This window comes from Numenius arquata, chromosome 16, assembly GCF_964106895.1.
Source record: "Numenius arquata chromosome 16, bNumArq3.hap1.1, whole genome shotgun sequence".
Lineage (NCBI taxonomy): Eukaryota > Metazoa > Chordata > Aves > Charadriiformes > Scolopacidae > Numenius > Numenius arquata.
In genome coordinates, this window is record NC_133591.1 from 8,512,294 (window position 1) to 8,638,148 (window position 125,855).

Sequence of the window (125,855 nt, forward strand, 5' to 3'; positions counted from 1 at the left end):
AAGCTTGTGGCCTCAGTATAAATGCACGTTTGTTTATTATGCATTCTTTGTTGTACACCAAAATTATTGAATTTTTAATTTAAATATCCTTAAAATGATTACAAAAAGGCGTGTATGAATTTTTCCCCAAGACTGCTTTAACTCTGAGGTTTTGTAATAGTTGGTGTATTCAAAAGGTGCCCTTATTGGCTGCTTCCTGATTCCATAAAGAGGGCTTTTAATGACCCCAGAAGACTGTGATCTATAATCAGAAAGATCATGGTTATAGTGACTCATGTCGTAATTTTCTCAAATTTTATGGTTAGTAGGTGGAGGTTGGAGATGGATTAGAGAAATTAATATGGTAAAGCTTACACTTACTCACAGACTAGTTGGTAAATGACGTGCATAGAACTACACAGAGTAATAACTCTAATCTTTTTGCTCAAAGCAAGGGGAGGAGAAACAACACGTTGATAAAATTCAAGCGTTGAGTAACGTGATGGACAACATGGTAGTTGGTTTGCCACTTGCTGGTCCTCACTTGGAATGACAGAACAGTATTTAAACCATTGGAAACAATAATCAATCAGGTTTCTTTTCCATTTTTTGTCCTGTAATAATTAGCAGTTTACACTCCTACAAACAGTATAAAATGCTGTGTCTGATGCAGAGAAATTTCATTGTGCACATAAACTGTGATGAAACAGCCATTTAAATGGTAATGTAGAATCATGTTATCCACCATTTACCTAATTATTTCAAAGTTATTTGTAGTGTTTTGAGTAGGACAAAAATAACTTGTAACCAGTGTGAAAGAGATAACATGTTCTCTGTACGTGTAGATGAAAGTACTAGTAGAGACAGATTAAAAAAAGACGTAAAGTAAATTTTGTAGGCAGCTATTTTAGATTGTGCAGTGTCAAATTCACAGCAGGTTTATTTTTCCTTCCTAAATGGAGTTAAAAGTCTCACCATGGTTAAATAATTGGCAGCTTGGATGCCAGTTGTTTGTCGTGTAATAGGAAAAAAGCCCAATTCTTGATAAAATAGACTGGGCAGCTTGTTTTGCTGCTGCTTTGCAGATTTATTCTCTTTGGGAAGGTTGTTGCTTTAATGACTTCTTAGAATATTTTCTCTCCCTGTGAGCAAGTATTTTTGTTTTTTTTTTTTCCTTATTCCCTTTTGTGGTATGAAGTGAGATGGAGCATTAAGCTCCAGGAAAATTTAGATTAAACTGCATTTTTATACACTCTTTATTGTTTACTGAGGTTTGTTTGCATTTAGCACTCTCTCATGGGTAGTTGTATTCTCCAGAATTTAAATAGTAGTAGTGTTTTTATTGTGTTATTTTTTCTCTTTCTAACGAAAATGGACATTTTCACCATATTAAAGGGGCTTGAACTCCTTTACCAAAATAATGGTAAATTGATGCTGCTTTTTTGGTCTGTCTTCATAGGCACTAGCTGCATTGCAGCTGCATGTTATAAGGGGCTTGTGATACACCAGACACCAGAAATTGCACTGATTGTATCATGAGAACGTGTAACCAGTATCAGGAAAGTGTCTTAAGAACTTCAAACAGGAAAATTTTCAAATTTCTATTTTCCAGGCACAGATTTTCAGTGCCACCCCTGGAAGAGACCTCTCTGTGGACCCAGTTACAGGACCTTGGCTAAGCCCTGGGACCACAGGCAGCAGGTCTGGGATTTGCAGAAGAGGAGAATTGGCTGCATCTCACACCCCACCTCCATCCACAGAAACTGTATGTACTCCACTCCTTGCCTTGTGGCCACGCACCAAGGGGCCTAAAGAAGGCCCTGTGTCACCTGGCTGTATCGCCAGAGTCTTGTGTCTGAGGGAAGGTACGTGAGGTTGCTACAATGGGGAGTTAAGAAACTGGGAGAGCTTCAGTTGGAAGAAAGAGGGCTTTGAGTAGTCAGGAAGAAGGCACCGCGGTAGCTCTGAGTTGTCAGCAACTAATTTTAATTTTTCAAATTTCTCAGTTTTGTGGAAAAGATTTAACATGAGATTGCTTTGCTTTACATTTGGTAAAATACAGTAATTTAAGGAACTCTTTAGCTGTTGGTACTTTGAATTATTTTCTTTGCATTCATGTAACAAACCAGAAGGACTTGGGATATCAACACTGGTTTTCCAATGTGCTAGCCAATCTTTCCTCATTGTTTTAGGAGTTCCAGATCATCATTTTGAAGATAAAAAAGAATTTTAAATAATTGTCAGTTTATACAATAAAACTTTATTCTCCCTGTATTCATGCAGAGTAGCCTTCTTTCAAAAAAAAAAAAAAAAAATTCCCAGTACTGCTCCAGTACTGCTCCTGGCAGTTGGAGCTGCTCAAGAGGTACCAGTATTTTCTCTGGGGAGATTCAGGTTCAACTGAGATAACAAAAAAGTACTCACATCTGCGTTAAGATTTGAACTACCAAATCATTTGCAGACTTGGGTATTTGTAGGTGTTATAGATGTATTTTCTCAGTGACAGATAGCTTTATGAAACAAAACTAGTAGGCCAAAGGCATTGCTACCGCTAAGGTAGTGTGTAGCCTGAAGTTCTCCACCTTTCTTTGTCAAATAGAAGTAAAATGGGTAATTGTTAGGTGCTTGTATATATGTGTTCTCCAATCTCTGTTACCATTTTCCTTCAGAGCATATTTGTGAGCGCAGGCAGTCTGAAGAACGGCTTCTCCTCCACCAGCTTTGCTCCATCTGCCCATCTATGTGTAATCTTCATAGTTCAAGAGGTGGACCTGTAATAATTGGTATTAAAGATGCTCTAATTTGAATTAATTACTTGTGTTCAACAGCTTCCTGCATGGCTCTTCAGTCAGCTGGTGGGTAACCTCTTAATAATAAAAAAGTTAAAATCATTTGGCCATCTCAGTATATACTTCTTGGATTTCTACAGGTGAAGGGACCTTGCTGCCACTGTGGGGCAGCTTCTGTCCAACGGGGTTAATGGTTTGGCATTGAACAATTTGGCTCTGTCAGGAAGCTGACAGCCATTGAGATGTGGCTGCAGTCTCTTGGTATTGATCATGATTTCACATCTATTGACACTTGTAACTCTTTGTATGGTAGTATTTTGTGTGACGCCAATTATTTTGGAACATTCACTTTCTCACTTCATGCAATAGAGACAATCGAAACCATACTCTCTTTTTCAATGGGGCAGCAAATTACAACATTTAGAATTCATGTTTTCTTGGATTTAAGGCAATGTCTATTATCTTTTGTGAAGAAATTTTATTGGGAAATCCTATTTAATTAAATTTCTACTTAATTACATTGCATTTATCATCTATTCTTCTTCTCCCATTCCTACCCAGCAACTAATTACATGAAGTAAAGAAGTAAAAGACCTGTGGATTGAGGTTAGTAAATGCTAAAGCATCTTCTTTACTAATTTTTCTTTTGCCTCATGATCTGAAAGTGTGAAATAAAGCATTGCACTGATCTAACACCCTTATTTTCATCCCGTAAATTAACTTGGCTATAACTTCATCAAAAAATTGTTTGAAATTCTCCTAAATGCAGCTCTTAAATGTTGAAAGCTCAGTGTTTGAATTTTTTTCTGTTGTGATTTAAATATGAACGTGTTCTGAATATTTTGTTTTGCTTTTAGACATATGCTTTCAGCACCGAAAGTGTAGTTTGGTTAAGTATTACATATAAAAGGCAAGGCTTTATTGGAGCCGTTGGTTGCCTGCACCCTGATTAGGTTTCATTCTTTCTGGTGGCCAGCTGGTGTGGTATTGCTTTTGTTATTCCGCTTGAACCATGGAAGGATTCTTGATAATTCTTGATGCAAAGCATGTCTTTGATTTTTGCCTTAATTTTCCCTGCTCTGGATTACACAGGAGGTGAATATAAATACAGAAATACCCTACTGGATTTTGTATAATCTTATAGCAAGTCCTGACTGTTTATAACAAATCCACTTTTACCTTCCAGTGAACGTGAAACTTCCATGCTATTAATTTAATATCTTCAATTTGAATGAAGATGATAATCTCTTGGCAACAATTAATCCTGAACATGCAGCATGACAAACATTATAAAAAGCTCTGCCAGACTATTTTAAAAGCGCTGGTGATAATCTGCTATTTCTGGCTCACTGCCATACTCTCCTCGGGAGATGTGCTACGACTTGTTTATTCTGATATGGACAAAATGGCTGCATATCTAGATGTGTGCTGACAAACTCATTTTTCTCTTTATACTGAGTATGAAACTGTTGATCTCTAAATAGAAAGGGTGATGACTTCTTGATGATATTTGACAGTGTTATCAATACAGCTGCCTGGTAAGGTAAGAAACTCCAGTATGCAAGACTGGAGAAGGGCAGATGCTGACTTTCCCAGACAACATAGGGTGGCAGATGTGATACGTTACTTCAGTGAAACTGGAGTAATTTGGGAATTCAAGCTTTTACTTGTCCTGTTTCTTATAAAATAAATTCTCAGGATGTATTCTTCCAGGAAGAAGTCCCATATATGCTCATATTTCCTCTATTAAAAAGTAGGAGGATTTGAGGTTTCTTGTTAAAATGCAATCCAAAGATATTTATCTGCAACTTTATTTATTAGGATACAATACATAGCCTTGGTGATTGTAGGACTGTCTGTTAAATTATTGCTCTCACTTGTTGTAGCAGCTTATTTTTTCTTCAGAGGTGCCAAAGCTTGAAAAAGCCCTAAACTTAGCTGTAATCAAGAAAAAAGTCAGAGGGTTTGGCATCACAAGGTGGGAAACAAAAGTAATTTGTAATCTCTGCTTCTTTCTGAAGCTCCAATAGTCCAATTCCTTTTCTAAGGAAAAATGGAAAAGAACAATTCATTTTGTAAGGACTGATGAAAAGATGAGTATTTTTCCACCTTGAGTCGAGTACGTGTGAGAAGATATTTCAGCCTTAAGCTATAGAGACAATCAAAAGTACACTTTCCACAGGTCTTTGAGTGCCCTAGCTTATGGACAGTGAAGATTATAAATTGCCAACTACAACCATTAACAGATTTTATCAAAATCATAAGATGTTGCCTTAAAAAATGATGGGATGGGTGAAGCCTGTGTTACAGTGATGTTATTTCAGTCCCGTAAGCTGTCTATGCTGCAAGAGAAGTTAGAAAACAATATGACCTTGACCTCACCTAGAAACCTCCTCCCAGTGAATACTCAATACAGAGTGAAAAGGCAACTACTCCAGAGGTGTATTTCTAGCAGGAAACCTCTTATTCCCTTGGATTCTTATGGTAAAATATGTGGGATTTAAGTGTGATGGTATAATAATGACAGAGGAATAAAGGTTCTTTAGATGCCCCAATCTATTGTTTTATATTCCCAGAACAAAACATTTCATGTATTTGCATAATAAGAAGCCACCAGTTTACTCAGTTGAATCATGAATTGTGAAAGCCTTTGAGTTTGTAAGTTAATAGTTTTCTCAGAATTGCCATTGCAAAGAGAGAATAGATGATCATTATTCTTTTGTGCGGGTCCCTTATCTGTTTGGGTTCACGCTGTCCCTGTGAGTTGTGCTGCAATTTATCAGTGGGAAGATATTTCCGGCTCATTTGTGTTCTATCTGTCAGGGCCCTCAATGCAGTAATAGACCTTAATGGCCCCGACCAGCCTCACATGGGACCTTCACCCACAGCCTCTGACTGGAGACTCCCTTTCTGCTCAGCGCCCTGGCTCCTTGCTACGCTGGCTGTAGTTATCTCCATCTCCAGGTCCATCACAGCCATGCCTGACTGTGGACCCTGTTGACGGGACCCTGACCCACAGACTGACTTCCCAACTGGACCTCAGAGCTTTGTCACTACATGCCCATCTGGAAATCTGGACCTCAGGCTGATCCCAGCTGCCATGCCTGGGCCTGCCCTGCTCACTTGGGGCCCCTGGGGCTGTGGCTGGGCTGGTGAGGTCCCTGCCCTGCCACCTGTGTTAGCACCGTGAGCTCCTGGCTCCCATCCTTCAGGGAGCAGTTGGCCCTCTCTGTTCCTTGACTCTCATTACTCAAGTCTGACTCACTGGCTGTTGTCGTTGTCCGGAGAGGTTGTGGAGTCTCCATCCCTGAAGATGGTCAAAACCTGACTGCACACCTGTTCAGACCTGTGCACCCTGCTCCAGCTCACCTGGCTTTGAGCCGAGGGCTTGGATGCAATGATTTCCATCTTAATCAGAGGTGGAAACAACTGGTTTTGCCTCCACTCTGCATATTCCAGGTGAAAGTATCCCCTGTGTCTGTGGAATAGCTTTACAAAGGCACATTAAGTCCAAAGGTGAATGCCCTTTATCTTAACACAATACACCATAGAAGTTGTCTCAAAGACTAAAAAAAAGCCAGTATACTAGAGTGGCTTTTATTGAACTCCTTCCCCTTCACAAAAGATACATTTAAAAATATAATATGCTCTGAATTCTGGGAAGCCTCATAGCTGAACACTGACAGCTTCATGATCCAATTAAAACACTCGCTGAACCACACATCCCATTGCCAAAAACTTCCTATGATTTAAACGTTTGTACATCACGTAACAGTTTGTCTTCAGTTGCGTCTTCTGTTTGTGCTTCTTGAATGGGTGTAAGCTTGTCTGATGGTTTTTAATCAGGAAATGGCAGGAGTTTGACAGCCTCAAGCTGTCATTGCGCTCAAAAATGTTATGAGACGTGTATCTATTAATCCTGCAGAAGGAGCACGTTAAATTCCTGCTGTTCGTAATCTCCCGTTGGAACCAATATTGGCTAATGACTTTAATGGTATCGCACTTGGCAAAAATTAAACACATCTTTCATCCTTTCCTAAAGCTATTTCTATTTTAAGGCACTGTAGATAAGGAGACAAAGTGGACAAAGAGTGATATTATATGTTGAATTCGAGAGAATACTGTAAAAATGAGTGAGCTATCCTGGCAAATCTGATGGCATTTGTCCAGTGTTTCGTAACTGGCAAAGAAACATTCACTCAGTTCTGACAACCTAATGATTTTGATGACTGGGATAGTTTTTTTGAGCATGGGTACAATAAGTGGTGTTGAAAAGCTGTTGTTCTCATACTGTGACAGTGAAAATTTACTGGATTTTAAGGCCAGTGCAACTTTGGCAATGAATGAAGTCTTGTATCTTTAGAGGCAGAAGCAAATTTGTGTTTCCTTCCCAGGATAATGACTACTTTACATGGAGCTGAGGATAACAGGCAGTGTGCAATCAGGCTGCTCGCTTTACAGAAAAGATTGAGCTGCTGGCCTTCAAAGTCATTGAACTTGCTTCCTCTTTTTGACAGTCCTCCAAGCCCAAAGCAGAAGTTACGATTTAGGAAAGCTAGGAATATGCTTTCTGTGACATGTAAGTGAGGTAGGTCATTTTTTATAGAGGGCAAATGGGTTGAATGCCATTTTGTAAGTAGGGGTTTGGTTTAATTGTCTGTATATCTATTTGAAGCAATAAGCAATTTACTCTTTCTCTGGATAAGTGGGTGACATCTCACAGAGAGACAGAAATAGAAGCAGCTATTGAGGATGTGCCTGGGTGAGCAACCTCTGCTCTATATTCTGTCTGCTCACGATGAGGCAGGGGAGTGCTGAGATTCCCCAGCTGCTCAGTTTAGAGACTCACGGTCCTGCTGCATAGGGTGTGCTGAGGGCTGCACCGTCAGAGGCGCTCTGAAATAGCACTGAAAGTTAGGCTTGGTATCTTGCTGACTTCTCAGTATTACCTTCTGATAACGCAGAAGAGCACAAATGTGATGGTCTTATTCAAGCCACAAGCAAGCACAAGATACCAACTATTCTATAAAGAAGGAAGAATCTTTGCCCTTATGCTTTCAGAATATGCAGTACAGTAAATACTACTATTTATCCTTAAATAATGGTTGTGTTGTGGGAAATCTCTTTTCATCAGTGGCCTGTCTGCATGGGAAGAGATAATAGAATGTATTCCAAATATCAATTAAAGTAGTGTACAGAGTTAAAAATGGCAAGAATAGATTGAGATAAGTGTAACAGATTACATGTGAAGACTTGTTCAGGCAAATACAGCTTAGGTCCCACAGCTGACATCGTTTGGGAAATCAGACCATAGGTAAAATTGAACCAAGTAGGATGATGTCCAGTTTCAACTACAGTTCAACCTTATTCCACTGCTGGGTGCTTTTTTCTTTTTCTTTTTCTTTTTTTTTTTTTTTAAATATTGTAAAATCAAGGTCAGTATCTAACAATAGAAGATGTAGTTCTGTATTTCATTGTGTTTGGCTCAGGCTTACTCATGTTCTTTCTCATTTGGGAGTGAAGAAGGGCAACAGTACTGTGATTTAACGTGTTCACAGATTCAAGAATGGAATTGTGAAAAACCAAGCCGTAAGAAATTAACGACTTGGCTGAGACATCATCCAAACAACGGCAGGTGATTCACAATGGATTGAAATGTCAAACCAAGTCTTTATTTATGTATGCTGTACGTCTAGTACTAGCACTGTAGGTGCGTGGGTGAGAGCCCACCTTGGGGAGCTATGCTTCCATTGGCAGTGGTTTGTAGCTATGGCTGAAGGTAATGCACTTGGCTGCTATTTTTCATGCTTCGAAGTTGTCCCTTCCCATTTCGCCTTGCTGGAGATCTGGAAAATCTCTTGTGAAGTCTGAAAATAATGACAGGTTTGGGCAGCCATCAATTGGTTTGATCCTCTCAGGGAAATACTTTCTTGGTGCCTTAAAAGGCTGGTAGCCAAGTATCTCCATGCAGTCTCTAATGTGTTGTTCTGTTTGTGAGTAGATCTCTGCTGGAGGAAAGCGGCTAGTCCCCAGATGCTTATAAGCACTTTTTCCTTATTGTACGTGCTTTCTGCTTGGCTAGTGACTCACTTGTGACTGACCCAACTTCATCCTGGGCCTCTTGAGAGTCACTATCTCGTGCCAAAAGTCACAGCATTCTCTTAGGAAAGAAGTAAGCAGATGCAACCCTTAAGTAGTACCCTGTGCTGAGTTTTTGTGTTTCTAATAATGAATACCTCAAAGCTCAGTTCTGACTCTGAACTTGACAACCCATTCAAAACTCATTTTTTCAAGGTCTCTCATCATCTTAGCACTGGAACTTTCAAGACCAAAGTTTTACAGCTTTTAGCCCATTGCTGGTAATGAGTTTTACACCTTAGTAGAAGCTCCAGCAAAGCAGGATCTATCTGCAATTTCTTTAAAGTCACTGAAGAGTCACTGATTTCATTCAGGCATTGTCAGCAGAACAAAAGCAGCTTCTCAACAGTCTTCTATAAATGAACTGTTACCTTAAGAAACAGCTTCCCATTACTTGTTCTTACGTAGTTACTTTTTCTATCCATATCACATAGTTTGAGTTCAACTAAAGTCTTGTTCACTCTGTTATAAAAAGCCTTCAATACCATTTCTGTTGCCTAGACAGAAATTAGCGGTGGGGAGGTTTCACAGAACCTCCCAGAAAATGCATGATCTCTGCAGAATGGACTGCTTGTAAAAAGCCTTCCAAATCCTCCTGTTGTTCATACCACAGAGGCCAGGACTGTGAATGATCTGCCAGTAAATAAAAATGACATGTCAATCACAATTGCTTTTCTCCACCTTCTTAGAGAGGGGTATTTCAGTGTTCAGCACGTAGCTGAGCTCTCTGAAAAGCGTTCCAGATGATCACTCATTATGCCAAGTTATGCTGTGTTATGTAGATAGGTGGCCATTTGCTGGAATAGCTCAAGTTACATAGGTGGGTTTTTTAGGCATGGTTTCAGACAGTGGCAGGAAAAGAGGGAAGTATTCCATATTTAGCAGCCAAAGCAATATGAAAATAATGGTTAAGAGGTGCCAGTTGGGGATGGGGCCACTGGCCGCACTGCCGCAGGGCTGGGGAGGAAGGGACACGGTGCAATACTTCCCTGAGAGCAAGGTGAATTTGAGATCTTGCCTTCTGCTGCCTACGCTCCTGGAGCACGTCTGCTGGTTCACACTGGCACTAAGCTCTTACGTGACTGATGGGACAAATAACTTCAGGACCATTTTGAGAAAGCAGTGCTGACAACCAAAAGATTCAGGAGACTTTAATTCCTTTAAGAGGGATGGAGAGGTAAGAGTTAAATCTTAAAATACTTAAGCCTGGTTCGAATGTGAGACTGTAACCACAGCTACGTGGAAACCTGTTTTTATGAAGAAAATTAAACACTGTCATTGTGATATAAAAATGTACCTTTCAGAAAAGTCAGTGGCCTGTAAATGGAGAGGAAGTCAGCCCCATGAACAACAAATCAAATTGCATGGGTTTTATTCTGCCAACTGTTGATGTCATGAAATAACAAGGAAAAATGCTGTAAACAGTGCTGTATTGAAACACTGAATCACCGAATCTAACTTTTCTTTTAGTTGGACTGTCTGGAGGATGAGCCTTTGCAGTGTCTGGAAACATCCATGAAAACTCAAAAGGGAGAAAAGGAATATATTAAAGCAGCTAATTTGTAGCATGGTGCCAGCCTGCCCTTTCCATTCTCCCTATCAACAGAAATCGTAACAGGCTAATTCCTCACTGTAAAATGTTCTTTGTTGTTTGTACATCTGAAGCTAATGGCATGCTGCACCGGGTGGGAAATGGGGAGAGGGGCTGGTGCTACCGGAGAAAATAATCATCTCATTCCCTTGGAGCAGCATTGAAAGTCGTTCTGCGAAAATGCTTGCCCTCACCAAAGGGAGGGGAAAAGCTTTCTGCTGCCACAGGAAAAGCAGAGGAATTTGCTTTTCTATTTAATATTCTAAATTATATTGCTTAGAGTTTTTGTAACAAAATTTGGTGAGAAAGAGAAGCTCTAAATTTCAGTATCTCCTATTATCTTTACCAACCACAGCAAAAATGCAGGAGGTTTGTTGGGGGGGGACCCCCAGGCAATGGAGTCACCGGTGCCCAAGGGCTGGGGGGTCCTGTGAGCACTTCCCCTGGTTGGCTGCGCTGTTGGCTGCAGTGAGAGGACTTCAGCCGTTTGTGTCCTGCAGCCTTCGTCCTGCGGCCCTGCTGATGAAGGAGGACCACGAAGGTGCGGGGAGTCAGCGTGTGCTTGCAGGAGCGCTGCTCCTCCCTGGAAGGTGTGTGCGTTTTGGGGCCACAGCCAACAACAGGAGTGCACTGATTACAAGTAAAGGCACAAAGAAGGGATGTTTGGAGATGTTCTGTCACTCCTCTGTTGGCTGCTACAAAATTCAGAAATATTTCAGTTTTTGAGTTAAAGCAAAACAAACCAAAAACAGGTAACAAAGCAATCCTTCCACAACCAAAATATAAACTTAGCCCTGGCAGCACACAGTGCTGCTGTCCCCAAATGCTGCTGGTCAAAGAGATCTGCAGGAAATGCCTTTAAGAATCTGCATTGTACCTTCAGTTTTCATTTATATTCGTTACAGTTTTTATATGTGCACAATTTAGCCTAGCATTGTGAATGTTATTAGCTGCTGGCTTTAATTGTCAGGATTTGTACAAAAATGTTGCTATTTGACTAATTAAAGTCTGGCCAAGTGCACAACATCAGGCCTTGGGCTCTTCTGCTAATTGCACCGAGCTTTCTACCTGTTAATTTATTGGGATAAATATTATCAAAAGGCTTTGCTAATTAACAACTCCTCATGAATTGTGCCTATCACCTGTCACCATCCTCTCCGACTGCATGTTTCCAGATTGGGAGGCTGAAGCGTTATCCCCCATACCAGCATATGAACCTGCCAAGCAGGGAATCTGAAAGAGGAAAAAATGAAGCTTAGAATTTTGACTCCCTGGAAGTAGGGCAGAACTGTGTGTGGTTACAGCACCGGGCTGGCACTTGCTGGGAGTGTGTTCAGATCTCGGCTCTCCAACCGTCTCCTTACGTGATCTCATATAGATCACCAGCTCTACATGAGAAAAATTGAGGTAATTTTACTTCTTTGCTTTGTTCAGTGGTGCGTAACCCTGGGCTTAAGGGCAGTGTGTTGTTTCTGAGACCTTTGAGCATAGCTCAGAGGTGACAAGAAAGAAAAGCTTAAACTGAGCCCAAGAGGGAGAACAAAGTATGATGCTGCCATTGTAATGTGTGGTTGAAGACTCCTGCTCTCAACTATGAGCCCCGTATATTTGTTGTACTGTGCAGTGAGGCTAAAATCTTCTGGAGACCACACTGTGATGCAGGTAGTAACCCTATACTGAGGTGTCTGCCCCCCTCTTTTGCCAGCACGGTGTTTGGTAAGAAATACTCTTCCAGTAGTGTAGTGATGGACTGAGATTTCCTAGTGCCAGAGATGCTGCGTGAGACTTCTCTAACTTTTTTAACTGCATTTTTCCCCTTTTTTAGAGCTTAGAGCTTACTCGATTTTCAGCTGCATCATGGCGTTAAAATTGGCTGTGGAGTTAATTTAAAATAGATTAAAATTCATGACTATTAGAATCTTAACAGTAAGTGCACATAATCTACTTTGCTTTGGTTTTGCATCATAAATACCTTCGCATAGGTAAGGCAATAGTTTGTACTCTTGTTTAAGAAAACAAGCTCGGCAATGATGTATGAAGAAACTTTTCTTGCCTGGTTCCTTCTGACGTGTGTGCTTTTTCTTCTTTCCAGCAGCAAGAAGACTTCCTTGACTGATGGGTTCGTTCAGGACATCTCGGAGGTAGGTAGGGAAGATAACTATTGACTTAACAGATGATGGTGGTTGATGTGAACCAAAAAGATGAATGCGTAGCTAAAAATGACATCTCAGATCTTGAAACATGGAGTTTTCTGAGCTGTAAATAGTCTCTATTTAATAGAAAAAAAAGTGAAGCTGAACCTTAGTAATAATTCTTTCTTCAGCAGCAATCAGTCTGTGCTGGGATATTTTTATAATCCTAGCTATTGATCTTCTGAAGAGCTGTTGTGTTTGAAATAATTATTTCAAAGAAAGATTGAAGAAAAACAAGATCATCCTTGCACAAGAGCTTTTTTCATCATTTAAATATATTCATTGTAGAAATATCTCCCTCAAAAGACCTGAAGATCATTCCCAGCATCCAGGGCTGCTTTTTTTTCTGCTCCATCTGCCAGAAGTTTTGCAGCTGGCACAATTCATTAATTCTTTTCAATCTGTGTTCTCTTAAACCAGCAATGAATTTGATAATCAGTGTGCTGGGTTTTGAACATATGGTTTTCTTTTTACTCTGAGCTACTCTTTGAGTATTACCGTACAACGCAACAGCATTTTCCAGTTCCTTCTCTGGAGAGATGGCATGGAAACAGCAGCATATGGATGGTGTGATGGGATCTCCTTCTTGGTAGGAAACAGGTTAGTGCTGGTGGTGGAGCTCATTGGAATCTGGTGCTGCGTTTAGCTGTTATTACTGACATCAGCACAAAATCTCTGCTTGTCCTCCAAGCTGCAAGTCCACCAGGTAAGACAGCACAAGCAATGGTGGTGGTTTTTTGCAGCCTCTTGAGTCATGAGAAGCCCGTTAGCATTCAGAAAGCTCAACATGGGAGGTACTGGCCCTAAGAGGTGATACAAGGAGGTGGTGCTATGCTTGAGACACTTGTTGAGCAATGAATTTGAGTGACCCAGCTCTGTTCTTGGCTGCTGGGTATGGCTTTTGGTGATCAAATAGCACTCAGAAGGGACTTGCCAAGACGGCATGGGTTTTCAGAGCAGACTGGGAAAGAGATTGAGAGGGAAGAATTTCTAATATGATGGCTTGGGAGTCCAGTCCACCAGACCGAGGTGTAGGAATAAGAAATTGATACAGGAGCAGTGGGAATGGGTAAAAATAGGGAAAACTGAGAAGTCCAAGCAGAGAAAAGTGCATGCCTGTATAAACTTGCATAGATGCAAGTGTGGATAAACAGGGAAATACAGGCATTTATGACCACCTCCACAGCACATTATACCATTGTTACAACCTTCAAAAACATACTGCCTACCTCTCCTTATTCTTCTGAAAATCATTGTTTCATGACAAAGCTCCAGTCCTGCAAAAGCTCCTGATACATGATTCATGTAAGTACAGGATTCTGTGCTTTTTTTTTCCCTTGCAGATCTTCCTGGAGTACTCCGGGGAGATCCATTTACCAGATGCAAAGCAAAGCTTTGTTTTTCCCTCTCCTCCTCGAGAAAAAGCTATCACAAGGTGCCAGTGTTCAGAGCAGCACTACAGCCTGAACGTGCGCAGGACCCCATTGTACTGCCATATTCCTGTCACCTTTCCCAGGAGTGACAAACTGCTGCCGATTTGTTGACCCTCGCAGTTTCTTTACAAGTGTCTCGGCAGAACAGAAGCAATGCACACATTTTTTTCTGGGAGAAATAAAAGACGGGTGACTTAATGGAGAAATCCACCCACTCCTTTGACTACCCTGTACAAATATTTCTATAGCTGCTGGTGAATTCACGTCCGCTAATGAACTGGGAGCAGCTTGCCAGGACGGGAGCCCGATCCCGAAATCTTCAGCAAACCAGGGCTTCCCACCGGGCAGTGTGTCTGGGTGTGCTGTGGGGGCTGCAGAGATGGAGCTGTGGGTGCACAGCGGTGTTTGCTGGCTCCATGTTGTCCTTCCACCCTTCTTTGCCCCATCTCACTCACCCACAACACTGCACTCCTCAGGGAAGCAGTTTTGAGTGTGGACAAATCCTTGCCTCAGATCACTGCAGACATCTTGGTGATCCTTGCCTTACACAGAGAGCCAACAGGATCCTCATCCACACTGCCCCATGCAGCTCTCATCCATCCTCCACGCTGTGCCCTCCACCGCTGCAGAAGGAGCCTTATGTGCGCAGAGGGCTTAACTGCATTTATTTTCTCTGCCCCCTTTGCACGTATCCATGTTATTTTGTACACAGCATAGAAAAACAAAGAGATTCCTTTAAATAATTACATTCTTTCCTCTGCTAATGTAGATTACCTTTTTCTGATGGTTATTATTAGAAATCATACTAATTTACACTGCTAATGACAGGTTTACTGGCATCTTACTGTCAATATAGTTTAAAACTTACTGTATGTGTATTATTTCAGAAGGCAGCCCTACAGAGTTCAGTTTGCAGCCTGTGGGTGTAGTTCTGTTGCTTTCATTGGCGTTTCAGCTACTCTTTAGCAGCCAGTTAAACGCGCGTGCTGTTGGTGATGGTCTTTTTGCTACAGAACCAGGGGAGGATTCAGAAAATCTGAATTCAGTTCTGAGATTCCACCTCAACAGATTTCTGAAGTACCTTGGGCAAAATGATCTTTTTGCCCAGTCCCTGCTTGCAAACAGGAACATAGGCAAGGAGTGACTCCTGTCCCATGGCCTCAGCTCAAAGGACAATGGTAGGTTGACCCTTGCCAGCAGCTAAGCCCCCATGAGCCCCTTTTTTCCTTTTTACTGTGTTTTTTGGGGTGGTTTTTTTTTTTTTTGGTATGTTCAAAGGTACATTGATCAATTCTCCTTTTTGATCAAGAGGCACTACCAACCAGGCAGGACGCAGAGTGCATCCTTTTTGTTGCTGGCTGTTGAACAATGTGTCATGTTTCTACTTTAAAATCCCAGATAATTAGCTAAATGTACCCAAGGAAACCCTAATTTACACAAGGTTGCTGAATAATTGTTAAATTCATTTAAAATTAGCTAGATTGGAGCATTTTCCATTCTGCCTTTGCTGATACCCGCTGGAAATGGTGGGGAACTGGCTGATGGCTGAAGACAAGGACCTCTGAGACAGGTAAAACATGACCTTTATGCTGCTGGGGCATGTCCTCTCGCCTCAACACACTGGCATTATCTGCAGAGGAGGGGAGGGAGCAGGAGGTGGAATATGGAAAGTTTTTGATCATATAATTGACTTCTCCACTCCCCCTGTGTGCTGAAACACCTGGAAAAGTGTCTTACTTTCTGCTAAAAATAAATAAGAGAAGCAGTCTCTAACACCCAATTATCTCAGACTGGGAGAAACAGTTGTGATTAAGGTTTTAAGTCAGTCTTCAAACAGGCGTCAGAAAATGTGTCCAAACTGCAGACATTGGCAGATGTAGGTAGAAGGGGATGTGGATGGCAGTCGTTGACTGGAGAGGTGCACGGGGTAATAAAAGAGGTGTTAGCAGATGGGAGATAAAAATGAGGGATGTGGGAAGAGCAAAGCCCGTGAAGTAGCTGTTAATGGATGAGGAAAAGTGGGACTGCTGCTTGAACGGAGATGTTCGGAGGAGTGGTCCAAGACCACCAGCTTTTGAGCAGGACAACCTACATGGCTATCTGTGAGAGCAGGTTTGCCCTCTCTTGGGGAGGGAGAGCAGGAAACAGTGGCTGAAAATCTGAGCCAGGTCCCCTGGGCTTGAGGTGCTCGGCATAATTAAATATGCATTTGATCAGGGAAAGGCTGATGATGGTCTCGGTCATAAAGGTGTTCATCTGATGCGCAGTAGACCCAGCCTGAGCAGAGCTCAGGACCCTAAACCTCCACCTCCTCCCTTACTGCCATCCCTCCCCACAGCAACCCCCATGGACAGTCTGCCAAGGCAGAAAGGTTTATTTTTTGTCAAAAATGTCTCAGGTAGCCCTTGCTGTGCTGCAGCAGAACTGTCTTTGGTGCGTCCACACTGTGTCCTGAGATCTGAACCCAAACCTGGGTCTTTCCTTAACTGCTCTGCATGTTGTTCAAGCTCAAAGCACCCAGGATGTGGAGCAGAGGGGCTGAGGTGGCCATCCCCAACCCGGGTCTGCCAGGGCTCACGCCTGAGCATCCCCAAACAGTCCATTGTGGGAATGGTGGCTGCTGGTGCTGCTGTTCCCCTGCAGGGCTGTGCACCGATCTTGGCCAAAGCCATGGGCTCAGGCATGGTGAGAAGTGGACACTGCAGATGTAGTTTCAAGAGGTAACAACATACCTTCCCACATGGCCACTTCTTGACAGTCCTTGCTACAAAGTGCCCTGAAACCCTGAGTTCTGTCTGAATCCAAGAGCCAAGAACTAATTTTTAAGTTGTTTTTTTTTCCCCCCCAGAAATCCCACTGTTGTCTCAGTGCCAATGTGCACTCTTTTGAAGCCTTCTCCAAATGACTTCCAGCTTCTCAGAGGCTGAACAGGTGGAGAGACAAAATCCGTGCCCCTCTCGCTGCCTGTCGTGACCTGACATACCTGATACATTCCTGGCTGCTGGAGGTAACCAGAGCAGCTCAAGTGCCTTTTTATGACACTTGCTTTTCTTGCAAAGGAAATGACATCTGACTCTTTTTCTCAGTAACAAAAGCCCCTCCAGAACTCAAGGGATTCGCTGAAATTGCCAACATGCTTTCGCTGAGCGCTGAAACGCTCGGAGGGTGGAAGCCAGGTAGTGGCCGGCCACGGTCCCCGCTCGGCGTTGTTCCTCCCCACTAACATCCATCCCAACACGCGTGTCCAACCCCAGAGCCAGGCGCTGAGCAAGGGCAGGGAGGGAGCAAACCTCCCGGCTCATTTTCTGTGGATATTTTGCAGCCAGAACAGCCAGGGCTTCTTTTTGTATTATCAGATTTCGGATGTGTCAGAGAGACCTCGGCAAGGAACGGTGATGCTTGCAGAGGACTCTGCTGCTTGTGCCAGCAATCAGAGCTGAGTTAAGGGACTTGACGCAGAGAGGGGACGAGGACACCGAGTCGATGTGCAATCTAACCCAATATGTCGAAGGCAGAGGGGGGGGACTCTGGTGGTGCTTAATGGACTGTCCTTTAGAAATGCAGCGTTTGCCTCTGGGGATGACGCACTCACCCCGCCGAGCCGGGAGTGCTTGAAGTGAATTAGGCTGTATAATTTCAGGTTGCCTTTGAGTCAAAGAAAGTTTTTGGAGATTCATTCTTTATTTATTGACGTGTTTTCTTTTGCTTCAGAGAAAGAAAAGGAAATTTCCCGCAAGATGAAAAAAAAATAAACCACTTTCCATCTTGCCTATAAAAAGTGCCTCAGGATTTTTATGAATTCCTTGTTACAAATTGCCAGCAAAGTTAATTGGAAGACTGGTCAAAAACCCAGATTTTTTTTTTTTGCTTCACATGAATTCTTGCCTTTGCTTTGCCTAAGTGCACTCAGTGTCTGCAATATTGAATGTGCCTATGTGCAGAATAAAAACGGATTGCTTCTGGAAAGTTTAAAAAAAAAAAAAGGCAACAAAGACCAACCCTGAATTGCTCAAAATAATTCTTGCGTTATATCTCGTTGGCTTAAGGCTGACAGTACCTCAGAGGTACAAAAAAGACGATGCAGCCCTCCTTTCTCTAATAAAGCAAATCGGAGCAATAAGCAAAGACAAGCTTTTGTTGTGCTCCTGGCCCCAGCTGGAACTGAAGGCACCCGATGTTCTGGGCTTCCCTTTTGCCAAGGAAGGTGGCCATTCCCAGGTTCTGGGGAACGTCCCACACCAGCACTGGGGAGCCCTGGTGCCTTCCAGAGCCTCCCATGCCTGTTTGCATCTCCTCACAGATGTGTGGTAAATTCATTAAACACCTCTGCTGGGAGACCACTGAGTGGTTTTTTTTTGGTCTGGCTCTTGTAGGGGTGGAAGAAGCAATGATCCATGCTGAGAACAAACAGGAGGTAACAGGTTTCAACATGCTTTACTGCACGGGAATTACCATGGCATGGCAGCTATTATCATTCATTTAGGGGCACAGAGGCTGACTCGATGGAAGTCAGCCACTAAGGTGAAATCTGCTCCATTATTTTCAATAAGAGATGTGCAGAGCATAAACAGGTCGGTGTCTTCAACATGATCAGCAAAACAGTGCTGGATTAACTACTGTGTAATGCCCTGCTTTATTTACAACAGCCCGGAATGTGCAGTCATATAACAAATGTCCCCACGTTTAACAAGCGTCCCCACCTGCAGCAAGGCTGGTGGCCCCGAGCTGCTCACAGCATGGCTCGAGGACTGCAGCGAGGGCAGTAAATCGGCGTTATTCCTTGGGCTTCTTTCTTGGCTGAGCCCAAGGTTTGTGCAATTTATGTCATCCTTTGGCAAACAGCTTCCACACCAATAAACCAGAGTAAAAATAACTCCTGTCTCCTTCCTGTTGCCTGATTTAAGGTTTTTAGGGTCAGGATTCTCCCTTAACAGCTGTGTCCTGTACCCACTACTGCGTGGTCCGGTCTCAGTCAAGCCCTTTCAGGGCTGTTTTCATACCCATAAATACGATTATATGCAGGTTGGCTTGGGGCTGGATGGTACAGTTATATCCCAGTCGCATTCCTGAATGGCAGCCAAGGTTCCCTGCCTGGTAAAGAAAATATATAGCAGCAAGTTTTATGACTTACTGAGAGTACGGCAAAGGATGCAAGGTGGAGAGTCTTTCTTAGGGCACGTTCATTTTCATGTGAGTGCACTGCATTTTAAAATAAAAAGGTTATCCATTTTCCTTATGTGCTGGAAAGCGTATAGGGTGTGTTTTCTAGCACGAGGGACTCTCTTATCTGCTGCTGTGAACTTCACTGACGGGGCTGACAGCTCACTGACTTGGATCTGTGGTTCAGCATCCAGGCCCTGCTAATGCGCCCGGCTCGCCCCGAGGCGCTCCTGGCTCGCCTCCGCAGCAGCGATGCCGGGGCAGCTCCTGGGTGGGAGCCTGGCACCCCTGCGGAGAAATGCATTTGGAGCGAGAGGGGAAAGAGCAGGAGGAGGCTTGGGGGCAGCGGGGGGAGGCGGAGGGCTGGGTACCACAGTACAGTGGCCACAGGATTAACGCTCAGCTGCTTTTTGTCTTGCATGAAACACCCAAGAGATGAGGAGTTAAAGGAACCGAGTGGTGACTGTATGAGTAAGTACGTAGTCCTGCTGTAGCGAAGTCAGTTGTGTCAGTGGGTTTTGACTGAGCATGACCGGAGCCGTCAGCCAAGCGCCAGGGAAGGGGAGGAAATGTGGGTCTGGTTCTGCCCCTTGAGATGCTGCCCTGCGCCAGTGTGCGTGGGGAGAGGTGGTGGGTGGTGGCACTGCTGTGGGACCTGGTGGGACTGGCACAGCCTGCCAGCACGGGCAGCTTCAGAGAGTGTGGGGACTCGACTGCCTGGTGGCCGAAAGCGTCTTGGCAGAGAGTGAACAGACCTGGCTCCTGCACAGTCTCAGGGAGGGCAGATGCCACTCACTTTTGCCCACATCAGGGCTGCAGATCTGAGCAGAGCTGCCTGGGGGGCTGCCAGGCACCGTCACCCTCTCCTTCCAGTCCACCCACTAATTATTGACTTGGTTAAACAAAACTTTGCTGTACAATCTTGTGTTTTCAAACATTTGCTGGCTTCCTCTGCTTTTGGCCTGGTGGGGAAGGAGAAATAGCAACACCCAGCTCATCTCCCCTGTGCCATTCCCTGGCTGGGGCAGCTCTGCTGCAGCTCGTGCTGCACGTGCTCTCTGGAAGGGAAACAGTCCAACATCTCAATCACACACAGCATTGATGTGTCCTCTGTTGTGGGTCTGCTCCTTTACCGCTGGCCTTGTGTTTCTCAGACAGCTTGGCCTGAGCTGGACCCACCACATTAGCTAAAGTGCCTTGTTTGACATCAGCACGGTTGGGTTTTGGTATAACTTCTGCCAGGCCTTTATCATCTGCATGCTGATTGCTGATACTCGCCTCCCTCACACACAGGCAAGGTGCAAGAGCCCTGTAATCCTTTCCTCTCAGCACATTAGTGTAAAGCCTCATGAATCTCTATTAAATTTGAGAGAGAACACGAAGATAGTTTGCAGCTGCCTTGTTGATTTTATGTTTCCTCTCATTGTAGTGCCTTGCCGTGAAGCTGAGAATTAAATGGCTAATAAGGCATCTGCTCCAAGCAGGAGTCTCAAGATTGTGACAAAAACAGCTTACATCAGGGTTTGGATTATTGGTTTTTCTTGCCATCATATAATCATGTTATTAAAATCTTTAGGGATACCTGATTAGAGGCAGCGATTGTCAAAGCCAGCAGAGCTGGCAGAGCACGCTGGTAGGCAGCAGTTGAGATGTTGGAGGTTTTCTCCACAGTGTCAGTGGGTGCTGCAGCTCTGCTGGTGAGGTGGCTGGAGCCACGGGGCTGGGCAGCACCTGCAGGCAGAGGACTGCTGGGGTGCGGGTGCCTGGCTGGCTGCTGCTCTCTGCATCGCTTGTGATTGATAAGCTGAAATCCTCAAAGAAACGGACACTGAAACACGAGAGTGCTCCATTTTGGGGTGACAGCTGGAAAAAGCATTAAGACACCTCCCAGCAGCCATCCAGAAGAGCAGCACCCAAAGGGCAAGGAACCATCTCTGGAAGCAGGAGCTAGACAATGGCTGCGCCAAGGTCAGACTTATTCCCCATCAAACGATGAGTTAGCTATGGGCCTGGGAAGTGACACTGGTTCTCTGGCACACCACACGCTTGGGTAGGAGCATCCAGCAAGGACCCCAGAGCTCTGCACGCACATGAGCCCTTCTGCTCAGGAGGAGGAGGATGGGGCTCAGTGAGCGGAGCTGAGCTGAGCGCAGAGAGATGTGTTGGCAAAAAGGAGATGCTGGGGTCGTTCTGAGCCCTGAGTGCCTCGGCTGCGCATGGGGACACCAGCAGGAGTGGGATGGGTCTGCCTCAGTGGGAAAGCTCAACGGGCATCTTGGAGAACAGAAGACGAACTGTCTTATTTTGACTTGGGTGCAGATCATTGATACTAATTTTTTTGGTCATTTTTAAAAAAATATTTAAAAATATATTGTCAGACCTGTCATTTTCATGTTAGTATGAACTCGGAGTTCAAATTAATTCAATTAATTAAAGCTATATCTTGATGGAATGGTTCTTATCCATTGTGACTTCGTTGCTGTGATTAGCAATGCCTTGAAGATAAAGTATTTTTTCAGATGCACTGGGCATTGCTGCTGTTGTTTCCAGTTAGAAAGTGTTGCTTATTGCAGGGGTCACAAAGTCTCTGCGGCTGCTACAGTGATGAGCCTAGGAAAAAGCAAATATTTTTCTTAGTAATGAAATTGCATCCATTTTCATTAAAATAGTTCTGTCCCACTTTGTTAGGACATTTTCATAATTTTTTTTCTTAATGGCAATTTGCTGTAGGCTGGTAACACGTATTTTTAAAGAGGAGGTGTAGGTACTAATGCACTGAACTGCCATTATAGGCAAAATGAAGCTCGGCTCATCGCTTCCAGAAATGAGGCCACTTTGGCTTTCCGAGTTAAAACAACGTTGGCAGCGGAGTAATGATCATCCCATGTGTGAAACAGAGTCTGATTCTGTTCTGCAGTGCTTTGTACAAAACCCGTGTCTTCTGGGGACTTCTGAACTTTGATGTTCATTGTGCTGTTCAACTATTTCTTCCTGATGTCCCAGAGCAGAGATGCCACTGCCGCTCCGCACTGCCACGAAGGGCACACAAACCAAAGTACTTCATGGTCGTTCTAGTGATTGAACCTTCATTAAAGTTCACCTTTACCATCTTCATCCCCTAAGTTTTTCAGTACTGCTCTAATTAACTTTTAAATGAAGACTAATCTCTAATAAGCAACTGTGGTTGCTAGGTCTTTGGCTGCATTGAAATAAAATTTAAGCATATGTATATTTTTATTCTTTTCCTTACCACCTCCTCAGGCTTAACAAGCAGACTCACCCCAAGAGTAATGTCACCAATTTCAGGGATTAATTAGACCCACATTTTGTAGTATAGTTAAATACCATCCGGAGAACTCTGCAAGACATTTTCTGCTCTGCCCTAAACCTCTAGCACTGTGTGAATGAGAAAGACACACGTTTGTACCAGCAAAGACAGTTTTGACAGTTCCTGATGGATTGGTGTGATTTGGCACTTCCTGCTTTATTTTTTTTTCCTGCAGATGAAATTCACTGTTAAAATTGGAATTTGCTGTGTTAGAAGTCATCCCGAATGCATAAGCTTAGCTCCTGCTTTTGAATTTCTCACATAAACACTGAGAGGAGGAGCCTGGGAGGGACTGGTTTTGGGGAGGAAACCTGCCTGCTTTCTGGGTCCTGCAGAAGGGGTCAATCCCTTCTGCTCTGTAGCTTCCTCCCTCTCCTCTCCAGTAGCTACCACAGATGCCTTCAGACTGATTCAAGTGCTATCAGTCCTTGGGTGGATTATACAGGTACATTGTACTCCAAAAAAACTCTCAGGATGGAAAGAACAGTACGCTTGTCCTCTCTCAGCAGGTCAAACATTCCCGTCTCTGCTTGCTGCATGCTAAAATTCTTCCTCTAGGCTTTTCTTTCTTTTCCTTCCCCTCTCCTTGGAAAGGGAGAGCTACTAAAGCTTGTAGGATGGTTTCCAGCCAACTTCAGAGGGTGGGCTCCAGGTGAGTTTGTTTTGCCAGGCACTGTGGACATTGGCACCAGGCTGAGTTCTTCTGAATGCAGGTCTGGTCCTCCCTTCAGCTTCACATGAGACAGTCCTGCTACGTACTGACCCTCAAATGCTCTTTACGCAAATTATTTGCATTATTTGCATAGCTAACTGCTGTTTACTGCTTATTAAAAAAACATTGTGTTCTTGGCCTTGAACTTACGCAGAGGTCTGGCTTAAAAGAAAAGAACGTTCGAAAAAAAAGAGAGTCTCGGGGTATCTGTTGTCTCAGCTCACAGTTTTCAAGGTGGCTACAAAATGTTTTCCCAGTGACCTGACAGCGGTGTGCTCTGCAAATGCTGTGCAAGCTGCTTTTGCTGTTTTCTTACTCTGGATCCCCCACAGTCTTATACATGTGAACACAGACCCATGTTTCCTGTGCTGCTGGTAACTCCACAAGACCGTTGGTTCTTTGTCTCTTCTCAGCCAAGAGTCAGTGCCACAGCCACGTCCCCTGAGACAGAGGTAGGTACGGCCAGTCCAAGATGGGTAGTCTTAGTCTCTTCGCTTCTATTTTAAACACCTAACTCTGCCTTCAACAAGATTGGTCTTCACCCCTTCCCCTTTGCTCCCATCACGTTAGTGTTAACCACCTTCCCCATCTTGTCCCTTTTGGTTTTAACATGCTCAGATTAACAATGACTATGTTCAGTGAGTAGGAAAGAATATATATATTCCACTTGACTTTGCTAGTGCTGTTCAGGTCAATGGGAAGGAATTTTTCTGGTGATAAAGAGAAAGGCCATTTAAAAATAAAGCTGTGACAGCCCATGCTGCTAGCACGTGAACTGAAAGGATGAGTTCATTTGGGGAGTGTTAACTCCCCTCCTAAAATACTTTACTCTCTGTTTCTAATCACAGCAGGTACATGTTTGGCCCCAGCAGCTCTCAAAGAGCAGGGTGATGTTGGTGACCAAGATGAAGAGTGATGGAGATTTTGAGGGCTAGTTGGGTTCTAAAGCTCAGAAGAACCCAGATTCCAGTTCTGCCACTGAACCCTGGGCTGATACCTCAGTTTGGGGGAGTCTTTCCCCATCATGTAACCAAACTGAGTTCTGATCTTAATGATGCCCCATTTCAGCACCAAGAAATATCACAAGATTAAGTATTTTTAATGGATTGTAAATATAAAATAATAAATGGATAAGCAAAGAGTCTCACTTTCACTAAGCACAATGTGGAAAGTCCCACCACCTCTGTGGGAGACTCAGAAGCTGATTCACAGGGTGCAGACTGTGAGACTAGAGCCCTGACTTGGATGGGATCTTGGAGGAAAATTAGATTTTCAGTGAGTCAGAGAATTTAAAATTCAGTCTTGTTACCATATAAATGAGATCTATAGAAAATAAATAGCTGTAGGGTCCTCAGGAGATGCACAAAATCTGGCCAAGGGTTGGTGAGGTCTTAGCAGGCATGAGTGCTGGAGAAGAGTAATATGGCTGTGTGAGAGGTCTTGGTGGTGAAAGGCAGCTCTGGAAAGAAATGTGAGTTTCTGGATAAGAATACAAGCAGGAACAGAGAGAGCAAAGTTAGAGGGCTTCCCCATCTTTCCTTGAAGCCAGAAAATGATGCAGGTGTGAGTCATGGTCGGGCAAGGAGACTAAAGTATTTTGTGTCTGACAGAGATGTCTCCAAGTTGGTCTGGTTGCTGTTACCTCCTTTGACCATTAGACCACAAGGATCACATCACTCCTTTGGTCTTCCACCTTTGTCTGACTTCAAGGTCATTAACCCTGTCAGATCAGGACTCCAGCACGGATTTTGAAGTAATTTATGGAGCAGAAGCAGCTACCTTGTCTCCTAGGAGAAGCCACGGGAGCTGCCCAGAAAGCGCAGGTCGGAGGTATGGCAGTGTTATTCAAGGAACCCAGCTGTGGAGTTAATCTGGGAGGCTGCTGACCTTCATTCAGCTCGTGCTGAGGAGGTCCATCAAATCTCCCTTGGTGAGGATCTATCAGCCTAGCTTTGTGGGTGGGAAGCCAAGAGGGCAGACCCCCTTACCTCTTCGCTTTGGTGATGCCCTCTGTGGGTGGCTCCCTAAAGCCAAGTTTGTTTTAAAGTTCTGCCTACTTATCATTCTTGTTGAATTTTTCAACACCAAACAGTTTTTTTTTTACAGCCTGTGAAACTCCTGACAGGGCAGGTACATGCCCAGGATAAGGTTTAGGTCTCCTCAAGGCAGGTAACCTTCCTTCTTAACCCTTGTGGTCTGCAGGCAACTGCCCAGGTTCCCTGCTGCTCGCCTTTCCATACACTTGTAGCTTTTTCTCCTTCCTCTTCCCCTCCCCACACTCACATTATAATTTTATGGCATGGGATGTTAAATTATGCAGTAGGAAATCATGAGCTGGCTGGACCAGGGGCAACAACTCCCGGACAAAGCTCCCACAAAGGGCTGAAACTCATGCGATGCTGCCCGTCACCTGATGGGGACATTCTGATCCTGTCAGGTGAGGGGGAAACGGAGCAGGGCATGAAATCCATGCTGGGCCCAGCCAAGAACCAGCGATGGAGCCAGGAATGGATGGAACCAGCAGACGAAACAAAATGCTCTGGGACTGTCCGCAGGGTAACTGAGTGCTCAGGACAGGGGAAAACCAGCCCCCCCAGCCCGGCTGAGTCTCTGCGATCTGCCTTCAGGTGCCCTGCGAAAGCAAGGGGAGAAGGCGGCACCATTCAACCCTCCTCCAGATTACAGGGACAATTATAAAATGCAAACGTTAGGAGCCCGTCTCTGCGCCGGCGGGCTCAGGAGAGCAGTGGAGTGCTGCAGTCTGCTGTCGTGCTCGGGTACTGACCGACGTGCTTCTCCCCCCTGAGTTAGCAATTTGTTTGCTCAGGCTCTGCGAGGTGGCGATTGCTGGAGCTCTGGGGTGTTGAGGCAGCTCGTAAAGGTCACAACAAAACCTTAGCTCAGTATCTGGTTTGCTTGTCACGACCTGTGCTGACGGGGCTGTCCTGCAGTTTGGGACCCACTTTGTCTCTCCCAGGGTGACATCCTGCCTGTGCCTGGAAGCGGAGTTGCCTTTCGACAGAGGCTGAGACACTTCTCTAGGAGCTACAAAATACAGCTTTTTAAAAACAAAACACACACACTCCCAAATCCCTACAAAGCCCATAGAGCAAAGGCATTAGAAGAATCCCCCAAAACAACTGACCTGTACAATTAAACTCTACTTTGGCCTTACTACCAGTGCTCAGACTTACCACAGTCATTTCCCGCAGCTCGCGCTGGGAGCAGAGGTGCCATGGTACCCAGAGAATGCTCAGGATAATGGAGGATCCAAGAAGATACTTCAGTCTGTGGCCAGCTAAGAGTCCTCAAGTGGTCACACAATTAAATGAGACTTGTACCTTAAGTACCTGAAAGTCTTATCAAACAGAACCTGTTCACACAGGATTTGCAATTTATGTTAAAGGCTCTGAATTTAGCCCTTGAACTTTTGGGTATCAGACTGATGTGCCCACTCTGAGGATGGCTCACCGACACATTATATACCAGCTTGTCTCTTGCTGCTTTACAATAGCATTCAATGGGATTTAAATTAGCTTCAGCACTCTAATCGTGTTGCTTTTATAACAGCAGCGAGATAACTCCCAGGCGTTGGTTATGTAGCCTCTGAGGGAAAGAGATTTCAGATGTGTTCAGCAGAAATGCACCGTGTGAGCCATGGTTATAATTTCATTAACAGGATGCTAGTCAGCTCCTACTGGGAGTCGAGTGACGCCATGTCACTCTCTATAGGAGATTAGCATTATAATGGGGATCAAGCGCCTTTCCTTGTGTTCACACCAGCTCTCCAGCCTGCGGGAGGATGAGCCGGTGGAAGATATGATTTTCAGACCTCTTAGCCTAGGATTTGGCCCATGCCTGAGCCTGTTCTGCACAGCCCTGCAGCGGCTGCAGTGCTGCCATCAGCCAGGGGCTGGGACATTCCCTGGTGTCCTCTGCAGTGAGACCTGCTGGACGCTGGCACCCTGTGCTCAGCGTAGGGTTGCTCCCATACTGATGAACCTCCAGCAGCGAGACCAGACTGACAGCAATGGCCAGACTGGGCATGCTGGGGGTGTTTTCAGTGAGGTATCTGTGGGATGCTGCCTGGGAAGTGAGGAGCTGAGTACCAGTGTGATGTGCCTGCCACCCCTCACTGCATGCTGCCCATGAGCTTTCCTGAAACTGTCTATCCCATGGCAGGAGTTTTCCCGGCAATGCCTAAGGCACAACCCTTGCAGGACAGACCCTCACTGGGCATGGGACCTGCTCTGGCTGGATTTGGGCTGCTCATGGAGCCAAGAAGCCTGGATTTACTGTCTGGGCTCCTCCAGCATCCTGGAAGCTTTCAGGTCCCCTCCAGCCACCTCCTCCCCAAGCAAGGGGGCTGGCTGCGGTGTCTGGCTTTTGGGATGGGCAGGTGGGTATCCTGGAGAAAGGGAAGCCGGGTGGGTATCCCTGCAGTGAAAACTCTGGATGCTTGCTAAAGGAGACTCACAAGTATTGACATTTAACTCCCTGCCTGCTCTGTGGACAGGGAAATGCTGTCCCATCACGCTGGAGCTGTACAAGGCTGACATTTCCAAGAGTCCTGTTCTCCTCGTGCTCAAATTATTGTGTTATCCCTGGCGATGAACCCTGTGCCGAGCACTCGCAGTGTCCATCCTGTGGGAAACACCAAGCTTTGCATTAGCATCACTGCCTCTGCATACGGGAAAGATGTGCAGAGCCTGTGCTCAGTGGGCAAAAGAGTTGGGACATCCCAGCCAGGGTGGCCCCTTCCCATGGCCACCAGACCAGCAGCTTCCCGCAGTCCTGCCAGCGCCAGTGGTGAGATCCTAGCCCTGTCACCAGCCTGGGGAAGCTGAGGACAGGAGTGGGAAGAACAGGGGTTGGTGTCTTTTCTAGCAGGACCGGACAAAAACTGGCACAATCCTATCAAGGCCGATTTCCACAGGTGCATTTACCTTACCCATCACTAAAGTGGTGGGCACTGACCACGCAACGGCAGTGCAGGTGGGAGGCAGGATGTCTCCTGTGACTTTCAGCAGTTTTGAGGTGATGACAGCAGCCTGGTCGTGGCACAGGCTGTGCACACACTTACACACACACAACCCCTGCGGGAGCCACAGGACCCTGGCAGGGGACAGGGATGCACATGTGAAGCAGCAGGCCCAGGGCACAAAGCTTTCTGTACCAATTTTCCTATTGCTTTTTCAAGTGTTCCAAGTTTAAACAAAGTTTCTATGGGATTTCTCCTGGAACTCTACTGCTTCTCCATCGCCACAGTATCATTTCAAGTCCTTTCATGTGCAGGAGGCCCCAGGGCAGTTGGTTTTACTGAGCAGATTTCTCACCTTATCATTTACTCCCATGATTCATTTTCTTCAGCTCCTCTTATGCATTTCAGCTCAAAACACAAGATTTAACTAAACCTGTCAGTGCCAGGATCCAACCCAGCAGGTTCACTCCAGCCCAGGATTCTCACTGGGACTTGTTTCCCTGGGAAGGAGCTGGCCCCAGCCATGCACGGGCTGCAAAACCAGAGCTGAGCTGTCCCTCGGGGCAATTCCTATCTTCCAGTGGTGCCGGGCATGATGTGGTGGATGAAATGGTCTTTGCCTTTGGGATATCTGACTTCTTTTTGCAGCTGCCTCTGCCACTGGCTGCTCTGCACCTGATGGATGGGACTATCAAAGCTGTTTGCCCCAGCTGCTGACCTTTCCAGCCTTCTGCTGCTTCGGAGGTGTTTCTTTCCTCTCCAGGTACGAAAATGTTTGGAAAGCCAAACTGCTAAAGCAGAGCTATAAAGCTTGACTCAACCCTGTTATTTCTTCAGAAAAAAATAATATATTGAAATATGAACGTGCCCAACATCTCAGAATTTGCTTGCTCTTGCCCTGCCTGCGACAGTGAAGCTGCTGCTGCCCGGAGTGTCCTGGAGCTCCCAGGCAGCACCAGCCCCAACTCCAGCGGGACCTTCCCCATGGGAGCCTGCCAGTGTGCTGGGATTTTGCTCTCCAGCCCCAGTCTCAGCAGGTTGCCCAATGCAGAGGTGTGGCTGAATTTCTCCATCCATAAACCACAGCAACCATCCCTGACCCTCCCATCCACTGCAGAGTCCTGATCTCTCTGCAGGGAGGATGTGTCCCAGAAAGGGTCAGGTTATAGCCCCACACATGCAAGGGTAGCTACTAAGCATGAGGCCAGCAGGACCCTTCCTCATATTTTTAAACAATAAAGCCATACATTTTTGGTAGAAAACTCCAAATAGTTTAAAACTTTTTTTTTTTTTAAATGAACAGCTCAAAGCATGTTAAAAAGCAGAAGGAAAGGTATCAATGCCTGTTTACATCTATATAAAGTCTTCTGCAATTTTGTTTAAGTACAGCATCAGTCTCCTAACACCCTGCAGGTGGGGGCCTGTGCCCCGCGGTAAGATTTTTCTTAAGCCACATCTGTAGGTTTATATCACTGGGGGATGCAGATTTACAAGGTCTGGCATGTCTCATTGCTTCATATGGAGGAGCTGGGGCTGGGAGGCAGCTCAGGGAGAGTGATGGGGCTCAGCTGCTCCCAGCCAGGGGGAGGAAAAGCCCCTGGGAGTTCACATAAATGGCTCAGCAGCCTGGGTACCTGATGCTCCTATGCCATTTGTCTCTGGATCCTGCACAGCAGGAGAGGGGGAGACATGGAGCAGGCATGGCCTGGAGGTGTGGGAGAGCATGTCAGAAGGGAAATGGCACAGAAGAGAAATTGGTAAAACCAAACATGTGTGTTGTATAATTTCTATAGGTGTATTAAGTGTGAGGGAAGGGGTGACAGTGAGATAGGAAAGGGGAAATCTGATCCGGAGTGCAGTTAGTAAGGGACTGGAAAGTGGAGTGGTTCTGCTTTTTCAGGGTGGGATTTTTGTTTTTCTGGAAGTGTGGAGTCTTCCTTTAAAGAAAACAAAGATTGTTTTAAAATAAATATATCTTTTTGTAAATGAAGTTCCTTAGACATCTAACTCTTTCATATAAGAGAAAACATTTAATAACTGGTTTCTTATCATTTCAGTTTTGTTTTTTTTTTTTTTCTGTAAACACTGGGTTTCAGTTATGTTTCTTGTACTTGTTGCCACTTGGTTCTTTCTGGGCTTTGGTAGCTGGCTGCTGTAGTGGTGAGAGACCTGACCACGGCTCTCTCCATTGAGCACTCCAGGGTAGTGGAGCCCCTTCCCCCTCCTGGTCCTTCAAACAAGATGGATTTTGATTGTAAGCAGGGCATAAACGTGCTCTGGGCTGGGCGATGAGACCTTGGCCCTGTCAATGAAAGGGAGTGCCTGTGATATGGGTGCAAAGAAGTTGTAGAAACCCACAGGTTTCACTGCCACCTCCTTGTTCAGTTCTGATAAACTAGAAAAATCCTATTGGGGCAGCTTTTCTTCTGCTGCTGGGTGCCCGGGGTCCTGCTGCTGTGGGGTCACTCTGGGCTGTGTCATGTTTCCTCCCTTAAACCACTCTGGAGCAGCCAGTGCCACGTCCCATTTACCAGCCTGGAGTAATTGCTGTTTCTTTGAGTGCCTTGGGGTGGGAAAGCTCTGGCTGGCTGCTGGGATGCCTGGGGCTGGGCTGAGTGCTGCAGGCTCTGGGAGAGCCAGGCTGGAAGCACTGGAGCAAATGGGAAGGCTCTTTGGGCTATTCCCTGTGTGGAGCCAAACAAGGGCTGAGCAAAGCTTTTGCTGTGTTTGTGTGCAATTTATGTACATAAATCTTCTATAAAGAAGTGGGTCTCTTTCCCTCCTCTTGGTTACTGGTGTCAATAAAAACAGATTTCTCTCTGCTGCTTTTGAAAGAATTTCCAGCTCTTACACCATGGCAAAGTTTTTCTGTCCCCTTGATTGCAGCTGTAAAGATGATGGGAGCTGTGAGGAAAAGGAAAAGCTTGTTTGGTGTCGGGGTGAAAACAGAGGAAACAACAATAGCAGTGAAGAAGTGCTGTGGCTGTCGGTGCAAAGCAGGACCTTGGGAGGGCTGAGCCCCACTGGGATGGGGGTTGCTCTGTGCCCCTGGCTGGGCAGCTCCCCCCATGGTGGAGATGAGGATGCTGATGGGGCACCGTGCCCTTATACATCCCAAAGTGGCTTCCTGGGTGAGATGGTGGAAGGTGCTGTAAATCTGTGGCATTGTAAATCTGTGGGCAGGGAGCTGCTGTTTGGCTCCCGACTCTCATAAAGCGCAGGTGGCTGACTTGAAGAGTCAGCTTGGTGAGTTTAAACACTGCCAGGGTTGCAACAGGCGCTGCAGCAAGCTACTTTGGAGAGTCTCTCCTCTTTATGGCTTGCACAAGACACTGGTGTGTCTCCTGCTCCACCTGGTCACTGCCTGGGAGGAGGCTCCAGATTTCCTCTGGCTCTGTCATCCCCCGTGTGAAGAGCCCCAGCATTGGGCATGTCCATGGCCACGAGCAAAAGCCTATGAGCAAAAGCCTGTGCTCAGCCTTCCCTGCTGCTGCTCCAGCAGCATCTTCCCATGCTGGCATCTGTTCCTCTGGGACACTGCTGCCTCCCAATCCTGCCTCCATCCTTTCTTCCCACTCACATGGATTTCTTGGGGCCCAAGTATCCAGTGAGGGAGGTGACCTGGATTTGAGAGAGCTCTGGGGAGAGACTGGAGTTCCAGAAACTGCTGAGCATCCCACAAAGCCTGGCACAACCACAATGTACTTTTCATTTGGGCTAAGGTTGGGGACCAGTAACCTGCAAACCAGTGCATCCCTATGCCCCACACTTGCTATCAGTGACTTAAAAGGGAAAGGGGAAATGACTGTCAATGGCTAATAGATGGGCAAACTGTGGGGGTTTTGGTGTTAGAGATCTCAATTTACCAGCACAGCACTACCTAAAGATGCCAATGCTCTCACTGGTGTTCAGGTCCTGGGATTTCGACTGTGGTGTGTGACAACTGCATTGGTCCCTTTATAAAACAGCACTTCACATTAGATGGTCCTCTAAAGTGTCCTCAGGGCTCCAGCAACTCTCCCGATTGTTTTTTGATACACAATGGAACCATTCTTGCTTTTCAGTTGGCTGCAGTCAGTTATTTGAGTTTATGGCCCATTCAGAAGGTGAATGCCTTCTCCCAGCTCTCCTCTTTAACCTCTTTTCAGTCTCTCTGCTGATGGCACATTCAGCAACTCTCTTTCCACTGCCCGCAGGTGATTGCTACTAAAATTATATACCTTTTACTACAACCTTTTGAAATAAATGGTTCTGTTTTAACTGTAAAATCTTTGTGGCTGTCCTGTAGGCATCAAAATGAAGGAAAAATGTTTTGTTTTGGCAATATTTTTTGGAAGTGGGGGAGACACAAGGAATTATCTTCATTTCTCTGGTTATTGTGGACAGTGAGTTGTTTGGGATGATTTTTTCTAGTTTCTACAAATAAGACCCTTTATCTGTCAAATTCCTTGTTGATACAACCCTATGCATTTCTCCCTCTAAGGAATGGCTTGCCTCTCTTGGCACCAAAGGGGTCTTTTCTACTTTTAAAGTCTTCGCAGCCACCCCTGTGTTGCTCTTCACTTGAAGAAAATATCGCAGAAAAACAGACAGGCAGGACATGGCTAAGTTTGAAAACAGTTTTATATGTTCTGAAGTATCTGTCCTCAGGCATGTCTCTGGAGCAGGAGGTGTGATGGTGTGATAAATTTCAAATCAGACCTCCGCAGGTCTCTTATTTTCCAAATAGAGGTTGTTTGGGTTGTGGGGTTTCTTTGAAGGCTAAGGAAATATTATATTTATTTTTTTTAACAGGAAGAACTTGTCAGAGGAATACAATAGCTTTCCCACATCTTGTATCTGTGTGAAGAACAAAGAATGTGAAATATGGATGTCAGGAGATCTGCTTATTTAGTCAAGAACCCTTATCCGCCCACAGTACCTAAAATGTTCCTGATCCCACAAGAAATATATAAAGTACAACATCACAAGTGCTAGGAAACACTGTTTTGCATTAATCTTATTCTGATTTCTGCTTCTTAGGTCTTTTCCCTCCTCCTTTTCCTAAGTTAAGCACAGCATCCTTTACCTGCCACTCATCTCTACCTCTCCCTTAACTCCAGCTGTCCTTGATGCCAGGGAGGCAGGAGGGCTCCTGGCTGGTGACCTCTGCTGTTATGCAAGGTCACGGCAGGGTTGACTCATCCCCAATGTCCTGCCCTGAGCAGGTGTCCCCAAGGGACAGGGCTGGGCATGTCCCTGCCCCGGTTCCACCAGCCCTGTGCCTGCTGCCCTCTGAGCATCCTTCCAGGAGGGATGAGACAAAGCTCTGGCGCGGCTGTTGTCTGAGTGACTACAAAGTGCTGCTAATTGAAGGAGCCACAAATGCATGCAAACTCCTTTGCTGAACTAGCATTCTCACACAAATTAAATTACAAGTAGGAATAAGCCTAATTGTACCAGACAGCAATTAGTATGGGTTTACTGTCAGGAGACAGCCGGTTTGTGCTGGGCAGGGGAAAGTTGCTTCTGTCCCCCGGGAGGGGACTTGTGTGGACTGAGAGCTCCTGGGGGATGGCTCCGGGGGGGTGTTTGGGACTGTATGTGTTGCTCTGAGGCAGAAGGTGGGTATTTAAGGTGCTGTGATGCAGCACACACACTGTAGAGCCCCAACACCCGTGTCCGCGCATGCTCCTGACGGCTCCCACACACTGGGTGTAGCTGAGGGGAGCACGATCAGCCACTGGTGTTGATCAGGACCAGGGTATGTCTTGGAGGTTGGTGGATCTGGGACCCCAGAGCTTTGTTGTAGCAGCCTAACTTCTTTCCACAGGCACATTACCACATTGACTGAACATCTTTTGCTCTGTCCTGTATCTTTCTTAGGAAGCCCCAAGAAACATGATGCTGCTGTCAGATCTGGGTGACCGGGGGCTGCTGGTTGTGCCCAGTCCCACATGGCATCTCCAGGCCAAAGCATCACCTGCTTGCCCACCTTCTCTGTCCTGCTCCCAAGCAATGTAGCTGCCCATTCTCAGGACAAAATAGGGACAATAATGAGCAGAGCTGGACAGTATTGAGCCTCCTGTCCACTGACAGCTGTCTTCTGAGGGTTCAGGTCTGAATCACTCAGCACTGAGGCTTTAGAAACCCCAAACTCAATTGACTGAGGATTTGCGAGAGCTAGACCCTAGTCTCCTCGTTCAAGCTTTAATAACACAGGGAATTAGTAGTAAAGTATTGGATGATTTAAAAACAATAAAATATTTCTCTAGTGAAGCTTAAAAAAAAAAAAAAAGGCATTTGATTGTGCTTTGATTAAGCACAGAGAGAGGCTGTATATAAAACATCCCTTTGGACATCTTGCTGCTATAACCACCATAATAAAAGTTTGGTTTATGTAACAGCTTGCAATCTATGTAATGCACTTTAGTCTGCAGTATGGACACAGAGCTGAACTGTGCTGTGATTGCCAGGAGCTGTGGTAATCTGTTATTCTGAGGACACAAGGGGTAAATAAGAGCTTTTCTGTAAAGCAGGGAGACTTTTCAGTAAGACCTTTAATAAAGCAGTGAAATTTTTTGCCATATATACCTGGGCATCATTGCAAACAGGAAGATTTACTGGTAGCTTCAAGCCAGAAGGTTCATGAGCAATTTATTTCCAAAGCACTGTGTTACTGCATATGTTTGTTCTTGGTAAAGGAAAACTGTTCAGGGTTTTATCTTTTTTCTTTTTTCTTTTTTTTTTTTTTTCCCTTCAGGTTTGATGCTGTTGTGTCTGCTGCAGCTTCAGCTTCTAATGCAGCATGACATAACTAGCTGCTTAGGGTCCAGCAAGTAGAAAGGAGTCATTAAAGTTGAATCCTGAGAAATAATTAAGTTCCCAAAGTTGCTCCACAAATTACACTGCTGTTTATTTCACATTCCTCTGACATACAGAGGCATAATCCTTCCAGTCTGAATGGGGTTTTTGTCCTTCACCCTTCATCAGTCCAGGGGAGAGTAACCTAAGAGAATGATGTTCCTCCTGGGTCAGTGCCTTGTGTTTCCAGCAGCGAAGCCTTCCTCTTCTGAGAGAAGCCACTTAATTTGACCTTGGTGGAAACTTTTCCACAGGCAAGAATAACCCAAAACCACAAAAAAAGTGAGTTTTGCCACCAAGAACAGGTTTCACAGTAAGCATTTACCTTGTTTAACTGACAGTCTCCCCGCAGGCTTCAAGCAGGGAGGACTGATCAAGCGGGTTAAACTTTCCTTTGGTGGTAGTTTTGCTGAGAAGGTCTAGAGGAGGCTGTGGAGAAAGAAGCCTTGTGCGTATTGATTTGTCTGGATTTGATGCACTGGAATAGCTTTGCTTGAGAGATGCAGGGTTTTCCCATCATGGCATTAACCAGGAAGCTGAGCAGCATTGGCGGCTGTCCTTACTTGTGCTTAGCTCTGCTAAGGGCCACGCTGGCTTTGTGGGCAGCGCGTTTCTGAGATGAATTGTTTATAGTAAGAAAAAACCCTGCACTTGCAACACTGGCTCCAAAATATCCTTGGGTTTTGCCGACATTTCAAACCAGATTCCGTGATTGCCAGCTGGGCTTTCTGACCAACTGGGCCAGGGAAAACTTCTGGATGTGCAGTTTGGTAAATGTTCAGCTCTGAATCCAGACATGTGGCTCAAACACTTCTTAAAGGTTCTTTGCTTAATGAAGAAAAGACTGAATTTGAGTATTCAGGCTCCTAAATCCCCTTATAAAGCATAAGCAGCTGGGACTGCATCTATATGAATGCAACAATGGCCTTAGGCTAATGGTCCTTTCCTTATGAAGTTCTTAAAGGCAAGAAGATCAAGGTCAGATGAGGAGCAGGAGAAATAAAATATAAAATGAGATTAGGAAGACCCTCAGGAGACCGGTCGCCTTCTGCACCAAGGTGGCCAGCCACGCCTGAGCTGATCCTGAGAGCCTCTGGTCTGATGGTGGGAATCCCACAGCCTTCCCAGGAAATGGGGTTAAATAGTTCACTATTCTTACAGCTTTCCATAATGTCTATCTTTTATCTTCTGGTTTTCATCTCTTTTCTGCTTGTCCCATCCTTGTGAATGGTTTCTTTCTTTTCCTTTTCTTTTCTGGCAATATTTTCCCTTTAAAAGATGGGTATGGTCAGTCTTAAGTCCTTTCCCATAAACATCTGAATGCTTTTTGTTGTGCTCTGTTGAACACCAAAAAAAATCCCCATCTCTCTGGAAGTGAAATGCCTGGAACTAGAAGGTAAAGGACACCAGGATTCATCCTGAGTTCGAACCCAGGACTCTCAGCACCTTAAATAACTGCTGCCCTCCAAGAGAAGCAGCCGGGCAGAGAGGAGATGAGCAGGCTCCATGGGGAGCAGGAAATAGCACTGCAGTCAAACACCATTTATTAGGGATTTCAGAGGAGGGCGAAGGAACTGGCAGGAGTTTGGGTTGGGGAGAGGAAGAAAACCAGGAAGAGGAACAGCATAGAGAGCAGATCAAGGACTTGAGATAAGGGCAAGGATCCCTGATGCAGCATGTGCTGTTTGCAGGTGGGGGTCTGCAGCCCCACATGTGGCTGAGGTCTGGGACTCCTGACTCTCTGATGGAAAGCATAGCTTTATAGGCTTTCCTGACCTTGCCAACAGAATCCCCCAGATGCCTGAGCCCGGTCTCTAGAAAGGTTGCCAATCAACATGTCATATGTTGAAAGAAGATATATGGCTGGATTTAATTGATATGTTCTGCCATTACTAAAGTGCCTATCTACTTTTGTTGGGTACAGTGTACGTGTGCACTTAAGGGATTGCTGGCTTTTGATGTATGCCACATAATTTGCTGTCTTCCTGACTGACAGAAAGCACAAACACTTATTAAAGCATTATAAAAGCAGGTCAAAAGTTTCATGATTTTTCAAAGCCAAAGGACAGTCTGTTGTGTTTACATAGTGTTAAAATTAGTATTTTTTTTTTCCACTGGAAAATTCCATCAAATGCTAGTTTGTAGCTTTTAAAGTTGTTTTTTTTCTTTTGGTTTTTTTTATTGCCTTTTTTTTTTTTTTGAGTAAAGTGACTATGTTCTGCTTCTTGTTAATTAACCTCCAGACTTCTCTTCATTGCTTAAACGAGACAGTGCATGAAAGGACGTTGATGTTATTAAAAAGCGATGGGAATGCTTCTAGTGAAGAGATGATTACACTTTAGTTTGCTTTGACATGGCAGTCTGGCCCGTCCTTCTTCCTGGCTCGTTATTACAAGATCTTGATTGAGGCTTTGCTGTATTGGGGAAACTTGCAGCAAAGCTAAGCCTGGAGAACTTGTACGGTTTTATAATTCATGGGTGTTAATGTCTTAAACACTGTTCTGTGAGAAGTATACGATGCAGCGGGGAGGCAGAAGTGGCCGGTGTTGTGCAACATGGTGTGCGCTCGCTTCTGCTTGGTGGCAACGAGCTAAGTAATGAGATGCTGTAGTCGTCAATGACATTACTATAGTGCCAGGGAACTCTAGGAGAAGACACGAAACAAGGCATGACTGCAAGCAAGGGAGATGAAGGAAACTACAAAATAACATCGCTCAACTTCTTGGAGCAGAGTTGTGTTGGAAAAAAAACTCTGGGGAGAGGGGAGATGTCCTGATCTGATAGGGTATACTCATAGGCAAAGGCAGGATAGCACGGCTGATTTGGGCTTGTTTAGAAGGAAAAAAAAACTCATGCAGAAGGGGCAGCATGAAAGAAAGTGTGAGCGTGAGTGTTTGAGAGTCTAGCAAAGGAAGAGAGGCTGGTTTCATGGCCAGCTGGAGGAGGGAACTGATTTCTTGGTGCTAAATGAGTAATAAAAGACAAAGCAGAGTTGCCCGTGAAAGCCTTTGAAATATAGACAAGCAGTTTATGTTTGATCTGATATAGAGAATTCAGCAGAAAGTCTCTCGGAGAGGAGCATAGAGAGATGGTCAAGGCAATAGGCTTGGAAAAAGACCTCTGAAACAGCATTTGATACAGGTACCTGTAGGAGTGTGATTGATTGGCAGGGGGAGATAAAAGGGCTTTACAGCAGAGAAGTGAGCTGGGGAGAGCTGCAGCTGTGTGGGAAGCTGGGGAAGGCTGCATTTTTCAGGTGTTATGTGGGAGAAGTCTGCAAGGTTTAGACCTTAGGGTGCGTTAGAGAGGTCTAAGCTGTGTTGTTAGTGGGCTCAAGAGTGATGAGCTCCTGGGGGAGATGGTTAGTGCTATCTTGGCCTGTTGAGCTGGAGCTGGCAGGCGGATGGTCATGAGATGCTGGAGATCCTTTGTGCCAGTGTGTGATTATGCAGAGAACAAAAGTCCTGTGGCCAAAAGCACTGCAAGCATCTCGGCAGCATCCCTCCGCTCCTGAGCCCAGGCCTGCAGAAAAATACTGGTTTCCCTACTCCTAGCTTTGGCTTCCCTCCTTTCATATAAGCTATTGAAGAAATGTCAGTAGGTTGTTTTTTCAGTCGAAGAACAAGGAAGAAAAAAAAAAAAGCTGTATACATTCAAGACATCTGTAAATGCCCTGTTCTGCCTCATTTTTACCCATGGAAAAGAAAAATTTCCGGATTTTCTCTGAGTAGTACTTAACATACATGCAACTATGTCTACTACTGGTCTTGGAAAAATAACTTATTTTATTTTGTTATTACTGGTCACCCATCAGTCCTAAAAGTAGGCAAGCAAATAAGTAGCTTCTGGATGATATTAGTTGCAAGCAAGCAAATTGGATTCCAGTTACTGATTTTCCCACGGCTACCAAAGCTTCTAGGAGAACAGCAGGATAATATCACAAATGTCCCCATTCTCACACTTCACAGCATAAACTGATTCACCACTTGGACTCAGCAAGAAGCCCGTGCTATGTGGCTGTCCCTTGGGAACGCTGCGTGTGCTGTCGGAGCGGCTGCTGCCGGAGAGGGGGCACCGCGTCACCCTGGGTCCCCGCTCCACTGCAGCGCTGCGATTGCTGTCTCCCTGGTTGATAGGGCAGAAAATTATCATTTCTCAACTTGCCAAAAACATGAGCATCTGCAGTGATATAACAGGGCAGAAGAAGTTGTGGAGTATCTACTGATAAGAACTGCTGCATATTTAATGCAAAGGATATTTTCAGTGTAGCTGTGTAATTGGGAAATTAAATCGTCTGAATGTTGTCATACATGCTAATTATACTAAAGACACCGAGAGGAAAAATCTTGCACATAGCATATATGGTTAGAAGATAATGACATTTTAAATTCATACTCACCATCTTGGTGCACAAAGGTGAAAATATTTTAAGTAAATGTGTTTTGTTTGGAATGCACGTGGAAAGAAAGCAGATATCGTGTACTTGTTTACAGCTTATTTCCAAAGACCAGCAATATCAGGCAGATCAGGGAAATGCGAACTTGCAAATCAGCTTTACTAGCATTTCTTGTTTCGCATAAAAGTTTTGTGCTAAAAAAGCTGTTTATTGTGATACCTATAGTCTATCTGCTGTGTCTGTCAATTTGCTTGTTCGTTCTTACGGATGATTGCAGTTATCTGTATTTTGTGGTTGTGCAAAGCAAATATTTTGGCTAAAATGTATTTAAATGCTGTTTTAACTGAGTCATTCATTTGCAACAAATGAAGCATAAAGAATGCATTTTGGAAGCTACACTTAACAGAATTAAAATCATCATGCCATTCCTTCCTTAAATAAATTCTATTCAGCGACTCACCTGGGTAATGAATGGCAAGAAAACTCTATCTACACCCATATTGTTCTTACCACACGAGTGTGGAGTTAAAGCTATGTCATTGAGGTGTTTTTTCCTTTTATTGACTGAAAAGGAAAGAGAAAAAAATATTTACATTTCAGTTTGTTTTAACTAGGTTCTCCATATAGCCTGACTCTTCTCTCTGTAGCCGTGAGGAGCTGGTGGCATCCAGAAGATCTGCCTCGTTACACTGTGCACAGCTTCCACCTTCCCAGGAAGAAATGTACTTTTTATTACATTTATTTGGTTAGAGTGTTGTCAGCATGATTACACATATGCTTAAAGTTGAATATATATATATATCCTACAACAGTCTGAGGGTTTAGATCTTCTCTGGTAATTCTCTGGGTCTTGATGATCAAGCAGGGTTTTGTTGGAGGAGGAATTCTCCTGCAATGAAATTAAACTATTAACATGACACGGTTGTAGACTTTTTTGGTGTCGTAATTTGTGACATAGCCTTTGATTAACACATAGAAATCTGCCATCTTGTCTTTTATAAGTGCTTGCTAAAAATGTTTATAAATATGTTGGGAATGACTTTGAATAGCTTTAGGGTATGGACAAAGCATCTGCTCATCCAACGTATACGAATATTGACATTGCAGGTTCTTATGGTGCAAGACTGGCTCCGAGGTGCTGTCACAACACAGATGCTCATAACTAATACCTGGGCAGATGGTGAAACAGCACAGCTATCGGCAACTGCAGACGTCAGAGGCTGGAGAATTCAAGGGGATGTGGCCACCTAAAAATTTTGAGGTTTTTTGGGGGTTGTTTGTTCGTGTTCTTGGAAAATCTTAGCCAGATCTGCAAAACTCGTGCCTCACATGTGGCTCTGCTCCAGTCCCAGTCGGAGGAAGGGTCACGGATCAGAGTCCTGGACCCAATGGGATGCAAGTGGGGATGCTGAACCATGAACTGAAGTGCTTCATCAAGCAGGACCAAGGGTGCTGCCCACCCCACCCAGCTGCCACTAGCTAAAACTTTGCCCCCTGAAGCTGAGTGCTCAGGGCACTGTGTCCGCAGGGGAGAGCAATGGGTGCTCTCCTCACCCCCGGACATACCTCTCCTTTTGCTGCACAGAGAGGAGACAAGGCAGCACCTGGGCATTCTAAGTTGCAGACAAAAATGTTCTGACCACCCAGGAGTTCAAAATTCCCCTCTGCAGGTGGGCAGCCCTTCATCCAAGAGTGCAGGGACTCCATCTAGCCCTCACTAACTGAACTCAGTGTTAAAATCCCCTCTCCCGGCATCCTGTTCCCATCTGCCATGGAGCGACTGGTGCTAAAGGAGATTCAACATCTCAAACTGAGCAGTGCTGCTTGTGAGTACTGGCTCTTGGCTACCCTAATGTTACAGTCCTCCCCAACAAGGGTTGCTAACAGGAATAGATACAAGACACTTATATATTTATTTATTTATTTTGACATTGCTTGAGGCCACCTGCCCATCTGCTCCATCAAAAGCTGATCCACCCCAGTCAGGGTGAAACTCGTTCCTGGTGTGCTGGAGGCAGGAGGCTGTGCAAAGGAGAGCTGGTGGGAAGCTGAGCTTCTGCACAGTGCTCCTCTGTGGGAGGATGGAGCTGGCAGCTTGGGTTAAGTCTGCTGCAGAGAAACGTTCTGCAAACACCCAAAACTCAGTGATTACAGCCCATGTCTGTGTGTAATACATGTACATGAGAAACAACTGTGGAAAAAAATAGTCTCTTGCAATAGACAGGTTGTAATATATTCTAGATTTGGTAGAAACGGGTACACTCTTACATTTAGTGCCACAGGAAAGAATTAAAGGATTGAAAAAGGATTAAACTATATTTGACATGGAGCAGCATCTTCCATTTGCCCTGCTGTCAATCTGCTTAGGACACTCAGTCTAATGGAAACCGTGAAGATTTTGTCCCTGATGTGCTGCTGTGAGACAGGATGACCTGGGAGGTGAAGATAAAATGGTAGGATGTGCTCTCAAATCTTGACCCCTCGAAGTTATTCCAGCTGGAGTGGGCTCAGCCTTTATCTTTGGTCCAACAGCTCACAAGCTGCCCCCAATGAACCTTTATCCTTTGTTGGCCTCACCTGCAAAATGGGATTAAATGTTGGGGTGGAACGTGCAGCGTCTTCCAGAAACATGAGGAAGGCAGCCAAGGTAGCCTTGCTGCCATGGGATGATGCAGCCAGGGCAGGAGAGGCGGCACCATGGATATGGCATAGGCTCAAACCCTAAAGTTGCAGGCTGCCCAGCATGGGGACCAGGCTAGCACACAAACTGTGCCTCATAGAGGGACAGAGTTTCTTTGCGCTGAGCAGTTGTAAGAAGCCCCAAAACTCCTTGAAACTGCTCCCAAGTGCTGGAGTATTTATCAGTCGTAACCCTAAATCCAGTTTGTGGCCTTTACTGAGGTCAGTGAACTTGTGCTGGCAGTTCCTGCCGTGGGGAGTCCATCACCACAGAAGCTGCTCACCCCGAGGGCTGTGGGCTTGTCCTAAATGCTGGGCTTTTGAGTCACTGCTGCACACTCCTCCCATCCCTGCGTGGCTGCGCTGCCTCTGCCTTCCTACCGAGGATCACTTTGATCTGCCCACAGTCATGTCAACTGCCAAGAGAAATGACCCCTAATAAGAAGAGATTCTGGAACTGCTTAACAGGAAATTACTACATGTGATGTTGCTAAGCAATGCCAGGCTGGCCTGACTGCATGGGATAACGCTTTCGTGCCGGAAAACCCAGGAAAGGTTGAGGGGTGTTGGGTGGCTGCTGTTTTCTGCTGGGAGCGGTGGTTTCTGGAATAGAGCAAATAATAATCCTCATCTCATTGGGGCTGGTGTGACAGTTATTGGAGGTGGGAAGGAGATCCTCCCCCGAGAGCAGCAGCAGCTGCCGTGTGGACAGGATGAGATGAGGGCAGCAGGAGGTGCACAGAAGAGGAGTGAATCCTGCAAAGGGGAGAGGGATGTACAGAGAAGGGGAAACCACCCCCTGGGAGACGGGGGCTCTGTGGCAAGGCAACTGTGGGCCTCTTTCCAAAGCAAAATTAAATGGTGAACGGGAGCTGCCAGCCCCATCGCTCAGCACCTGGGCGTGGGGAGCTCCTGCCTTTTCGAATTCCCCTCCCTGCGCTTGTGGAACCAGGCTGGGCTTGGCTGGGCTTTTAAAGAAGTTGAACTTTGCTTTAGAGAGAAACAAAGCTCTTGAGCAGTAGCTGTATTTGGTGAGGCTCTGAGCCCTGTAATCCAGGGGTTTTCCCTCTGATTTCTCCGGTACTAGAGCAGTCATCTCAGCCCAGCTCACTGGGACACAGGGTAGCGCAAACTTGCCTGCGGGAAGCAAAGTCCCCCTGTCAATTCTCTTTAACCAGTTTCTTCTGGACAAAGATTTCTTCTCTCCTCCTCTACTGCTTTGCTCTATTCCTGTTTGATATTAAATATCTCCAGAAGCAGCTATGGTTCATTGCAGAATTAATCTATTTGTGCAGAAGGTGTCATATCAATGTCCATTACAATTTCGCCCCGGCAGCATCTAGAAGCAATTTCTCACCTCTGCCAATTCTTCATTATTTCAATTTATTATTTATCTTTTTCTTTTTTTTTTAAAAAGAGAGTACACTTACAGTTCCCATTCTAAAACAACTTTAAAGGTAATTTCCAAAGCTGTTGAGTGTATTAATGTGCTAACAGGAAGTGGGGAACACAGATGCTAAGTATGAAGTACCTTTTTATGCTGAACTGGCAGGAGCTGGAGATGTCAGGGTGTCCCCTGCCATCTGGCCTGTCAGAGCATGTGGCAGATTCACAGCTCTCATGGGAGGGCACACTGCAGAGGCCACAGGATCCCATTATGCTGTTTATGGGTACAAGCCAGACATTTGTCTCGCTGAGCCTGGGCATTAGTCAGAGATGCACCGACTACTCAGTCTTTTCCACAGCACTTAAAAAAAACTTGGAGAATGGGGCTGGTACTTAAAGAAACGTTGATGCTGAGGAAGAAGGGTGTTGGAAACTGAGGTCAGGCGCAGATACGAAGCCGAGAGGGGACACCACCTGCTCGGGGACTGAGCCCTCCCTTGACAACCGCGGGGAGCGGTGCCGGTGCTCGGCGCTGCGCAGCACCGCGGCCAGACCGCGCTGTGCCGCCCCCTCCCCGCCGGAGCCCTGACACCGCCTCCATCATTAGCATCCCTTCCTCCTCCTCCTCCTCCTCCTCTCCTCCCCCGCTGTCGGCCGGGCGCAGAGGGGTGCATGGCAGGAGCGGCGGAGCTTCGGCAGCCCCGGGCAGCAGCAGCCGCCACCGCCGAGCCGCGCTTTGCTCCGCGCCAGCGCCCGAAGCAACTTTCTCACTCCGCGGGGTGCGGGAGCGGGGCGATGTGACCGCGCACCCGCCCCGGCGCGGCGGAGCATCCCCGGCGGAGCAGCGCGGAGCGGAGCATCCTCGGCGGAGAAGCGTGGAGCGGAGCATCCCCCGGGGCGCGGACGCGGAGCGGCGCGGAGGCGGAGCGGAGCCCCCCCGCCTCTCTCCCCGGCGGCGCCCGCAGCCCGGGGCGGGAGCGCGGATGCAGCGCGGAGCCCGGCGGCCCGGCGGAGCCCAGCGCGGGGCCGGGCCCTGCCGGGGCGGGCGGCGGGAGGCGCGGGGCGCGGGGGGATGCTGAGCCCCGCCGCCCGGCACCGCGCCCGCCGCCGGGAGATGCTCCTCGTGGTCGCCCTGTGGCTGGCGTGGCAAGAAGCGCCCGCGGCGCCCACCCCCGCGGCGGAAGACATCACCCGAGGAGTTGTAAGTTATCCGCGACCCCCCCCTTGCTCCTCTCCGCTCCCGCCCCACCCGACCCCCGCCTCTCTGGGTTCCCCCCACCCACCTCCGGTCATCGCCGGTCCCCGCGGCGCTGGGCGAGCTCCGGCAGCTGGGAAAGCCCTCCCCGCCCCCCCCGCTGCTCGGTGCCCTCCAGCTTGCACCCGCTGCTTGGGGCCCCTGTACACCCGGTGCCCCCCCCCAGCATCCTCTACGTGGTGTCTCCCGTTGCACCTGGTGCCCCCATATGCCCGCTCGAGGGTCCATCTCTGCCCACCCCTGCACCCAGTGCCCTCCACCCTATCCCCGCTTCACGGAGCCCTTTTGAAACCTGTGCCCCCCCCCCCCCCCCGCCCTTCCCTTGCAGCCTGTGTATGGTGAGTCCCCTTGCAACCCATTGCATGCACCCAGTGCATGTGCCCCCCGCGCTCCCACTATGCTGTGTCCCCCTGCACCCCATTGCAGTGGCCCAACTTTCCCCCAGCCTGGCACCCGCGGGGTGATGGCCCCACCAGCCTTCACACATGGATCATGATTTCTCAGGCGTTGGGAAAGGGCTGGCCTCTCTCAAGGGCTCTCCGCCTGTGGTGGAGTCACACAAACTCCCACCAGCAAGCGGGGTAAAATGGCACACTTGGAGTCAGAGCGATCCCGGGGGATTGGGATGCACTCAGGGATGCTTTAGGGGCTGCTCTGTGCCAACAGTAGGTGGAGGGTTGACCTCATTGTGGTGGTCTGCACAGCATGGGCATCCTTGTGGTCCTGCTTCTCTGCCTGCAGGTGCCTGCTCAGTTTGTGGGGAGATGACAGGTTTTAGCAGGCAGTGAGGACTTAGATCATGTCCCTGCCGGGTCACGGTGCCAGCAGGTCCGTACAGTTCCACGCCACCTCCTCTGAGAGGGGGAGAGATGGAGGCTTTTCCCCTGAAGGAGGAAAAGTTTCTTGTAGCTGATGCCAGCCGTAGCTCAGAGAGGAGAAGCCCCATGACTACATCAAACCTGGGTGTTGGAAAGCCATCTGAGGCTGGGCATGGGTGAGCAGTCCTGTGGCTGGACCCGCCAGTTTGGAGAAATTCCCTGAAATTCAGCGAATTTCAAACCACCGCCGTTGCGCTGCTGTGAGGGAGGGAGGGTGGATTTGCAGCATGGCTGGGTTATCTAACGAGCGGGGCTCGCACGGAGCAGTGCGCCAGGATGCCGATGTCGCCGAGCCTCGGCCACCAAACGCGTGCTCCGGCTCGCAGGCTCCCGCTCCAACACCTGCCGGGAAGGACAAAGCATGTCATTCCCCATCGCTTCCTAGCAGAATAGAAAATGTGGGGAAAATAAGGCACATCTGCATTGTTATGGTGCATTTGCTTTCCTCTATAACCAAATGTTAAAGCTGGAATTAATATTTCATGCAAACAGCACATGAATTGATGTATTCTGCCCCAATCAATTTGACTCAAACTTCGTCTTTGACCTGCTTTTGCCCTTGCTACCGTACATGCTGCACTCAGCTTTTACAGGTTAAATGTTAATACTCAAGGGGGCTTATTAGTTATCGTTGACAGCTTTCAGGCATTAAGGTACCTTTTTTTGTGTCCTGGACTGGATTTGAGCGGTCGCTCAAAGCCGTGCTGAAGAGCTGTGTCAGTCTCGCAAAGCAAGAGGTGCTGGGGATGGTGATAACTGTGCAGAAGTGAACTGCGGGAGAAGGGGATGACAGCGCCCGATGTGAAGAGGCTATTTAGGCTGGGGAGGACAGAGTAGATGATGTCAGGTGGGTGTCTCGGTGATTTCTTGCTGGGGCAAATACATCTCTCTGGCTGGAGACAGTGCTGGTGGGGTTACAAAGGGGTTGACTGTAAAACAGGTTTGTGCTCATGCCCTCTGATGAGCCGCAGGGAGCAGAAAATGCCAGGTATTTTCAGAGGTGTTTGTCGGGAAAATACCACTGTGTGGGAAGTGAGAGCTTGAAGAAGAATTATTTGGCATCCACTTTATGAAGCAACTAAGAAATTAAAGATCTGTGGTGCATTTCAACCAAATATTTGAAAACTAGGAAGCATGAAACCATGGCAATAGAAAGCTCTGCTCACCTTTGGAAATTATATCCAGCAATTCTCTGCAGTAAATAGAGCACAATGTCAATAGAGCTTTTAGATCCCAAATAACCGCCCTTGCAGCTGAGAGGCTTTCGGTGCTGAGCAGGACTGCGCTGCCGAGCTGCGTCCTCCGCTCCGGTCCTGCCATAGGTTTGTTTTAAATGAAACAGTGATGCTGGGCCAAATTAAAGTTCAGCAAAATGAGAGAGGGCTATAACTCAAAGGCAGTTCTTGTTAGAGTGCTGCCCAAAGCAATATAATATTGAATGATTCTCCAGATTTCATTACTAGTGGAATATCCTGCCCAGTTTATAAATCTAGCTTGATTATTAATGTTTTTATTGTTCTCCATTAGCTGCTCTAACAAAGAGAGCATAAAATAGCAGATGGAATGGAGCTTGACTTGAGTGTTTGCCTTGAATTTTAGTATGTTGCTTTTGAGATTTACTCCTTTGCATTTTGCACTGCTGCCTTTACAGTAAACCCCCAACCCCTCCTCACCCCAGTGCCCAGCATTCGCTAATCGCATCTTTTTATGGCTGTTGGGCTTGAGTGTCTCAGGGGTGTGAGCAGCAAAAACTTATATATATGTTAGTAGTAACTGAGTAATCAGAGCTCTCACTTGACTGGGCTTTGAACCAGGTCCAAAGGGAGGTCTACCTTCAAGTTTTATTTTTCAGAAGAGCTGGCATGGCAGAGTCTGGACACTGAAGGTGTTGACCTGGAGACCTGCTGGTTTGTAAGAGAGCTGGCTGTTGAACAGGCAGGTCCTGCCCACTGGGCTGCAGGCATGGCAGCTGTGTGGTGGGACACTGGGCGCTGGGCAAAAGATGAATGTTAGGGTTTGAAGAACTCACAACAATTTATTGTCATTCAGACAATTATTCTGTCACCTGATGACCCCTCCCCACCTGGGAAGGGGAACCAGGAAAAAACAAGGAAACCAGAGGGTTGAAATATAAACAGATTTAATAGAATAATACTAGATAATTAACATTAATAATACTGAAGAGCCAACACTGATCACACTACCAATATAGAACGTACAAGAATTATACTCAGCCCATTCCATCAGCAGGAAACTGTGCAGTCCCAGCAGGGGACAACCAACGTGGGACGCTGCGAGCACTGCAGCTTTGGGAGGAAGGGAAGGGCTCAGCGCTCCAGCACCAGGGCAAGGAGCTATCGGGATCACAGCCACCATAGAAGAGAAAACTCCTCAGGAAATTTCTGAATTTATATTGAATGCGACCTTCATGGTATAAAATAACTCTGTTGGTAGCTTGAGTCAAGTGCCCGGGTCTCGTTCCTCCTCGTCCCTGCACCTGGCGAGCTCGAAAACACCGAGACCTTGAAGCCTGCATCCCATAGCTGGCTGTAAAGCAAATATTTTCACAAATTCAGACACCAGGTCTTCTAAATATGCAGTTTTCTCTACCATTAGAAGAAACCTTACTGAAAAGTAAAATTACTGAAAGAGAAATTAATCCTGTGTTGCTCAAACCAGGACACTGAGCAAGCTTGGTCCTGAGGGAGACGCTTTGCCTTGGTGCTGGGGTTGCAGGATGGGAGGTGGCGGTGGGGTGGTGGTGATATCACCAAGATCATCCCTTGTGGACATGGGCTCTGGTGTCAGTGGCCAAGGGATGCAGGAGTGCCAGGAAACTTTTAGTTTGGTTGCAAGAGTGTGGGTGCAGAAGAGACTAGTGTGAGCTGCTTTTTCTTGATTGGGTGGTCAGGGGTGACAGGGAAGGTCTGTGTGTGCCCCCCAGGCATTTCTCCAGCTGGGGCTCGCTGGGCATTCCTAGGAGCTTGCGTATAAGCGATGCCTCCCTCTCCCTCGGCCTCCTGCTCACAAAGCCCGTCTGTGTTGTTCCCAGAGAAGTTGCTCCCAGGGGATGGAGGCATTTGCATTCATGGAGACCACGGACCCACGTCCCCCTCCGCCGTCCCCCTCCGCTGCCGTCCCAAGCGGCTCTTTGTTCAGGGCAGGGCCCTCGCCTTTGTGGCAGCTTCTCATTTGAATGACAAGGATGCGCTTGTGGGGAGAGCCGGGGTGGCACAGAGCCCTGCGATGCTGTGGGGTGGGCTGCGGGGAACAGACAGAGGTTCCTCTGTGTCCCCACGTTGGGGAGTGGAGGGGTAGGATTCCTACAGATCTGTGCCCTGCGTCTCCCAGGTGCTGAATTTCAGAGAGAAGCCAACCCGCACCTGGGGAATGGGCTCCTTCTTGCTGTTCCTGGGGTGCTCTCCCTGCTGGTGGGACCGTGGGAGCATCCTCTGCTGGCCCTGCCACATACCCACGTGTGGCTGCACGTGCCAGTCCAGTCGCGGTCCTGCCTGCCCCAGGATCAGCCAGGGACTCTCCCAAATTGCTGCATTTAAGCACCTGGCGCCAAGCATGGTGTGCCTGAGACATAGGTTACCTCCTGGTTCAAGGCTTGGCATAATTAGCCCACATAAAGTAAAATCCTTGTATGGAAATTGGCTGTTCCCTCTAGCAAGAGAAACTACCAGACTCGTAACCTTCTGTTTCTGCTAATGGGGAAATTAAAAATTGATAATCCCAGTTGGAGCTTCATTCAGCCTTCTGAAAAGGCAAGTCTTTCAGGACAAAATGCTCAAATAGATTCCCTAAACAATAATGCATTCAGGCCGACAGCGCTGGAGAGAGGAGCTTTCTTGGCCTCTCTGCCATTAGAGCACTTCATTCCCTTCCTGGTCGGAGCAGTGGCTGTCCCAGGTCCATGAATTCTCTCCAAGAAAGTTAAGCCACCACGTTAAAAAAAAAAAAAAAAAAAAAAGGAAAAAAAAAAAAAGGTAAAAAGTGCTGCTGGTTACATTTTAAGGTACCTCTTGAAGCCAAAGTACAATGCAAACTAAATTGGCTTGACAAAAGGCTGGCAGGAAGCTTTCAAATAGACAGGCTCCTGTGAAAGCATTTAATCTGGTATTAAAGCCCTGGCTGGGTTGAACTATTTCCCTTTCAGATTTGAGCACCCCAGACCTCCAGATACAGTATGCAATTTCCTCCTGCCTTCTGCTGCTATTGTGGGCCCAGCCGTGTGAATTACCCAGGGTAGTTAAACTAAATTTCCCGCTTTAATGAGACTCTGCCTTCAGGAAGGGTTCAGAGCGGGTGAGTGAAACCCTGTTGTCACTGGGGACTTCCCCATGGTTGGTGCCAGGGATGGAGTGGATGAGCTCCCACCTTGCCCTCGTTCTTCATCCTTGGGTGCCATAGTGAAGCTTTGCAGGGGTAGGAGAAGCTCCTGGCTGGTAGGACACCCCCAGGTAGTCCCCACCATCTCTGGTGGCAGCGTGTGGTGGAGCTGTACCTCTGCACCCTCCCATTGCGTATAAAAACTCCTGGGGCTCTCGCATGGGAGGTCGCTGCCTGCCTGTGCCGACCTGACTCAGCCTGCGATGGTTCATTATTCTCCCTCATTAAATTAAGCTTACAAAGAGGCAATGCGAAACACAGCGCGTTCCCATCCCCTGTCTGGCATCAGACGGGGTTCTCCAGGGTTGGTGTGTGGGTGTGACTTACTGGTGGGACTGTGCACATCAGCCCCACCGAGGACACAAGGGTGACACGGGTGATGTCGTCACAAAACCAGGGGGTTTTAGATGTCTCCGACACCCTGCTTTACCCCTGCAGGTTCATTAGTGGCAGCGGCAGCTCACTCTGACTCATCGCCGGGGCCATGCACTAATTTCTCATTATTTACTCATTGGCAAAAGTGCTGTAGGAACGGGCTGTGCGGCTCCGGGAAAGGTCACGCTACTGCTGAGGGAACCTTTATTTCTGGATGCTGTGGGAGCAGGCGCGTACCCAGCGTGGGTGTCGGGTCCTAGCTGGCCTCACGGAGGTGACAATGTGGGAGGGAAAAGCCCTCACATCCCGGGTCCGAAGCGCCAGCTGATGGTAAACCTGGGCCACCGCACAGTCACTCTGTAAAGTATCTTGTTCAGAGTAGAACTACACTTGGAAAGCCAAGGATTTGCTTTCAAAATAACCCAAGATCTGACAGAAACAGTTCTCAAAATGCTTTCTTTAATCAAAACCACTTTAAATGGGTAGATTTGGGAGTTTGCGGAAGCTCTTGCTGCTGTGCATGTGCAGCTGCGTGTGTCTTCTTTGTCCCAGATTTTTATGAGGATTGTCTCTGATTTCTGGGTCAGAGAATTAAGAGATTTGATGTTATATTAAAAAAACCCACACCAAACCCCATATGCAAAGTTAAATCCAGCGCAAAACAAAGCAGATGTGTGGGGGCGAGGGGAAGAAGCTGCTGAAGGACAGGAGAGTTTTAGATAAGCGTAATGAGAAACTGCCTTTGACAACAGGTTTGTTCAGAGGAAAGTCCTGCCATGACTGATGTGGAGTAAATGCCGATGTTCATAGAGGAGTCTGGTCTTCAGATGGAACTCTGGCAGCTTGATTAGCCTTGATGATTTAATAGAAAAGAACCCGATTAAATCTGAGGAGTTTCCTGCATCAGAATAAACCGTGTGCACAGAAAGTCATTCTTCCAAGAAATCTGGAGATGATCTACAGCTCCTGGTGAGAATGGTCCAAATACAGTGATTTGGAAAGTGACAATATATTCAGGATTTCTTTTATATTATTTTTTCAAGAGGGAGTTTCTGCCTATTGACTGTCAGTGGTCAGGCGGAGTTCTTCACACTGGCTGACATATTATTTCATCCTGACAATATTGATCTTTTGAGTGAATAAAAGCAATTTTACCTGTGTCACAGGGTCCTTGCTTGAAGGTGATGGACATGTTTGGATTATATCATCTTGTCATTTAACAAACCCCAACTGGCACCTCCTGTGGTTCAGCTCCTGGCTGCTGAAGATTACCTGACAGTCTAGGTGCTGCTGTTACGTCCTGGGTTTGCTCTGCAATTGCAGTGTGTCCTACATGGCCTGCTACACATGTCCTTCTTTAAGGACAAAAGGGTCCCTCATCCAAAATACAAGTGAGAGATAAGAGATCTGGACTGCTTCATCCACAGGTCTGTCTTCATTTGCAGAAGTTGCCTGTCCTGCACCATGGTGGAGGCATTTAATCCCATACAGCTTCCCCAGGGCTTCCATCCCAAACCACCCGGCTCCGGATTTTTCTAGATGGGAGATTGCCAAGAGATCAAAAGGAAGCGTCACAGACTATAGCCAGACTTTGGAGATCTCACTGTCCAAGGCTTTTTGAGGTTGAGGAAGCAGATCTAAGAGCAGTGTTGGGACCAAGTGAGCAGCTGACCCCTGGAGGGGACCTGAATGGGATAAAAAGATAGAAAAGACCAGTGTGCAAGGATTCCCATGGGATCCCTTTTGAGAGGAAAGCCTGGAAACACTCTTCTGAGGAATTGCACACTTGATTGGCAGCTGTAAACGTTCCAAAATACTGTGAGTTATAAGCTATACTGCTGCTTCTCAGGCTTTGACTGGCTATGTATCAGTCAACCCTTCGTGAAGATTTGTTTTTCCCAGTGAGATGTTATCACATGCAGAAACACTACTGCTGACATTGCGGCTGAAGTACATCTCAGGAGATGGATTTCCCTCGAAGTCGAAGTTGTGACTCCTGGTGTGCTGAGCTGCTGGGCGGCTCTGCTGGGTTCTTCCACAGCCACCCTGGAAAATCATATTACCAAAAATTTGGAGGTCAGCTTGGCTGAAGGGTGTAACACAAGAAAATGCTCCTCTTGTCCTCCTGTAACTTCTGTGACATTTGGTTATAGGATCCCAAGGAAAGCACAAGGACCAAAAAGATACCATGACTGCTAGCGACAATCCCACCACGGCTCCAGATCTAATTACCTGTAAGGTCCGGAGTTGATGAATTCAGCCTTTGGGAAAGGGTGTCAGGTCTCATTTATCACTGAGCTAGAGAGAAACAGAGCAGTCTCTCCTGTTTTTCTTGAGCCCACTATGTGGGATCTCCTCTGGAGATGTTACATCCACTCAATGTTAGCTATGTCCTAGCTGGTGCTTGGCTGAGGCTGCGCCTTTGACAAGGCACATGTTGGGCAGCATAGGGAGCTCCCACCAGCCTGTAGGCTTGTTCCCACCTTGTTACTTGTGTTTACTTTGTTGTTGCTGTTCCTTCTTCATGCTCATAGTGTCCCTCCAGCACGTTTGGCAGCAGAAGGGCAGTCAGGGATGCTGCTCAAGAAGCATCTTTGCTCCTTTGATAAATTCTCTGCATTAAATTGGCTTTTATTTTTCTTGTGTGTTCTCCATTTTGTTGCTGCTCGGCCAATTCCCTGTTGCTCTGTACCAAGCCATGCTGTCTCTACCTTTGCATCCTTCATGTCAGAGACACGTTTTTTGTTCAAAAGTGAGAGGAAATTGGGTTCACAAAGGGAAATCCCTTATAGACACGCTTGTGGAATGGCAATGTGTCTTGTATAAAGGCGCAGCTAAAGGGTGGTTTGGGACTTTTGCCACATTTTGTTTATGCTGCAGAGATGTATCCTTCAGGTCTGATCAATGAGACTCCGAAATGAGGAACAATCTTGCATGGCCTCAGTCGGCACTAAAGTGTACAGCAATCCCGGGCTGGATGCATGTCATATTTCATGACAGAATGACAGCACCGTCAGACAATCTGTTGCTGTTTTGGCATTTCTAATACACCTTGTGCTTTGCTCCGCACTCACTCAGTGTCCAGCAAGATCAAGATAATCCAGAGGAAATCAGCTGTCTCGCACCAAGATCCCCATACGGCACTGAATGGGGCAGCAGGGATTGGCGTTGTCTTCTACAAGCTCACTTGAGTTGAAAAACTCACTCAAGAAGATACTAAAATTCTCTGCCTAAAACCCAGAGCACCAAGTGCCTGATCTGCCAGGTTCTGAGGCATGAGGTGTAGTTGTTGGCCGAGCAGCCCTATTGCTTGCTGAAATGTAACCTTAGCCCCGCGCACCAGGTCTCTAATAGTCATGGGCTTCCCTTCATGAAGGATATGCAGTCCCGCCTGGAGCTGGGTGGCTTTTGTGGGTTCCCTTCCTTTGACCATCGCTGTGGCTCCCTGGGGTACAGCTGAAGGGGCTCCACATGAGAGACAGTTGCTGGATCAGCGCTTGTATTATGTATTTTTAGCAGCATTATGTATTTTGGCTCTTAAGAGCTGCTTCGTTCCCCGTCAAACTGCGGCAGTGCAAAGGGTCGTGTAGTGGAGGAAGCAGCACTTGATGTGTTTGCTCAGAGTGGTCATATGAATGCGAATGCTGCTGCGTGGGTGCCGGTGGCAGTTTGCGTGTGGTCAGGCTGCACCTCGGCAGAGTCCTGGCAGCGCTGAGTCCTGTCGCTGCTTGTGACACTGCTGGGAGCCAGAGGCGTTGGACATCTATGGGACCTAGGTCTGCCCTGGCCGCGGCTGTGGGATGCAGCTCTCCCAGGTGATGCCCTGGAGTGACTTCTGCCTTCTGGAAACTTGTGGGTCTTCTGGCTGACCCCTGGGTTGGGGTAGGTGTGTGCCCTGGGGGGGTCTGCTCTGCAGAGCCCACCTGCTGAGCGGGGCCAGCTCTTTTCATCCATGCTTCTGGTAGCTGGGAGTTTACTTTCCCTGGTCCATTTCTTTCCAGCTAGGTCTTTCCCTGGATCAGGGTTTGCCAGGAGCCCAGCAGTGCCCTGCGGACAAAACCGTTCTGCAGAGGCGCAGCTCTGGAGGGTCCCTGCTCCCTGCTTGGGCTGTGCCCAGGGGTGGGGAGGTTGGAGGAGACGGGTGATGGTGGGTACCCCTCCACGTCCACAGGGGAAAGCCCACTCTCCTCCCTGCAGCTCCTTGGTGTTAGCAGAGATAGTCCAGAAAATCACCTTCTTAAGCAAAAAAGCTTTCTTTCTGGGATAGCAAATGTCTTGGTGAGCCAGGTCTCCAGAACTGAGATGTCCCCACTCCCAGCCTGTGCAGGGAGCTCTTCTGGGAGATGAACACCAACTGCTTCCCTTCTGTCCCTGAGTGGGTGGTGGGAAGGGGTCCGGTGCTGCTCGGGGACACCCAGACATCCCCGTTGGTGTCGTGCCGGTGCCCTCTTGTGGAAACTGGGAAAATATCTGAGAAAATATGTTGGTGCTGGGCTGGGTGTGAGGTTGGAAACCCACCTGTGGAAGCAGGGTGGGGTGCTGGGCTCTCCCCCCAGGTCCGCATGGTGCCCAGCCCTCCAGGCTGCTGTCCGAGTGCCTTTTTTATTGCTGTTATTAATAGAGGGTGAGGGGAACAGTGTTAACTTAGCCTGGGAGGCATGGGCTCCCAGAGTTAAATCCCGCCCCTTTGTGCTGACCTTTGGTCACTAAATCCCTGCGTGGCTACAGTAGCCTGTGTTTTAAGTGGATAAAGTTTGCAAAGTGTCTTCTGTGCCTCCTTGCTCTTATTCTGCAGTAATTTCCTTTCACCTCGCAGCAAATACCTTTATCAACAGCTGCACAAACTTTGGCTTTCTTCTTGAAATCATAGGGTCACATAATAGTTTGGGTTGGAAGGGACCTTAAAAGGCCATCTAGTAAACACGTCCCCTGCCGTGAGTGGGGACACCTTCAACTAGATCAGGTTGGTCACAGCCTCGTCCAACGTGACTCTGAATCTTTCTTGGGATGGGACATCTTCTGCCTCTCTGAGCAACCTTGGCAAGAGTTTCACCAACCTCATGGTAAAAAATATCTTCCTTATATCTAGTCTAAGTCTTCCCTCTTTTAGTTTAAAGCCATTACCCCTTGTTCTATCGCAACAGGTCCTACTAAAAAAGTTTGTCCCCATCTTTCCTCTAGTCCTTCTTTAAGAACTGGAAGGCCGCAATAAGGTCTGCCTGGAGCCTTCTCTTCTCCAGGCTGAACATCCATGGCGCTGAGCCCCTCGGGTACGTCCAATAGCCACAGCGCAGGCACAGACCCACTGTTGCCTGTCTGCAGTGGCTCTGCCACTCTCCTCGGGAAGGTGTGACACCAGTTTGGCCACCTCCTGAAAATATCAGTGGGTGAATGTGCCCACAGGACCACAGTGCCAGTGTGCTGGCTCTCGCCTTCGCGTGCCAGTGTGCTGGCTCTCGCCTTCGCATGCCAGCACCACCCCTCCATCGCACCTGGGCAGCTCCAGCTGCAAAGAGCAATGGTTAATAGCTGCTGTGGAGCAAACCTGCCAGTGCCAAGCCTCTTCTGACCCCACCAACCGCCTCGCTTCCAGGCCCTTTGTAGTAGCTGGCAGAAATCATGCTATGCTGTGTAGGAAATGCCAGCCTAGCACCATTGGGGCTGTTTTCCATCCTCTGTTATGGTTTCTCAGCCCTGCAGGACCCTGGTGAGCCATGTGCCCGTCTCCCACCTCTGCTGCGGGAACAGCTCAGGCAGTGGATCTAGACCTGCTGCTCAGGAAGCTCCAGTCCCACAGCTTCCCTGAGTTAAAGTTCTCATTATCTTCTCCATGTTTCCCTCTTATCTCATTTATTAAATAGCCTCTTTCTGAAAAAACAACCTCTGTCTTAAATTTCTAAAGAATGTTAACTATTAAAACCAACTTGTCCTCTCCTGCATTTCCCAGGCGCTTGGCAGCTCCTCTTTGTTCCATGCTTTCCTGGAAAGCAGTGTCTACAAAAGCCCAGCTGTGCTGGCAAAGGTCATTGGTGCCCGCCCAAGGCAGGGGCTGTGTGTCTTCGGAGGTGAAAGGGAGCCGGAGTTGCAGGAGCTTTGTGTCAAATTAATCCAGCATGAGTCCTTGGGCTGACTTGCTGTCCCTCCTGCATCGTGCCTGTCTCTGCGATCACAAATACTCATTTTTGCTGTCTATTTAGAGGAATTGGCTCTCTAGGCAAGGACATCTTCTTTTTTTGTAGCTCTGGGATCATCTCTCAGCTTCTAGGATATCTAGACTCATACCATGTCTGAACCCTGACAGCCCTGAATTCATTTCCTTTTGGTGAGGGACAATACTGTATTTCAGATGTCGCGTACAGGGAATTCAGTCTTGGGAGCCAGACTTGTTCAGAGCCAGGTTTGAACAGGGACAAAGAGCTGAGCCCTTCCTCACGTGCTCAGAGAGGTTCAGCTCTTATTCAGAGCCAAGAGATACAACTGCAGAAATTTAATTAACATTGCAAAACCCTTTAAAGCAGGGTTTCTGGCAAAATTACTGGTTCCACGGATAGGAAGCCTGAGTAGCCTCCACAGGGATCTGTCACTAAATAACAAATGCTTGGACAGTTGCAAGGAAAACAGGGGAAATCGATATGGCACGTTCTTCTCTGCTGGGGTAGCCTTGAACCCTAAAGAGAAAACTAATTGGCAGCCAGCTCCCAGCACATCACTTTGGGATGCTCCAAAGAGCTGGAAGTTGCTGAGTGGCAGCTGGGAGCAGGGCGATGCGACAGCTTCTACCATGTGGGGAAGGGCACAGGGTCTGGTTGTTGTCCGTGGGTGATGAACCAGGGCTGGTGTGGAGCCCTGAGCAGGGGCTGGTGCAGAGGAGGTCACCTCTGTTTGCAAATTGGCCATATATTATTTATAGCAAAAAAATAAAGTGACCACCTGCAGCCATGACAGAGCCTGGAGAAATCATAATAATAAAGGCAGTGGCAGGTGGAGTAAACTACACACCCAATTGGTTCCTCCACAAGGATAAGAGGGGCAGAAGGAATTGCTTTGTGGAGATAATCCCAATACCTCCATTTTTCAAGCGCTTACAGATCTCCATCCGCATCAACCTGGAGGAGGAGCTGGTTCCTGGGGGGGCCACATGCTATGGGAATAACATTGCTTTCTGCTGTGATTGTATCATCAAAGTCCAGACGGGACGTGCTCAAGCCATCCAAAAAGGAGGTGACAAGAACCAGCCCTTCTCTGGGGACTGTGCAGAAATAGGGGTGTTAAACTGCTGGTTCCCAGCGGGCCTCAACTTCAAGGGGCATGAGGGCCTCTTAGCTGGGAAACAAGGGCAATTCTGGTCCTCATTAAGAACCATAAAGGAAATTAGTTGTTTCCATGGCATCAAAACAGCTGAAGGAAGCTGGTGGACTCCAGTCTCCCCGGGCCTGACTTGCTGGCACGCGGTGGGGCGGGAGGTAACCTCAGCAAGAGCAGCGACCGAAGCAGCTGCAAACAAATCCTTTAAGGACTCTCCTGACATAAATAAACATGGAAAATAAATGATGTCCCCGGCACTCTGCCCTCGACTGATGGGAAACAAGCTGCATTAACATCGTAGTTCAATAACCTGGAAGAGCTTCAAAAGAGACCTGCTCGCCAGCCCCAGGCGAAGGGGGAGCGCTGCCTGCGAGCGTGCAAAACAAGATTAGGAAATGTGTCAGAGCACAAAACGATGGGGTGAGAAAGTACTCGAAAATTGAGTTACAAACGATGATGGTTTTCCTACAAGGAAGAGCAGAAAGGAGAGGAGGTGTCTGTAGCTGGTGGTGGATGTGGAAGGTGAGGGCAATGGTGCCAAGTTTGTACCTTGAACTTTGGAGCTGTGACCTGGAAAAGTCAGCTAGGTTTTCTGTCTGTCACACAAGTGCTAATTGTTCTTTCTGCAGGGGAATATGCTGAGAGTTAAGATGACGGCACAGAAAGGCTCTTAGGGGACTTAGTGATGTAAATCCCATCCCCAAAGGTAGGGTTCCCAGGCAGAGAGGGCTGCTGGGGGTGGCTGCTCCTGCCGTCGTGGGCGGCTGCTCTGGCTCTTTGTGGCACAGAAAACCTTGAACTTCACCCTCCAGCCCACCCTGCTCCTTCCTGCTTCCCACCACTTCAGCCCATCTCCTGCTTCATCCTTTAATTAGACAGGACGGGGCGTTACCCCAGTATTCAGTGCTCTCTGAGAGCTGCTCTCTTACAGCTGCCTCTGGATGGATCGGAGGGGTTACCACTTCTTTTATTCAGACTGTTGCATTCCTCTGGCTTCTCTAGAAAATTCCCTTTGTTCATTAAAGGACCTGTCTGTTAGGACCCAGATGGCTGCTTTTCTCTCAGCTTTAGAAATCGCCTGCTTAATTTCCCTGGTGCCCTGCCAGCCCCGCACCGGGGAGGGGGAAGGAAACTGTGTGGCAGGGGCACCATGGCTGAGAGGCTCTTGCAGGGCTTCCTTGGCACCGTCCTTGCCCACGGGGACAACTCTGGGCAGGATGGGGAGGACCACAACCTGCCATGGTCTGGTGGAGTGGTGGCTGGAGCACCCTTCCCACCTGCTCAGGGTCTCCTAGTGATGCTATTTCTTCCCCCTGCCCTACCAAAACAGCACCCAGGGGTGCTCGGTCAAGGTGCTCACATCTCTGACAACCTTTTCCTATATCCAGCCTTGTGCTAGTGCTGTTGCCTTGTGTTTTGAATTTGACTCTTAACATTAACTCTTGATTTCAGTGCACTGTGCTTGTGATGCCCGTGACCCATGCCTGTGACAGGCATCAGGTGCCCAAGGTATTCCTGGGCATCACTGCCCTTGTGTACCAGTGAAGGGCTGGGCACCCCAAAACCCCCTACACCATTGGAGTCCAGGACAAGAAAACCAGACATGACTGAAAGCCATGCAAGAATTTTAGGTGGGGAGGGGGAGTGTTGTGACCCTGGCTGGGTTTGAGGGGACAGGGGGAGGCATTGCAGGAACCTGCCCTGCTCTGCTGTGGATTCAAGAGCAAGAAAGCCAGGCTGAGAATTACTTTCATGCTCAAGGGAAGGTGTGTTACGATCAGGCAATGCCTAAATATTTTTTATATAGTGACTTTTAACATGCAGCTTCATTCCAGAGAAAAATGTTGTTTGGGAGGAGGGCCGCCGTGTGAAAGCAACACTCCATCAAGGCAGCTGACAGCAGTGCCCTGCCTCACAGCCAGCGCCATGTGGCTTTGCTCACTCGTGCATTTTGCAGCCCTTTCTCTTCTCCTTCTAAAGCAGCTTTCACAGGAGAGGCTCCTCCAGGAAGGCAAACCTGCAAAAGTTGGTTTGGTGACTCAACTGACATGCCTGTGTTGATGTCTTAACTGCAGAAGGAGGCTCAGGACCCCTGAGAAGAAAACCCGTCTTCATCACAATTCTTTATTCCCTTGCTGCAGGTAGCATCACAGACAAGTGGCCTCTTTGCTGAGGGGGTGGTGGCGGCTTTTATGGAGTCAACCTCATGCTCATTTTCACTGCCTCATTTCACAGAGCCCCAGCACCGTGTTTTCAGGTGCATGTTGCTGTTTTATGTAGGAAGAGGAGTTTGGGCCTGAGATGGGCGAGGGATGTGTGTACTGCAAATGCATCCAGGGATCCAATATGTTGCCGAGGTGCTGTACACCGACCGTCTCCCACCAGAGGAGGAGGTTCAGCAAGCGGCTGATGCTGCTGAACCCCTCTGGTCCCCTCTGCTGCAGCTGCCCTTCTTGGGGGTACCACCTCCCCTTCATGTTTCAGATGTAGTGCACAAAGTGCATCTTATCCCGAACATGTCTTAATGCAGTCATGATAAGTTTAAAGCTCACCTTTGCCGGGCATCCCAATGCACGAATTTGCTTATTGATTTTCTGGCTTAGCATCCCTTGATCACACCCGGGTTTGGATTAACCTCCTTCATCTCTTGCTTTACCCTTTCTGGCTGCTCCAGGTGTTCATGCCGCTTTCCCTAAGAGAGTAGAGAACTTACCCTAAAGGACCCTTGACACAAACATTTCATTGCCAGATGATGGGTGCACCTAATTTAATTCCTTTCCCCTCATTCCAAGGCAGCTGCAGAGCCAAAGCCTCTCATGGGAGCGCTTGGTTGCAGCGTGGGCCAGGCTCCGCACATGGCTGGGCCATCTCCTCACTGCCAGAGCTGCTAATTCGGGAGCTCGGGGGGCTGCCAGTCTCATGGCAGCACTGGAAAATAATTGCTGCTGTGGTTAAGTTATGTATTAAATTATGTTAAGTGCTTGAGTATATGCTCTTTTTGAAGTATTTGTATAAATCCATCTGCATGCCCTGGTGTTAGCTCTCGTCTATCCCCATCCCACCTCTTTGCTCACGAAGGGAGAAGCATGGCTTTCACCTGATGGCTTCTCAGTTCTCGTTTTTGCTGAGCACACCTTCACCCTCGTAAAACCATACGCTGTGGGCTGGCTCGGCGGTGCCCACACAGCGAGGCAGCCAGCAGCTCAGTGCCGCTGGAGCTCGGCAGCTGGGTGAGTTTGCTGGTAGGCAAAATTCAACCACTGCACAAACTAAATCTGTTTTCCTTCCTTCAAACATAAGGCTGGTGACGGGTGGCTTGCTTCTGCTCTACTGCATGTAGGACACAAGCGGCTTTCCTGGGAGGATGCTTATGCCCAATGCAGTTCAGCACAACGCTCCCTAAAGCCCTCCAAAAGGATGGGTCATAGGGTTTGATGGGGTTCGCATCAATCTTTCATGGATTTTTAGAAAGTCCTTTACCTGCTCAGGTCTTTGGCTTCCCACCCATTGTGACAGGCTTGCAGTAGTCTTCCACCTTTAGCAAAAGGCTTTGAAATATTCTGATTTTATAGAAAAATAAGCACTGGTGGTTACTGCAAAAGAGATGCCAGAAGCCAGGCAGGTTTTCCTGGCACAGATTGGTTTGCTGTGCCTATCAGCAGAGTCGGAGGCACCCAGACAAGTGGCCAAGCCTGCACTGGGCAAACCTGGCTGTTGCCACCCAAAGCGGGGAGCCGACCCCAGCTGTGGCAGCAAAAGCCCTGTCAGGTCTGCATTAACCAGCCGTCACCAGCGATGTGACGTTCCCGATAGGTGAGCGGCGAAACAGCTAATGACTTCTGCCATTTGACAAATGTTTCCTGACACTGCCGGGGAGGTCATCGTTATTTCCCCTGGAGCCATTTGTCTTCTCGTCCCCAGCGTGTTTGCATTCAAGCCGTGTCCTGCCTTCCCTGGCTCCACTCAGCAGCTGGCGCTTGGGAAACGCTGCCTGTCCCGGGGTACTGGGGGCGAGGGAGGACTGAATTTAGCTCCATGCACCTCGTGTTTGGCCCTGTTTAAAATCCTCTCTGAGTGCAGGCAGCTGAGAGAAGGTGTCCGTGGGAGTGATGCTGCTGCCTGCGCCCTCAAAGCAACCCGCTGTGTTGGAGAATTGCCATCCATGGACTTAGTTAAAAAACGGGTAGACGTGGTGCTTGGGGACACGGTTTAGTGGTGGTTTTGTCAGTGCTAGGTTGATGGTTGGACTTGATGGTCTTAAAGGTCCCTTCAACCTAGATGATTCTAATAGAAGAGCCCAGGGGATGGTGGGGCACGAGAGGGAACACCTCTTGGTGCATTCCTGTCTCTCCTTGCTCCCATTGCTGGAAACCTCCGCCATATTTTCCAACTTGCTCCATGTGTCTAACATCCTGGGTGATGCGTCGGGCAGCTCCTGTAGGTGACGCAGCTGTTGTTCAAGGCTTCTCTGTGCTGTCCGGGGGGGCATGCTCCTGCTCCTGCCCATGCTTCCTCTGCTCATGGCAGCCACTGCTGTGCTGAATAATTTACAAAATAGCTGCCTGGCTTCGAGGAGCTGCTGCTGCCTGCCACACTGTGCCTGCACCGGGCTGGCTGGCTGGTACGGGTCCTGTGGGACAGGGCACACGCTGGGAAGCTTTCACCTGTTGCCGATGGCAGGGCAGGAGGACAGGCAGCGAGCCAGCAACCAGGGCAGGCTCGCACTAGGAAATCACAGTCACCCTGTGACTGGGGGACAAGCCAGGGCTAGGACTTGCTGCTGCTCCCAGGAGAAGCTGAGATGCCCAGGTCAGAGCCAGCACCGCTGGCTTTTTGCCAGTGTGAGCCCAGGGCTTGGCTGCCTGGCACAGGTCCCCATGCTGAGTTAAACCTCAGGCTGGAGTAAAGCATCCAGAGCTGCTGCACAGTGGCACATAGAAGGAGAATTATTTTTCTGAGCGCTCCTGGTGACCATCGTCAGTGTGGCCCAGCCCATCTGCCCCTACACGGAGCCTGATGGGGGGTGGCAGGTGAAGAAATTTGCACAGACGCAAAAATCCAGATCCAGCAAGCAGCTCCCTCGCTAACGCCAGCACAACATGACTTTGCTTTGCCATTGTCCCCTGGGACAAGCGACCTGCACCAAAGGAGCGTTCTGTGTGTGATGCCGTGTCCCCAGTCCCTGCACAGGGCACCATGCTTCACCTCAGACATGTCTTTAGCAAAAGATGGAAACTGTGGCGAGCTCCAGGCAGTTTTGCCTGGGAATCAATATTTTTGGCCTTGTTCTTAGTTAAAACACTAACTTCAGCCATTTAAAACAAAAGCAAAACAAGGCAGTAAACAAAAGTCTCCAAGCAACTGAATAGCAAGACTTTGCAAACAAGATCAAGTAAGACAGAGGAGTCTGGAATTTTAATGCTGGAGGAAATGCCTTTTCCTGGGTTTATTTCCCCATGAAGGGATAAAGCTCTTCCAGCCAGCACAGGGGCTCATTTCCCGGGGAGGGGGCACAGGGCAGCAGGGAAGGGTGGGAGGTGGCTGAAGCACCCAGGAAGAGGGGCGGAAGGGCTGGATCCGGCCCCGCTGCAGAAGGGGCTGCCCTGGGTGGGTGCAGAGCTGAAGGCATCACTCCCGGTTTCCTTGGGCTTCGCCACTGAGGGAGCGGAGCATGGCAGTGCCGAGGAGGAAGTCTCACAAGACAGAGATGCTCTGCTACAGAGAGCATTGCCACTTGGGAAGCCGGTGTGTGTTCCCTTTATTATTATTTTGTTCTCTCCTTGCTGTGCCGTGAGGTGGTTGGGCTTTTTCCAAATCACTCCCATGTGGGTGGAGAGCTAGGGGGGGCTGCGTTTCACATTTCATAATCTGTGTGACTTGATTAATTGAGCTGTATGTTAAAACCTCATGAAATTGGCCAATTTTGCTGAGGTTTAAAATAGATTATATCCATCTCCTAACGTCAGTTTTGCAAATAACCACTTGGCGGCTTCGTAAAATGTTAAAGATAGGGGATAGGCTGCACACTGCCAAGGAGAAGGCATATTTAAAAGAGATAATATGTCTTCTGTGTGAGCCCAAATGAGAAAATAGATGTTTGTGGAGCTCTTTAAAGCATGGTTATGTCAAGAGCAAGAAGATCACATTTGTTTTTCATTTGTATGCAAGGTGAAGAAAGGACAAGCAATTTTTTTTCTCCTCCTCTGAACTCTTACAATCTTCCATGGTAGAAATTGGTGATAATTGCTGCAAAATGACCCAACTAGGTCAAGGTGTCGTTTTGAACCTTGAGTATCTTTCACTCAGCGAGAAATTCAAATTATTTGACTTTGACACCTTGGCAACCCATCACTGGAACAAATAGAAATATGGAGAGCAGATGCCAGGCGCAAAGCAGCATCGATCCGGGCTCCGCGCAGGCCTGGGAAAGGCCAGCCCCTGCCTTTCCCAACACCCAAGAGCCTTTTCCATCGATTCGTCTCTGTTTTGGGTAATTGGCTTTTGCACATCAGACTGGGAAGTGATTCAGAAGCTGCTTTTTTTTTTTCTTCCCTTCTTAGTGGAAGATTTTCTTAGTTTTGAACAAAGAAAGATAAGCTTTGAGTTGCAGGGAGAGGATGAACTTGGAACAGCAGGGCAAGAGTCCTCAGGATGCACTCGTATGCCAGAGCAGTGGTGACCCTGCTGCTGGCTCCAGCCGCAGCCATGGGGTTGGTGCAACATGCTGTGGAATGGGATGAATTTTCCTCTTCTGAGTATGCAGCCCCTCCTGCAGGAACGTGGACACCTGCTCTTGTAGGACGTAACCTCATGTCCCTGCTCTGTAATACTGCTCTGCCTCCGCTCACCCGCCTCCCTGGGACAGAGGAAACTCCTGTTTAATTACTGTGGCTTTGATTTTGACAGCACAAATTTCCCTTGCTGCCTTCTGAGCCTTCAAGGTTTCCTGCTAGCAAAGATAAAGTCTATTTGCAAAGGCTGTTGGCTCCCAGGAGGGTCCCAGTGCTCCCATGCCGGATGAAAGCGTGGGGAGGAGCAGAGGGGGACGTGTGCTACAGCCAAGGGACTTTCATCTGATGATCTCAGGGGGCTTCAAAACTGGGAGTTAATCCAGCCTGCAGTGGCACCTCGCAGCCATGCATAAATGGGGCTGGAGGGATGGGGGTTTTGGGATGCGTTTGGTGGTTTGGGATGTGCTTGGTGAGTGGCTGATGCTTTGGTTTTTGGGAATGGGGGTGGGAAGGAGCCAGCAGGTCAGGGCAGAGCCTGCCCAGCACTGCCCGCACTAGTTGGAACCACATGCCGCTGGCAGGAGCCTGCCTGCACGAGGCTGAGCTGGCCCCTTCGGGGTGCACAGGCAGTACCGGGGGCACAGAGCATCCCCCTCACCGCCATTAGCAAATGCTCTGGGTTTGTCCGTAGGTGGGAGCCGGAGGAAGCTCATCATCCACACGGTCACTCAGATGAAGTGCTGCCTGCACTTCGTTTGTTACCACCAGCTGCAAATGTTTTGACACTGTGTCCTTGCACCAATTTAGACTGTTGTCAGCCCCCAAAATCACCCATCAGTTTAATGCCAGCTGTGGTTTCATTAGCATTACTGGCAAAATCTGCTGTTACCTTGGAATATGTCTTTATATCCCATCCTACTGTAGAGCAGAAGGCTTGTGCAGTGCCCGCGCTGCCTTCCACGTAGCGCACGCAGAGTTGGAAAACCCAGAGCGCAATCCCACAGCAGGCAGATGCACTCACCTCCCCTTTGCAATGCAACAGAGTTGTCTCCTTAGGAGCTGCTCTTACGTCTCCCACTTTTCTGAGCTGAAGATGTAGCACAGGTGCCCCGTGGCAAGGGTTGGTGGACACAGGGGCTCAGGGAAGCTCCCTGGATCTCTCCCCTTCCACCAAGTAATGCAAAAATAATCTGGTTAAGGAGGCCTTGCCTCAGTCGCAGGGAAGCAAAAGAGTACTCTGTGAGGGCAATCAGGCTAATCCAATTTGATAGCTTAAAAGCCCTGATTCGGCAATCAGTAAAATATGCACATGTGTACTCTCTTCAATAACAATTAATTTATTTACATACCTAAAACTTAAGCACCTGCTTATTTCCAATTGACCTCATTGGGTCTTAGACACAAATGCTCACCATAGCAGGATCAAAAGAGAGAGAGAGAGAAAGAAAGAACGAATGAACATGCTTCCATCTCCAGGTATTCCTTGTTTGACCTAAATAATTTTAATATAACTTCACTGAGGGAATAAATGCAATGAAGAAATGTAAGGTAAATGCTTAGCTGTGTGGATGCCTGTCATGAAAACCTTCTTAGTTCTACAGGGGTAGAGATTGCATGGGTGGATTTGTCTTTAATTTCATTTTATTGGAAGGAAAAAGGGAGATAGGCACATGAAAAATTAAGGTGTTGTGCTGCATATCTTGTGTAATTACAAAAGCTGACAAACATCATTAGAGAAATCTGTTTATTAAGCAAACACTGATTGTGGACTAGTGCTGTTCTCTCCTAGTACAGCTGGGAGGTGAGGGTCTGGCTTTGGCTCTCCTGGGATTATTTTGCAGGGCTGCTGGTGCTCAACAGCCGCTATCAGTGCTCGAGACCTTCTTCATTGCTCTATGTGGTTTGACATGCTGTAATGACTCTTCTCCATCCTAAACATGGTGATGTGGTGCCAAAAAACATTGGTAGGGCAATGTTCTTGCCCAGCCTCATCTGGGTATCTGGCTATGGATCTCTAGGGCAGATAGGACGGTGCAGCTGAGTGTTTCTTTTCTTTCTGTGTGCAGCTCTCAAGCTGGTGTTGCAAGCTCACTGGCAGCCTCTCCTGCCTTGCTGCACGCTAAAGACCTCTCTTGTATGTTGATGATCACCAAGAGATGCTCTTTTCACACAAGCTCCTCAGCTACAGCTTCTAAATGAGCACGTGTGGCTTGGAGGAGCTGTATATTGCTACCTTCTGGGTGCTCTGGTACGTTAAAGTGTCAGATGCTGAGAGAGTTGCCAGTAGCCTCATTCCAGGACTGCTGCTTTTGGGGGAACTGGTGCCTCATTGTGTATTAAATTATTTATAAGCAGTTTTGTTGGTAGCTGGATTTGAGAATTTAAATGTATATCTGAAATAAAGCTTTTCAATAATGAAATAAGGTAACAAAAAGATAAAGCCATTGTACGCATAATTAAAATGATGCATAACTATGTGATCTTTACATAGCTGCTTCACCATCTCAACTAGCTTATTAGGCTGAGTAATCAGCCCCTGAAGCCTCTCCCAGGCCAGGTTTACCTCCTGCTCTTGCTAAAGGTGCTGCAGTGCTGCTTGGAGCAGTCCCTCAGAGACAGTGGTCCTACCTCCCCCCATATCCCCTAATTTCTGGGCTTGCAACAACATACGACAAGGCAGAAAGTTTCGTACATACCATTATGAGAAGCAGTAAATGTTTCCTCCTTGTCTATTAACTAATCTATCTCTTGGCTCGGTGTAGAGACGAGACACGGTACTGCAGTGTGCCAGGCTGGGAATGCTTCCCTTAGGACAAGCAGCTCTCCCGGCAGGCGTGTAGCATAGGGCATGCTGGTGGCCAGGGATGGAGGTGGCTGTTGAGCAAAGCTGAACCAAAACCTCCTTAAACACTGTCCCGGAGCATCCTCTGTCCATGATGGAAAATGCTACCGGGGGGCAGATCGCCTGTGAGAGGTGCTGGCTGTGGGCTTATGGCCCCACAGCCATCTTGCCTGGGTAGAGAGCCCCAGGGACCCGCACGCTCCCTCTAACCAAGGGGACAGGAAGGGCAGTGCCTGAGGATGCTGCTTTGGTTTTCCCAGGGGTGTCCTGGAGACTCCTGGTCAAGAAAGCCACAAAATGAACTTGAATAACACTGTACCCAGCCAGCTCTTTAATTAAAAAAGGCATTTTTCACCACTTCTCTTGCTAGTCCCAGCTGGAGCCCGCACTATGGTAAGCGCGCAAAGAAAAAGAAATACAATCTCCTGCAAACATTCTGTTTTCCCTTGAAGCCTGAAGCCCCCGCAGCACCCAGACCCCGTTTCCAGTACCTTAAGCAACAGGAAAGACGTCACTTCTGAGCCTCCGAGTTCAAAGAGAATAATTTAAGCTTCTTTAACCTTTCCTCACAAGATCTCTCTCAAAATGAGCCTTACTGTAAAGTCCACCCTTATGTAACATTAAAATGCACTTATGTGCTGGGGCTCAGGGGGAGGCTCCCTTCTCCAGCTGTTCCCTGCTTACCTACTGCCTCTTCTTCCCCTGGCTTCGTCTGACCAAGCAGCAGGGGATTTTTTGGCTTTGCTTCTGATGTCCTCATGTCCCTGGTGTCAGAATGTCTTGGAGCTGCTGGAGTGTGCCAAGATCCTGCTCGCATCGGCCAGGTCCTGTTCAGCCCTGCTTGGTGGGTCTGTGTGCAGGGAACCAGCGGAGCCCCCAGCGGCAAAGGGAGGCAGGAGTAGCCCACTGCGATGGTTTTTCTTGCTGTCCAGGTCAAGTACATCTTGAATTTACTCTGCTTATAGTCATCCGGCTAAAGTTTTCTTACCCAAAGAGCTTGCTTTCTTTCTCCTGATAGTTTTGGTTCGCTATGCGGTGGTGGATTTATTGTTGCAAATGTTTTCACGGCAAGTTGCTCGAGATGATTGGGTTTATCTCCAGTGCTTTTTGGGCGCAAGCAGGAGGATGGGTGCGGTGAGCGCAAAGGCAGGGGAGCGGGGAGCCCTGTGCCTGTTTGTTAGTACCAAACCCCCAGGGGATAATCACAAAGGTTTTGTGGGCAGCATTGCTCTGGACTGCTTGTCCGGGCAGGTGGGATGCTGGTGCTGCATAAGAGGCATTGCTGGGATGGGGGGGGAAAACGGCAAAAGCGATGCTCCTGGCTGGTGCAGTATCTGTGGGGAAGACACCTGCGTCTTGCAGTGTGCCTGCCAAAGGCTTGGAGGGTCTGGGGGCAGCTGGAGGTAGGTGGTGGGCCATGCTTACACAGCCTTGGCAGCATCCATGGCGGTGAGGCTTTTCCCTGCACCAGTTTCTTCTTGAACCCGCCTTTGCTTTAGAAATCCCTGTAACGCAGCTCATTGCTGCAATTTTCTAATTAGCCAGATCTTCATCAGGGTCTGTCTTATCTGTGCTTTTGGCTGACACTTGCCTTCTCACACCAAGCAGTCTGTGATGTTCTTTATCAGGGCGTGCGATGCTTTTTTCTTGCATTTCCTAACCCGCCTCAAATGCTGCTTTTCTACATGACAGGCTTTGGGGGGTGACCTGGTGGAGCCTGCCCACCCCAGCTCCCCACTGAGTGGGTCCCCAAGCCATCTTATCTGCCGCTCACGCCCCAAGAGCCAGGAAGATGCTTTAATGCTCTTTGTAGTACAACACAACAGCGTACAATATACTCGCTTGAATACGGAATGAACAAGAAGTCCATTAAAGTAGGCCCTGCTGAGCTGGTGTGCTGGGGTTAGTATGGGTGTCTGCCTGCTGCTCCCTTTGTGTTTGTGCTTTTAGCCAGATTAAATTGTCAGAGCAACGGGAATAGGTTTTCTTCTGTCCCTCCCTCTCCATCCATCCATCCATCCATCCGAGGATGCCTTTTGCAGACATGTTCATACTCCCACCTGATGCAAACTGTGGCCGTGGTTGAGGCTGGGGTGATGGGTAGCGGAGGAGGAGAGTGACTCCTTGTACCTTCTCGCCTGGGTGATTGGATGTGGGGGAGCCACGGGAGTCTTGTCCTGGTTTCAGAGGAGCTTGGATTTCACCTTTCCCTTGCCTGCCCCGTTCCTCCCAAAAACTGGCAGCCATGAAGTAGCAAACTGGGAGCAAAATGAGATAAGATTTTGCAGCAGAGGAAGTGCCAGATTGTGCTTGGTGGTGGCCCTCCAGAGAAAGGCACTTTATAGCTATGGAACTAAGAGAAAAATACAATCTTCTAATTTTTGCTGTCCTGGCTGTGACAAGGACTTTGTTTTCAGCTGCCCCTCTGCAGGGATGGGTGGGGACCACCTGGCTGCTGCCTGTCAGCTCCATTGCTGCCTGGTGCAATGTTCCCTCCCACCCACCCAGCAAACTCAATTAATCTGATGTATTTTGGCTTCTGTTTGATTCTTTAGCCTCTCCACTCTATTAATTAGCAATTATTCTTTTTTCCTGAGTCAGTCACAGAGTAACTGTCTCCTGTGTGTTTTCCTGTCGTGTTTTCACCCTGCTTTCCTCTGGAGCTCTGGCATAAGCTCCATGCCAGTGACTTTCCCTCTTTATTTGGGTGGTTTGGGTGGAGAAACCTGTCTTTCCATCCAGCATACAGCTGGGTTCATGCATCTGATGTACCAACCTGCCATTCCAGAGGAAGGCTGGCTTGGCAGTGAAGGATGCTGAATCAGGCTGGGCAAGGTCCCAGTGCATTGATGTTGCACCCATGGAAGCACAGGTCTCCACCTCTGAGCCTGTCCCATGAAGGGCAACTGTGCTCTTGGCTTCTGCCAGCCGTGTCTCTAACAGTGTCTGAAATGCTGCTTCTGAAAGGAAAAAAAATCCTTCCTGGCTGTTGTCAGTCAGTAATTAAGGCCTGATATATATGAACTGATTTGATTTCTTTCTTTTTTCCCCCCATGCCGTTATCTGGCTTTGTATAGCTTGAGATATTCCTGATGGTCATAAAATTATCTTGGCCTTTTTAAAAGTCAATACATGCTACTTAGTAAAACCATGAGCCTACAGGCTGGAAAAAATTCAAGCCTTACTAGCTAAAAGACATTAATTCACAGAATATATACATAACAATGCTGTCCTGACTTGTGGCGAGTCCTGCCTGCAAGATTTCTTCCCTTGTCTACAAGATGGACTTTGGACATCTTCTTTTATTGCTTTGAAAGCTCAGACTGATGGATAGGTTGTCCAAAGCCAAGCGAGGCCTTTGTATTAAAGCAAGAAAAGAGACAGCTCAATATTAAGTGTTGGGATGACTGAGATCAGTATGGGCTGGGTGAAGCAGCAGTGTCCGAGCAGTGGCAGAGGAAGGGGCTCTGATGTCTGGGTTTGGCTGTCATGGAGTTACTGTACTCTTGCAGCAGGTCAGTTGGTTCTTCTCTTATGTTTGTTTTTGGGCTGGCATTTTTTCCCCCCTGCACTGGCTGTAACGTCCCCATGTCTGTAGGCAATTGGGCAATGCATCCCTCAACAGCAAAATCTGATCAGCTTTCCCCCAGCCTGGAGTCTCACTTCATCGGGAGCACCGACACTTTTATTTGGGGATCCTCAGGGAGCCCTGCGTGCCTGTTGCTCTGCTCGCAGCCACCCACCGGGCCAGGCCACTGTCACCGAGCCACGCTAACAGCTTGTTTGTAAAGAAGAAAGGAGAGGAGAAAGATGACAAAAGGTATTCATTTAAGGAAAAAAAGGAGAGAAAGAAAAAGGAAAGGCTGTTGCAAATTCCTCACTCTTCCCACCCAACCAGCTCTGACATAATCTCATTAAACGCAGGCGCTTGGCTACATCCCTATTCACAGAAACCTGGTTTCTTGCTGAAAATTCACAGGACTTTCGCAGGCAAACCCATCGCTTTTCCCAAGGGGCTTATAAATGGTGGCATTAAATACAGAAAAGGGAGCAAAACAAAGGCTACGAGGGGTTCGTTAACCATTATGGCCTGGTGCGGGCTGGCGGGGAGCCAGCTGACAGCATCGCTGCCACGCCGCCTCCCCAGCCATGCTCCATCAGTTGCAAGTACTTCCCAAAATATAAAAAATAATAATAGAAAAAAAAAAATTTAAGAGCCAGATTTTCAACAAAAACATTGCTTTATTTTTAGCCTGAGGCTTTAACCAGGAAAAAAGGTTAGTCAATAACGCATAATGTAAAGTGCTGCTGTGAATAATTGCCAAGAGGCATTGAGGTTCAGTGGCTGGAGCATCCACCTGGGATGTGGGGGACCTGCGGTATCACCTCCAGCCCATGCCTCCTCCTCCCCATTTCCCTTTTGCTGTGTCTCTTGCTGACATGGTGAGGCCTCTTTGGGGAAAGGACGGGCTCTGTCTGCGTGTAGCCTCTGTGCACTCCTGCAGGACAGCAGTCCCAGAGCCAGAGGTGCTGTTGCTCACTGAAAGGCACTGAGGATTGTGGATTATTGTTTGTGCTGTTGCTAGAAGAATGTTAATTCTGGTGCTGCTAGGTTAAGCAATGACATAAATATGTGATGGGCAATCAATGCAAAATCTTAAATTTGCATTAACTTAGGGGTTTACATTTTGATTTCTTTGGTTATTTTACCAAGAACAAGATTAAATCAGTTAAATAGCTTGATTGCTGGAATTGGCCTAATTATGTTTTGAAAGTTGCGCTCTGAGGAAGGGGCTGTGTCCTACCTCCAGGGCGGCTGCTGTGATTTTGCTCAGGAGCAGCTGCCTGCTAAAGTGGGCTGATTGCACAACACCAGCAGATCTGCTTGCACCGAGATGTCTGCGTCCTTGCTATGGAAGAAAATAAAAGATAGCGTTTACACTTGTGGCTGTGGCGTGTAGAAAAAAGAAAACACCATCCAAAACCAAACCAGAAAAAAACAAAGCCAGTCTATTATTGCAGCTGGACAGGTCTCAGCATCAAACCTGCTTAAAGCCATTTGAAAGCTCTCTGTGCTGCCTTTGTGGGCTAAGTGTACCCCAAAACATCTTCGAAAAGGCAGGGTTGGAGCTGTAGAAAGCTGCAGGTGCCTGGAAAGGTCATATTGTCTCATTCACTGTGTTAAAGGGGGAACAACCCTTATTTACTGATATCTTTATAGCTCTCCTGTGCTCACTGCCATTTGAGCACAGCAGCATTGTCCTTTCCCAGAGAAAGCAGGAGGAATTGACATGTTGATAAGGAGGAACAAGGATTCACCCTGCTCTTTATGGAAAGAAATTCATCACTTGCATTTCTGAACAACCTCATTGCGTGGAAAAGGCAAAACTCAAAGCAACGCAGCCAGCAGAACCTGGTGCTTTGCCTTAGTCCCTCTGAGGACGTACATGTCCTGTCTTACCCCATCCCAGGAAACCTTCCAGGTCAGGTCTCTAAGCAGTCTGATCTAGTTGAAGATGTCCCTGCTCGTTGCAGGGGGGTTGGACTAGATGGCCTTTAAAGGTCCCTTCCAACCCGAACTGTTCTATGATGATTCTATGATTCTTCAACCTTTCTGGCAGGTTTTGTTGGCCTTTCTCTATAAAGGTGTCACCACTCTGTGTCTGTGAGTCCCAGGGGCTCCTCATCCCCATGGGAAGGCATTCAGCTCCATCTAGGGTATTACCCAGCTTTGTGAGCATTGAAAATAGATGTGTTGGCAAATCGTGGGCAGTTTGTCTAGTCCAACCTGCAGAACCTATAGACCCTGCAGTTGCAGGATGATACCGATTGCCTTTCTGCACAAGGTTCAGCAGGAGATGAGATTGTTCTTGTGGTATTTAGGACAAGAGACAGCAGGCCTGGACGGCTGGCTTCCATTTAGTTAACAAATGGTACTTGATATATATGGCGAAGAGAACGGCAGCTCGCTCAGCATGCCGGGGCATGTCTCTGCTCCTGATGAAGAGCCGTCCTGGTGTTGCAAGGAGAGCAGTTCTGCTCGTGACGTGATACGGATGGTCACTTTGACATTTTCAATCAAATGTGTTGACAGAGCTTGTGTCGTGAAGCTGAAGGAGTCAAAATATATGGGCCTTTAAAAAAAAAAAAAGGCAAAACAAACCCGGTGTGATTAAATGTATCCAATTTACCAGATGGATTTCTGCTCTGCTGAACAGGATGGTCTGTTCCAGGAGTTTCTCTGCATTTCATATTCTGCTTATGTAGGAATGTGAGACCTCTCCATTTAATGAGTTTGATTGGTATCAAAAGTTAGTCTGTGTTGTTCCTGCTGGAATAGCTCTCGGGAAGGGGCCAGGGAATGAATTTCTGCATAAATCTTGTGAGCAGAGAGCAGTGGCTGCCCAAAACGGGAACAGTGTGCTTTGTCTTGCCATCACCACCAACACCCATAGCCCTCACAGAGGGGAAACACACTTTTGGCAAGGATTCAACAAGATAAAAAAGTCCATCTTCCTTTATTGCTTATGCTATAGGGGTTACGGTGTGAGAGGCAAACCAAGGCTTTGAGGGCAGGGAAGCGCGGCTGAGGGTTGAGCCAACCAGCAGTAGCTGGGGCGGTTAGATGGGATCCTTCTACCTGGGTCTCGGCATGGGGTACGTGGCTGGGAAGCTGAAACCCCTTAATCTTTATATCTGTCTGCAGTGCAAATAGATCTAATAAGTATATAAAGTCTGGCTGTTTAGGTGTAGAAAGGTGAAGGATGCCTCCAGCTGTGTCAAGCTGTATCAACACCATAGAGAGGCTGCAGAAGATTGGGGATATTTTCCCATTAGAGCTTTTTCAAATATGTAAGTTTTATAATCTTTTTATTTCATCATTTGCCGCCCAGTGGGGGACAGATGATCTTTGTGCATAAATGTGCCTGTTGCCAGCCGTGCTGGGAAGCGGATGTGCAGAGATGCAGGCTGGAGGGTGGTGGGGAGAGTGGGCTCCTTTATCACAAGTCTGGAGTGACTTTTGATGTGCAAAATCACAGGCGCTGGCTTTAATTTGCACATCCCACCTTGGTGTGATCAGGACCACAGTGAGCAAAGAGACACTGTTGTAATTAAGATCAGGGTTGGATCTGATCCCAAGGTGGCACATGGGGCTCTGGTCATGCAGATGGCCGTCGTGTTGGGAAAAGGCTCATCCCTGCCTGATGGCTTTGGGGCACTGCTGCCCCTCACCTGTCCAACCCCACATGAAAAATAATGCAGGGTTTTGAGGTCTGCAGGCTGGTGAGAAGACAGCAGCAGTGTGGTGACTCTGTGGCCATGGGCACGTGGCACTGAGCCACCCAGCAGAAACCCAGGGTTGGGGCCCCAGCTGGTGCCCCTCCTGGAGGCATTATTTGAAACTGTGTGGGGGTACATCAGAACAGTCCATCCTTCAGGCCCAGTCCCCTCCATGAGTCACAACAACACTTTGTACTCTGTTCTTCAAGTGAACGTTGAAGGCCACCCAAATATTATTTATTATCCGCAGCCTGCGCATAAACCATCACCTCTGACCGAGTGACTGCTGCGCTGCCACAGCCGGTGCCATCAGTCACAGCAGCCAAGATTTGTTGCTGCTCCCAATCAGAGCTGGGAATGAGGAATCCTAATTAGGGACATGGTTGCTCACAGGCAATGCTCAGTTCTCATTACTGCAAGTGGGATGTGGGGTTTGGATCTGGTTTCCCTTTGAACTACCTGGGTAGGATCTAGATGACAGTCATCTCATCCTTTCATCCATGGGGTGCCCATGTCCCAGGGATGTAGTGTGGGAAGAGCAGCCAAAAGCCCCTCACGCCACTGTCTGCAAAGCAGGGTTATTTGCTGCCACCAGGGACCCAGCACCCGCCTACCTTTCCCGCCCCTGCCTCAGTGACACTTGTGAGGTTCCTGTGCTGTGAAAATGCTCCCGGGCAGCCCTGGAATAAAAGAGAAGTGTCTCCTGGATGAGTGTCTCCCCTGCAGAGCCACAGTTTTGTCAGGGCAGAAAAAGCAATTCCTGCCAGCAGCGGGAAAGAGCTGTGTCACAAAACCCCTACTTTTCCAATATCCCATCAGCTTGCACTTGACTGGGACAAAGCTGTGCCCGACTAGCCCAGGGCAAAGCCTGGAAGCAGCTGGGAGGGGGTGAGCAGGGGCGAACCAAACTGGTAGTACATATGCAGACCGTAGCCTGTACCCACGCTTCTGTTGGATAACACATTGCAAAACCTCTGCTCTCGGCCTGTCCTTTGATGTGGCAGAGCCGCAGGTGCCAGCAGTGGCCAGGGAGCCCGCTGTTCCCGGGGTGGTTTGCAGGAGGGGTGTCAGGCTGGAGGGATGCTCAGGCCCTTGGTGTCAGGAGGAGTCGACACCTGCATCCTGTGCTCTCACGTGGGAGGTAGTTATTGCTGTTTGCCCAACCACGGAGCTCCAGTACATACACAAGTGGTGCTGCATAATTCGGTATGGCTTATAACGCCTGAAGAAGTAACAGTGTGTATAGACATGTGGATTTATTATTATTTAAATTAGCATTTAGGGTGGGGGGAGTGCTGGTAAAAGCAGGTTATGCATAGCCTGGTTCAGCTTGTTTGCCAAAGTCGGGTACTGTATAATTTGAATCCCTCTGGGGAGAAGTATAATCTGTTGGTTTGTTTGGTTTCTGCTTTGTTCTGGTTGTTTTCCACAAAACTGCTTTGGTCCCAGGTCATGATTAATACCAGTTCTAGGTGAAAGCACAGTCATCCTGGTAGCCACAGGAAAATGCCCTGGACTAGTCAGAGCAGGTTGAATTATTCATTTCTCTTAGTTTGTTTTAATAATTAAAGAATTTTTGTCATGTTTTGCAAATTGTCCAACACTTTGTGGTGGTGCAGAGCTCTTTATTTCTATCTGCCGCTGTTCAGTGGGTAATTTCTTCCAGCTCGTACAGCCTGTGGGGTGCTCCTGGAGTACTTGTGCAGAGTTTCTGGTGTTTGCACCTGAGGGCTGGTCACCTGAGAATTGTGATATTATTGCTTCCTTTGATTTAATAGCCTTGCTCCTGAACAGAAGGCTCCTTTTTTTTTTTCCTGTTTGCCAGTTGCCTGCAGCATCAATAATTGTTCAAGACACTTGTACAGCTAATAGAAAGAGCCTGTCAACAAGAAAAGCTCATTGTAATACTGCTGTTTTAAAGAGATTGGGGGAAGCAGCAAAGCCAACCAGGTAGCAAACGTGTTGTTCCTGTAGTCACATAGATCCAGGGACAGGAGATGTAAGCGGGGCTTAATTCTCTCCCAAATGGATGCTCTATTTCACACCCCAGCACAGCTTCTGATTTATGGATTCCTTAAAGTCAGAATATTCTCACTGCTAAAAACTGAATGGGAGGATGCAGCTAAGACCTGATCTAAAAGCTGCTGAGGTAAATACAGGGACTGCAGCTGTTGTTAGCAGCCCTTAGACCAGCCCTAGCACAGAGCATGGTGATGACAGCGTTGGAATTCCCAGTTTGCAGAGGGCTAGAGAATTTCTGCAATCTCTTGAAAGGGATATCGAGCCACGCTGTGAGCATATTTAAACAGGCAGTGTCTGTCCTGAGGTTATCTTGAAAGCGAAACCTACCTAGCTGGAGGGAAGTGTGATGCTACAAGGGGAGGAAGGAAGCCACTGATCTCCAAGCTAATGAGTGGAGGAGATATGTGCAGCTGAGTTGATTTATCAAGGTAAAATGTTGTTGGCTGCTGTAAATGGCGAAATAGGTAAGCTGTGCTGTAAGTTCAATTCTGAAGCCCGGGACGGAGGTTGAGAGCTGTGAGTGGAAGACATGGATGGGCCAAGGCAAACCCTGGTGTTACTGGTCATGCTACAGAGAGAAAGTCAGGTCTGGAGTCCATCCTGGAAGAGACATTGTCCTAATAAAAGATCCAATAAATGGAGTTAGTGAGAGATTTGTTTTGATGTATAGCAGTCTGTTCAGTTAGCTACCAGACGTGGATTGTTTAATGACTGAAACCGAAAGAGCAGGAGCTCATCTCGATGAGACTGGGAGAGAATGTAGATTAACGCCATTGTGTTCTCAATGCGTCATTGACTTTCCCTACGTACCATGAGCAAACGTGCCGTTCAGGTCCAATGAGATGGACAGGCTCATTAAGCAAAAGTCACCCCCTAGGAGAGCCTTGCTGTGTATTCTCACTTTGGTGAAGAGCAATTTGTACTGCTTTTAAAAGAATTCATCATTTTCTTGCTCATCTTGGTCCCAGTCCAGCTGGAGGCTGGGAGCGTTTGCAAGTTCTCTACACAGTCTGCTTGGGTGATGTCAGCATCCCCACGTCAGATACTCGGGAGGCTTGGAGACTTTAATTAAATGTCCAAACATCTGTGTACTGAGATGAACCAAACCCCTCAGAGAGTCCATCTTGTAGAGCACTGAGAGTCCCAGCCCCCGTGGTGGAGAGGGCTCAGGGAGCCTCCTGATGCAGCATTTCCCTGGGGCAAGGGGCAGCAGCCACGCTCCCTGCCCACCCTCCTGCTGTATGGGTGATACAAGGTGGAGGAGTGTGGAGAGGGGAGGGTTGAGGCACTCTCTGTTCCCTCCATCTATCTCCAGCAGATGTTTCCTGAGGAGCACTGTCCAGCTGGCTCTGCTCACAGCAGTCCCCTTGGCTGCTTCGGACACTGCTGAGTCTTGTGCAAAATCATCCAGGAAATCACGGACATTCCCATGTCCTGTGCCCAGAAAACCTTGAATTCACTGAGTCTTGGCTTTGATTTTTCTTCGTACGGAGAGGATGTGATTTCAGGGATGAGGCAACTTCTCACTGTGATTTACTGCACTGTGTTGAGCAGGGAAACCTCTTCCCTGGCTACGTGTGGACAGCAGCCGGGTACGCAGGGAGGAAAGTTCTCCTGGGCTTACAAATGCTGTAAGAACTGTGTCTGGTGACATATAATTTAACCCTGTCACACCAGATCTGAGGTTAGATTCGATCCAGTCATACCTGCGGGTATGCTCAGAGCACACCAGTGGGTGATGTTGATGGGGAGGAGGTGTGCCAGGGGACATGCTCCCTGGCTCTGGGCGCCTGCTGGTTGGTGGGCTCCAGCACAGAGGGGAGCCAGCATCCAGGAGAAAACCCTGCCTGGGTTTTTGTATGAGCTCCAAATGCTGCAGATCACCAAGTGCAGCTGCTTCAGGAGCGGTGAGTGGCAGGTCTCACGGTTTCCAGTTGCTCCACCTCTCATGCTGGAGTTGGGCTTTTCCCCCCACCCTGCTTGGCCACTGTCTGTCCTACCTGGACTCGTGGGTCGAAGCAGTACTCTGGTTTGTCCTGTGTGAACAAAGCCAGGGAAAGCCCGTGAGGTAACCCAACAGCCACCACACTCCATGATGCACAAGAAGCTGGGCACAGCCTGGGGACCAGCAGTATAAATGCTCTAAAGTGGATTTTAAAGCACATCCAAACTCTGCTGCCGGTATTTACGTGCCATATGTTGCAATGGTAATTACTTATTGTGCTTCTCAATGGAATAGAGTATTTGGGTTGTTTAGATCCCTCTGGTGATGTTATTGGCTGCTGGACCCACCAGAGGACTAGAATGTTTCATGTTTTTATTTTTAATGCACTTTCCTTCATAGTGAGCAGGGCTGAGGGTGTTCAGGGATAGCTGAAGTCCCAAGTTTGCTGTTCAGCACAGGGTCCAGCTGGTGGCATCTGTAACCGGGATACAGTGCTGCCAGGGGAGAGCCCCCTGTGCCCGCCGCAAACAGCCTCTGACTTAAGCCCACACGGAAGGAGCAGGGTGATTTTCATAAACCATGATAAGCAATGAGTTACATGGTTTAGAGCTATTTTTGCAGCAAGATAAAACAATGCTAATTCGGATATTTACCTAACTTGCCATCACAGTTCAGCAGATTATTATATGCCAGGACTTTCTTCTTTTCCTTCCTAAATACCTCATTGATGAAAACGGATGTTTCACTGTGACAGGCAGCATTATGCAAAATTAGGGCTGATTTAAAAACAAAAAGACCTATTCCATTAAAACTCCTTTTTGATGGTCATGTGGAGTTTCAATTACACACATATTTTTTTTGCATCATTCGTTGCCTTTGAGTGGAAATTTTCAGCATGTGATTGAAGGCCTCCCTAAAGGCCTGGCGTATTAAGTCTCCACCAAGAAAAATACACATTTGTGTTGAAAATGCAGAATAAACTGTACCTTGTTTATATGTTTTGTCGCTTTTTCTTACTCTGAAAAGAAATCTAAAGCAGCAGTAGTAAACATTGTTCAGCGCTGCACTGTGCTGCCTGCCTTCTATGGGTGGGAATTGGTTCTTTGATCTTCAGTTCAAAGAGGTTGGAAAGACTGTTTCTGCGGTCTGCAGAGAATTTCCTTCTGCTTCTACAACATCTCTTGATTAACTCTATGTTTCTGGGAAAGCTCTTGGTATCCATCCAACCAAAGAGATGCTTACACCTTGTGTAACAGCTACCGCAGAGTGGATGAAGTTTGCTTCCAAATCACGACAGCCTTCTCCCTTGCCCACCTAGCCCTGGGGAGGATGTCATCCCCCAATGCCAGCAGAGTGGTAAGGTGACCAGAGCCCTGTGAACAAGCAGATGAGGCTACAGGCAAGACCTGATCACATCCGACAAGATCTGCAGGCAGCCAAGTTGGCATTCAGTTGCTGGCTAGGAAGTGAGCTGTGCCTGAGTGGAGGTGCTCTCTCTGCTTGATTCTTAATGACCTGGATGTCCCAGGTCCAAAGGCATCGAGTGGTGCGATTTGTCCCTTGCCAAGGGACCTGCTGTCTTCAGGACTTGTAGGTTGTGGCCTTTCGCAACACTGCTGCTGTTAAACTAATCGAACATTTAAAGCAGGGGGGAGGGAGAGGAAATCATTAGGAGCTGCATTAACTTCTACCCTGGATTCTGTGCACAGCGTTCGCTTGAATTAAATAGCTGTTTGGATTCAAGCGACTCCTCCGGCGTGAGCTAATGAAACTGGTCCCGCGGTTCAATGGTGGCGGCAACCAAAATCCTGGTTGTAATCCAAACTGCAGTTTTTTCACCTAATGAATTAATCAGCTGATTATGTGCATGCGATAGCTCATTAGAGAGGTGCGTGGCAACCTTTGGAAGGAAATTATTGGCTTTGCGTGGCCTGGAGGCTGTTACATCGCAGGAGCATGCTCCTCGGAGTATTGCAGCACCATATGTGTTGCTCTAATTAATGGGCGTTGTTCCTGGGGTCGTTTGATCTCAGGAAAATGACTGTAAAAAATTTGAATACTGTAAACCTTTGAAAACTTGGAAGAAAAACTCAAACAGCCAAAAGCAATTTCCCTTTAATCCAGCTTGTAGCGACGGTGATTTTATTTTTTCATTTTAAAAGCTTCCACCCTATTTAATGGTAGCTGCAGAGATAAAGTGAAGTGTAATTTGGAAATTAGTTCCGGATGTTTGAGTTGTAGCTTTATTTTAGTAATCTGGGTCATTAATTTTGTTGAATAGTGTGTTTGGATTTTCTTCCCCTGAGTGTGCGAAGCGCGACTGCACCCAGGGTACAAAGGGACTTCCAGCAGGACAGGGAGCTTTCAAAGTCCTCCCCGCCCTGGGTGACCCTACAAAAACAAAGCCCGTTTCTCTGTGGTTATCTGGTGTGGTCAGCAGGAGATGAGTGGTGGAGATGCGGGCTGGGGTGGTTTGTGCTCCTGCTGCAGCTGTGGACATTGGGGATGGCGGGGAGGGACCTCACCAGGGCTGCCCCCGCCGGAAAGCCAAGGGCCAGATTTGGGTCAGGGAAGGGTTTAGGCTCTTGGCAGTGACAGGAGCCTTTTTAAATGAATAAAAGCATCTTGTAGCTTGATTAATGAGCAATGGTGCAGTTTGGTAAAGCTTTTCAAGGACTATTAATGAAAAGGATCTTTTGAGTGAAAAAGTATGCCACTGCCCAAGCCTTGCACTGCCCTGAAAATTGGGATATACCAGCATCCTCTCGGTGCATGTTGCACATCCAGAGAGCCTCTGGAGGTGTGTTGTGAGTCACTGCAGCACAGCTCCTCACTGCAAAGAGGCATCTGTCAGCCATGCCACGGACCAGGGAGAGGTGCCCGTGAGTGTCACAACTGACAGCCCTTGGGCAGAGTGCTGAGGATGCTGCCTGTGCCCCTGTCAACAGGGGTGGGAATTTAAACCCGGTTCCTCCTCTGGCATTGATGGGAAGGAGCTGGTCTGGGAGTCTGGGATGCTGGTGCAAAACTCAGGGTCCAGTCTGGAAATTTGCAGAGGAGGTAGGGTAAAGCTCTGCTCTTCTCTCCGCTTGGCAATGTGTCAGGTAAAACCAAGAACAACGACCTATATAGACTGGTTAGAGTTGGAAGGGACCTTAAAGATCATCTAGTTCCAACCCCCTGCCATGGGCAGGGACACCTCCCACTAGACCAGGTTGCTCAAAGCCCCATCCAGCCTGGCCTTGAACACCTCCAGGGATGGGGCATCCACAGCTTCTCAGGGCAACTTGTCCCAGTGTCTCACCACCCTCACACTGAAGAATTGCTTCATAATACCTAATCTAAATCTCCCCTCTTTCAGTTTAAAACCATTACCCTTCATCCTATTGCTACGGGCCCTGATCAAGAGTCCCTCTTTATCATTCCTGTAGGCCCCCTTTAGGTACTGGAAGGCTGCTATAAGGTCTCCCTGGAGCCTTCTCTTCTCCAGGCTGAACACCCCCAACTCTCTCAGCTTGTCTTCACAGCAGAGGTGCTCCAGTCTTCTGAGGATCTTCATGGCCTTCTATGGACCTGCTCCAACAGGTCCATGTCCTTCTTATGTTGGGAACATCCCTGAGCAAAGGGAGTGTTACAATCTCTGCAGGATTAGGGCTGTGTTTTCCCCGGTATGTCAAGGAAAAAAAAAAACAACAACCAACCAAACAAAAAAAACCAACAGAAACCAAAAACCCATGACTTTTTGGGGCTAAGCTTTAGAAACATGGTCATTATAATAATACAAGAGCAGGCAGAAGCATGGAGCTGGCTTGGGTAGAGTTTTTCTGCTTATCCTAATTTCTGTTTTGCTGTTTATCCTGTTTATCCTCTCCTTGTTATCCTGAACTAGTTTGTCTTCTTGTAAACGCCAACCTACAACCCTTAAAAAGAAATCATCAGGAAGAAAACTTGCTGACTGAGTCTTTTTTTGCCTGTGGCAGTTGAATAAGCTCATCAGCTTATATAATATTAATATTTGTAAAAGCAAACCTACAGAGCTCATAAATCTTCCATAAAAGAGGGACGATATCTACATGTATTTTAAAATGAAGCAGGTAAGTGGGTTCTAGGACAAAAGGGTATTGATACAAAGGAAGTTGATAGATGAAAGAAATGAAATTGCCGTTTTAATCTGAAAATTGGCTCTGCATAAGTGATACCAGAGGCTTCACTGTTGCCAGCAGAGCCAGCGTTTTGCTCTGGGTCGTCAGTTGCCCCTGGAGAGCCCCAGTCCCTGGCTGCTGCCACAGCAGCGTTTTCCCCTGGTATTCCATTCAAGTGGGTTAAGGAGTGAAAAAGTCCAAAATTAAAACAGGGCTTCTTTGCAGAGGAGAGGACTTCATTACCATTTTTCCAAACTTTGTGCCTTCTCTAAGAGAAAAAAAAAAGTCCAAAAAAAATCAGCAGTTTTGGATTCTGTTAACCATTTTTTAAGGGAAGAAGCAGGCTTTTCCCCATTACGCTATGCCACAGCAGTATGGGAACCCAGGCGAGAAAAAAAAAAAAAAAGACAACAACTTATTTTTAGCCAACCAAGTGAGCAATCTGTGTCCAAACACATGCATGGAGCAGCGATGCTGCTGCATCACTGTTAACACATTCCCTTTTCAAAGGAAAACTGTGTTTTGAAGCAGTTGCTTTAAAACATCTTTTATTGAGTACCACCCACGGTGAGATAAGAGGGGCTAAATCAAACCACTTAAAGATTCTAGAGCTACATGGGAGGGGAAAAAATATTCCTTTTTTTTTTTTTTCTCTCTCCAATTTTTCTTCATTTCTTGAGTTGTGTCGTCTGTGGATGTCTGGTCCCATGAGGCCGCAGGGAATGGAGCATGGGCAGCACCCTGGGGGCCTCCGTTTGTGGTGCCACAGTCCTGAGAGGTGAATATGGTGTGATGGCTTTTCCTTGCTGCCCAGGACACAGCATGAGTCCTGCCATCCCTGGTGGGGCAGGGTGGGATCTCCAGCCTCATGCAGGTATGGTGTTTTGTCAATAAACATCCTGGCTGTGGTTTTTAAAGGGTATGTATGTGCTTACCCTTGGTATGGTATGACCAGGAAGTACATTACAAGCTTTTTATAGATGAAGAATTGGGGGCCAGAGACATGATGAGGTGATTCCCACAAAAACTGAGCTGGGATCCCATGAAACCCAGACCAAAGTACGTACCCTGGGCCACGACATGAATCACGTAGTCCAGTCATACTTGTTCCCAGCTCATCTCTGAGCTGGAAGATGATCAGGCATTGGCTCAATCTGAAATTTTGGTGAAGAAATTTTTTTCCTTTTAAAACAGGGAGTTGCTGAAGCTGAATCTTCTCATGGGATTAGGTCAGTTCATTTTGTGCAGCACATCTTTAAGGAAAAGTTTTTATTGTGCCAACTCAGGCAAGAAATATGTTCAAAGAATTTTAGCATTCAGCTCAAATCACTATTTCATTTAAACATTTTAAGCTAATGAGAGTTGGCAAAAAAGCTTTTTATATTAAAAAAAAAAGGTGGAAATAAGAAGGGAATGTGTTGAAGTTATCTCAGTGGAAAATGTTGTCATATTTTTCATTTATGGAAGTTTATAAATTTAGCTTTTGTCCGAATTAAGGACAAGAAAACATCTGAAAAGCTTTCACAGGTCACACAGATAATTAGCTAGACAATTCCTGATGGTCTTTCTCATCTCTGAGTCCAGCCGTATTTTCCCTAATGAAATATTCTGCCAGAGCAAAGGTGGAATGTGAAAGTTCAATATTGTGGATCACCTTTGCTTACAAAGAGAGAGAAAACCACCCAGAACCTGTACACTGGAAAAGGGGTGAATGAGAGCAATATCACAGAGGTCTACAAAATTATGGAGAACCTGAGTAAGGCATGATGGTCTAGACGAAAAATCACATGCAGAAAAATCAGTGCTTGCAAGGTGGATCGGGTGAAGGACTTGTGATATCTGCCCATTCCTTCCATCTTTTCTTTAGGGAGCCCTTCATTTGCTCTGAGGTGTCCACTTGTACTTGTGCTTTTTCTGTCCCTTTGGGTTAGGGAAGAGAGAAGATCTCACCCTGGCTGCAGCCAGAGCAGCGGGACCTTTGCTGGACCTCAATGTGTCTTTGCTTTCCCCAGCCTTTTGCTGCCACCCCTTTCTCCAGGGGGACCTGAGCAAAGCCGGGTTATGTACATTTCTGTCGTAGCATCGGCTCCACTGTCATTAGAGAATAAATGACACTGTCTCCATGCCAGGGAAGAAACCAAATTAAACCCCACCATCCTCAGCAATTGATGGTCCGGCTGCCGAGCTCTGTGTCACAGCTGATTTCTCATGAACAATCAGGGGTGAATTGTATCTCTAATTTCTGTCACAAATGTTTTTGCTATGCAAAGGGACAAATAGGAGAAGAGAGGAGAGGAGCGCTTGGCCTGGCCTTCAGCCTGACGGCGAGGGAAAGCTGTGATGACACTAGTGCGCTCCGAGCAAGGTGGTGGCTAATGGAGTTGCATTAAGCAACAAGACGTGGCCAGACAAGCTGCTTTCTCTGGCTGCAATAACACTCCACCCTGCTAAAATAAGGCAACCGGGAAGGAGGGTGAGGAGGGAAGTGAATTGCCGGTGAGAAACCTGGCACAGGAGACCACGTTCCCCAATGGAGAGACACACCAAACGCGGCAAAATCTGAGTAAAGCTCTGTAAGTGTGAAATTGTTTGATTGGGTTTGCCAGAGAGGGGCTGGGGGTGCTGTGGCATTTGGGGTGGCCACCGCAAGTGACATCAAGCGATGAGACATTCAGATAATAGCAATAAGCAGGTACCAACTTTTGGCACTAATCTGACTACAATAAATTTGTGGCGTATTGACTGCGGTGGAAGTCTAGATCGATATCAGTCTTCAAGAGGCTCAATAGGTCAATGTTTCTTTGATACAGATAAAGAAAATAGAGGGTAGGTGTTTATGGCATTCCCTGCATGTGGTATTATTATTCTTTGCTGATCCTTCTGCTGAGGTAAGGGAGGGGAGCAAGAAGGAAGGTAAGAAAGGATTTAGAAAGATAATTCACCAGACATTTAAAAAGCGGTTGTAAGAAGGAGATTTATGGCACTTTTTTCACCAGTTTTAGGCTGAAAAGAGGAAGATCTTCATAAAGATGCATTGTACTTTGAAAGACAAATTTCTATCAAATAGTGGCCTTGGTTTTAATGAGACACCCATGGCAGGGGGATTGCTGGCACGTGGCTGTGCTTGCTTAGGCTTTGGCAAAAAGGGACATGTGAGTGTTTCACAGGTCCCTGCTGCTTTCTGGTGGTAGAGATACCCGTGCTCAGCTCTAAATGCTTTATGGCAACTGGCAGAGATGGTTAAACCAGGGCCTGTGGGAAATATTGGAGAAGAGGGCACAGAGAGAAAAGCCATCTCCTCTTAAACAGAAAAGGCAAGTCCTGTCAGGGGCTGCAAGGGACTGAGGTTTTGGCTTCTCATTAAGCCAGTCCTGGCATTTCTGGTGCTGGGGCGTGAGCATGACTCTGCTGATTTAACCCCTTGAACAAATAATCTGAAGTTGAGAAACCTGTTACCATTATCAATGGGACTTTCATATAGTGTTTTTTTAAAAATCCAATTATGTCTTTTTTTTTTTTTTTTTTAAAATAAATGATGAGGGCCATCAGTCACCAGGAATGACTTTTTGGTGTTGGCCAAATTTTAGGGGAAGTCTGTTACAGGGTTTTGCTTTGCTCCCTGTCCCGGTACTCCTCCCTGCCATGGCTGGAGGGCAAAGGCATGGCTGGGAAACTACTGAGTCTTGCTGGGACAGTGTTTCGGTTCCCAGAAGTCGAGACTTTGCACCTGCAGTGCTCGTGTTGCCTGGGAACTGGTGGGAAGGGACCAAGACGAGGTCCCGCGGTGGCCTCCAAGGAAGCGGCTTGGCGTGTTATGTCTCCATGGTGTTTTTCTCCAGAGTGCTCAGGTTTGTGTCAGTGCTGAGGTTGTCCACCTGGGGTCTCAAATAATTGCATGGTTTGGACCGCGGTTGGTGGTTTGGAGACTTCGTGGTTTGATTTGTTTTTGATCAAAATCCTGACATTGTGAAGGTCAAGGTAAAACAAGCCACCCTCAAGCCATCAGGGTGTCTTGAGGGGACTTGAACCGCAGGGACATCCATGTGTCCCAGCTCTTTTCTGCTGGGTGAAGGGAGCCTCTCCCAAGCTGCTTGCATCCTTAATGCACTGTCAACCCAAAGCTATACCACCCCAGCCATGCATGGACTGGAAAGCAGCAGGAGGTCACAGTGCGTCAATTAATGTCACAGCAGGTTGGTGGCATTGCAGTACATTGGCTGAAGGGCAGGCATGGGGATGTGGCAGGACTTGCAAAGGGCACTTGGCCATAGAGGTGTTCCCCACATTGGCAGGGAGGAGGAAAGGTCCCCTCCACTCACCTCTCGTGGGAAGATGTGACCTTACTGTGGCGCCCAGAGGAGACAGCAGGAAGTTTAAAGCACAGCAGAAATGGTCATTGAAGTCCAACCGAGACAAACTTGGGCAAACCCCAGCTGCTCTGCAGCCTCAGCCAGAGATTCCCTTGTTAGACCCAGGGACCCTCCCCAGGACCCCTGAGGGCTTCCACTGTAAGGGAGGTCCTAGGTGAGGTGGCATTGTCTGGCCCTCGTGATGGGCAGTCTTCCTGCCCTCACTGTGCTCAGCCCTGCGGCACGTTTCCAGTAGAGCTACTGGTGTCCGAGGGGGGAGTCAAGGGCGCCTGTGTGACTCTCGGGTTGGGGCTGTGCTGCTGCCGCTATCAAAGACGGTCTGCAGCCGGGTGGGGAAATTAGATGTCACCCTTGGAATGCGTGAAGGTCACCGGATCCCATTACTGAAGTGATGTGTACAGATCCGTCCTGACATATCCATTTGTTAGCAGGGACCACGCAGTTCGATGGGGAAGTCGGGTATAAACATGTAAATGGGAAAAAGATTTCCAAGCGGAACGGACAGGACCTTCAGAGCATCTTTCCCTGCATATGTATTTCCTTCCTTTCCTTTTCTCATCCCCCGCTTCTCCTTGTTTCACAGGACTGGCTGACAAAGTTTGGGTATCTGCCTCCTCCGGATCCTGTCACAGGACAACTGCAGACGCAGGAGGAGCTCACCAAGGCCATCACTGCCATGCAGCGGTTTGGGGGGCTCGAGGCGACGGGGGTCCTAGGTCAGTGGCTTGTGATCCCTCCTCTCTCCGGTGCAGAAGGATTCAGGGACGGCTCCCAGTGCATCCTGAAAGGAGAGGGGACTTGGCGCTGAGTTGTGGAGTAGCATCATCTGCAGGAAAAGCACACGCGGGTGTAACATATGGCCCAGTTTGCAGCTGTAAGAGTAATTACATGGCTCAGGTGCTTTGTTGCTTTGTGCCTTCAAGAACCTGAGGCAAGCAATTATTTCACCAGACCTACACACCCTTGGGGTTCCCATCGTGCTTAAAATAGCTTTTGGTGTACTTGGAGAAAAAAAAAAAAGAAAAAGGAAAAAAAAAAAGACAAGGGAAAAAAAAAAAAGACAGGAACAAATGCTGATAGGTTGTCCCGTTCAAAGGCTTAATTGCAGCATCACATTGAGTTGAACAGAAGTCCTGATTAAGCCTCCCACTTTGTATATGTAGATACTCTGGTTTCTTCACTGCTGGGGCACAGCGCAGGGGAGGGAGGAAGATGGTGTGGCATCACCCCAGCACTGCTCGCTCCTGCCCGTGACACATAGAGCGATGAGGTGCCAGCAGGGCTGTCGGGGGTCTCCTTGGCTTTCCCCAAGCCACAGTGGCTCTGGGCACCCCCCAGGTCGCCCCTGGCCAGCTAAGAGCACGTCACCCTCCCCGGCGGCCAGCAGGAAGGGGCAGTGGGTGGCTTCTGCCTGACGTGGTGGCCACATCTGGCTGAGCAGGAGCATTCTAAGGCCAGACTGGAGTGACACAAGTTCCCCAGCATGGCCAGGGTCATTCCTCTCAATGTCCTCATTGAGGGAAGGAGAAAGCCAGCATTATCCGGCCCTCAGAAGGGCACCCATCTGCTCTCCTCCCCTCCCTGCCCAGTGCATAGCCACGACCTCCCACTGCGTGGCCAGCTTGCTTCCGCTTCTCAGGACAGAATTAGCAAGAAGCTGCTAATTAGCAGGCCGGTCTCCATCCACTCTGGATCCCTGGCTGCCCTCTGCTAGTCCCCCCGAGCAGCTGCCGCCTGAGCAGTGGCTGACCATGCCCGTCACTGGGACTTTCCTTCCCTGCTTTTAATTGAGCACGTGCAATTATTTCTCTTCCACCTTATCACAAGCTTTAGGAGGCCCAGGAGCAAGGATGGCCTTTTGAATGCATTTGCGTTCTCATTTTTGGAGGGGGTGTTTGAAACAGTCGTGGGGAGCTGCCCTGCGTAGTTCATGGATGTGGGTTTGCATCTGAAAACAAGTAAAGAGGTAAAGACAGCACGGAAAAGTGAACGAACAACTTGTCTGCCTTTCAGCAGAATGGAATAGGAGCTTTAAGCTTCCATTCAGTTTTAAAAATAAATAGGAATGAATATGAGCATTTTCCAAATGAGCTCCTAGCTGAAAAGTGATATAGTTTATTTGCATGCTAATGTTTCTCTGCTTTGTCAGGGGAATAATAGGAAATTCAGCAAGAGAGACTAAAATGGAATAATTAAAAATTTGTTTTAAAATGTAATCAAAGCTGGCCACAGGTCGTTTTCCACACAAGTTTTCAAGATCTGTTAAGTGTCATGCTAGAGGTAACCTGCTGCATTTCTCCTGAAATCAATGAAACTGTCCATTGACACTAACAGCAGACCTAGTACCTAACCCCCACGGCTGTGGGGTGTCGTGTCCCCTTACCTCCTGCTCACGCCAGCTAGTGGGTGCTTTGAAGAGATGGGCTTTCAACAGGAATTGCTGCCGTGGGTGGGTACAGCTGTGGCATTGGAGGGGGGGCTCAGTGCCCCGTGGGTGGCACTGTGGGTGATGCTGGGGCTGGTGCTGTGCCCCAACGGCTCCCCAGCACTGCCTTGTGCTCCACTGCTGCATCATCAGTGCTTCCCTTCCCCTCTCTGTCCCCCTGAGATGTCCTAGCCCACCATTCCCGTGATTTCTATTGTTTTTTTCCTAACCCTAGACGAAGCCACGCTGGAGCTGATGAAGACCCCTCGCTGCTCTCTGCCCGACCTCGCCACCACAGAGACCAGGAGGAAGCGATTTGCACAGGCTCTCACCAAGTGGAGCAAAAGGAACTTATCATGGAGGTACAACTTTATTCTCCCCTACTGAACTCTTGCAGAAAAGGGCTCATCCCACGCAAACCTGGGCCAAATACAGCTTTGTGATGAGTTTCAGAATGATGTGCTAAAATGTGTCCCTCCACGCTCCCAGGACCTCACAGACTATTTAGTTAAATTCTGCTCCTGACAGTTCTATCCTTGATTTTTTGGACCCATTCGGTCACCAGCTGGGAATGGTGTAGATTTGGCTGGTGGATTAACTGGGAGGTTTTTGCTGCGTTGCAATGGTTACAGCATAATTTCTCCTGCCTTCTTTGGGACTTTGCTCTTTCTCAAGCAGCTGCCACAGACTTGGCTCCGTACAGATGGGGCTGCTTCTCTCTCCCCACTTGAGCCCAAGGGTTGGGAGCATTTTTTGGTAACAGAGTCACTTTTTTTCTTCTAGTCCTTTCTTTAGGGGAGTATTTTACCCTTGACGGCAGGGAGCAATGCGTGTGGGTCAGTCTGAACCTGTGACGTGCAGAAGCTCAGGTCTCTTTCAGAGGCCTGGCAGTCATGCTGCGGCTCAGGGTTGGCAAAGAAGCTGATCCCTGTCCCACCAAGACTTGTGCTTTCTGGGAATCATTTTTCCTTCCTCAAAGACCGTGTGCTGTAGTTGTTCCTCCAAGAAAGGTGAGCACCATGAGGTGCTTGTACTATCCTGAAAGCACATATGGATGGTATGGAGAGATCTCCTTTATTATTAATAAGCTTCTCTTTGATCCTGGCCTAGTCCCTCAAGTGAGTCCATCTCCCGCTGCAGTAACAGATCTCAACCTGGCTGTTGCTGTTGACACGTGTTGAAACTGGCCTTACCAGGGATTTGGTCCGTGTTCCAGCACATCCCTCTGTGACTCTATTTTCAGAAAAGATAAACATAATTCAGCTTCAGTAAGAAACAATTTTGGCTCATGGAAGACTTCTCATAGTGAAATGACTCACATTATAAAAGGTCCCATCTTGACGGGTCAAAGGAATAAACTTTATATTTCAGAGAGGAAACAATAACTTTGGGCAGACTATAAAACCTGCCCTGATCTCCTGTGAGCTGCCATAGCCAGTGCAGGGGGATGGCTTGTGCACAGCTCTGACCTTGGCAGCTCCTGAGCTGGACAAACCTGAGCTATGTCTTGTGGCGGGGCAGACACGGTGGCTGGGTGGTGGTGGGCAGGAGCCCGGTGCTGCAGGGACCCCCAGGGCTCCGGCTGTGCTGGCAGAGTCCAGGCTGGAGTGAAGGATGGAAGGGGAATAGGGTCAGGATGTTCTGGTGGATGCAGCCCTGGGATACCCCCTGCCTCCCACTCCCTTGGAAGCTGTGGTGCTGCAGCGTAGACTGCCATAAAAAGGGGTTTATGTCTGAGACGATTTTATATGTATGATATAAAAAAATCCATCTCCCGACAAACTCATTTCTGCTTTTTATTCTTTGATCCTTTCCAGGATCTTGGCTTTTGTTCAAGAAAGGGCTGTATTTTATAACTGGAGGCTGTATAAGCCAACAGAAGGCTATAGCATTATAGAAACTCCAACATAGTATTTACATCCAACACTTGAGATTAAAATAGCTTTTTTGAAACAGCCATGAAAATCTGCCAATAGAGACATAAAGTTTTACACACTTACCTTTTACACATTGATTGAAGATTTAAAAAAAAAGAAAACAAAACCAAATTCTGGTATGCCACGCATTTAAAAATTGAAGAAAAACCTGAACAATTGCAAAGCTGGAATAAACACGTAAGTGAAGCTCTACGAAAGGATGGTCTGGGATAGACACCTGCACTGATGGAGAAGGCAGTGTTTGGCAAACAAAGTTTTATAGGCATGCAGACTGCCCGGGTTTTCCCTTTGTACCCTTGAGTACAGCCAGCCTATGGGATGGGAGGGCTCAGGGACCAAACCAGTACAGGCTGCATCCTGCACAGCCCGCAGTACAGCCTCAGAGCATCCCAGTACAGCCTCATCAGACACACACAGTCTTCTATGCATCATCTCCACGGGAAGCTTCCAGGATATTACAGCATATAAATCTTCTTTTCATGTGATTCTTTTTATTATTTTTTTTCCTGCATTGTACATAGGTACCGAGGCACTCAGGAGGCTGATGAGGTGGCAGTAAGATGGATTTGGGATGTGGCTGGAGCGGGGTGTGGGGAGCGGCGTGCTGTGGATGCCCTCTGCTGGCATTGGAGCTGGGAGCTGCCTGCTGCGAGTTCCCCCTCGCGTTTGCAGCCTGGTTTGCCTTTTGCTAACTTTGCTTTATTGCTTCTGGTTATGTCCCGCAGAAGGGGAGTTCACAGCTTGCATCTCTGTCTCTTCCCAGGCGCTTGCCGTCTCCTTGCAGTCATGAGAAGTGCAGCGTCAGGGCTGTGCCCCCTCTCTGCATGCTTTGAGCTCCCTGGGGTAGGGGAAGCCACTGAAGCCCAGCTTTCTAAATTTCCCATTTTTTTTTCTTGCTGAAATCTCAGCCTGGTGCCAAACCGAGCTGACTTTCATCCATCTTTAGTTAAGGATGAGTCCCTGGTGCCACTTCATCAAAGCTGCAGTCTCTGAAACTGCGATGCTCAGGACATGAGGTGCCGGAGCTGGAGCAAACGCTGGCGGCAGGGGAGCAGTGATGTCTGTCAGTCACTGCCCATCTTCGCCGCCAGCATCCCAAGGACACCTGCGGCTGAGGTACAGCACTGCCTGAGCTGAGGTGGGGATTTACGTAGGCGTGGAAGGGCAGCTGCCGGGCAGGTACCACTGGGTAAAGATGTGCAACTGGGGTAACACCCAGTACCATGCTCCCATCCCCACGGTGGACCCGATCCTCCTGCTTTCCTCCCCTAATTGGTGGCATCACACCATGGGACCTCCTAGCCCAAGTTTAGCTGCTCAGAGGCAGCTGAGCTCCCCATTGCCTGGGTGTGAGAGATGCCCAAGGGTGGGGCGGGAGCATCACCCCCCACTGCAAAGCTGCTTTAGGGTTGTCACAACATGCCCATCACAGATATGTAGGAAAAAGCCCAAGTGGCTGGAGCAGAGTGCAGGCAGCCGCCACGTTGGCACAAGCGGCAGCACGGGGGCACGATGGCCAAGGTGGACAGGGAAATACGGCAGCCCCCCCTGGACCAGTTGCTCCTCCCACAGCCTGAGAAACTGGCTGTGAAATTTGCTTTCACCCACCTCTTCCTTCCAGGATGGATTATTCCTGTGCTGGCACCCATTGCTGGGCTGCAGGGAGCCACCGGGAGAGATGTGCGTATTAAAGGACAGGAGAAGAATTATCCTCCCAAAATGCTCAGTAATCTTTGAAAAGTGCTGGGAGGGGTGCAGTGCAGAGTGCAAACAGCCCCGCTGCTTTCCTCTTTGGCCTCGGGGTGTTGCAGCAGTGCTGGGGTAGCCGTGAGAGCCGTGGGGTAGCTGGGGTAGGATCAGGGCTGCCGTGTCACAGGTGGCTCCAGGTGACTGGGAAGGTGCCTTTGCCACGGCAGCAAGCAGCCATCCTTTCCACTCTCCCCTCTTCCCTTGGCCAGAAAAATCAATTTGGGTTTATCAGGCAATCCTTAGCCTGCTGTGTTTGGTAGTTATCAGCATTTATTTTATTTCTTTATGGTTTCAGGGCTGCAGAAGGTGAAGTAGTGCTTTCATTAACCAGCAATTGATTTCTCATGCATCACTTAATACTCTTCCACTTTTGGCTTTGGGAGGACAAAAACCAAAAAGGAACCCAGAAACCAAAATAACCCTTGATGTGGGTGCCCCTCAATAGTGAACAGAGGTAGATCAACCCTCTCTGGCCTCTGCTTATTAACCGGCTTGGACCCCAAATCTCTTTGGCATGGGTGAAGTGAAGGAGGGGACTCGGGGGACAGTTGAAGGATGGGCAGCAGCTGGGTGAAAGTCAGCTTTCATTTGTCTGCATGATGGTGCTGCCGCCTGGGTGAGCTCTAAAAGCAGAGTGGGGATGTTCTCCTCAGCATCCAGTTGTGCCACTTAAAACTACATACAGCTCGGGAGACGCTGCTCCAAGCGATGTGGCTGATGTTGCCCCATGGCAGTCACATCGGGTTGGATGGGGCTGATGCTTCTTGGGGTGTCCCAGCGTGTGGCTTTGCAGAGGGCTCGGGGCCATGTTGGTGGGGTGGCCGGAGAGGGACCGAGCAGCCTTGTCCTCATCACCTTCCCAGTGGCTTGGCAGGGGCCGTCTGGAGGAGAGAGGTTTCTCTCCAATTACTCACATCAGGCTTTTGCCTGCGATTGGAGCTGTGTGGGGAGTCTTAGGAGGGATTAACATCCAAGAAGAAGGAGTGCTGGTCTCCGCTGGGTACCTAAGCACCACTTACTACAAATAATAATAATCAAGGTGGGAGGAAGCTTATTTAGTCCTATGTGCAACTGAATGATGTTAGAAATGTGCCTCCTTTTCAGTGGAACTGGGTAACACAATGCTGACGAACATCCTATCGGCATAATAAGCTTCTCCTAATCTCATTGAAAACAATTAGCAGAGCTCCAGCAATCAAATCAGATGCTGAATTGAAAAACCCTGATGGGATTCTCTTGAAAAATAACGGTAGTAATGAATAAAGGATGGGGGATTTTTCACTTACACCTGCAGCATGTTAATAAAATGTGGGTCAGCTCAGAGGTGCAGGGCCTTTTATAAGAAGCAAAATAAGTATTGATACTGTTTCTGCCTTAATCTAATGTTTCTGGAGTCAGGGGTTGGGATGAATGCTAATAGTGTTTGTCTCTTTAGACAGGATTTTTCATCCACTGTCCTTTTACAAGGGAGAATAGATTTATTATCCTCATTCTACAGCTGGAAAGGGAGGGAAAGAAAAGGAAAGCAGCTCACGCATTCAAGCAGGGCTTGAGGAGGGAAGAGCAGATAATACCTTGAATCTGAGTCCATGCCCCAAGGCACCAAGATCTTGGAGACAGGTCATAATTCCTGGATTAAACATGGTATGTTTTACACATATAATGACTTGTTCAGTAGAAATTAAAGGAGCAAAGGATTTCCTTAAGTGCGGAGGAGTGTTGTGGAAGATGAAGACACCTAGTTAAAGAGTAACTGGAAACCAGGTGGCCTTTTATTTTTTTTCACTTAGAGGTTTACATCCAGCCACAATCTCTTCTATAAATTAAAATTGCCTGAAAATTGTCTTTTCTAATCCTGTGCTCATACTGTTTGTACCTCCGTGCTGCCTCCTTTACAAGTGTGTTTTGTTTGAAGTCCTATGATTATCTGATGCTACGTGTATGCCAACTGATTTAGTTTGGTAGTTAAGGTCTTTCTTTGCCCAGAATAGTTTAGGGATAGCAAAGGTGTAGATATGTGTGATACTTGAGTATTTGGCTGTGATGTGTTTTGCCTGATTGACCCATCTCATTCCCTCCATCTCTAGGATGGGGGTCCCAAGCTGTTTGTGAGATTTCTGCTTGTTCTCTTGAGTCCCTTTTTGTTCTGTCCTGGAATTAACCCTCACTGGTTTTTCCCAGGTCAGGAGGTGCTACCCACCTTGGGCTGCGTGTCTCTGAGGGCATTGGATTTATGCAGGTATTTGTGAAAGCTAAAGCATCCAACCTCAGTTAGTGAGTTGTCCCTCCTCCCCTTCAGTAATCCATGGTGTCTTCCTGTACCCAAATCACTACTCATAGGAAGAGCTTGAGTGACATGAGGTCCCTTTCTGACACCTGTAATTATCTCTAGAGGTTTAGTCGGGTCATTGCTTCACACTGGTGCTGGGGAGTGGTGTAATACTGAGCGATGCTCTCCCAGCTATTTTATGCAGGAGGGCAAGTGAGGTGATCATAATTGTTGCTTTAGCCTTTAAAAATCTGTCAAGCCATGAATATTTCATGAACACTTTGGTTGGTGTGCTGGTACACAAGAAATAAAGTATCCATTATTACTGGGGTAGAGCTGGCCAGAAATTTTCCAGCAGAATTGGTTTTTGTCAATAACTACTTTGTCAACAGTACGTTTTCCTGGAGTGTGTTTATTTTTGTCAAAATTGTCAGTGAAATATTATCTAAACATACTCTTTTAGAAGCCAAGGTGCCTCGTTGCATCTTTGCCTTTTCACCTCCTCTATTAAATCAACAAGATTAGGAATTCTTTTTCAAGGTTTGGTTATATGGGAAACATTGGCTTTTTTTTCATTCCAGCTCAGGCCAAAAGGGAGGTTTGAATCCTGCAGTTGCAGGGCGGATGCTGGTGCACAGCTCGTCCTACCTGGCTTCTCTTCCAGGACAAGGCAGAGCTGAGGCCCTAGGGATGCTGTGCTGGTACAGAGAAACCATAAGAGTCCTGTGAGGTGTGCAGTGGTGTCGTAAGCCCCTGCTCATCAATGCTTTTCCTACCAAGAAGCCAGGCAAGAGCTTCTCAACTACCGTCCTCCATCAGATAGCCCGTCGCCTGCAGGCAATAAGCTGCAGGAATTTTGAATGTGATTTACATAAAATGCATCCTTTCCTCTTCCTCCTTGTTATGGATTGCAGTCTCAGATTGCTGGCAGTGTACTGGTTTCAGAGAATATTTTATACCTCTGGCAGACGTGCTGGGAAATATATGGAGGCAGCAAATCCGTACTGGATTTCTGTGTGTGTGTAATAAGAATGAGCAATGACCTGCTGTTTGTTGCAGGAAAACTTACAGTCCTGTTCATGGTACAAAGGCTTCAGAAGCCAATAATCTTTGCATATTTGGGTTGCACTTGGAACAAATAAGTGGTGAGAAAATAATTGCCCACAGGTCTGAAGGGGAGCTTGAAAAAAGAAATGGGCAAGCTCTGGGAAAACTCTCACGGCATTGACATTTTCAAGGCTGGGCAAGGGTAGTCGTCTTAGGCATTAACAGCAGTTTGGCATCAAGTGTGGCTCTGAGGCTGACTGCCACCTGGTACAGCAGGATCAGGAGGTATCAGGATTCAAATCCTGGTTGTCTTTCCCACATGTGGGATGTTTCAAGCACTTGTGGGCAAGACTGGCTCGGTATTTCCAGAGGACCCAAACTCAGTCTGAAATCCTCACAGCTCTGGAACAGAAATGATTCAGAGACTTAAATAAAGTGTGTTGGGGCTTTTTGGAGAAGCACTAAGACCTCTGGAGTACTCACTGAGGCTCTGTGACACACCAGGCACCTGCAGAGCGCTTTCTGGTGGTCCTTGGAGAAGATCTTTCATGCTACTGCCCTATCTTCTTTTTTGCCTTCTTTATTTCAGAGTTCGCACCTTCCCAAAAGAGTCCCACCTGGGCCATGACACAGTCCGAGCCCTGATGTACTACGCCCTGAAGGTCTGGAGTGACATAACCCCACTGAATTTCCATGAAGTGGCAGGTAACAACGCTGACATCCAGATAGACTTCTCCAAGGCAGATCACAACGATGGCTATCCCTTTGATGGGCCTGGTGGGACAGTGGCACATGCTTTCTTCCCTGGAGATCATCACACAGCAGGAGACACCCATTTTGATGATGATGAATATTGGACTTTCCGATCATCAGGTAGGTCAGGGTGGAAGAGCTGTAGCCAAATGCAAGGGCTCCCAAGCTTCCCTTTTCTGCTCTGGTGGATAGTGGTTTAGCCTCTGCTATGTCTTTACTCCGGGCTTGGGGATTCCAACACCTTCTTCTGGTTCCCCCCTTAGCCTTGCTAGTGAAATGACAACAGCCAGTGCTGAGGATCTTCTGTGTTCCTGGAAGCCTCAATGGCATCTTGTGTTTCTCCCCATCATATCAGCAGTTGCAGAGCTCCCCATCACCCACCCATCTCCTCTGGGACCTGGAAGGTCACAGGTTGGTTGTGTGGCTGTTGGAGATCTTGGATGGGGACTGCATTCTCTGACTTTAGCATCTTTTGGGTGGCTTCACTGCCCCATGTCCCGGTTTCCTATTTTTAAAGCATATTTATAAGCTGACCTGCCTGGAAAAGGGCTCTGTGGTCTGCAGGGAAAAAGCCCTCTGTGAACGCTAGGTTTTTCCTGCTATCTTGTGTCCCTTACGTGATAGGATGGTTACAAGTTACAGTTTTATTATTTTTTTTCTTTTATTTCATCTCATCTGGCTAGAACAGAGTTTTAATGAGCAGAGGGACTTTCAGAAGTATGTGTGCCTCAGCTGCGCGAGCCATCTGTGGGGATCAGATCCCCAACCTTCATGTCGGGCACGTCTTGACAGAGTATCTCCTCTGCAGTCACCAGCTGCTAATTTACTTGTCACGCCACCTCCTCCACCAGCCTCCCAGTGGGCTCCTGCTGCTTCAGCTTAATGATTTCACTTAGACCTAATCGTCTTCTCTGGAAGCAGCTAATACCTTCTTTCTCCCCACCGTCTCCTCCCTTCTCACCGGCTGACCTCTGTCTATCCCTGCTGAGTGTTCGTGGGTTGGAACGTTCACCAGGCATGCTAGAGGTGGTCTGGGGTTAAGGCTAAAGGTCTGGACAGGCTGATCCTTCAGGATTCAACCTGCTCCTTGGTTCATGCTGCTGTGCAACCCCAACCGATGTCTCTTACAGGGAAGGAAAAAAAGAGCAGCTCTGCTCTGCAAACATCCAGGGCAGAGGCAAGCACTGAGGTCTGGTAGCTTGCTGTAGCAGATGTGTTACGTGATGAAGTAAGGAATGGTGGCCATCCTGTAGCTGGTGGTTGGGAACGTTCATTGTGAAACTGGCTTGTGTGGAGGAGCGAGCTCAGGGCCAGCAGGATCCCTCCAAGCATCACTGAGGGACAAGGGGGATGAGCCTGACGGAGAGAAAGCTGCCCTCTATTTTGAAGGTCTTGGAGCTATCCAAGGTTCATCTTTTATTTATATTGTTCTCCCTAGCGATTCAAAAATAACAAGTTGGTAGGTGATATAAAAATATCCCCAAGGTTGTCAGTTTGGCATTAAAATGTCAGAAAGCATATGTCTTGTTCTCTCCTAGTGCCGGGAGAACAGCACAGGTTATAAAAATCCTGGCTGTTTACAGACACTGTAAATAATAGTCATCAAGGAAAAAGCAGAATTCAGCAAAAATATATACCCCCAACACCCCAATCCCAGTGGGGAGCACTAAGGACTGTGCAGGATCAGCCATGGCTTTTTCTGCCCAATGTCTCCTTTGATGTCTCACCCTTACTGCAGCTCAGGGAACGTGGGGCTCCCCTGAGCTCTGACGAGACCTTTCCCACCCCACTACCTTTTTATTACAATATTTGCAACCATGATCTTTGTAAGAACTGTAGTTAAAAGCATTCCTGCCCTCTGGTATTGCTCTGCAGGGCATGGTTGTGCAGCGAGGGGCAGCAATCGCACGAGTGCTTGGCCCAGCTGGTGGGAATGCACTAGCAGGATCAGTCCCAGACGGTCCTGGGAGTAGCTCCTGCTTTGCTTTGGGTGGTGGTGTAGGTTTGGAAGCAGACATTAACCCCTGTTGAGATCTGACCTGAGCATCTGAGGCTCTGGAGAGTATGGGATGGGTCCATGTGTGGGTTTGAGGCACTTGAGGCTGGGCTGCAAATAAGGAAATTTGGGGAAAAAGAATAGAGCAGAGATAGCCCAGACTGAGGAAAAACAGTCATCAGATGAGGTATCAGTGTTCAATAAAGTCTTCCCGATGCCCAGTGTGGCGTGTGAGGGTCAAAGTGCTTGCTAAAGGGAGCAGACCCTGGAGCTGCAGCCCCACCAGCACTAGGTGGGGAAGGAAAGAAGATGGGCAAGTCCTCTGGAAACAAGCTGGACGTGGCCACCTGCCACTTCTGCCATTCTGTGTCAGGAGAGCAGTTAGATGAGCAGTGTTGGTGGCTGATGAGCAGTTGAACAGCTCCACCTCTGTACATGTGCAGGAAGGTGTTTGTGGTGGATTTAGCCAGGGCAGCAGCGTGTGATGCCAGCGTTGTGCAGGCAGGGAAAGCCCAGCCGAGCACTGTGGGCAGGCGGGCACTGCCAGGCGCTCCCTGGTTCCTTGGCACGTGGCTTTGCTCATTATCACAGGCTCCGATGAGCTTCTGGCTAGCGACTGCAGAGATTTGGTATTCTGGGCATCGCAAGGACTGTGTCGGCAGCTGCTGCGGGGCAGGCGGGAGATGCAGGAGATGACTGCTCTGGCCCAGCTCCTGCAGCGCCGGTTAGTGGGGATGATGGATGGCTGTGCCGAGGTCATTATCTCAGCCATTCGTCCAGGTCTTTCTCAGGTGCCATTGGTGATCTGGGAATAAGAGGGGTGATTCCCCAGGCTTGTGTGGGGCTAAGGACTCACACTGTGGGCTGAGGGCTGGCTGGGTCTCCTTTTTCCAGGTGGAGAAAAATGTCTTTTTCAAGCTTCACCTATTCCAAAGCTTTTCTTTCCAGTTTATCCAACATATACCTATACTTTTTCTTACAGCCCTTACAGCCCACCTAAACCCCCAAAATACGTTCAGCATGTAGTGACTTTTATTTCAATTTTGTCTTTATTTCCAGATGCTCATGGGATGGACCTATTTGCTGTAGCTGTCCATGAGTTTGGCCATGCCATTGGCTTGACCCATATCTCTGCCATAGAGTCTATTATGAGACCCTACTACCAAGGTCCGGTGGGGGATCCTCTGAAGTATGACCTACCTTACGAGGACAAAGTCCGAATCTGGCAACTCTATGGTAAGTTTGTGTCCCTTACTCGGCTACAGCCCATTTCTGCCATGGGGCACACAGGAATAGCTGTTTTCTGGGGTGAGTGGAGCTGGTGGGGAGGATGGTGTTCCCCACTACTGCTTCTTTGTCTTTGCACATAGGAGTCAGGGAATCTGTGTCCCCCACAGCCAAGCCTGAAGTAAGCAAAACTGATGACCATCCTATCCTGCCAGAGCTGCCAGAGAACCGCTCCACTGTCCCGTAAGTCAAGTTTATTTCTTTCCTGCAAAGAACATGTAGAGGTGAAGCTCCAGTTAAGCATGAGTATCTTACCTGCTCACTCTGGCTTCTCTATTTCCCTCTGGACCTCTTGTCTTCTGAAAAATACACACACACACACACAGAGTGCCCCTTCTTCCTCACATCTGCTTCTCTCCTGCATATACTGTTGCTTTTTTCAAGCAGTATGTGTGGAGACTGCCCAGCTAGCCCACAGCTGAAGTGGTTAAGAGCAAGAACAAGTGACAGTTGCTGTTTATCCCTTAACTGATTTTTATCATTGAAGGCATGTCCAGAAATTCCATATCATCTTGGAATGCTTTGCATTTTTCTAAGACTCAAAATTTTACTCACGTTAATGGAAATTTGTCCCCATCACTCATCCTTGCTGAAATTTTAATCAAACTTCCTCTGCTGCAGTATCCTGAATTGTGCAAGCTTAACTTACTTAAATCTTTCCACTCCCTAATGTACCTGTGGGGGTGAATATTGGAACAAGTGGACCGAGAGCCTGACTCCAACACAGGTTTGCGTTGGCAAAGGACTCTTACACTGAGTGTCATCAAGCAACCAGCATGCCCTCATTAAGGGAAGGTCTGGATATAGCTCATTAATAAACCTTGAAGTTACCAAATTGTTTTACTACCAGGGCAGCAGGACAGTTAAGAGAAGAAGGGACACTGAACAAAAAGGCAGGAGTTCATGGTCATGCACGTTTTTGCCAGATACCAGGAACGCCCCAAGTGACAGCAGCAGAGATGGAGCAGGTCACCTTCACCTCTGCCTCCATCTGGAGTGTGACCTTGAGGAAGCCACTTCTCTCTGTGCCTCAATGCCCCATCTGCAAAGAGGGGATAACAGCACTGAAGCATGAATGACTGCATTATTCCTAAAGTAACAGGACCAACAAGGATCTAATCTAAAAAAAATATCCCTTTGCTGCAAATACTTTTCCCACCTCGGCACCTTCTTCACCTCACTTTGCCCTGCTTGGCAAGATGCCCACAGTACAGAGGTGCTGAGCACCTGCTCTTGGTGGAGGTGTCCCAGCTGCCAGGGGTTGCAGAAAGGCTAAGAGGGTTCCTAAGGGACCCTTTTCCTTGAACATGCTGAATGCCCTTAGTTATCTTTCTTCCCATGTAGCTTCTAACAGAGCCTGTCCACAAGGCTCTGTATGGCCATGTTTTGAGCTACAGACGTGAGAGCATTTCTCCCTGCTGCTGTAGGAGAACATCATCTCACACCAGCTGCAGAAGGAGCAGGAAACTTGTTTGTGCCAATCCTTTCTTCCTGCCCCATGTGTGACTGGGAGGGTGGACACGGTTCACCTCCACATCTGTCATTTTGTGGCCAAAGAGGGCTGTGAAGCTGGTGCTGGCAGCCCAGCACAACTCTTCTATCAGCAAATTAGATTTATGCTTCCCTGTCACCCGCAGCAGCTTTTCTGTGCATGTTCCCAGCATCCTCTCCTTGTCCTCCATCAATCATCATTTCTCACATGGGCTTCATAGCTCTTTCAGTCCTTTATACTCTGTGCCTCCCCCACCCACCTTGTTAAAAGCAGCTCAGTTTCTCAGCTGTGACTTGCCAGGTGGCTTTCACCAGGTATCACGTGGCATCATCTCACATGTGGCATCATCTCCCTGTGTTTGTTCTCAGCTGCTTTCTGCTTTGCAGCCTCTGTCACTTCTCACTGGCATTTCGGAGCTCAGCCTTGGAGCAGCAGCATCCCCAGCCACTGGAGCGAGATGCTACTTGGCTCTTATCCACCACGTGTCCTGCTGCCCAAGGGCAGCCGGCTGAGCCACGCGGTGCCACCGGGGAGCGGCAAGCCAGCTCTGTCCTCACCAGTTACACTAGCTGGTAGATGTAGAGCATGTCCCCACTTGACTCCTAGCGATGGCCTCCGGTGGCCCAGGGAGTGTGTCTGCCACAGAGCTGTCTTCCGGCTCAGGGTTGCCCAAGCTCGCCTTGAAAATCCCTGTGCACGTTGCTGGGTTTGAGTGTGAGGAACGACAGACGGATGCAGCCTGTGGTCTTCTGCTGGGGGCTCTGGGGACAGGAGAGAGGTGGCCATGGGATGGGGGACACTAGGGAGGACACAGCCCCTCATTGCTCACCTGGGCATCTCTCCACAGGCTCAGGCGGGATGTGCCCAACAGATGCAACACTCACTTCGACGCAGTGGCCCAGATCCGGGGAGAGGCTTTCTTCTTCAAAGGTAAGTGCCACTGCCGGTGGTCTCTGCCTGCGTCACCCTGCAGTGGCATTCACGTGATAGCGGTGGTGTCAGCCAGGCTGGGGGGGGTGATGAGGATAAGCTGGCTCGGGGTTTGCAGGCTGCGGGGCCTGCAGCCCCAGGGAGGCATCTCACATGCCACTGACTCCTTTTGGCTCAAATCAAAGGGCTCAGACCTTTAATTGTCCCACGGAGCTGAGGGCATGTGATAAAGAAATGTTTACGTCAATGTGAATCCCGCCTCTGATGCAGAAGGAAACTGGCTCGTGCCCGGTCTGTCACAGCACAGAGGAGGAGGTACCCACATGGCCAATGGCTGGGGGGACACAGTGGCATTGCTGGGAGAGGTAGCGATTGCAGCTAAATGGGGACTGAGAGGGAGGGAAAGGAAAAGAGATGTGGTCGAGGTATCCAAAAGACTGGGCAGTAAATTGAGCATTCCTTTTATCCAAAAAGGAGAAAGCCAGTTAAACTGAAACACAATTTATTTTAAAATGATAAAAACAGATGCTCTTTAACTCAAGGTAGAATTAACCTGTGGGACCTGTGGCCAAGAGCAGTTCAGCAGCATGAGCAGGTTGGGGCTCTGGTGGGTGGTTAGGAAGAAGAGACCACTGGAGGCAAAGCCACCTGCCCAAGCCACTGCGGGGCGCAGATGGTCTGGTGCCCACAAGGGATGTGTCCCCTAACAATAGGGCAGGTGTGTGTCCACGTGGCCTGTCTCGGGGTTTAATGCTTCCCTCTGAAGTGGCCGGGCTGTGACAATCCAGCACAGCGCATTGTACCATGCGGCACTGATCCTTTGTGCTGCACTGCCCAAGTGAAGAACTGAAATCTGATATTTGTGCTACCAATGTTGAAATCCGGGTCGAATCAAGAATGAGCACAGCAACAGCTCTCCACTGCTTTTTTTCCTGGATGCTTCCAACTTTCCTTTCCTTGAACACTTCACCTTCCCTACTGCTGCTTGCTGTGCATCGTTCAAAGACGCCGTGTGTGCAATTGCAGAGCCATCTGGTTCCATGTCAGCAAACACTTGCTGGCAGCGTGTCCCTAGGGTGCCCGGCTGTCGACGAGGATCCCATCAGTGCCTTCTCAGTTGTACCGAGCCCATGGAGGCTGGACCCTGTGGGCTTTCCTTCCCATCTTTCCAAGATCAAAAAAATGCCCGCTGGGCACTTCTTTCCATCCCTGGCCACCCCAAAGCCATCCATCAGGGAAGCAGACCCATTTTCCCCAGGGATGGGGAGCAGCGTCTGGGCACGTGTAACCCATCTGGGTATCGCAGTGCAAGTCTTGGGTCGCAGGCAAGAATGGGAAAAGGGCTCCAGAGAATTGGATGTTGTCTGTGCCCTTGGGAGAGCACAATACGGGGGCTGTTCCCCTGCGGTATTTGTTCAGGTGCCAGCTCCAAAGAGCCACAGTGAAGAAGGGAAAATAAGAGACAAGAACTGGTGTCCAGGATAAATGGCTGTCTGTCTTTCATACGGGGGGGGGAAGATGAAAAGTGAAGAGAAATCCATCTTAGTGTCTATTTTTGGATATATTTATTGTGGGCCAAAATGCAAATGTGAAGAGCAGAGTGTCAGCGGGTGCCAGCTGCACGGCTGCCTCTGGAGCCCAGCACCTCCCTCGGAGCCCCATCACTGTCACCAAATCATCCTGGGCACCAAGGACCGGAAATGTTGTTCTGGGGCAGGATTTTAATGACCTCCAGTGATAAGGTCCCTCCATCGATGGACATTTTGTTCTGAGCTGGTCCAGCTGGTTCCCTATCTGGAGAGCAACCTCACCCACTGCAAAGGCACCAGGACAGGAGCTCCCCAGGGCTCCCAGGCTTGTTGTACTGAAGGTAATGGTGGGTTCTCCACGCTTCAGAGGTGCCAGTTGCTTTGATTTAGGTGTCTCACTGCAGACTCCTGAAGTTTTCAAACAACTTTGGCCTGTGTGTGTGTCTGCACAGTGCGTGCAGCAGTCTTGCCAGAGGCGGCCAAAGTACGGAGAGCACAGTACACAGCTGGGATCAAAATCACCTGGTATTAAAGAAAGCAATTGCCTCAACCCATCATCCATATAAAACAAGACGCTCGGGACAGCAGGACTTCACACTTGGCTTTCATCCTGCTCAGTTTGCCAGCTCAGAGGGTGGTTTTAAATCAAGCTTTTTAAACAAACACAGGGTTGGGATTTTTTTTTTCTTTATTATATTTCTGCATGCTAATGGTAACAATGTCCCCACGGATCTGGCTTTGGCTGATGATCGTCCAAGCAGCCGCAGCATGTTGGTGAGCAGGCTTGGCCGTGACAAAACATGAGCACGGGCAAAAAGGGCCCCTCGTGTTAAGGACTCCTTGCTATTTAATTGCTTTATTTTTTGGCTTTTTCCTGTTAGATTATCAAAAAAAAAAACCAAACCAAAAAACAACAAACTAGCCACCAGCCCAGGCTGTGCCTGGCTTTGAGGGGAGATTCAAAGCTTGCTTGCCGCAGTTGCACACCCACTGAGCCCATCGCTGGCGAAGAGTTGAAATGTCAAAAGCACTGAGGCTTCCCTCCTTGTCTCAAACGAGCCAAGGGCACTCCGAAGTTCAGATAATTCCTTCCTTAGGAGATAACTATGTCAAGCTGTATTTCTTTCTAAAAAAAGTGAAAATCTGGCTTTGTCTAGTACCTCACTAATTAGAGATGCAGAGATCATCTTTATTTAATTACATGTGTTTCCATCGATGTACAATGGCCACCAAATTTCAATCCTTTTTTTATATTTTTTAGAGTTCTTAAAAAGAATCTGTAATTATGGCAATTCCTACCACATTTGAATGTATTATTCATTCATGGGTTTCAGTCAGATAGAGCAAATATGCAAACTGGAGCAGAAGAACAAGAATATGATATAAATCCTTATAATTAGAATAAAACTCCCTCTCTGCAGATGTTTAAACGTTAGAGTTTCGCCTCCTGCATTATTAGGCTAAGATCCAATTTCCATAAAATTTTAAAAGGCGGTGTCACAATCTGCTGGCTCTGGAGAAAGGGCTGAGTGTCATGAATACAAATCTGAAGGGGCATCTTTGGTTTCTGTTGCTTATCCCCCCTTGGGAATCGATGCAAGAGCTGATGTAAATAACATGCAATAATTTCTAAAAGGCAATAACAAATATGAGACAAAGTTGAGAGTTGGTTCTTAGACATCTTGCACCAGCTCAGATCTCGCTGTGTGGAGCTCTCTGGGGAAAATGCAGCACGAAGCGTACTGCAAAAACTCAGGCTGAGAATCCCAGAGACAGTGCAGAGTCAGGTTTTGAGTTGCCCCTAAAATCATTAAGACTCCTCGGGAAATCCCACGTAAGGCTCCTTCAGCGGGAGAAAGTTTGGCATCCTTCCCACAGAGGACAAACCTGTTTCCTTTTCTGTTATCCAATATATTCCAGAAATACCCCAAGCCGCACTCTTTTCTGGCTGGGGCAGTGTTGCTCCAGGTGCTGGAATTGTGTTTGCTTACGCCACCAGTACCTTCAGCCCCTGGGAGCACTGCAGGATCGAGGTCCCCTGCTTATCCTACACCTCAAGATGGTACCAAACTCCTTTATTGTGCCTCCTTCACTACCTCAGCCCCTTCCAGTTTTACTAATATAGTTTCTTCCTCCTCTGTTTTTTACTCCCTTTCTTCATTAAAGAATTGGCATTTCCATCTTTCATCGTAACATCATACACATTTCCAAATAGGAAAGAGCCGGGCACCCTGTGTGCTAGAAGCTGCCGATGCTCCGGGAGAGAACAAACAGGGATGATAGGGATGTTCATTTGGAGGCTCTTGCTAAAGGCTGCTGGTGCTTGGTCCCACTGGCTCCCAGGAGGTCCCATGCAGATCAGGGAGGGAGGAGATGAAAGGCTTCTCTCACCTGCTCCGGGCTCAGAGGTGCAGTTTCACACCACAGCCAGGAGTATGACGACTCCAGTGCAATGTCCGGAGGACTATTTTGCTCCCATAAAGGGTATTTCTTCTAATGACTGCCGGGAATAGAAAGTGCTAGTAGCTGCTGCTGGAAAGCAGGATGCCTGTAACTCATAGCTCCCATCTCACGCGCTTGGCTTTCTGCTGCTGCTGTGTGCCCCGCACTCGCCTCTCCCCCGGCGCAGGTGGGTGGCAGTGTGGTTCAGTAATGTCCAGTCTGTTCCTCCAGGCAAGTACTTCTGGAGACTGACTCGCAATAAGCACTTGGTCTCCCTCCAGCCGGCTCAGATCCACCGTTTCTGGCGGGGCTTGCCGCTCAACCTGGAGAGCCTAGACGCAGTCTACGAGAGAACCAGTGACCACAAGATTGTCTTCTTCAAAGGTGAGAGCGAATGTGGGGCTGGAGGCAGCACATGTGTCTCCCTGGTGTAGAGCCCAGTGCCGAGGTACCTTGGCAGCATTGTGGCCTCTCCTGCAGGCAGGAGACACCAGCGTCAGTCATTGAGCATCTCCCAGGGCAGGTCCAAGGTCTGTTGTTCACAGGAGGCCAGGAGAAACCAGCTCGTAGGGAGGGCAGGCAAAAAGTAGTGGTCTTGTTCCCCAGAAAATGAGGGAAATGTCATTGAAGAAAAACTTCAGCCAAATCTAACTGAAATCTTAGCTTTACCAAGAATGAAATAAAAGCAGGAACCACCTACGCACCCACTTTACGGGTTTTGTTTTCCCTTTTTGGCCTTTTCTCTTTTTAGTATTTGTTGCTGAGAAGTGAAGAAGCTGCAGCGGGGACAAAAATGAAAACCTGAAAAGCTTGGTTGTGCTGACTATATTTTTTACTTCTTTCTTTTCTTAAAATAAGTGTTATAATCCTTTCTGCCTTTTTAAAGCATCTCACAAGTTTTTTTTAAGAAAAGGAGAAAAGAGATTAGCTTGTGGTTCCCACACAAATGTCCAAGTCTGCCACAAACCATCCACCCATGCTGGTTAGACACTGCCTATGTGCTCAGAGTTACCCAAGCCCTCGGCAGGCACTGGCACTTGTTTCAGAAAGGTGGTGCCTTTGAAGAGCTAAAAACATCCCAGCCCTCGGTGCTCCATGGCTGGAAATTGCTTTTTGTCTCCCGACTGTTCTGCTCTGAGCATGGTGCAATTATCGGCTTCAGAAGTGCTGAACCAAGCACTTCTGAAAGCAATAATTTGGTTTTGATTCCTCCAGCGAGGCTGCAGGGATGGGTTATGTCCTGCGCGAGCCTCTGTGCTCACAGAAGCGTTTCCAAGCACAGCTGAAGCCCTTCCAGGCTGCCCAAGCACCCCACAGCTGCGCCAAGCCCCGTGTCTCCCCAAGGAAGAGCCTCAGGCAGCCCACCCCGCTCTGCTTTTTGGCTAATCCAGGGGGAATGGGGCCAGCTGGAGCATGGCAGCCCCTCTGTCCAGCACCAGAACCCCCAAGGCAGCTCTACAGACCACAGTGCTGCTTGCATCCTTCCCTTCTCTCCCTGCTGGGGCCGGACAGACCTCCTGCAGCTTGGGTCCTGGGGCTCATCCTGGCTACTGGTTAAATTGGGCTTGTAAAGCCAAAATTACAGCTGTGCCACAGCCGGGGGCTCGTCCCTGCAAGGCACAGCGCTCCATGGCCAGGCAATGATGTCTGTGTTAGTCCTGCCTAGCTCTGAAGATTAAACTTGAGATTTTCTTTCCAGCTATAAAATACTGTCTCGTTCTCTCTCTCCAGCGCTTGTTTCATTGATCCCTGGACAGAAACCAAAACACACAAATTACCCTGGCCTCTAAGGTCCTGCTGCTGATACATGGGCATGTATTTAAGTGCCTCTTCAGATCTTCTAGAAAACCAAGGGAGGAAAATGCCTGATCTTTAAAATAGGTTGTGCGATACTGAAAAGGACACTGTAGGTTCCCAAAGAGACACTGTACAAGGAGAAAGACCATCCCCATGGTTAGAGTATCACACAGAAATTGAGAGATCTGGGTTCCTTTTCTCGTTCTGCCGCAGACCATGGGCCAGTCATGCCATCCTTCATTTTTTATCAGAAAAAATCCCCATGTTGACGGGTCTGTCCTGCCCAGGGTAGGGCTGGGGGGTGGCTGTGTAGGACATTTGACAAGCAGTGAGATGCTGAGATGAGATTTGTCCTGCCCCTGCGCATCCTCCTTACAGCCCTTAAAATCCAGAGGTCCTTCAGCCCGGCTGGCTCGAAAATGTGTGGTGATTTCTCTTCCAAAGTGGGACTATGCTTTGCTCCTTAGGAGTCAAATAGAAGGCAGATAGTGTTTAATTTGCCCACAAAAGCTGCATGTAACTTTCTATGTCTTGCAGCTGGATATCAGGCAGAAATCAAAGGGGCAGAAAACCAAATGCCGCCACCAAATGCATAAAAGTGACAACAGTACTAATGCTGTTGGTGTGTTCGTGTCCCAGGACCATCACGCCTGCAGACATTCAGGAGGGAAGCAGGGCTATGCTCCGTGGAGAGCCTGACGCAAAAAAAAGCAACTGTTCAAAGATTGAGGATCCCCACCAGGCTGCTTCCTTCCCATCCCCATCCTTCAGTGTCGAGAGCTCAGTCCTGAGGATTGTCACGGCAACAGATAATGAAACACCAGCTTGTCTGCGGGGGAATGCTGGTTTCAGCTGTGAAACAAATGTGATTTTGCTCTGTGCTTCTTTCCTTTCTGCAGGAGACAGATACTGGGTCTTCAAAGACAATAACGTGGAGGAAGGATACCCACGGCCAATTTCGGACTTCGGTCTGCCACTGGGAGGAATCGATGCCGCTTTCTCCTGGGCCCACAATGACAAGACTTATTTCTTTAAGGACAATCTCTACTGGCGCTATGACGACCATGAGCGGAGGATGGATCCTGGGTACCCTTCAGAGACTCTCCTGTGGAAGGGAATACCAAGCCCTTTAGATGATGCCATGAGATGGTCGGATGGTGAGTCTATGTGCCAGTTCAAAAAAATACAAGAAAAGAAATCATTGCTTCATTTGCTGTTGAGCTATAGCCCCTTCTACTGTGCCTGCTGACATAAACTGCTCAGACCCACATGGGACGGCAGTTCCTGGTGTCTGAAAGCTGAAGATGGAGGTAGGCTTCCAGCCAGAGCTCCCTATGCGGCTCACTAAAAGACTTTGTCATTTCTAGCAGGCAACAAAAATATCCTGAGGGCCTAATAATTTGATTTTATTAAAAGAACATAGTTGATGTTGTTTTGCAGTGATTTTTATCCTAATACGTGCTGGTTTGCTTTTCACTGAATTTGTTGTCATTGGATTTTTAGCTAGGTACATGAGGATGTGACAGAAATTATTTTTAAAGGAGATGTCTTCCCCAGAGTTATGACTTATTTTCTGGGGATGAGACTTCTCAGTGGTTTCTTCTCCCTGAAAAGGCCACAAAAATTTTGTCACAGGAGATGTTTAAAACCAGCCGTTCGCTCACAGCAAAATGGCACTTCCAGGTTTTATTTACCGGCGACCTTACAGTGTAATATCAACCAATAAACCAGGCAGAAGGGAGGGACATTTCCAGAGGCTTTTCAAACTGAATTCCCGAAGCTGTTGAGGGCAACCAGCTGTTCACATGGGTAGGAGTCCTCCATGAGCATGGGACCTGCTTGGAGAATTCACAACCTCCCAGTTCAGAGGGGGAAAAACGCACCTGAGAGTGGAAGTTTCCCAGGGCCCTGCCAGGCTCAGGTTGTTTATCTGAGCCCAGGGATAGCAGCAGCACCCCAGGTCATTAACAGGCAGGTGAAGTCTTCTTCAGCCTTACCATGCCTTGTTACAAGACTGTCCACTGACGGTCACTGAGAGATGTGTATGGTGTGCCCAGACATGGAATTACTAGGGCTTTTACCCTGCACACCCTCAGTACCACGGGGATGTTGTGGACCCACCATAGAAGAGGTGACATCTCACCACCCACCTCCCTCTGTCTGGTGGCTCCTGGCTGGTGTGAGAGATCCCAGCTGGGCATAGCATCATCTTCTAGAGCATCCCGCCAGCAGCCGCTGTGCTCCGGCTGTGGAGAGGGTGCTGGCAACAAGGGGTGGTATCGCACCTGCCTCTGCTCCCCGGGGCTCAGCTGGGGTGGGAGGGCTCCTCTGCTGCTCCAAGTGCTCCTCTGCCCTTTCCACTGGGAGAGTGCCCGTCACTGCTCATCTTGCCTTTGGGTTTTGGTCTCTTTGTAGGTGCAAGTTACTTCTTCAGGGGCAAGGAGTACTGGAAAGTGATGGACAGTGACCTGGAGGCCCAGCCTGGCTACCCCCAGTCCATCGCGAGAGACTGGCTGGTGTGCAGCGACATGCAGTCCGATGCCCCAGAAGCAGCCGGGAGCAGCAGGACTGGGGCACGCTCCAAACCAGGACAGCATGACGAGAGCCGCTCAGAAAACGGCTACGAGGTCTGCTCTTGCACCTCGGCCTCCCCGTCCCTCCAGGCTTGCCCCGTGCTCAGACTGTCGGCCAGCCTCGTGCTGACGAGCGTGTGGACAGCAGCACTGGTGTGTGCAGCCCTATGACATCTCATCCCACCGGCGAGACAACCCCATGGTGCTCCAGGGAGGGGAGGCGGATACGATGCCGTGATGCAAACTGTTGCAAGCAGAAAAACATTCCTAGGAACACGCCAGTGAAGGGTTTGAATTCTCCATGAGAAATGAACAGCGGATTTTGTTTTTCTTTTCTTTTTAATTTTAGTTTAAAGGTCTAATAACAGATTTTGAGTTCTGCACCTTCTTATTTCATCATCCGGTTAAAGATGAGAGCAGCCTAACATTGAATTTAGAAATGTTCCATAGAGATGTGTTGCTTTGGATGATTAAACACGGCAAACGAGGGAGGGGAGAGCTACTGTGATTGAATGGGAACAGAAGAGGTGCTGCCGAGACAGGTGGCAACATCCCGGAGGAAAGGCAGCCAGGCCATAGGCGCGGGGCGGTAGTTATATGCTGACACAATGTACACATCCTATTGGATGTACTAGGTAGAAAGAAACTTTGACTCCGCTAAGATTAACTGCAAGGTGATCATTTTACTGTCAAACCTGCTGTGGTCACTGATGTCTCGGTAACTGGTATCAGTTTCTATGGGTCAGAAACACCTTTGCCTTGCAGAGGGCAGTGCAGCTTATCTTTGTATCTGAGTCACTTGGATTTAACAATTTCTCTAATAAACCTTGGCTGCCTACAGAGGTTTCCCAGTCCTCTGCCAGACCAAGCCTGCCACCTGCAGTCAGGTGCTGACTACTGATGCTCGGGAGCTGCCTTGCTGGGTGCAGCCAAATGAGATGCAGTTACACCCACCACCCCAGCCTAATCCATGTACGTGAACTCCCGTGCTTGGAGTTCCTGTTTCAGGTTGGGTTTTTTTCGTTTTGGGAGGGATCAAGAAGTATCGCATTCATCTGTGACTCTGTCATACCCGGCTGCACTGCAGAGGATGGGCCAGAGGGTGGAGGGATGCTGCACAGTCAGCCTCGAACACTTCTTGATGCCTCTGCCAGGAGTATGGAGTGACAGAAGCAAGGTCAAGCGCTGCATTAGGATGTTCCTGGGGTTTTTCTCACTGCTAATCCATTTCCTGCAGTATAATTTGGACATCTGAGAGTCCTTGAAAACGGTGAGTGAGAACCTAAGCTAGGAATCATAGAATCACAGAATCATAGAACGGTTAGAGTTCGAAGGGACCTTCAGGATCATCCAGTTCCAACTGCCCTGCCACGGGCAGGGACACCTCCCACTGATCAGGTTGCTCAAAGCCCCATCCACCCTGGCCTTGAACACCTCCAGGAATGGGGCATCCACGGCTTCTCTGCCTGTTCCAGTGTCTCACCACCCTCAGAGTAAAGAATTTCCTCTTAATATCTCATGTAAATCTCCCCTTTTTTGGTTTAAAACCATTACCTCTTGTCCTATCGCTCCACTCCCTGATCAAGAGTCCCTCCCCATCTTTTCTGTAGCCCTTTTAGGTACTGGAAGGGGCTCTAAGGTCTCCCTGGAGCCTTTTCTTCTCCAGGCTGAACAACCCCAACTCTTTCAGCCTGTCCTCACAGCAGAGGGGCTCCAGACCTCTGAGTGTCTTTGTGGCCCCCCTCTGGATTCACTCCAACAGGTCCACCTGCTTGTGGAAGGAACTGTGAGAGATGTCAGGAAGGCCAGGGTCCTCCAGTCTGGTGTTGTAAAGGGGTGTTAAAGGAGAGAAATGGGCAGCAGCCACTGGGACACACTGTTCCTCTCTGAAGAAGTGCCTCTTGCTGCCTCTGCCAGGGCCAGCTCCTGGGGGGGACCTGGCAGCAGGCAGTGTCATTTTGGGACCCGAGGCTGCTCCCCTGGCCCCAGTGCCAGCCAGGGTGCTTGCCATGGGGCTGGGCATAATGCGAAGTCCTCTGTGGCACAGCGCAGAAGTGCACAGTTGCCTCCTGATGGAAAAAAGGGGTAACCTTGAGTTTTCCTCTCTGCTGTTTGCTTTTTTTATATAGTCCCACTCATTCACAGGGTGCAGCTGTTTTCAGGACTATGTGCTACAGTGGGATTTTTATGGGGCATGAGTCCATGGAAACCTCCCATTAAACCATTAGATGTCCTTTAAAAAAAAATACAGACCGAAAGACTTCATGCATAGCAGCTCCCTCTGCTGAGTAAAGCTGGCTTTGGTGCTCTCATTTCATTGGTCTTGCTCTGCTCAAAGCAGCTCCCCAACCCACCTCTGCCTGCTGGGCCGAGCAGGGGCTCCAGGGGCAGGGCGCTGGGGGTTGCCATCATGGGAAATGGGATTTTCCTTCAGTTCACGTTGCTTTTCTTCCTCTCACCTCTTGAGTCAAGAAGACATTGCTTTTAGTCCTTGCTGGGGTGACACTGCATGAATGTCAGCATGTTATATATTCTCTTGGAGATGAGGTGAGGTAGGAGCACAGCATCTTGAGGAAGACACCCTCCTCTTTTTTTTCCTCTTTTTTTTTCTTTTTTCATCTTCCTCCACAAAAGAAGTGTTCACAAGCTGTACCTGAAAGATCAGAGGAGGCAGGGATGCAACTAGCACTGCTTCCATGGCTTCTCCAGGACAATCAAGGAGCCTGTTGTCGTGACAAGGACCAGTGGCCCTTCAGCCACACTGGTCACAGTGGTACTGGGACCCATGGGATATCAAGATAAATTAATTTTATTTAATATGGGGGGACTGTGATTTAGAAATAAAGCCTGTGGAAAGGCTTTCAATACACCCTTCTCTACTTCAAATTATGAATTTTGATGATTGGAAATGTAGCAGGGAATCAGTGTTCCACTGCTGCTGGACAGCCCTTGGGGAGGGTGGAGAAATGCTGCTGTCACCTCTGGGCATGTGGCTTGCATGGCCATTCCCCTGCCACTGGCAAAACCACCCTGCACCAGCTCTGGATGTGGCCACAGGAGAGTCGAGTTCTCCCAGGTTGGAAATGGGAGCCGGAGTGTTCCCCATCGAGGTCACCAGTTCAGCGTGGGGCCAACTGGGATGGGCTGGGGCATCAGGAGCAAATGTCCACACCAAAAAGACCCCATTATAGCAAGTGCCCTGGTGCTCCAGGTGCTGCACTGTTTCCCCATGGGGACACAGCAGTCCCACGTGAGCAAAGCAGTGTGGATCCATCAGGGAAAGGGTTCGAAAGCAGAGAGCCCTGTGCCCAGCAGGGTGAGAGCTCTGTGGCACACAAGGTTCCCACATGGCGCCTCTGGTCACAGGGTATTCAGAAATCCCCAGCCAGTTCCCACCACATTTGCAGATCGCTCTTAAGATAAGGCAACAGGTGTGAATCACAGCACAAACCTGGTACTTGGAGAACTTAATTTATTTTCTTGGGTTTTCCCCTAAAGCCAGACTCACCATGTGTTTTTCTGGGTGAGGGGAGGATGGGCACTGTCTCCAAAAGGGGCTGAGCAGGTACAGAGCCAAGGAACAGCAAACCTATGGACAGGCTGGGAGCAGAACCGCTGCTGGGGCCACAGACCCCTCTCCTGGGGCCCAGAGGAGGTTGGAGGAGCAGCTGGGTCTGGGAGAACAGCAGAGACAGCCTTTGGCACCGCTCCCAGCCCTGAGAGCTCTGCCTGCAGGGGCACAGTCGGGCTTCATAGAGGCTTACAAATAAGAATGTAACATATAAGTGCAGTCTCTGTACACCAAAACGTTGCTGATGCTCTGCTGCTGGGCTCCCTGGCACCATCCCTGTGCCTGGATTCCTCCGGTCCTACCCAGAATCCCCTGGCCAGCTCTTCTCCACAACAACATCCTTCATCTTAGCTGGAAAAGCTACCTCCACCCTCTGAAAAAATAACCTGAGCATCATCTTGCTATTGCGTATTGCCCAGTCTGGATATTTTCCAATTATTTACATTCTCAGAGGATTTTGTGAGGTCATTTCAGAGTTGGAATATTTCTCCTATATAATAGGAGGGATGGGAAGTTAAAGAGGGGGCACTGGCCATCTGAACCCAAATGGATTTAAAGCTGAAAACCTGAGTTTTTGGCAGCTATGCTTGCTGGGGCTGGCTCCAGGGCCCCAGTCAAGGTTTTTCCTGGCTCTCATTCCCACCCATCCCTAGGCTCAGCCAACCTTCAAGGCCTTTTCTGTTTTGCTACCATAAAGAAAAGCAGAAGGAAAAAAAAAAAAGAGTAAGGTAGACAGGAGCAGTTTTCAAATGACAAAGCCATAACAATACCTGGATTAAAAAAAAAAAAAAAAAAACAAGTCATCTCAGACAAGATCTGGGGTTTAACAGCTTGAGAAACACAAAACAGTTATTGAGAAGAGACTCATCTTTACTTGCTGATACGCACGGGTGTGTGTGCTGTAAGAGGTTCCTGCCTCCCATATCCCCCTTATAGCTGAGGGGAAGACTGTAAGCCCTTAACCCAGATGGCTTTTCTAAAATGGGACTTTCTGCTTTATTAAGAATGACGTTTCTCCCCTCAACTCCCAGTTTAATCAGAAAATGCCCTTGCACAGCTGTGGGTGAGGAGAGCAGGTGGTAGGGATCAGCCCCATAGCTCACCCAGGTGGAGCTGCTCTGGATGATGCCCTGTATCGGCAGGTGGGTACCTGCTCCTGAAGCCTTTCTGCAGCTCCTGGAGATGGAGCTGTCTTTTTCTTCTCAGATGGCAGTTCAGGAGAAGACAAATACCAGAGCTGCCTCCAACCCTACCACCTTGCTTTTTCCACATCCTCTGCTAGGTGAGTGTGGTGTGTGAGCTGGTGCTGAGCCTGATGCTGCTGTAAGCAGCAGAAGCAATCCCAAGGGATGTTTTTTCCAGGGGAAGGGGACTTGTCCTGGCTCTCCACGTCCCAGCAGTTCCTGGTAAGCTCAGTGCTGTGAATTGCTTACTTGCTTTTCCCCGAAATTACTAGACAGGGGGAGTTGGCTGGCCTCGTGGGGCTGGAACAGGGGAGGGATCTAGGACAGCCAAAAACAGGGAGAGAGTAATAGTCTATAAGAAGCCCAGCTTGGGCTAAGTATAGGAGAGGTTATTAAAGCTGGATGGTATGTGGAGGATTTCTGTAGGCATGTGCTAGGGCTGTAAATGGGGAAGCAAACAGGCTGCCTCTGGATCTTCTGCAGTACAAGTGATTACTGACCTTGTGGCACTAACAAAATTACTACAAGAGCTGCCAGAGCAGTTCCCTGTCCTCCACCCAAATTTCTGGTCCCCGGTTTAAAAAAAAACAAATCCCAAACCTCTGGGATTTATGGTCCTGTCAGCAGTGAAACCCTAACTCAGCACTAGGCTGCCAGCTCCGGTGGGCTTATTTCTCAATGGTATGGAAGGATCTGGATTTCTCCCTTTTTTTAAAGGGCTTTGGGCTTGACTGCACATCCAAACCAGTCAAATAAAATGAGACCCAGGCCTGGCTTTTGCTGGGACAGTGATCAGTCTGCTCTGAGCAGCTTTCAGCAAGCACGGCTTGGCAGGGGAAGAGCTGCATTGAGAACAGGGCCACTTTATTGCAGTAAGGACAAGACTTTGCAAGCTTCCCAAGGAACCGTGTCAAGATTTATGGGTTGTGCTGTTTGGGTTGTGGCAACTCGTCTTTGGTCTCCATGTCCTGGGGAGAGGCCTTCCTACCCCACATCTGACAAGCTGAGTGGAGCCAATGTGTTGTGCAGCTGGAAACCTTGGGAGCAAGAGGGTCTCTTGTTCCAGATCAGACACTTGGTCTGTTCTCTGTTGGAACAAGAGGAGGGTTTTGGGGGCAGCACAGGTGATGATTGTAGAAACCTGGTTGTATGCAGGGCCCCTTCACTAAACTTCAAAGGGTGGAAATACCCTATTTTGCTTCCCACCCCATCTGTACTGCAGAAATAGCCAAGCCAGAATGGCCCCTGGCATGGTCTCCCTGTGGAGCAGGGCAGGGAGCTTGGTGGTTATAGAGCAATTCAGTGACAGTGTGTCCTTCCTCTTCCCAGCCTGAGAAATTGATGGTTATTCTGGGTCTGAAGCTGGGTTTGTCTGGGGAATAGAAAATTATGGTGTTGGGTGGTCTTCATGTTGCAATTGTCTATCATCAGCTGCCTTAAAGCATCATGGCCATCTCGCTTCCTGCAACTCCTCCGCTTCTGGGGACTCACCCTGCTACTCCATGTTTATTTGGATGATAGCTACACGCTGCACGTATCAGCTCCTGTGCCGTGGGATGGGTTTGCTTGTTGCCAAAGTTGCCAGGTAATGGAGTAACTGTGGCCAATGAGGGCTTGTTGTGACGAAGCTGTGATCCTGCCTTGGAACCCTGCCTCTGAGCAGAGCTCACAGGGAGAGGCTTCCACGCAAGTGGTGGTAACTCTTTGCCTCGCTTATTTGCATGAACTTATCTGAAATGTCATCACTAATGCTCAGCTCAGACTCTTAACCGCTCTAATTTCCTGAGCGTGCAGAAGCAAAGGGCTCAGTGTTTTACAGCAATTATCTGCTTTCACCCTCCCTTTTTCCACTGCTGTGTTCATTCTCCTTTTTCCTTCATCTGGTGTCGTGAAGCTCTCCCTCCCCACTGCAAAAATGCACAGGTCAGGCTCTTAAGAAAGAAGATCCAAGAGCTCCTCGTATCTCCGTATAACGGATGGCCACTGCCCATTAGAGGATCGCATGACCTTAGCCCAGGGCCATGAGGATCAGAAATACCACATCATATTTGGTGAATCTCCAATAGTCTGACCTGGGAATATGAAGCTGGGAAAAAGCAGGACTGGAGTGACCTGGGAACATCTACGGAAGGGAGATTTGCATGATGGGATTTGACAGATATCAAACATCTGTCCAGATGTGCCTGCTGGGCAGCAGCAGAGTTATGGGCTGCAATGAGTATGTGTATAAGGAAACAATGAAAGAGTGGAGCAGTTTGGCTGTAACTCTAGGTACTCACCTGCCCCTTTCTCCTCAGGTACCCCTGCAAGCAAGTGAATTCTGGCTTTTCCCAGCCCTGTGCCTCAGGGGGGTGCAGATATTTGACTTCCCACGGAGGAGAGTGTATTCCTAGTATTCAGGAGGACGTTGCACAGTGCTCCCATGCCCAATCTCCCTTATGTCCTCCCTTCTGTCATGGGGGATGTGAGAGGGGGGCCTCTGGAGTGTCCTTGTCATGTGAGTGCAGCTTGTGGTAGGTCTTGTCCAAAAACAGGACATGGATCCTATCCTAGTCTCAGAAGAGACACAATGCCTTGTGTAGGCTGCAGGATCTTCCCCTGAAAGGGAGGGGACTGACTCGGGAGGGAGCAGCTCATCAGGAATGCACTTCCTTCATCTCTGTTGGCTCTGGAAGGCTTTCATGATTGTGTACAACCAGGATAAACAAGTGAGATCAGAAATCCCCTAAGCAAAAGCCATGCTCGGGCGAGTAGAGCTTTGCAGGGTCCATGCTAATCCTATTCTGCACAGCCCATGCCAAACACTTGGCACCCCTTGCACTTATCGGAACGAAGTCATGTCCCTGCTGGCCTCCGTCTCCCCCAGGGGTACTGATGGGCCCTACCTCTCAAAGCTCTTCTCCCTGCAAGCCTGCCAGGGCAGCAAGCTCATGGCTGCCCTAGGAAGCCTGCCTCCAAATAGTTTCATTCTGGCAGCATGAGGCAGTGGAGTGTTATTCTTAACCCTTGGGTCAGGCAAGGTAGCAGTGACGTAATGGAAGAACTTCACTTTGTCGCAGCAGCTCTGAAGTATGGCTCATCCATCAACTGCCCTGCTGTGATCTGCCTCGAAACTTGTGTCATTCTGGTTGTTGCTGCAAAGGGGGATGGCCCCAGTGCTTCTCTTCCACTGGCATGAGCCGTTTCTCATTAGGGAAGTGAAAGGCTCTTCCCTATGCTGCCAAAGGCAATCTGTTTATTTGCCATTGCCCACCCTGCTGGGAGCCAGCGCAGGCTTCCCTGCCTCCCATGGCACCGTAGGTGCAGGGCTTTGTGCTTTGCCCTGTTCTGCCAGCCCTTCTGGCATGGGCAGGGCGAGGTGACGGTAGCAGCGTGAGCTGGCATCTCTACAGATCCCGGGCAAAGCCATTCAAGGACAACATCTCTCCCCCCATGGGTATCTGAGGACTGATACGGGCTGACTCAGCAAGTGCTTGCCAAGAGATGTTGATCTCTTCGTAATTCCTGTCTCCTTGGGTCCCAACAGGAGGCTGCCAAGAAAAAAGGGCTTGAAAAATATCTGAAGGGGCTGCTTTACCAGCTCCTAAGAAGAATCCCTCTCTGCTGTGTTCCCAAAGCATAGGAAACACACTAATGCTTCTCTGAGCCTTGCAAACACAATTAAGGCTCCGAGTTTTAATTCAACTCTGCTTCCTACTTGCTTGTCTGTGTCACTAAGGGCAAGCAAATAAATACTTGCCAACCGGCTCCACCAAAAGGCAGCTGTGTGCCCGCCTGCCTGGCCTTGTAAGGTGCGTGTGTTTATGTGCCCGCTATCTCAGGTCTGTTTGGACGGGGCAGGTGTGCCTGGGGGTGTAATCCTGTCCCAGATAGCAGAGAGAAAGCACAGTATTGTTCTCTGCCTGGGTCTCACCTCACTTGAACCTGGCTTCTGAAGCGTGTCGGCATAGATGGATGTGAAGAGCTCTGATAAATGTTAGGAAATAATTAAAACATCAGTGAATATCCATCATAGCACCAAGCTTCTGAAGGCTGGTGTTTTGGGCTGCTGTTCCCAGGGCTGCAGCAGCAGCTGAGCTGCAGTAGAAGACCGGTTTGTGCAGCTGCTGTGCTTGGCTGAGCCCATGTTGCTATTGGACTTTCTCCTTCACTTCTTTCCTCTTGAAAGCCATGAATACAGAGCAGATTTTTTTTTTTTTTTCCTAATGCCAGAACAAAAGCCTAAATGCAGTATTTAGCAAACAATGCTGAATTAGGGCAGAGTGAGCAGTAGGAGAAATATTAGAAGTTAATTCTGCTCTTGCCTCTTATATTGATTACAAGTTATGTCATTAGGGACTCATACCCTGAACTGGAGACTTGTGATGGTTGGTGAAACCAGCGCAGGAGGGAGGGTGGAGCGGAGGCCAGCTGGGGAGATGGTGCCTTCACTGGTGCTCCTCAGCTCAGTCCTTGTCTGCTGTGCACACGCGGGTCACTGGCCTCCAACCTCTGTGGTGGGTGTTTGACTCGAGGGCTGTCCTCTGGCTCCTTTGCTCAGTGCTCTCCCGCCTTGGGCTGTGAGCCAGGAAATCGCGTCTATCCAACAATGGGCTGTTTGTTTTTCCACAGGCTGTTTAAATTGCTCCAGTGCTATCGGTGAGACTAAGTCTGCTCATGGCCTCTTGGTCTGCAGGTGGTGGAGACCTCTGATCTCCCGCTCTGGTGGTTTTGGAGGTTGGGGGAAGACCTTATGTTAGTTTTCATAGCACCAAACACAAGGTGTGACCACACTGTAACTACTTATAAAGACAAACTAGCCCCACAACAGCAGGGCTGTGTATTTGGCTTCTAACAGATGTAGAAATGTGGGGGAACAACTGTGTCGTCGTGCAGTCAGGGTCACACTGAGCTTTCCAGTGGTCCTGCCCTCCTTCTGACATAAGGACAGCAAAATGCCATTATTTTGAAGGGTGCTGTTTGTCTGGTGAATGTTTTGCTCTGGTCAAGTGGGATGTGACCAGTTTTGAGTAAGGTCCAGGTTTGGACCCCCTGGGTTTTTGCTCAAATCTGCGCTCTTGTGGGGTTTGGCTCAGTTCTGCTCGTATCCCCACAGCCGGAGGATTTACCTGCTGGAGCTTCTGTCCCTTGCTGCTCTTCATGATCAACAACGATCCTTGATCTATACCCTGGATTAGGCTCCAGGAACCAGCTTGCCCTACCTTGATAAAACGACATGTGCTGTCGCTCCAGCCCTGTGCACGTAGGCATGGCCCTGGGAACAGCGTCCGCCTCTCCTGTGCGCTGGATTCGGCTCATACCCAGCTCTGTCTCTATTGCTTCTCCCATCATAGCAAAAACAAATGCAATCTGCTCACGTGTATGCTGCAAGAGTCCTGCCAGGAACAAAGAGAAGTTCAAATATTTGTGTTGGGTTGTTACTCTTTCCATTCAGGTGATAAATGATGGGCTTCAGCAGAGTCCTTTGGTGCTGAGTGCAGCATTCCCACCGTCCTGGCTCCAGCCTCACAACCTCACCAAGATGAAACACCTACAATTAACAGCTGGGTTTTAACTTGGGGGGTAAAATGACTGAGGGTGATTTTACGGCCTTAAAAAAATCAGAAAAAAACAAAACAAAACAACCCCCAAACAAACAAACAAAAAACCAAACAAAACCAAAAAACCCCAAAACAAACTGAAAGAATCATCAGACTTTCCCTGTGTCTGGTTCTTGTGTGCAGTTTCACACAAAACAGCATTTTCACCATGAACTTTGGAGCTCTGTTACTGGTTCCTGTCCAAGTGCCCGGGATGCAAGCTGGCAGTCTGCACGCAAATATTTCAGAGCTGCCTTTCTTTGGAAAGTCCCAAGCTCAAAGCCATGTGGAGGCCTGACTTTCTGTAGGGCTGGAGCTCTTATGTCCCTTTAGCTGAGCTGATCAAGAAGCCAAAGATGTTTGCTAACAAATTAACTGATGAACTTCTCGATATCTGGGAAGCTGCTGTGCTTCAGCCCTTAGCAAACCCAGGAGCAGAGTGGTGAAACAGCCCCAGGCATGAGCTAGCTCAGAAAATTAGCTGGTTTGGTGTCACCGGGCCTGTTCAAAACTCAGGGGATAAAGAAAGTAAAGGCATAATCCAGCCTTATGGCATTTCACACACCAATGTGCCAGATCATAGCAAAGCATTGCAGGGAGCACAACCATCCAATGCTCTGGTTACAGCAATACAGAAATGTTATGTAGGTTAAATTCTGTCTCAGCACAGAGCACAAGGTCAGCAGCCATCAGGGTGATGACTGAGACGTTAATATTTTTTCCCTGTCATATTAAAATAGATGTTGTACAAGGTAATCATGAGCTGAATGCCTGCAGCTCAAAAAAAGTCCCAAGGAAGCCCACAACGGTTTGTCTTGCGGGGTCTGCTTGGCTCTGTGCAACGCAGGGTGTTGGTTCAAGAGCAGGGCTCCACCACAGAGGAAGCGACAGTGGATGTTTCTGCCCTGGGGCAGAGTTCATGCTCCACCTGGTTCAGTTCAGAGGGACAGAGATGATGTGCTGATGGCACTTTGGCTGTAAAATGTCCTGGGAATGTCTCCTTTCTTTGTTTGTTTGGGTTTTTTTGTAGAATATGCCAACAGTTTTTGCCAGTTCCTGCAAAAATGATGTAATCTGTGGCAAGGCTTGATCTCTGACCAGATGGCATGTGTCAATAGCCCAGGCTGGGAGATCTTCATGTGCTGTTTTTTTTGTCAATTCTACCTTTCTTTCTTTTCCTTCTCCCCTCTTTGGTCTCTTTCGCTGTATTACTTTGGATCTTCTATCATGCCCAGGATTTGATGGTGCTGCTGACATCTCCTAGCATCAGTCTGTACTGGATAACTTCACGTGCTTGACAAATTTTGATTGCCTTCTCAAGTTAATTTGGGATTTTCCATTAGTCCCACCACGAGTTTTTCTGGCTCAGAAACTTCTTATTAGGAATTCATTAGCCCTGAAACTTAAAGAACTGACTCTTCAGGCTTAAATACCTTCTATAATTACCTTCTTTTTGTGCTGTACTTTAGAAGATATCTCTAGTGTTTCATTTTTACATAGCAGGCAGTACTCCCCTAATATTATAATACAAAGTTAAATCATCTCTACTTTAGGTAACTGAAAAACTATCAAAAATCTCAAGAGCTTCAGACAAAAAAATCAGTGTAAGAGATGAAGCTTTTTCTGGCTTCCTTTTTTGTCCTATTAATTATATGCAACAGAGAAGAAGCACTGTTTGAGTCTGCTTCAGCTGCTGTCTGTATTTCCAAATAGGATTGTTTTTGGCAGGCTCTTTAAGCTCCCTCCTTCTTACTTAGGTCAATTCTGAGATCATGTAAGAGCTGAGGAATCTCCCAGTAGCCTGCTTCTCTAAGTGCTCTGTCCTGTTTTGCTGCTAGGCTCAGCCTGACACTTGACAGTCACACCTATTGGGGCTGTAATAAAAGTATGTATTAGAGTGTAGCTATTCCAGGCAGAGAGTAGAAAGTGGATAGGCAGTATCTTGTCCACATTAGAAATGCTTAAGTTAAATTTATTAGTGTAGCCTGACCCTAAAATTCACTGACTGACACCTTTTGAGGAGTGGGTAGCAAAGGGCTAAATCCTTTATTGCCCTTGGGTCTTTAGCATTGGCAGTGGGTAGAGGTAAAAGACACAAGGGCACAAGGAGATAATTTTGCCAAACATATTTTCTTTTTCAAGATAAATGAAATACAGGTTTAAAACAACCCTTTGCAGAAGCTATCTATGCATCACTGTCTATTTAAAAACAGTTGATTGATAACAGTTCTTGCAACCGGTACAAGGAGTACTGTTGGAAACTTCCTGAAAACACATGTACACAGCAAACCTGTTAGAATGAGCTGCACGATAAGAGGTATTACACTTTAAAGAAGTTAGCGGGTAAAGAGCAAAGAGGCCTTGGTTTCTTGAATAACAGGAGAAAGAGGGGAAAAAAAAAAAAGGCAGATGTTATGTAAGTCAAAAATGTATAAGCCAGTCATTTTGTGTAGTTACAGAATAGGTTTAATGCTGGCTTTAATCATTGCATGCTGTGAACCTGGAACACCTTCATTACTTATGTTCTCCTGAAGTGTTTCACCTCTCCTGCCCTGCTAGAAGTAATCAGGCAGGCATTCCGGCTGCCCAGCTGGGTCTAGCAGCCCAGTGGTTCTTCATTCCTGCTTGCAACCTCCGGTGCTGAAGTGATGTGGCGTTTGTATTGAAATAGCCTAACATTGGCAAGTCTGCTCTTTAAAGCTAAAGAGTTGGCAAGAGCCTCGGTGAGGAAAGGCAATGAAAGGCTAGCCTAAATCCAGAATACGGTGTGCTGTTCAGGACCTGTTGGCAGGGATGGTAAATCACTGGCTGCTGCTGCAATGCATAGTGATGCCCTGACACGTCGGATGCCGTGCTGACAGCCAGGGAGCGGCAGGACGTTTCCCATGGGATGTGGATGGCGTGTGCCTCCTCTGTAGCATGGGGGAACTGGCTAAACGATTACAAGGAGGACACTTGATTCATTGTGTAACAACAGATCCTTTATGATTCAGATAAGAGTAAACTTATCTTGTTAAAATGGTATCATTTGCTCCCGGGCCTATTTGTCTACGGTCTTTCTAACTGAATCCAACCACAAAGAATTTTTCTGATCAAATTAGGCAGGTTGGTTTGATGTGGGTGGGTCTGTGGGAGGCAACTCTCATCCTCAGTGACAGTGCTGACTTGCAGTAACTGGTAATGTTTGTGTTTTGATTTTTTCTGGTATATTTTCCTTTTTTTATTATTTTGTTCAGTGCTGTTGGGGTATCCTATTTAGACACGGAGGACTCTTCCTCTGAAGCTCACTGTAAGAAAAAACACAAAGACTTAGTCCTCCCAGCTCTCACTCACATGCGATGATCAGAATGAACATAGACGCATGAGAAAATGAGTGTGCTTCTTGCTATGGCCATTCCTCCTACTCATGTACAATGGCTTATTCTGTGTCAGAGTCACAGGGGTAGTCCTTCTGTGCCCTACCCGTATAGATATCAGACTTTTTTTTTTTTTTAATCATGGCCTTAATTTGTTGTCCTGTAACACATTAAACTGATGTCACAGTGGTTACGCATGTCTTCCAAGTTGATTCTCTTCCTAAGCATGTTGGCTGGCATTAGCCAGATCCTCTGCTGGTGCAAGCCAATATAATTAGAATTGTTTCATCTGGCTGAGGCTCTAGGCTCCTGCAGAAGTGCGACATCAAATTAAGAATGGTTGAGTATAATCTTATAACATATGACCTGAGGACTACGAAGTGCTTGGAGTTTTTAATGAAAGATAATATATTAGTTAAAAGATTAAAACTGACGACAGAAAAATCTGATTCTCGATACAAACCCTGAAATCTGAAGGAAGTTGTGCCAAGCAAATCCTAGTCTTATAAACTACAGGATAATGTCATAAAAACAATAAACAAGTTGCCTCAAAACAAAAAATTCCACTGTTCTTCTCATTCCCCTAGATGCCATTTAAACTCTATTCTTCTGCCTATTTTTTCACTTTATTCATCATGCATAGCTTCTGAAGGATAAAATCTCTTAACTTGTATCAGTATTGTTGGAATGATACATATTATTTAAACCAAACTGACTGTGATGTTTTAAATGTAAAATATATTGGGTTGCTCCCTAGACTTAGGTCTGTTTTATTATGTCTATACAAGAGA

General features: G+C 47.9%; 1 protein-coding gene across 1 annotated transcript; it reads left to right on the forward strand.

Annotated features, from left to right (window-relative positions):
- Window positions 1-44,679: 44,679 nt before the first annotated feature.
- MMP17 (matrix metallopeptidase 17) lies at window positions 44,680-111,545 on the forward strand. The gene is made up of 10 exons (XM_074159678.1): window positions 44,680-44,808; window positions 87,732-87,864; window positions 89,809-89,935; window positions 97,165-97,448; window positions 100,384-100,560; window positions 100,695-100,794; window positions 102,951-103,033; window positions 107,236-107,388; window positions 109,701-109,958; window positions 111,217-111,545. The coding sequence occupies exons 1-10, from the start codon at window positions 44,680-44,682 to the stop codon at window positions 111,543-111,545; spliced, it is 1,773 nt and encodes a 590-aa protein (XP_074015779.1).
- Window positions 111,546-125,855: the final 14,310 nt, after the last annotated feature.

Excerpts from the sequence above, each read along its gene's own strand:
- MMP17 (XM_074159678.1), top strand. The coding sequence starts at position 44,680 with ATGCTGAGCCCCGCCGCCCGGCACCGCGCCCGCCGCCGGGAGATGCTC. Across the intron at positions 44,809-87,731 it reads AAGACATCACCCGAGGAGTT|GACTGGCTGACAAAGTTTGG; the intron begins GTAAGTTATCCG and ends CTTGTTTCACAG. Across the intron at positions 97,449-100,383 it reads TTGGACTTTCCGATCATCAG|ATGCTCATGGGATGGACCTA; the intron begins GTAGGTCAGGGT and ends CTTTATTTCCAG.